The sequence below is a fragment of the Calypte anna genome, chromosome 1, assembly GCF_003957555.1.
Source record: "Calypte anna isolate BGI_N300 chromosome 1, bCalAnn1_v1.p, whole genome shotgun sequence".
In the NCBI taxonomy this organism is placed as follows: domain Eukaryota; kingdom Metazoa; phylum Chordata; class Aves; order Apodiformes; family Trochilidae; genus Calypte; species Calypte anna.
The window spans coordinates 195,324,179-195,454,514 of NC_044244.1; the positions used below are offsets into that span (position 1 = coordinate 195,324,179).

General features: G+C 43.3%; 2 protein-coding genes across 14 annotated transcripts; one reads left to right on the forward strand and one right to left on the reverse strand.

The window, feature by feature from the left end:
- Positions 1-50,811: 50,811 nt before the first annotated feature.
- On the reverse strand, positions 50,812-90,964 carry EMSY (EMSY transcriptional repressor, BRCA2 interacting). 13 transcript variants are annotated; one of them, XM_030464190.1, is made up of 21 exons: positions 90,852-90,964; positions 89,608-89,716; positions 86,191-86,290; positions 85,597-85,671; positions 83,199-83,374; positions 81,762-81,914; positions 78,307-78,566; positions 73,589-73,862; positions 70,749-71,039; positions 68,469-68,618; positions 66,789-66,962; positions 64,417-64,553; positions 62,550-62,723; positions 61,510-61,708; positions 60,318-60,482; positions 59,068-59,223; positions 57,495-57,554; positions 56,361-56,515; positions 54,415-54,978; positions 52,972-53,469; positions 50,812-51,441 (listed from the first exon to the last, which is right to left on the reverse strand). In XM_030464190.1, the coding sequence occupies exons 2-21, from the start codon at positions 89,675-89,677 to the stop codon at positions 51,247-51,249; spliced, it is 4,026 nt and encodes a 1,341-aa protein (XP_030320050.1). In that variant the 5' UTR covers positions 89,678-89,716; positions 90,852-90,964; the 3' UTR covers positions 50,812-51,246. The 13 variants fall into 13 exon arrangements, with proteins under 13 accessions (XP_030320050.1, XP_030320118.1, XP_030320071.1 ...); XM_030464258.1 differs by having other exon boundaries at positions 52,972-53,136; positions 59,068-59,226; XM_030464211.1 differs by having other exon boundaries at positions 52,972-53,325; positions 59,068-59,226.
- Positions 90,965-105,429: 14,465 nt separating this feature from the next.
- On the forward strand, positions 105,430-120,697 carry THAP12 (THAP domain containing 12). The gene is made up of 5 exons (XM_008495190.2): positions 105,430-105,847; positions 114,855-114,975; positions 116,572-116,679; positions 117,520-117,556; positions 117,815-120,697. The coding sequence occupies exons 1-5, from the start codon at positions 105,759-105,761 to the stop codon at positions 119,758-119,760; spliced, it is 2,301 nt and encodes a 766-aa protein (XP_008493412.2). The 5' UTR covers positions 105,430-105,758; the 3' UTR covers positions 119,761-120,697.
- Positions 120,698-130,336: the final 9,639 nt, after the last annotated feature.

Consider the following 130,336-nt stretch of genomic DNA (forward strand, 5'->3'; position numbering starts at 1 on the left):
AAAAACCTTGGGAATGGCTGAGTAAGCAGCAGCATGGGGCACACATGTTGTTAATTTCCACATATTAGGATGCTATTGAGTTCAGTTATGGGGTTGAGGCCCATGTAAGAGGCTGCTCATTGTGTGGTCTCATCCCTTTTGCTAGAGCCTCCAAGGAAGAAGGGAGAAGCCTACACCCTGATCTCCAGGCTGTAGCCTCTTGAGGCAGCACCATCCTAGGAGCAGGAGGACCAAGAAAGATGGAACCTGAACTTTCCACAAGGAAATCTCAAATAAAAACCTGTGAAAAAAAAAAATCCTTATCAGTCATCCTTTACAGGTGATGAGGATGTGAACAAACACACAAGAAGATGTCCTGATGGCACCTACCAGCATAGTATGGTACCCAACAGTGGTGAACAGAACCCATCCAGTTTACTTGCTCTGAGCTTCTGCAACAAGTAAGCAAGATTATTCATCTCCTCAGCAGCTCAGGACTGTGGCCAAAAAGCATAAAGGGCTTATATTCCATTAAAGGAAAAAGAAATTTTTAAGGCTGTAAAAAGGGTGAGGTCAGGATGACCCAAAAGCCTGGAAGATATCAACATCTTCCCATAGTATCTTCTGCAGCTTCAAACATTCTCTGCATTTTTCCATCTAGGCTCCATGTCATTCTGAAGGTTCTTTGCTACACATGGACATGCTTTGGCCCCTCCTAACCATCCCCCACAGGTATGATGTTCTCAACATCTTGGTGCTTCCATTACTCTCATTCTGATAAAAACAAAGCAAATATTTCTTGCCACCCGTTAAATAACTTTAAATCATGTGAACCATCTCTCCCAGGTTAATACATCAATATGAGTTTCTCTTTCTTTAGCTTATAACCAAACCCAAGATGGTTTTGTTACTTGAGGGCCTCTTTTCAAGTTATGTTTGTCAGACCATTTTGGTTTGGGTCAGATCTCACCTACACCTGATGTGTTTGTAATGTCCTAGACCTCTAAAAAAATTATTATATCAACCTTGAGGATACAGTTCAGTTCCTGGCTAAGTCTTTCTTGTGATGTTTTGCTCTGTACTTCACTTCCCTCACAGTATGAAGAAGAATAATCCCTTTTACTCACTATTTTTAACCACTGATACCAGTTACTCCTGTTCAGTCCACGTTTGTGGAACATCTCACACAGCAAAACCCTGGACATAGATGAACTTTTCAGATACTACCAGGAACTAAACAAAACAATTACTTCTTGGGGGAAAATAACTTCTGGATTATTAGTGAGGAATTCCCAATGGTGTGAATGAATGGTGTGAATGTCATCAGCAAATTCGCAGATGACACCAAGCTGGGAGGAAGTGTGGACCAACTCGAAGGCAGGAGGGCTCTGCAGAGGGACCTGGACAGACTAGAGAGCTGGGCCGATTCCAATGGGATGAGGTTCAACAAGGCCAAGTGCCGGGTCCTGCACTTTGGCCACAACAACCCCATGCAGCGCTACAGGCTGGGGACAGAGTGGCTGGAGAGCAGCCAGGCAGAAAGGGACCTGGGAGTCTGCATTGACAAGAAACTGAACATGAGCCAGCAGTGTGCCCAGGTGGCCAAGAAGGCCAATGGCATCCTGGGCTGTATCAAAAACAGCGTCACCAGCAGGTCCAGGGAGTTGATTCTTCCCCTGTACTCAGCGCTGGTGAGGCCACACCTCGAGTACTGTGTCCAGTTCTGGGCCCCTCAGTTTAAGAAGGATGTAGAGGTCCTGGAACAGGTCCAAAGGAGGGCAACCAGGCTGGTGAAGGGACTCGAGCACAGGCCCTATGAGGAGAGGCTGAGAGAGCTGGGGCTGTTCAGCCTGAAGAAGAGGAGGCTCAGGGGAGACCTCATTGCTGTCTACAACTCCCTGAAAGGAGGCTGTAGCGAGGTGGGAACTGGACTCTTTTCACAGACGACCTTCAACAAGACAAGAGGACACAGTCTTAAGTTGTGCCAGGGGAGGTTTAGGTTAGATATTAGAAAGAATTTCTTCACGGAGAGGGTGATTAGGCTATGGAATGGACTGCCCGGTGAGGTGGTAGATTCTCCGTCCCTGGAGACATTTAAAAAAAGACTGGATGTGGCACTCAGTGCCATGGTCTAGCAACTGCTCCGGTGGGTCAAAGGTTGGACTAGATGATCTCTGAGGTCCCTTCCAACCCGGCTAATTCTATGATTCTATGATTCTATGATTCTATGATTTGGGGGCAGAAATATCTTCAGAAATACTGGAAATATGTAGGTTGGAGCAGACAAATGACAGTAAATAGTGGAGAATTGTTGTCCTATGGGGCTGGAGCAGAGGACATCATCCTCCTTTAAAGTTCTCTGGAAGAAATCAAGATCCCCTGAGCAACAGAAGAAGCAACCTGGACACTTTGCAGTTGGATAAGTGTTTTTCATGCCCTCTCCAATAGCTCAAAAGAAACCATTAGTAATTTTGAGCCTGGGGATATTTTGGGAGCATTTGTATCTTTTTTTAGTTATGTTTTTTCCTCCACTCATAACCTGACAATCTTCTTGTTCCTGGGGGGAAAAAAAGAAAAAAAAGAAGAAAAAAAAGATCTCCTGCAAACAATTATTGCTCCACACAGTAAGATCATTTTCATTTACTCCATTACAGCCCAAAAGAGTCAGAAAAGACATCTTAGTCATGACCCTAACACCACATGAAGGGAAATTCCCAGGGAGTGAATGAGAGCATCAATACATCAACATCTTTTCATACTCTTTTTTTAATTTTTTTTTTCTTGAGCACTCTACAAGCAAACATCTGCTAAACCCTTTTTTTTGATGATTTGTCATCATTTTAGCATGAAGTCAGCAGTTGCCAAGCAGCCATTCTCCTCAGCACTGAGTCAGCCTGGATGGATTTCACCTTTCCAGTGGCATGACGAGGTGTATTTTTTTTTTCTGGGAGCAGAAAAAGGACCAAGATTTCACCACCACCACCTTGAGTCAGTGTTGGCAGGACGTGGTTCAATGCCTCCTGATCCAATGATCACCTTGCAGATTCCTGGTTCAGGTAGGGGTTGGATTTATCTATGATTAACCCACACTTCTGTCTATCATCCTGACAGGGAAATTTGGCCAATATAAACAGTTGTTTCTGAGCCTCAACCTGTCTTGCTCCATAGGAAGAAAGGCTTGAAATGGTTTAAATAGGTCCCAGACAATTGCTCTTGTAAACACTGGAGTTTATGAGTTATGAAATGAGTTATAGTGAGATAATCCAGTGCCCAATCTTTGGTCTTGGTTTCTATATCAAGTGCAAGGACAGCAAAACAAGGTTCTTTGGGGACACCTGAGGGCATGTTTATTGAAGGAAACGTGCAAAATGGGGCTTCTTACATCTCTTTTTATCCCCATTTCCAATTATTACTGTGGAAATCAGAATTAAAATACCACTGGAGCCTGTGTGCTCTTGTGGTTCCATATTTCATCCTTCTGACTTCCAAAGCACTCCCACAAGTTAACTAATTAATAACCATCCCTAATAGCTTTCATACCCCTTCTGAACACTCCCAGTGTGGAGAATTCCCTGAGTTTTCCTTGTAGCCAAAAGGGAGACACTCCCGGGATGCGAATCACCTTTTTGGGAAGATTTCTAAACCAAATCAGTCTAAAAGTGCCCATTTCTCTCTACTGACTCTAAAGGGAGTCATGGGTGACTCGATGATGCACAGACATTGACACAACATGCAAGATAAAGCCATGTGTGAGGAACCACATCTCCTGTGGCTTGGCCAAGAGCTGTCGGTCATTTAGCTATGGAAACAAAGTCTGAAGTTTGTTTCAAAATGACATTGCTTTAACTGCCTTAAAATATAAAATCAAATTAAAAGAAATAAAAATAAAATACAATTTTAAAATAAAATAAAAATAGAATAAAAGCAAGATCATAGAATCATAGAATTGGCTGGGTTGGAAGGGACCTCAGAGATCATCAAGTCCAACCCTTGATCCACTCCCCCCGTGGTTCCCAGCCCATGGCACTCAGTGCCACATCCAGGCTCTTTTGAAATAGCTCCAGACACGGAGAATCCACCCCTTCCCTGGGCAGCCCATTCCAATGCCTGATCACCCTCTCCAGAAAGAAATTCTTTCCAATCTCCAACCTAAACCTCCCCTGGCACAACTTGAGACCATGGCCTCTTTTCTTGTTGAGAGTTGCCTGGGTAAAGAGACCAACCCCCCCCTGGCTCCAACCTCCTTTCAGGGAGTTGCAGAGACTGATGAGGTCTCCCCTGAGCCAAGATATGCAACAAAAGTTATAATAAAATAAAATAGAATAAAAATAAGAGCGCATAAATAAAAAGATGTATTTTATATACGAATATATCTATATAAAATTGGTACCCTAGGCTGAGGTCTGACTCCTTTATCTGATTCAGACCCTGTTATTTGTCATTTTTAACAGCAACAGGAAGCCAATACACTGTGGACTACAGGATATGTAGCAACTTTATTCTGCAATAGGATTGTCAGCCACAAAGAACAAGTCCTGGGGACCTGTGGAGGATGAGGCTCACATTTTTTGCCCCAGGCATGCAGGCAATGTGAGTGTTTTCACACCCCACAACATGTTGCACAAAGCCTGGAAGCTTGAACCAGCACGAGTGGAAAACCTGACCCAAAATGTCCTGCAATGTCTCTTTTGTATTTACTTTTCCTTCCCACAGTTCCTGTTGCATTTCTGAGTTCAAAACAGCGAGGGAGCAGCTGGACTGCTCCTGGCAGGAGGAATGGGAATCTGACAGATCCCCAAGGATTCATCTTGGGACAGATGGTATCAGCTCCATGGACTGGACCCAAACCACACCAAGCCCTCCCCGTGCTCACACTCAGCCCCCCCACTGCTACGAGCTGTGGGTTTTAGGAGAAAGTCAGAGGCAAGAAAATGATGTTGTCATCTGTAGATGGTTGAGTGGCCTGTGTTTGGTGGCCTCAAGACCTTTCAACAGTGGTCAGGATAGAAAACCTGTCACCCCAGTTGATGATGCTCATCTGAGGCAGATTTTGTTTGCAAAAGCAAAGAAAAGAACCATTTGGACTCGTACCGATATCATGAGGTCAGAGATTGCTTTTTCTTTGTCATGGGGAGGCCTCAGCAGACACAAGGCTACAAGAGAAGAGGGAATTCACAATGTCTTTAGATTGAAACCATCAGAAAGCTTGAAATGGCAGAGTGGAGCCTTCAGCTGAAATAAGAAGGCAGAAAGATTTTTCCTCACTCTGGTGTGAGCTCTGCTCTTTGCTGGGATGGTCCTGGTTGGGTTCAGATCAGGATGGGGAGCAATGCTCAAGTGTTGCTTTTTTATGCTTTAATTTCTAAGGACCCTACACCAACCCCAACATTATGGGCACACAAGAGAGTTACAGAATCTTAGAATCACAGACTGGTTTGGGTGGGAAGGGACTTAAAAACTCATCTAGTTCCAAACCCCCTGCCACAGGCAGGGATATCTCCCACCAGAACAGGTTGCTCAAGGCACCATCCAACCTCATCTTCAACACTTCCAGGGATGAGGCAGCCATTTCTCTGGGCAATCTGTGCCAATGTCTCACCACCCTCACAGGAAAGAATTTCTTCCTAATATTTAATCTAAATTTCCCCTCTTTTGATTAACCTAAGTCTGTTATTACTTATCAGTTGCCTTTCCTGGAGGTGTCTTTGCTACATTTTTTATGGTCAAAGTCTGCTGTAAACCTCCATTCACCTAGAAGGGTTCACAACTACCACGGGTAACTTTCACAAGCCCCTGAAACACTTGGGGGTTGTTTCCAGAAGTATTTACAGTCTTGAATTCGAAGACTCAGTTCTACTGTGAAATTTTCAGGCAAATGAGTCAAAACTGGGTGCCTACAACCATATTTAGGCTTTCTGAGAACTGTGATCTCATTCAGAGAAGTGTCAAGAAGTTTTCTGTGTCAATGGAAAGCAGAGGTGCTCAACACCTTTGAAATATTATCAGATTTGAAGGGTTTAAATGTAGGTGTTAGAGCTTAATTTAAAAATATGGCTTTAAAATGCTGGTCTAGAAAACTCTGTGGTTTAAGTTATCTTCCCCTTGCATATCTACAGAATAGTCTAGTGCCAGGAACTGTCAAATACTTGTGATTTTTGAAGATTTCCCCTGCCAAGCAGTTGCCTTTCAGTAGGGTTGAGACATCTGTTCAGACAAGGTTTAATGTCATGTACGTGTTGTGCCACTGCACTTGAGGGGGGAATCTTGTTCTAAATATTTTTTTTAAGTCTTTATTTTTAAGTACCTATTAAGTAATTATTAAATATTAAGTATTAAGTAATATTTAAGTACCTATTATGAGTAAAGCCCTGTAAAATTTATGAGTAATTTCTTTATGAGTAAAGCCTTTGCATCCTTCAAGGTGCAAAGCATCAAGACCTTGGTTTTTACTTTTCTTATGGAGTTAAGTTAGAGTAAGTAACTCCAAACAAATATAGACACATCCCTCAGGCCAGTTCTCAAAAGCAGAAAAGATTATTTTGCTACAAATGCCATTTGACCAAGAAATCTAATGAACTTTCACTGACTGACATGAATTTACATTCTTAATTTAATTTAATATCCTGTCCTGTGTTTTTGTTGGGAAATACTCCGAAGAGCAATGGGATGATCTGGGACAAAACCAAGTCAACAAAAAAACAAGCAAACCCAAACTCTCAGAATCCTTCAAACTTTGCCCCTCTCTTAAACAGCAACACATCACACAAGAGAATATTTAGCACAAAATGTGGGGTTTGAACTCCAGGATCTGCATCTTTCTGTATTGGAACAACGAACTGAAAGAAACATCACTCACTTGCCAGTTGCTTATTGAATATTCATTAAAAATGTTTCAGTTGTCCTTTATTTCTACTCAGTTATTCACTAACGTGGCCTCATTATTAGTAAGAAATAAGAGGGGGGAAAAATACCCTTTTTAAATGCATAAACTTAATAATCTCATCTGAAGAGCAGCTCTACATTTTAACAATCTCTTTTTAAAAAGAACCATGATTTCCAGTGCTGCTGTGAGTTTTCACTGGATACCTGTTGAGTTTCTGTGTATTCGTGTGTATTATCTTCAGTCAGAGGACACGTTTTCCCAGGCTGAGGTATTTTAAGACAAATTAAGACACGATTTACAATTTACATCACTTTTTCCAAACAACTCGTCCCGTGGAAAGTCCCCAGCTGAGAAGGTTTCACAAAAAAAAGGGTGAACTGTCAATTTGGCAGCAAAAAAAAAATAAAAAAAATAAATCTTAAAAATTCAACATAAAAGAAAAGAGGGAGGTGAGGAGGAATGTGTGGTTTTGAAAAATTAACCATCTTACTTTATCCACTCCATGTAAGCCCACAGCTTGCTGCACAATCTGTTGCATCCTTAGAAGAAACCTTACTTGGTACCAGATCCTTTTGTGTACAACAGGATCACACCAGACATCCCAGCCACAATGATGCATCCTGGGCCTGATCCAGAGCAGGCTGGAGGGGCTGGAAAGATTGTGCTTGCCTCTAAGTCATCCCAAGATGCACAACACATTGCAGAGCTCCTCCTCATTCGAAAGGGCTCCCAAGGAGACTCCAGGTCCCATCTCTGCTCTTCTCACCAACACCAGGTTGAGTGAAAGTTGCTGCTCATCATCTCCAAGGCATTTGGTGGCCTTGTCTGGTGTGTCTGAAAGCTCCCTGCTCCTCAGAGGAACCCAACCAGAGCTTTATGGTTGTGTGTCAACTGCAGACATGAGCAGCAGCATCTCCTGTGACTGAACATAGCATTGGGCCAGGTGACATTCCTGAGGCTGCCTCCCATCCCTTCCCCTCTAGAAGGATCTGAAGTATTATCCCCAAACCACTCTTGAGATCCTTCATTCATTACCCAAAGGTGGGAACACATCATGTGGCTCCAGAAAGAAGAAAGAGTTGAGCTCAAGCCAAGTGTTGCATCCAGTCCTACAGACACAATTCTCTTTGCACCAACAGTCACACAAATAACCCATCCCTCCAAGGAGGTTTAGCAGCATCAGAACAGCAAGAACCAAAAGGAGCTGTAACCAACTGACTCTTACGTATGAAAAACATTCCTAAAAACCACCAATTTGAGGTGAAAGTGTGTGTGAGTCAAGGGTTTGCATAGGTGACTTGCTCTCCTCTGGCCTTGTGGTGGGAGCCCAGGGAAATGTGGGAAGAGGGAACAAGTTTGAGATAGCAAAGACTTGCACAAGAAGATTTCTCTTGGCAGCAGCAACCTAGGAAGAATCTACTACTCACTGTGGACACATCCCAAATGCTCAGACTCCTCATGGTTTGGAGAACACCAGTAGATGTCTGCCTGGGGAGAAACCACAGCTCAGGACATCACAATATCATTATTTTAATCTTTTTGGATGCTTTGTAGGCTCCTATCTGTTAGGCTCTGCTTATTACTGACTATCAGAAAACTCCTAGACAGCGTCTTTGTTACTCTGTGTTCAGTTTCAGGCAAATTTGAAACTTAAAAACTTAAAAGACTTGACTTCTGGGCAAACCTTGATGTTAATCCATCCCATGCTGGGGGCTCCAAACATCCCTTAGATGTCTCCCGAGTGAAGAGTTGAAGTCCTGGTTGCCTTCAGACCTGCAACTCTGTGACCTTCAAAAGGAATCAGTAATTTAGTTAATTAATTTAAACCTCTTTTTTTTTTTTGTGAACAAGGACCCAAACTCCAGCAGACAAAGACATGAGGTGTCCTCAGACTGGGTTTGAAAGCAAGCACTGAAAAAAGCGATTAAACTGAAAGCTGCTTGGAGGATGCAAAGGTCACCAGGGAGGAGTGAAAGCAGCAGATGATGTCAAGCTAGAGCAGAGGAAATGAAGAAATGGAAGAATGGAGCTCCTGCTGCTGAAGGAAACATCTCATCACACCTCCAAACTGGCATCATCGGTCTCGGAACCGAGCTACAGAAGGCTTGGGGGAGTTTTTTTCCTCTAGATCTGCTGGTGTGGGGTCACACTGACTGAGAGCTGCTCATCCTGAACTCGACCCAAGCATGAAGCTTGCAGAGGGGAGGGTTTGCAAGTCCATCTTCCCCTTCTCAGAAATGACTGTGATAAATTAGAGGAAGGCAGCTTGAAGTCCTGCTAAACCTTCTCAGGCTGCAAGTCCTTGTGGCTAATTAAACCTGAGACAACCCTAAAAAACATCTAGGTTGATTTTGCCTTGGAAATTTTGGCCCAGCACAGGACTCAGACACCTGAGTTCAGGGGCAATTTGAGCTACAAATGAGTTGTTGGATTGAGTCCAGAGGAAGCCACAAAGATGCTCAGAGGGTTGGAGCAGCTCTGGAACCAGGCTGAGAGTTGGGGGTGTTCAGCCTGGAGAAGAGAAGGCTGCAGGGAGACCTTAGAGCATCTTCCACTGCTTGAAGGAGCTCCAGGAAAGCTGAGGAGGGACTTTTGCAAAAGGCATGGAGTGATGGGATGGAGGGTGGGGACAGCTTCAAACTGAAAGAGGGGAAATTTTGTTTAGCTTTTAGGAAGAAATTTTTTCCTGTGAGGTGCTGAGCCCCTGTCCCAGGTTGCCCAAGGAAGCTGTGGCTGCCCCATCCCTGGCAGTGTCTCAGCCCAGGTTGGATGGGCCTTGGAGCAAGCTGGGCTGGTGAGAGGTGTCCCAGCCCATGGCAAGGGCATTGGAACTAGATCTTTAAGGGTTTCTTCCAGCCCAAACCATTTTCTGATTCTCTGCAGAACATCTGTACCTTTTTTTAATGGCATTGTGCAGAGCTTTTTAGCAGCTGTCCCGAAGAAATTCACTAGAATAGCAGGTGAGTGACTTTCAGCATCTTACAGAAGACATAAATCATTGTTGGGTTTGCTCATTAGAAGCTCCATCTTTGCCAAATCCCTGCTCTGCCACCCCATCCCTCCTCCGAGGCTGCAGGAAAGTGCTGCCTGCACTCCATCCATCAGCAAAAGAGATACAACCACACTCCAGTGGTGGGTGAAGTGAGACCCAAATCTGACATCTTGGGGACAGAGCTTGGTTCAGTCAGTTCTGACCTGCACAAGAAGAGGATGGAATGGGGCTTGTACCAGCCATGGGCTCAGCTCCTGAATTTGCTGGAAGATCTGTGTAGACCCCAACACCTCTGGATAGACACTTCATGGCCTTAATGAGGGCAAGGCAGAGACATCTGGAGAAAAGGAGGCTCAGGGGAGACCTCATCACTCTCTACAGTTCCCTGAAAGGAGGTTGGAGCCAGGGGGGGTTCAGGCTCTGATCCCAGGCAACTCTCAGCAAGACAAGAGGCCATGGGCTTAAGCTCTGCCAGGGGAGGGTTGCTTGGATATTATGAAAAAATTCTTTACAGAGGGGGTGATCAGGCATTGGAATGGGCTGCCCAGGGAAGGGGTGGATTCTCCCTGCCTGGAGGTTTTTAAGAAGAGACTGGATGTGGCATTGAGTGCCATGGGCTGGGAACCACAGGGGGAGTGGATCAAGGTTTGGACTTGATGATCTCAGAGGTTCTTTCCAACCTGACTAATTCTATGATTCTATGATTCCAGGGCTGCCCTGGAGGTTGGTTTTGCGTGGACACTGATTAACAGCCTGGAAACCACAACCAGAGGTGAAACCACTGAGGAGGTGCTCAGCAGCCTGCCCAGGCAGAAACTCAACCACAGTGCAGCACCAGGGCACCTGGAAGTGCTGACAGCAGCTGGGGAGAGACAGCTGAGAGATGGTGCCAAGCCCTTGCCCTCCAGGACCCACAGAAACAATGTTATTTTGATATATTTAGAAGCAGAAGACACTGCAATCCAATCCCTGTGGGCCTCCCTTGGGCCTCTTTCTTGGTTTTCCATGTAAATGAAGAGGAGCTTAGATGATGAAAGTCAAAAATTTACACGTGGATACAGAGCCTTTAACTACTTTGAGAAGGAAGAAAAAAAAATGTACTGAAGGGCAGCTCCTGCATGTTCTTGCCACACCCCAGGTAAGATTTGTCTTTCAGATTAGAAGACTCTGACATTTGCAAAGAACCATTCTCTGATAAATCATTATTTGATGGCAGCTCCCCAGGTCTTCCAGGTCAAAAGTAAACTCTCTGAATGAGAGAGAAAAAGAGACTCATGAGACTTTACAATAATGAGATGGAGCTGAAGGGCTGGAGAGAAGAAGCCAATCAATGCACAAGTGTAATTAGTCACATCCGTGTCATTTGCTGTGAGGTGAATGTAGTGTTTATGAACTAGAAAGTCAATGAAATTATGCTAAGAGACAGCAACAGTCGGGATTAATCCTTTCTGCAAAGGTAATCCCAGAATCCCAGAAAGTTGGGTTGGAAGGGACCTCTGGAGATCATTGAGTCCATCCTCCTGCCAGGGCAGGGTCACCCAGAGCAGGTTGCACAGGATGACATCCAGGAGGGTTTTGGATGTCTCCAGAGATGAAGACTCCACCACCTCTCTGGGCAGCCTGGGCCAGGGCTCTACCACCCTCAAAGTAAAGAAATTCTTCCTCATGCTTAGATGGAACTTCCAATGTTCAAGTTTGTGCCCATTACCTCTTGTCCTGTCCCAGGTTACCAGTGAACACAGACTGAGCCCATCCTCCTGGTACCCACTCTGTAAATATTTATGTGTTGATAAGACCCCCTCAGTCTTCTCCAGCCTAAAAAGACCCAAGTTCCTCAGTCTTTCCTTATGGGTGAGACATTCTAGTGCCCTCATCATCTCCACAGCTTTTTGCTGTCCCCTCTCCAGCAGTTCCCTGTCCTTCTGGAACTCTCAAGCCCAGAACTGGACACAGTGCTCCAGAAAGGACCTCACCAGGACAGGAGAGGAGAACCTCCCCCAGCCTGCTGGCCATGCTTCTCTTGATGCTCCCCAGGATGCCATTGGGCTTCTTGGCCACAGGGGCACATTCCTGGCTCATGGGCATCCTGTTCAGTCCACCAGGACTCCCAGGTCTTTTTCCAGCAGGTCAGTCCTTAACTTCTCTCCTCATGAATGGAGTTATTCCTCCCCAGGTGCAATACCCTCCACTTGCCCTTCTTGAACCTCATATGGATCCTCTCTTCCCAACCCTCCTGCCTGTTCAGGTGACACTGGATGGCACCACAGCTTTCTGGTGTCTCAGCCACCCCTCCCAGGTTTGGGTCACCAGCAAACTTGCTGAGGTGACTGCTCCTTGCTGTACCTTGGTTCTGGGAGGTAGTTCAATGCCTGGATACACTGGGATTGCTCTGAGAAATAAAACTCCAGGGTCACCAAGATATGGAGGAATGGCACCTTGTGTTGTGCTGGGTTCCAGGAGCAGGAGAGGAAGAAATCAATCTGCTAAGTCATTAATGCAGTAATTATCTCTATCTGTGCATCCACACCGGATCATGTGTGGAAGAGTGGTCTACTGATTTCTTACTGATGTGGTTGGGAGGAGTGAGCAGTCAGCCCAGTTTTCTTGACAAGTCACCACTTTTATTCCAGAAAAAACTTCCCATAAATGGCCAAGGTTGGATAACACCCCAAAAATCACCTAGTACTAACCCCTCTGCATGGGCAGGGACCCCTCCCACAGCCCAGGTTGCTCCAAGCCCCATCCAACCCGGGCTGAGACACTGCCAGGGATGGGGCAGCCACAGCTTCCTTGGGCAACCTGGCACAGGGGCTCAGCACCCTCAAATTCAAGAATTTCTTCCCCATCTCCAACCTCAATCTCCCCTTTCTCTCCAACTTTTAACCCATTTCCCTTCTCCTCTCCCTACCCCCCCGTGTCCAAAGCCCTCCCCCAGCTTTCTTGGAGCCCCTTCAGATATTGGAAGGTTGCTCTGAGCTCCCCTGGGAGCCTCCTCTTCTCCAGGCTGAACAACCCCAATCCCTCAGCCTGGCTTCCCAGGGAGGTGCTCAGCCCTCTGAGCATTTCAGTGGCTCCTCTGGACACCTTCCAGGAGCTTCTGATGCTGGGGACTCCAGAACTGGACACAGGACTCCAGGTGGGGTCTCAGCAGAGCAGAGGGGGACAACCTCCCCACCTTGACTGCTATCCATGCAGCCCTTGCTGTAGCATCCTTGTTGTAGCCCAGGACATGATTTACCCTCTGGGCTGCAAGCACACATTGAGAGCTCATGTTAAGTTTCCACCTCCAAGTCCTTCTCCTAAGGGCTCTCCACAACCCTTTTCCCTCCCAGCCTGGCTGCAGTGGTGTGAATCTGGGAACAAAGGAAAGAGCAACCACCAGTTTGGCATCAAAAGCACCAAAACTGGACAGGAATTCGTGATATTACATAGTTATTTACCCTTTGAAAAAACTTCCTTGATGTTCATGGATGGAGGAATGATACATGGCTGACTGTATCTCTCTGCTGCTCAACAAGAACCCTGAAGCAATTTTTTTTCCCTTTGCTTATGTCACTGAAGCATATCCTGGTCTTTCCTGACTGCCCTAATATGCTGATTAATTAACAGTCATATTCTATGATTACTCCAACTCACTTATTCCACTCAGCCAGAGCAGAAAAATTCACTTCCCTCTCAAAAAAAAAAAAAAAAAAAAAAAAAAAAAAATTCAGAGATTTGTAGCCTAATTTTATTTCAAACTCTAAACATCCTTCCATTTAGACTGGTGAGTCAACTCCCTCCAGCTGTGAACCACTGTTTGCCAACATCCCTGGGAAAGCAGATTTTATCCTCCTCAGTGTCTGTGCAAGAAGGTAAAAAGCATCTTGCTAGGGGAATGGCCCTCTTACTATTAATTTTCAGTATCTTTGTCTTCACACCAAATTTTAATACAGACAAGAGGTACCACCTGGGGTGTTTCCTACACTTAAGTCCCCAAGCAAGTTCCCCCTGCTGTTGTAGAGGATGAATGAGCTTAAACTTGATATAATCACAGAACCACAGCCTGCTCTGGCTTGGAAGGGACTTTAAAATTCATCCAGTTCCAACCCCTGCATGGGCAGGGACCCCTCTCACAGCCCAGGTTGCTCCAAGCCCCATCCAACCTGGGCTGAGACACTGCCAGGGATGGGGCAGCCACAGCTTCCTTGGGCAACCTGGCCTAATATCTCACCACCCTTATAGTGAAGAATTTCTTCCTAATATCTAACCTAAATCTCCCCTTTTCCAGCTTATAACCATTACCCTGGCATCATGAAGATGACCTCCATCTTTCACCAGTGGGCTTGGGGAGTGACCCCTTCTCTCTCCTCTTTCATGTTATAGTCAGGACTCAGTAGCCTAAACACAGACATCCACCTGAGATACCCCAGGGGATCCATCACCCAGTTCCACCCCCCTGCATGGGCAGGGATCCCTCCCACAGCCCAGGTTGCTCCAAGCCCCATCCAACCTGGGCTGAGACACTGCCAGGGATGGGGCAGCCACAGCTTCCCTGGGAAACCTGGGCAACCAGAGGCTCAGCACTTTCACAGCCAAGAATTTCTTCCTAACATCCTAACATCTCATCTAAATCTTCCCTCTTTCAGCTTAAAACTGTTCCCCTCATCCTATCACTCCACACCTTTGTAAAAAGTCTCTTCTCAGGTTTCCTGGCATCCGTTCAGGTACTGGAAGGTTCTCTAAGGTCTCCCCAAAGCCTTCTCCAGGCTCAACAACCCCAACTCTCAGCCTGGATTCACAGCAGAGCTGTTCCAACCTCTGAGCATCTCTGGAGGAGGTGATGGAGGCATCACCACAGGTCCTGTGAGTCCCCCTGAGGACTTCACTGGTTTGGGATAAGGAAACCCCTTCCCCATGCCAGGGTTGGAGTGAGAGGTGGATGTGGATTAGGCATAAATGAAAATATGGAGTTTATAAAATTCAGCCTAATCAAGGGTGAGGTTTGGGTCCATAGTGAAGTTAATTCCATGAGATAGAAAAGAGTGGAAATTTCACAAGGTCAGAGGTGTGGGCTGCACTTGGTTACATCTGGGCTGGACTGGGAAACAAAGCTGGGCTTTAAATAAAGAGCTTAAATCTAAGGAGAGAGTCAGTGATTGCAACTCAGATCATTGGACCTGACCCTCTCAACACAGTGACACTTTTTGCTAGAAGACAGATCCAGGGATGCCCTCAGCCAGACATTAACTTAAATTGCTATATGGAAAGAGCTCTGCTTACCCACCAAAATTCTTATAAAGCCCCAAAACCTGGCTTTAGAGTCCCATATTCCTCTACATATACAGTTCCTGGTAAATCACTGAGCAACTCACAGATGGGCTGAAGTCTCAGGAGGATTTTTTCAAGCTTTGTTACTTTATTAGTTCTGTTTATCTTTCTGTTCTGTGATGATGGCTGAAATAATCCCAGACTTTATGAATAAACTCAGTTTCACCTGTGTTCAGTTTAAGACCACGAGGTGCAATACTTCCCACAAACACAGCCTTTTCAAAGGACTCATGCATCAGCTATTGTGCTGGAAATGATATTATCCAAATTTAGGGATCATTTGATGCCCAATGAAGCTGGTGAAAACATTAAAAATATTAATGTTAGCAAATAAGGAAAACAGCTCCCTATTTTTTGGTCTGCCAAGACCTCAGCTGAAAGTTCTGAGAGATCCTCCCACATCACCTCCTTTCATTACAAACTGACTCCCAACTTCTTTATTTTCTTAAAAGAAACTGGAGATGAGACTGGCAAATCATGTTATGTTTTTGATTGTTTGTTTGTTGTCGTTTCTTAAGTGTCTATTAAAAAAAAAAACCTCAGAGGTTACTGGACAAGTTCCAACTTTGCAAAAAGAAGCAATAACAAAAAAAAAACCCCAAAATTAACCAAAAAACCCTCAATAAATCTCCAATAAATATCATGGCTGAGCAAACTACTGGCATCACTTTCTACTCTGAGATGAATTTTCATCCATCCCCCAGCAAGCCTTTTAGCCAAAGACTTTATTGGCCAAGTAGAGTTTCTCAAGGTCAAGCCCTTAACCTCCAGTCCTTTTGCTGGCAGCCTGAAACCTGAATATTTTGGGACAGATGTTCAGGGCTGTGGATCACTAGGAAAAAGGAGACGTGTTTGCCCTTCTCAGAGTTGGTCTGGAACTTATCATTCACAGCTCTTTTTGCTGCAGGAGGGATTTTTCATTTTAGTTTTTCCCTAAGATATCTGTTACCTATTCTCTTGCTAGTGAAATAAACCACAAAGATCTGCTCTTCTCAAGGAAAAAAAATCAAGAAATAAACAAACATACCATTGGTCCTGCATGAGGCTCTAAAGAAAAGAGGACATAACATCCACAAAGTGTTTAAGGCCAGAAAAGAGTTCCATAAGTTTCATCCAGGAGATACTGACAGAATTTTGTGGACCACAACCTGGGCTTTCATCCAGGAGCTGCTCAGGGCAGGTTGTACAGGTCCAAGGCAACATTTATAATGAGCTCCTTGGGGACAAGGAGCAGAAGAATTTACACCCTGAATGAAATGGGCATCCAACAAGTTGACTCTGAGTTAATCCCTGGATACCCAAGCCCTAGACTAAAATCATGTGAATCTCTTCAACCAAATTACTGCCAGCATCACTGTACCTAATTTTTTTGGTTTGTTTGCTCATATTTCTGTTTTTCTGACATTGCAAAGCTGTAAAACCAATGGGTTTTGCCATCTCACAGAGTTCTGAGAGGCTGCAGAAAAATAGTATCACTGGCAGTGATACTCTCTGAGGAGAGGGGGATGGTCGCTTCTCCCACATAACCAGTAATGGAAAGAGAAGAAATGGACCCAAGTTGCTCCAGATGAGGTTCAGACTGAATAACAGGAAAAATTTCTTTCCTGAAAGAGTGGTCAGGCTGCCCAGGGAAGTGGTGGAGCCTGGAGGTGTTCAGAAAATGTGTGGACATAGCAGCCCAGGACAAGATTTAGTTGGCTGGAGGTGTTGGGTTGATAGTTGGACTTGATCTTAGAGGTCTTATCCAACTGTAATGATTCTGTGATTCTACGATTCCATGATTCTATGAACTCACTGCCATGCAAATAAGGTAAAGCTGATTGTTTTTTCCTGAAATATTTTGTAAAAGACATGGATGTTTACTGGGACAAATGGAAGATTACTGAGTTTTGAACAGTCAAGAGGGTTTGGCCACTCTGGCATCATCTGCAAAGCTGCTGTTGATAATTTCTGGTTGTCAGCAGAAACATCCACTTTTTAGGAAGTCTAACAGTGACCCAGGATCCCTGATGAATTCCACAGATCATACCTACAAAGTTGTTATCCCCCTTTTTTTTCTTGGAAGTACAGTGCAGTAGGGTTGGGTTTCTGACTTAGGCCTGCTGGGAAAGAGAAAGAGCTTGCAAGGTCTTTTCATTCCTTCTGGCCTGGTCAATGCAGAGGAGGATTTGGTATATTCTAGAAGCACAGAAGAAAGCCAGAATGTGAGTTCATTGAGCTTCCCTGAATAGTTCTAGAGTTCACAAGAGAAAATAATGTGCATCTGGTTTCTTCATTCCCAGCATTGTAGGACTTATAAACCCCACTTTTCAGAGAGAGCAACTCTTTCAGGACATGATTTTATTAGTAAGGGAACTGTTAACAAGTGCAACTGCCCACTAAAGAGTAAACAAGATCCTGAGAAATTAATTAAAAGACACAGTGACTTCATGATGACAATGATTGACACTGGGAAGATAAATGACCTGGTGATTCTCATACGATTTTAGACTCACAGAATGGTTTGGGCTGGAAGGAACCTTAAAGATCACCTAGTTCCAACCCCCCTGGTCTTCACCAAATTGGGCTGAGTTAAATCTCTCTTGACAGAGAAGCTACCACTGAGAGTTTGTGGCTCCTGGAGCACCACACAAGTTTGTTCTTCAGGTTTTTGTTGCTGCTACTGGCATTATACATCATAGAATCCTAGGGGTTAGAAGGGACCTCGAAAGATCATCTAGTCCAACCCCCCCTGCCAGAGCAGGGCCACCTAGAGCACTTCGCATAGGAACGTGTCCAGGCGGGTTTTGAATGTCTCCAGTGAAGGAGACTCCACGACCCCCCTGGGCAGCCTGTTCCAGGGCTCTGTCACCCTTACAGTAAAAAAATGTTTTCGAATATTCAACTTGAACCTCCTGTGCTCCAATTTACACCCATTACCCCTTGTCCTATCACTGGTCATCACTGAGAAGAGCCTAACTCCATCTCCCTGACACTCACCCCTTACATATTTGAAAACATTGATGAGGTCACCCCTCAGTCTCCTTTTCTCCAAACTAAAGAGACCCAGCTCCCTCAGCCTTTCCTCATAAGGGAGATGTTCCACTCCCTTAATCATCTTAGTAGCTCTGCGCTGGACTCTTTCAAGCACTTCCCTGTCCTTCTTGAACTGAGGGGCCCAGAACTGGACACAATACTCCAGGTGCGGCCTCACCAATGCAGAATAGAGGGGGAGGAGAACCTCTCTTGACCTACTATATACATGTAGAGAGACACCTGAACACAAACACACAAAAACCCAAAAAACCAATGAGAGACATGTTCTTTGTCTTGCATTTGTTAAAAATAGGATTCATGAGAAAAAAAAAAATCAAAGATGGAAACCATATTCCTCTGTTCTTACATGAGAATGTCATCTGCATCAGAGTTCTTCCTGACAAAGCCACACCTGGTGATGCATAAAAGATCAGGAATTATAGCATCTTTGTAATATTTTCAATTTAAAGTTGGGTAGAAAGGTTCATCTTAGTCAGCATGAAGTTTCAAAGCCTCTTCTCTAGACAAGAAGAAATGGGCAAGGACTGCCCAGCTTCTGAAGAAAGTGTAGAGCAGCAAGAAGGCTCCAGATGACAAGCAAGTACCTCGTGAAAGTTAAAATCCAACCCAGCCATAGATTTTTATGCATAATCTGATCTATTAAACTAAATTCTGAGGACTCAGACTCTGTGTGTTGGTGCCAGAGATGCCAGGCTCTCCCTGGTTCACCTCTGCCCTCCCCCATAGTGTCACAAGGGAGAGGCTGGGAAAAAGCACCAGATGACCAGACATCAAGCTTTGGGGACAAATAAACTTTAATATTATAAATGTGCATTCCCTAATACCAGTTGGCCTCAATGATGGAAAGTAATCATGGTTAAGGTCAATTTGGTTGTAAGGACATACCCTTGAAGAATTCATTACTTGAGGCACACTCAGAAGACAGAAATAAGTGGAGCTTTTTGACAGGCACAGCTCTTGAGCAACTTCAACCCAAAAGAAAGGGAGGGTCCAAGTTCATTTCCTGAGCTTAACAGAATCAATATTTGTGCCTCGAGGTGAAAGGACTTGCAGAAATACCAACACATTTAACTATTTGGGTTGAACATAGAGGTGATGATCAAAAGATACTGAGTTGTTGCTTGTTGCTTCTTGCCTCAAACTCAATCAACATGCTCAGGTCCATCAGCATCCTAATTCTTCCTTGCTTCTGCTGTCCAAACACCCCTTTTTGGCCATTTCAGAGATTTGGCCCAGCTGCACAAAGCCCACAGTGGAGGAATCTGAAGGAGCAGAGCCAACCCATGTCAAATAATTTTGTTTGTGATGAAAAAGCCTTTGTATGGGCACAGGCTGACACTGCTCTACACATCACAAGTGCAACCTGGTCCTGACCATGCCAGTGACAAAGTCAGGAAATAAACATAGGATCTGAGTCCTATCCTGATGCCCTCAGGAAACAAACAAACAAAGAGTGAAAAAGCAAATAAATAAATAAACCAACCAACAAATTAATAAATAAAAAGGAAAAAAAAAAACCCTGATAACTCCTGCCTGGAAATGTGGTTGCAGATAATTGATAACAATATAGACTGAAAGCAGACATGCTGTCTCAGGATTTATTGGCAAGAACTGGCCAGCAGCTCAATCCAAACTGCTGAAGGAAGGGTGAGATGGGAAAAGAGCCTGGACATGTTGCTCAGAGGAATTCCTATCACATGCTACGCTTCACATGTGGTGTTTTGTTGGTTGTTTTTTTTTTCCCCTCCACCTACTCACACAGTAGGTTTGTGACTTCCATCTGTTTATTTTTAGTGGGAAGCATGACTAGGTAAATATGTGCTCTGAGCTGATATTTTAGGCAGGGAGGTTTAATTATGGATGTGTGTGCTAATTGTTGTTATGTTGCTGGGTATTATTGATTTTGGGCTGGTTCCTGCACAACCCCCACGCAGCAGAAGAGGAGAATGAGTTGCTTGATGCTTATCACAAACACTGGCTGCTACTGCTGTGTAAACTGATCAGGGTGAGGGTTTCCTCCCCCTGGTTCTTTGTTTAAAAAGTTGGAGCTGCTGGGAGCTGCCAAATAGGGCTTGGGAAAGAAGCTGCTTGTTTGTCTGCAGAATGAGAGGAGGAGTGACTGGGCATGCACATGGTTTGTACTCAGCACTGGCCAAGATGTTCAAGTGAAACCAAGGGAGAACCTCCAGGAAAGCTGGAGAGGGTCTCTGGACAAGGACATGGATGGATGAGATGAGGGGCCATAGATTAAAGTGGAATTTGGGAAGATTTAGGTTAGACATTAAGGAGAAATTCTTCACTTTGAGGGTGAACCTGGCCCAAGTTGCTCAGAAAGCTGTGGCTGCCCCATCCCTGGCAGTGTCTCAGCCCAGGTTGGATGGGGCTTGGAGCAACCTGGGCTGTGGGAGGGGTCCCTGCCCATGCAGGGGGTTGGAACTGGAGGAGCTTGAAAGGTCCCTTCCAACCCAACCCATTCTATAATTCTGTGATAATGGGTTTAAGGACACTGAGCAATGGCTTTCAGCTGGAAGAGGAGAGATTCAGGTGAGGTATTAGGAAGAAATTCTTCACCATGAGGGTGCTGAGCCCCTGTGCCAGGTTGCCCAAGGAAGCTGTGGCTGTCCCATCCCTGGCAGTGTCTCAGCCCAGGTTGGATGGGGCTTGGAGCAACCTGGGCTGTGGGAGGGGCCCCTGCCCATGCAGGGTTGGAACTGGATGATCTTTAAGGTCCCTTCCAGCCCAAACCATTCTGTGATGATCACTTCCAACCTGGTTCCCTTCCAACCCAAACCAGCCTGGGATTCTATGATACTGAAGAAACAGCTTCAGCCCCAAGTCCTCTGCTTCCATGCCCCTGGGGGGTTTGAGATAATTTTTAAGGTCCCTTCCAACCCAAACTATTCTGTGATTCTATGAGACACAGCCTGAGCCCTCACTCTTGCTTTGCATTTTTTTGCTGCAATAAGTGGTGAAATCAGCTTAACCAGCACAGAACCTGGCTATGAGCCTTGTCCACTCCTAAATCAGATGATGACTTGCAGCTCATTGCTTCCAACAATTCAATGAAGCTGCTCAGGGCTCATTTAGGGCCTAGATGGAGCCTTTCTCCTCTTTACACACTAATTCTGCAATCCTTCAAGCAGTTAGGTAAGCACTTGGCCATGCCCCAGGCCCCCCAAATCCCACGTGCAGAACAGGATTCCTCAGTCATGCAGGGGAACTTCCATGGACAGCCTTGGACAGGAACATTTGCTGATGAAAAGTTCATATCCTGGTGCTGAGCTTGGGATCTTTCTGCAGCTCTCTGTTGGCCTCCTATTTCATTCAGTCTTCTTGGGTTAAAAGCTTTGAGGACCAATATAAATATCTGGTCTTTTTAGAAACAGTCAAGTTCAATGGCAAACTTGATCTACCTGGTTGGGGTAACATGGTAAAAAAAACCCAACACAGCATATAAACAATATTGAAAACCTTAAAGCAGGTAAGGAAACGAATTACAGGGTAGTGTAAAATAATAGGATTTTGATTAAAACCAAGAACAGAAAGGCAGACCAGACTTCAGTCTTCAAATGAACCAGGCAAACTTGACCTGTCTTAACACCAACCAAGGTTTTCTCCTGTCCCACTTATTTTTTAGGTTGTAAATCAAAGTCTAATTTATCACCTCCATCTCCAGTGAGCCATCTCCCCCAACCACCTTGTCACAACAAACCAGCTTTGTAATCTTGCAGATGCTCAGGCACATCTTATAAACAGGATGTAAGTGAACATCTATTAAAAAATTAACTAGATTACTGCAGTTGCTAAATATTATTTCAAGTTTCATAACCCTCTGTGCTTTATGGCCAACATACAAAACAGCAGCTGCTGTTAGAAGAGTTTGTTTTTCCACTCAACCAAATTTTGGCTTGTGGAAGGGTGTTATTTTTCTACCCTCATTCTTTTTCTGGGAATTGTTGCACCAAGCACAGATAGAAAAAAAAACCCAAAAGTGTCTTTTTTTTTTTTTAAATGCTTTTTTTTATTTTTGCCTTTAATCCACCCACTTACTCCCCCCTTTGTATATTACTGATAGCTCTTCTCTGTTCTTTTCCTGCTGTTGGAGACAGCTCATTGTGTCTGCATTTATATTGCTAAAACCAGGGGATTTCCCAAATCCTGTGCTCCATGTAGATGCCCCAAACCAATTCCTGCACCTGGATTGTGATGCTCATTTTGTTCTCAAGCACTGGAGTAAATAACAGCAACATCCAGATGGATTCCCTCTCCACTCTGCTCTTGTGAGACCTTACCTGGAGTGATGTGTCAGGTTTTGGAGTTCCCAACATCAGGACACAGAGCTCCTGGAACGTGTCCAGAGGAGAGCCACAAAAATTATCATAGGGCTGGAGCACCTCCCCTGTGAAGCCAGGCTGAGGGATTGGGGTTTAAAGCTTGAAGAGAGGAGATTTAGGTTGGGCATTAGGAAGAAATTCTGTCCTGTGAGGGCAGTGAGACACTGGCACAAGTTGCCCAGGGAAGATGGGGATGCCCCATCCCTGGAAGTGTTCAAAGCCAGGTTGGATGGGGCCTTGAGCAATCTGATCTAGTGGGAGGTGTCCCTGCTCATCCAGGGGGGTTGGAACCAGATGATCTTTAAGGTCCTTTCCAACCCAACCCATTCTGTGATGGACCATGCTTTTGGACACCAGTAACAGCACCCAAGGGAGAAAAGTTTGGCAGTGCTGCCAGCAGAAGGGTGACAACCCAGCCTGTGTCAGTCACCAGGGAAGAAACTCCAGACCAGGACATGCCATTCCTGCATCATTGCAGTGCCCTGAAGGTCTCCAGAAAGGTCTGCTTGACTCCCAGGCAATGATGAAGGCAGACAGGGGAGCCCAAGGAAGACTGAGAGTAACCATCACAGTCATGACCAACAAAAGTCATGAAGGTTTCTTATGATGTAGGTCTGTGATGTAGGTCTATCTGTGATGTAGGTCTATCTGCAGGTGTCTACAGGGGAATTTTCCCAAGGAAAAGGCACAGAATGAAAAGGCACAGAAGTGGTTTTGGAAGTCTAATAGATAAGCAATGATAGGTACATCCAGGTCTCTCCAAGTTGGGTGTGGAAAGACAGAAGGAACAATGTCTGGGAGTAAACAGAGGTGTCCTTGAACATTTTTCCACAGACCTTTCAGCAAGGGCTCTTCTCTCATCTTATTCTGTGTATTGGTGTTGTCACGGTTTAACACTGACCCGGCAATTAAACCGAATAACAGACGCTCTCTATTAATCTCTCTCTCCCCTCGATGAAGAAAGGAGAGAGAATAAGGGAGAGAGACTTATGAGTTGGAAACTAAACTACACAACTTTAATGAAACAGTAATGGTAAATAGGGAAAAATTTAAACTAAATATATACAAATATACAGGAAAATGGAAACCACATTCCTCCCCCCTTTCCCCCAATAACTCTCACGTCACCACCGAGGCTATAGGGCAGCCCTGGGAAAGTCCAGGCTGGACTCCTGGAGTCGGCAGCAGTCGGGAACCGGAGGCAGGAACACACAGATAGGGGCTGGCACGGGTCAGGACCACAGGCAGACGAATGGACAGGATCCTTCCAGGATGCCAGGGAGGAAGGGAAGCAGGAAAAGATCCGGAAAAGATCCGGAAAAGATCTGGCTCGGTCCCCGTGATGCCTCAGATTTATACTGAGTGTGACGTATATGGGATGGAATACTCTGTTTGGTCAATTCTGGCATCTATCTTGTCTGTTCCTCCCCAAAGGAGGGCTCAGGTGGGGCCTCTGTGTCCTCTTGGACGGTAAAATATTTTCCTCAGAGCTGAGGAAAGCAGTGTCCTTGGCCCTGCATACCAGTCTCTAGCAGTAATTACAAACATCAAGTGTTATCAGTCCTAGAAGCACATACACTGTCTGAGAAACTTGCTGTTAATTTCAGCAAATGCAACTACTTACAAGGGACTTAGCTAAAAGCAAAAGTACAGAAACAGAAAACCACCTTTATCCTGGCCCAAACCAGGACATTCCACCCCTTATTCCATACCATTTGCGTCATGCTCCAATCATTACTAACTCTTATCCCTAAACATATCTATACACAAATTACTACTATTTCTCTGTGCTAAAAATCACTAAGTAATTCAGTCTACAATTGCAGATGTTCATCTATTGTAGCAGATTCTCAAAAGAAGGACCAGTCTTCACAGTTCATGTCCATGGTCCACAAGTTGTAGGTTGCAGATGGTAATTTCAAGGAAGTTACTGGATGCCAGCCGATGAACCTAGTTCTGGTTTCATCACCACAAAATCATCCTGAAAAACACTCATAGAACACTGTTAGTTTATACAACAGTTCACATAACAGTAGTTATGGTGGGATACAAGTTCATGACTCCGAAAGAGTCTATGCATTACTGATTAAGCTAGACAAGCAGAAATTAGGAATTCTCACCTAGTGTTAGATTCCCTTGTGGTACACATTGTACTTCTCCATCTTTCATCATCACCCACCAAGTGTGTCCAGGCCCTTGAGCGAAAGCAACCCCACGAATGGGTTTACCTTTGCCCGAGGCAGGATAAATCCAAACTGTTTTCCCTAGCAGATTCTTCTCATGCACCACAGGCACTTTGTCCCCATCTACTGTATGTAGAAGATCTGACTGAGCAGGACCAGCTCGATTGATGGAACCCCTGGTATTAACTAACCAGGTGGCTTTTGCCAAGTGCTTGTCCCAATTTTTGAAAGTTCCACCACCCATTGCTTTTAAGGTAGTTTTTAACAGACCATTGTACCTTTCAATTTTACCTGAGGCTGGTGCATGATAGGGGATATGGTATATCCACTCAATACCATGTTCTTTGGCCCAGTTATTTATGAGACTATTTTTGAAATGAGTTCCATTATCTGACTCAATTCTCTCTGGTGTACCATGTCTCCACAAGACTTGTTTCTCTAGGCCCAGGATAGTGTTCCGGGCTGTGGCATGAGGCACAGGATATGTTTCCAGCCATCCTGTACTTGCCTCCACCATTGTAAGCACATAGCGCTTACCCTGGCGAGTTTGAGGCAGTGTGATGTAGTCGACTTGCCAGGCCTCCCCATACCTATATTTTGACCATCTCCCTTCATACCAAAGAGGTTTCAACCTTTTAGCTTGCTTAATTGCAGCACATATGTCACAATCGTGGATAACCTGCATAATAGAGTCCAAAGATAAATCCACCCCTCGGTCACGAGCCCATCGATATGTTCCATCCCTGCCTTGATGACCTGAAGCATTGTGGGCCCATTTGGCCAAAAACAGTTCACCTTTATGGTCCCAGTCCAGATCTATCTGGAACACTTGAGCAGCCTCATCTGCTCGTTGGTTGTTTCGATGTTCCTCGGTAGCTCGATATGAAGGTACATGGGCATCTACGTGACGCACTTTTACATCAAGTTTCTCTAACCTAGTAGCAATGTCTTTCCAGAGTTCAGCAGCCCAGATAGGTTTATCTCTACGTTGCCAGTTGTTTTGCTTCCACTGCTTTAACCAACCCCATAAGGCATTTGCTACCATCCATGAGTCAGTATAGAGATAAAGTCTCGGCCACTTTTCTTGTTCAGCAATATCCAAAGCCAATTGGATGGCTTTTACTTCTGCAAATTGACTTGATTCACCATCTCCTTCATCTGTTTTTGCAACTAGTCGTGTAGGATTCCATACGGCAGCTTTCCACCTTCGATGGCCTCCTACCAGACGACAGGATCCATCAGTGAAAAGAGCATATTGTTTCTCACTCTCTGATAGTTGGTCGTATGGTGGGGCTTCTTCAGCCCGTTTTACCACTTTTCCTGGTGGCATTCCAAAGTGTTTGCCTTCTGGCCAATGTGTTATCGCTTCTACAATTCCTGGACGATTGAGTCTTCCTATCCTAGCTCTCTGTGAGAGTAAAGCAATCCATTTACTCCAGGTAGCATCGGTAGCATGATGGGAAGATTCTCTACCTGTGTACATAAAACCTAGTACAGGTAATCGTGGCACTAGGAGGAGCTGTGCTTCAGTACCAATCACTTCTGAAGCAGCTCTAACTCCTTCGTATGCGGCCAATATCTCTTTTTCAGTAGCTGTGTAGTTGGCTTCGGAGCCTTTGTAGTTTCGACCCCAAAATCCTAGAGGTCGGCCTCGAGTCTCTCCTGGAGCTTTCTGCCAGAGGCTCCATGTAGGACCATCACCTCCATCTCCGGTGTAAAGAATATTTTTGATGTCTGGCCCTGTTCGAATTGGTCCAAGGGCCATTGCCTGTACAATCTCCTGTTTAATATTCTCAAAAGCAGCTTGTTGTTCTGAGCCCCATTTAAAGTCTTTCTTCTTCCGGGTAACCTCATAGAGAGGTTTCACAATCTGATTATAAAGAGGAATATGCATTCTCCAGAAACCAACAGTTCCTAAGAAGGACTGGGTTTCCTTTTTGGTAGTTGGTGGGGCCATAGCAGTTATTTTGTTAATCACGTCCATTGGGATATGGCGACGTCCATCTTGCCACTTAACTCCCAGAAACTGTATCTCTTGTGCAGGTCCCTTAACCTTGCTCCTTTTAATAGCAAAACCAGCCTCTAGGAGGATCTCAATTATCTTCTTACCTTTCTCGTAGACTTCCTTTGATGTGTCACCCCACACAATGATGTCATCGATGTACTGTAGATGTTCTGGAGCTCCACCCTTTTCCAAGGTGTCATGGATCAGTCCATGGCAGATGGTAGGACTGTGTTTCCACCCCTGGGGCAGTCGATTCCAAGTGTACTGGACACCTCTCCAGGTGAAGGCAAATTGTGCTCTGCATTCTGGTGCTATAGGAATAGCAAAAAACGCATTAGCAATGTCAATAGTAGCATACCACTTGGCTGCCTTTGACTCCAGCTCATACTGAAGTTCTAGCATGTCCGGCACAGCAGCACTTAGTGGTGGTGTAACCTCATTCAAGGCACGATAGTCCACTGTCAGCCTCCACTCTCCATTCGGCTTTTTCACTGGCCATACAGGACTGTTGAAGGGTGAATGAGTCTTGCTGATCACTCCTTGGCTCTCTAGTTGCCGGATCAGCTTGTGAATGGGGACCACAGCATCTCTGTTGACACGATATTGTCTACGATGCACTACTGAAGTAGCAGTTGGCAGACGCTGGTTTGTAGTCCTCAGCAATCCCACTACAAAGGATTTATCTGAAAGGCCAAACAAAGTATGCAGCCATTCTGCATTCTCAGTCTTAATAGCTGCAGTACCAAAGGACCAGCGGTACCCTTTCGGGTCCTCAAAATCACCTCCCTTGAGGTAGTCTATGCCAAGGATGCTTGGAGCATCTGGACCAGTCACTATTGGGTGTTTATGCCACTTTATTCCAGTGAGGCTCACATCAGCCTTCACAATAGTCAGTTCTTTAGATCCCCCCGTCACTCCAGAAATAGTGACGGAGTCTGTGCCTTTCTGATTCGATGGCATTAGGGTGCACTGTGCACCAGTGTCCACCAAGGCTTTATACTTTTGTGGCTCTAATGTGCCAGGCCATCGAATCCACACAATCCAATAGATTCGGTTGTCCCTCTCCTCCACCTGGCTGGAGGCAGGGCACCTCTAAGCTTGAGCACATACAGCATTATCAGTAGGTGCATTACTGGAGCTTGCATCCCCAGTACTCACACCTGATGTGCAGGGATCTTGAGTCACCAGCATATTTGGATTGGGTAGCTCCACACTGGAGATTTGAGCAGCCATCTTTTTAGAAGGACCTCCTTTTGCCTTCGGCTTACTCATCAACTTAATCACTCGGTCCTGTAGGTCAGCAGTAGGTTTCTTGTCCCACTTTGTCATGTCCTCTCCACACTCACACAGGAGTGCCCATAGAATTCCTCTTGGGATATTCTGTTTCCCTCGATTCTGTCTCATAGGAGGGCGTCTCCTCTTAATGGTGGCAATGGGGCGTCCTCCGTCTGTCTGAGGAAAAAGGGGTGAATGCAGTTTCTCAGATGCTCTCTTGATAGCTGAGACCCAGGCCCGATGAGGGGCTGTGACAGCCTCTTCACACTCTCGTGCAGTTTTAATCACATCACCCACAGTTGTATCCACTTCTACAGGAACCCATAGCAGTACTGATAGAGTATGGTTAAAAGGTGATGGTGCAGCATGCACAAACCTTTGCAACATAGGTTTAGGACATGGCACGTGATAAGGGTCTTCAATGTCATCATCATTATAGATCACTTCTCGTACAGCCAATTCTTCCAGATACCTGATAGCTTTTCCAAGTGTGGCTGCTTTGACCTGTGGGCAATCTATTGCCTCTTTATAGGGATATCTCTCCCTGACAGCTGACAAGAGTCGTTTCCACAGGCTAGTAGTTCCAGCCTTTTCCCCAAATGCCCGATCAATAGCTGCATCTTTGGCTACAGGGCCCAGCTGCCTGGCTTCCTTCTGAGTTAATGTTATGGTAGCAGCCCCATCATTCCAGCATCGGAATAACCAAGAGAGGAGTGGTTCACCTGTAAAACGGCTGAAATCTTTTCTCAGAGTACGCAAGTCTCTCATGGAATAGGGCTGAGCAGATTCTGAGTCTGAGTCCTCATCTGACTCTGCTCTAGGGAATGCTGTACGAGGAGAGGCAGTATCCCCTGTTTCCTCTGTTTCCTCTATCACCTGGTCATCTTGTTCAGACTTGGAAGGGTTAATTTCTGATTTCCCTTGTTTTCCTTTTTTCCTAGTTACAGGGTCAACAAGTAACTGTGTGGGCTGAGGGGGAGAGGCTGAGGCATCTGCAGCAATAGCAGCAGCAGGGCTAGCTTTCTGAGCAGCGGCAGTGTCTGTGGGAGTAGACACAGCAACTGGAGCTGTAGCCGATAAGCTGGCAATGCTGGCCGGCTTTATCTGAGTTGTGCCCTTGCGTGAGGGGGGGCGAGAAGCGGCTGCAGAGGCAGGAGTGGGGGTGCTCTCTTTACGAGGTGTGCTCGTTCCCCTAGTTGTAATTGTCTTATTCCTCACCAACATATGGTAGCACATGAAAATATTCACAGACACCTGAACAACAATGCCTACAAGAACCAGGAGGTTCAAAACTATAACAATCATAATGCCATTTTGACTAGAATCCATTGAACTCAGCCCAAGAGTGGTGTATTTCCTCAAAAGCAGGCTGAAAATGTAATTACCAACAAAGTTCTTAATCCTTCTATGAAACACCACTACACCATGCACGATGATATACATCAGTATTGAGGACCATATTGCAACGATGGTTCTTAAGCATTTCTTACGGAAGAAAAACCACATAGTAACAGCAATTCCAGCTGCGAATAAGCAGATTGCATACCCTAAATACCAGAGGTACGGCATGATTGGTTTAATTTCCAACCCTGTGAAATTTCCAAAGAACAAGGTCTGATTCCAGCTCAGGAAAGCCATTCTTTCACTGGAGTTGGAATTCAAACTGTTCAGGCAATTTGGTCAAAATTTAAACTGGACTCAAGCCAAGTAGCTCGAGCCCCACGTTGGGCGCCAATAAAATCTGTCACGGTTTAACACTGACCCGGCAATTAAACCGAATAACAGACGCTCTCTATTAATCTCTCTCTCCCCTCGATGAAGAAAGGAGAGAGAATAAGGGAGAGAGACTTATGAGTTGGAAACTAAACTACACAACTTTAATGAAACAGTAATGGTAAATAGGGAAAAATTTAAACTAAATATATACAAATATACAGGAAAATGGAAACCACATTCCTCCCCCCTTTCCCCCAATAACTCTCACGTCACCACCGAGGCTATAGGGCAGCCCTGGGAAAGTCCAGGCTGGACTCCTGGAGTCGGCAGCAGTCGGGAACCGGAGGCAGGAACACACAGATAGGGGCTGGCACGGGTCAGGACCACAGGCAGACGAATGGACAGGATCCTTCCAGGATGCCAGGGAGGAAGGGAAGCAGGAAAAGATCCGGAAAAGATCCGGAAAAGATCTGGCTCGGTCCCCGTGATGCCTCAGATTTATACTGAGTGTGACGTATATGGGATGGAATACTCTGTTTGGTCAATTCTGGCATCTATCTTGTCTGTTCCTCCCCAAAGGAGGGCTCAGGTGGGGCCTCTGTGTCCTCTTGGACGGTAAAATATTTTCCTCAGAGCTGAGGAAAGCAGTGTCCTTGGCCCTGCATACCAGTCTCTAGCAGTAATTACAAACATCAAGTGTTATCAGTCCTAGAAGCACATACACTGTCTGAGAAACTTGCTGTTAATTTCAGCAAATGCAACTACTTACAAGGGACTTAGCTAAAAGCAAAAGTACAGAAACAGAAAACCACCTTTATCCTGGCCCAAACCAGGACAGGTGTTCAACTGAGGCCCAACTTTTTATCCTCTAGTTTTTTTCTACCCATTTCTTTCCCAATGTATTTCTTTTGGGCTTCTTCTGCCATAAAGCCATGACACTGAACCTCAGCACTGGACTCCCAATATCTCCTTATGACCACTCACTGGGACCTCCATTTCAAACACAATTTTTTCCAGAACTGAACACATGTTCCTCCCAGATCCCACCTCTCCACCTTCCATTCACTTCCAGAAAGAATTCTGACTTCTTTTCTTCCTTTCCTGCAGCACATCACTTGTTCTTTTCTTTGGCTCGCAAGCCCACTCTCCCCTCTTGGAAGCCAAGACATCACACAGGATGCAATCACACACTTGAAGTTACAAACACAGCTATCCCAAAACCTCTCCTTTTCTGCCTGCACTTTCCCTCAACCTTCAGAAGTTGCTTATCCTCTCAGGACCAAGATCTTCATAGAATCATAGAATCATAGAATTGGCTGGGTTGGAAGGGACCTCAGAGATCATCAAGTCCAACCCTTGATCCACTACCACTGCAGTTCCCAGCCCATGGCACTGAGTGCCACATCCAGTCTCTTTTGAAATATCTCCAGGGATGGAGAATCCACCCCTTCCCTGGGCAGCCCATTCCAATGCCTGATCACTCTCTCTGTAAAGAAATTCTTTCTAATCTCCAACCTAAACCTCCCCTGGCACAACTTGAGACCATGGCCTCTTGTCTTGCTGAGAGTTGCCTGGGAAAAGAGACCAACCCCCCCCTGGCTCCAACCTCCTTTCAGGGAGCTGGAGAGAGTGATGAGGTCTCCCCTGAGCTGCCTCTTCTTTAGGCTGAACACCCCCATCTCCCTCAGCCTCTCCTCACAGGATCTCTGCTGGATCCCTTCACCAGCCCACTTGCCTCCTTTGGACCTGCTCCAGCACCTCAAGCTCCTTCCTGAGCTGAGGGGCCCAGAACTGGACACAGGACTTGAGGTGTGGCCTCACCAGGGCTGAGTACAGGGGCATCTAGATCATTATTTCCCAGTGCACTGCCTTATCTCTATCTTCTCATCTAATTTCTTTTTTCAATTCCTTCACATTCTTGGACTTGTCCCTTTGCCCCTTCCCTGTGTTCATCTGTCCAAAGGCCTCTTTTCTTCAAAGCTCTGCTTAAAATTCAGCTCTCCAAGCAGCACTCCCCTCTTCTAATCACTGGTAACCCCAGATTATCCTTGTGATGAAATATTTTCTCCTGTTCTGCCACGTGTTTAACTAAACTACTTTAGATTTCAAAGTCTCCTAGACAGGGAGTATGTCTTGTCTGTAGTCCATGAAATACTGTTCACATCTTTGCTGCTCTACAAATGTTATCTAATAAATGGAATTCACTGCAGTGTATTTATAACCAGCTACAACAAGATGGGGAGGACCAGCTAAGATGTGAAGTTAACCCCTTAAAGACTGAACCAAAAAAACCAGTAACAGTCTTCCTACCTAAAAAGGTTGGAGCAGATGATGCTTGAGGTCCCTTCCAACCTGGCATTCTGTGATTCCTGCAGTGTGGGTTGATCAATTTACACCTTCTTTGAACTTTGATCCTCCTAACCAAGCCCTGCTAAGCACTTTCTCATAGATGAACCACAAAACACCTTGGACATCACTGTGTGGTAACATTTGTACAGTTGCAGTGATGACTTCTAAGAACTCATGAGTCCAACTCATAATGTTGGCCTGGAATTAGGTAAGAGAGATAAAACATATACACACACACACATATATATAAATAAATCATATCACAGGTTTGGTTGGAAGGGACCTTAAACACCACCCAGTTCCAACCCCTGCATGGACAGGGACCCCTCCCACAGCCCAGGTTGCTCCAAGCCCCATCCAACCTGGGCTGAGACACTGCCAGGGATGGGGCAGCCACAGCTTCCTTGGGCAACCTGGGACAGGGGCTCAGCACCCTCATGGTGAAGAATTTCTTCTGAATGTCTAACCTCAATCTCCCCTCTTCCAGTTTAAAGCCATTACTCCTTGCCCTGTCATTCCATACCCTTATAAAAAGTCTCTCCCCATCTTTCCTGTAGCCCCTGCAGGTGTTGGAATGCTGCTATAAAGTCTCCATGGAGGATATATATATGTAAATATATATATGAGTGTGTTTAGAAAACATAAAACCTAATAGCAAAATAAGGCTGAAAATGAGCACTGCTCATTCTCACCAGCACGGGCTTCCTCCAAGGAGCAGGCAGTGCAAGGAAAGCCCTGGAAAAGGATATCAGTTGTGTTTTATTGTCCAGGAATCACCCAGGGACAGTGCAGGGAAGGGAGGAATCGGTCTGGAACAGGGCAAGGATTTGCCAATTAAAAACTGCCAATTAGGGAGTGAAGTTGCAGGGCTCCTGTGGGGAGCTGCTGAGTGAGGACACCAGATGAGAAGCAGCTTGGGATGGCAAAAATGGCCTGAGGAAAGACACAGCAGTGGGTTAATGACATGGGGAGGGTTGGAGACCAGAGGGAAGAACTGTAAAAGATGCATTTTTCTCTCTATTTATGTTTCATTTCTTGCCAAAGTCCAAAAAGTATCCAAATATCTCAGAATCACAAATGGATTTTACCCTGTGGAGTAGGGAGATGGCCAAGGGCTTGGGGAGCCAAGGTGAAGAACAGAGTAATTTATTTATTTGCCTGAGGTCATAGAACCTGTCCAACCCAGATGATGCAAGGCCTAGCTCAGCATCTTCCCCACAAAGGTGTTTCCCCCAAAGGAGGGAAGCTGGTCAGCAACCTGCTGGTGTTTATTGGAGAAGAGAAGCCTGAGGATAAGAAAAACCCTAAGAGAGGAGAGAGGAAAATTTCACACACAGAGAAAAAAAAAATCATCTTGTTAGTATTAAAGTTTTCCACTAGAAAATAAATGCATTATTATCCATGTCCATATGCTGGGACAAAACTCCCAGTGCACCACTGGGTCAGCTCATGGGAGAGAGTAATGGGATAGGTCCTGATGAGAGGTGAGGCATTAATCCACTATGGCCAGATGTGGGGTTTTTTTCCATAAAAGACACGACAAGGATTTCTGCAACCTTCTTGACCTGGAAGGCACAAGTTTCCCAGCTCTGCTTCCCCCCATCTGAACAGCTTGGTGAGGACACTGCATTTTCTCCAGCACAGAAGAAACCACAGAAGAACCACTCCCCTGTGGTTTTTAAAGGGGTTGCTTAATACTAATACAAAAATCAACCACTGCTGGATGATCTTCTTGTCAGTTGGGTCTTTCCTTGCTTCACCAAAAGGCTTTCTGGCTCAGACTCTGTTAGGAAAGTCCACCTGAAAAATCAGAATGTGAGAGATGCATCACAGAATTGTTCAGGTTGGGGAAGCCCTTGGGATCATGGAGCCCAACCATAATCCCTACCCTCCAAAGTTCTCCCCTAAACCATATCCCCCAACACCCTTAAACACAGCCAGGGATAGTAACTCCACCACCACCTCCCTGGGCAGCCTATTCCAGTGTCTTGACCACTCTTTCTGTGGAAATATTTTTCCTAATATCCATTATCTATGCCAGAGGCAGAATTCACCTTCCTCTACTCTGGTTGCTCATCCACACTTCTCCAGAAAACAGGGGATTTGAATTTTCCTCTTCCAACAGTGTTAGTTACATTATCCTCTGGATGTAAGCTGGATGGTAACCATAGGAACCTAATATCCACCAGGGCACTCACCCTGGCATCTCTGGGACCCACAGCAGGTTTGTGTTTTGCTCCTTACCACGAGGTCCCATGGTTTTGGTCTGCCCAGGAATCTTCATTCTGATTTTCACCACTTCTCCTAAGAGACCATTAGAACATAACAGGAAGTGCATTGGACTCAATACCAGGAAATATGATCTCTGTTCAGCTCCATCTCTCAAAAAAAACCCCCGTGATGCTCACCAGGGGAGCTGCTATCCAAGGCAAAGTTAACTTGCTGTACACTGGCAAGAAATTAATTATGATTTCCCTGCTCTCATTCAGTACTGTACTCAGCGCTGGTTAGGCCACACCTCGAGTACTGTGTCCAGTTCTGGGCCCCTCAGTTTAAGAAGGATGTAGAGGTCCTGGAACAGGTCCAAAGGAGGGCAACCAGGCTGGTGAAGGGACTCGAGCACAGGCCCTATGAGGAGAGGCTGAGAGAGCTGGGGCTGTTCAGCCTGAAGAAGAGGAGGCTCAGGGGAGACCTCATTGCTGTCTACAACTACCTGAAAGGAGGCTGTAGCGAGGTGGGAACTGGACTCTTTTCACAGACGACCTTCAACAAGACAAGAGGACACAGTCTTAAGTTGTGCCAGGGGAGGTTTAGGTTAGATATTAGAAAGAATTTCTTCACGGAGAGGGTGATTAGGCTATGGAATGGACTGCCCGGTGAGGTGGTAGATTCTCCGTCCCTGGAAACATTTAAAAAAAGACTGGATGTGGCACTCAGTGCCATGGTCTAGCAACTGCTCCAGTGGGTCAAGGGTTGGACTAGATGATCTCTGAGGTCCCTTCCAACCCAGCTAATTCTATGATTCTATGATTCTATGATTCCCTCCAACCCTCTTACAGACTCTGCCTTCAGTGGTTCCCATCAGCACTTCATTCCATCATAGGAAACTATCATTCTTTCTTCTCATCAGGACAAATAAATGAGGATTTTCCACAAATATTTTAACCAGTGAACTTAATCCTCTCACAGTTCCTTCAACCATGGACTTTGGAGAACAGTCTGTTCAAGGTGCTTCTGAAAAGATTAATGGGTTTCTGATTCTTATGCACATCACTTATCAAATGTTGCCCTTTAAGAGGTGCAAAAAATTATGTAAAGAACTAAGCTGGATGTTCACCAGAATACTTTTTTGTTCACTTTTGAACATAACCTCAAATGTCAAGGCGTGAACAGCAGAATAAGAAATTAATTTCAGATTACTATAAAAAAAACCCATAATTTCTTTCTTCCAGTTGAGTCTGGGAAAGAAGCAGAGAATTCTTATTCATAATGTCATGGTACACGATGTGACCAGATTAAACAATTTTGGGGTTTTCTGGTAGTAATTTGAATTTTTTTTTTTTTTTTTGTCAAGTCATCACGAAGGAGACCAGCCTGCCACCAAGCTCAAAGTGCAACATAAAAAAGTGATTAAGTATTATTGTTCTTCACAGGAAACTCTGGTGCAGTTTATGCTGTTCCAGCTCAGGTTCATTGTGAAACATCTGCAGAGAATTGTTTGTGCTCCTGCAAAACACGAGGGAGGTTGCAGCATGGCTGCAGAAGCCTGGCTTCATTCCTAGAGAGGTTCATGCAGGTGGCATCCAACAAAGATACCTGACCCTTTGATTTGGCTTTTATAGTCTGTGTTTTCAAGGGTTTCTGGGGGGAATAAAATAATCTGTTTAATTCAGAACTCATGTGTGTTTTCTGCCAGCTCAGTCCTTCAGCAGCCATAAAGGAAAAACAAAAAATGTTCACAGAATCACAGAAATGTCATGGTTGAAAGAGACCATCTCCAACAATCAACACCCCCCAAAAAAACTCAAAACCAGCAAATTAAAAAAAAAATGCTCACTAGAGCATGTCCTGAAGTGCCTCATCTATGTGGTTTCTGAATACCTCCAGGGATGGTGACTCCACCACCTCCCTGGGCAGCCCATTCCAACACCTGACTACACTCCCAATAAAGAAATTCTTTCTCAGATCTGGTCTAAACCTCCCCTGGTGCAACTTTAGGCCATTTCCTCTGATCCCATCATTGTTCACTTGAGAGAAGAGCCCAGCACCCACCACCCTACAACCTCCTTGCAGGGAGTTGTGAGTTCATGTTTCAGAAATTCAGAAAATTAAATGAGTCAGTCTTTCCCAAACAGCAATCTTTCTCTGCTTCCATTCTAATCAATTTCTATTACTTTCACAAAACAATTCTTAATTTTTTTTAATAAGAAATAATAAATTCTCCGTAGCTGAAACTAAAAGCAAACAGAAGTGGAAGCTGTGGCACAGAAAGCCAAAGCACTGCTGGCCTTTAACTTCTTGGTTTGACCCATTCATACTACACATGGCCCTGAGCTCCTCACTGTTCTTTGAGCATCAGAAATCTCAGATCATAGAATCATAGAACTGGCTGGGTTGGAAGGGACCTCAGAGATCATCAAGTCCAACCCTTGATCCACTACTGCTGCAGTTCCCAGCCCATGGCACTCAGTGCCACATCCAGGCTCTTTGGAAATAGCTCCAGACACGGAGAATCCACCCCTTCCCTGGGCAGCCCATTCCAATGCCTGATCACTCTCTCTCTATAAAGAATTTTTTCCTAATATCCAACCTAACCCTCCTCTGGCAGAGCTTAAGTCCATGGCCTCTTGTCTTGCTGAGAGTTGCCTGGGAAAAGAGACCAACCCCCCCCTGGCTCCAACCTCCTTTCAGGGAGTTGCAGAGAGTGATGAGGTCTCCCCTGAGCCTCCTCTTCTCCAGCCTCAACACCCCCAGCTCCCTCAGCCTCTCCTCACAGCATCTCTGCTGGATCCCTTCACCAGCCCACTTGCCTCCTTTGGACCTGCTCCAGGACCTCAGTCTCCCTCCTGAACTGAGGGGCCCAGAACTGGACACAGGACTCAAGCTGTGGCCTCACCAGAGCTGAGCACAGGGGCAGACTCCCTTCCCTGGACCTGCTGGCCACGCTGTTCCTGAGCCAGCCCAGGATGCCATTGGCCTTCTTGGCCACCTGGGCACACTGCTGGCTCATGTTCCGCTTCCTGGTAATCCAATCTCCCAGCTCCCTTTCTGCCACTCTGTGCCCAGCCTGGAGCTCCCCATGGGGTTCTAGTCTTGAACCTCATCCCATTGGGATCAGCCCAACTCTCCAGTCTGTCCAGGTCCCTCTGCAGAGCCCTCCTGCCTTCCAGCTGATCCACACTCCCCCCCAGCTTGGGGTCATCTGTGAATTTGCTGATGATGGATTCAATCCCCTCATCTAAATCATCAGTAAAGATATTAAACAGAACTGGGCCGAGCCCCTTGGTTGATCCTTGTTTTTTTGTTGCCACAAACCACCTGTATGTACATAGCTCAGAAGAGACAGTTGACACCTAAAGAATAATAGAAAACTAAAATTTTATGTAAAGTTGCTTGCTAATACAAGGTTGTAGGGGAGAGGAAGCAGGAGCATATCCCAGAGTTTCTTTTGTACCATGGTGATTCCTCTCTGGTCAAGAGGAGATGGACCAGCTCAAGGCACATCAAGAGGAAACTCCTCAAAAAAGCAGATGGTTTGTGGAATAAAAGGCCAAATCCAAACACAGCCAAGTGGGAATGTCACTGCCACAAGAACCTAGCCAAGACACCATGCTCAGCATGGAGTGCGTTGTGTCAACACAACACAGCTTGGTTGGGTCCCTGCCAAGCCAACCAGAAGGTATCTAACACTAAGCTCTCTTGGGTGGGATTATTTATGTTTTGGTATTAAAATCTGACAAATAAACCCAACAATATTTTTGGCTACACTCCAACAGCAGCAATAGTGAGTTTTGTGTTAACAGAAGTTACTACTTACAGCACTGCAATGTGCACCATGGCTGCCCGAGGGGAGCAGAAGACAAAGGAGATGGAGAGAATGGGAGGAAGGAGGCTGCACTGTTTCCTTGGGCTTCACCCAGTGGTTTGGTAGCAAGGAGGAATGCACAGAAAGGAGGATCTGAGGATGAACAGGATGAGCAGAATGTAACAGATGGAAGGCTCAAATTTTGAGAAATCAATGAAAAATGTTAGAAACAGAACTAAGAAATTCTAAGGATAAACATAGAGCATTTTCCATACGAACAAAACCCCCAGCTATCCACACACTGATGCTCCTCTTGGCTGATATCTTCCAGGGTTCAGGAGTGATCTCAAAACCCAACAATGGAGCTGTAATTACTTTAAGGGACATTGCCACAAGACCTTATAGGAAATATTGTAGTGTCTCAGAATCAGAAAATGGTTTGTGTTGGAAGGGACATTAAAGATCACCCAGTTCCACCCCTCTGCCATAGGCAGGGACCCCTCCCACAGCCCAGGTTGCTCCAAGCCCCATCCAACCTGGGCTGAGACACTGCCAGGGATGGGGCAGCCACAGCTTCCTTGGGCAGCCTGGGCCAGTGTGTCATAGAATCATAGAATTGGCTGGGTTGGAAGGGACCTCAGAGATCATCAAGTCCAACCCTTGATCCACTACCACTGCAGTTCCCAGCCCATGGCACTCAGTGCCACATCCAGTCTCTTTGGAAATAGCTCCAGACACGGAGAATCCACCCCTTCCCTGGGCAGCCCATTCCAATGCCTGATCACCCTCTCCAGAAAGAAGTTCTTTCCAATCTCCAACCTAAACCTCCCCTGGCACAACTTGAGACCATGGCCTCTTGTCTTGCTGAGAGTTGCCTGGGAAAAGAGACCAACCCCCCCCTGGCTCCAACCTCCTTTCAGGGAGTTGCAGAGAGTGATGAGCTCTCCCCTGAGCCTCCTCTTCTCCAGCCTCAACACCCCCAGCTCCCTCAGCCTCTCCTCACAGGATCTCTGCTGGATCCCTTCACCAGCCCACTTGCCTCCTTTGGACCTGCTCCAGCACCTCAAGCTCCTTCCTGAGCTGAGGGGCCCAGAACTGGACACAGGACTCAAGCTGTGGCCTCCCCAGAGCTGAGCACAGGGGCAGAATCCCTTCCCTGGACCTGCTGGCCACGCTCTTCCTGAGCCAGCCCAGGAAGCCATTGGCTACCTGGGCACACTGTCCAGGGAGAGTGAAGGTTTTTGCACTGCAGGCTCCATCACTGGCAGAGAATAGGACAGAATCACCAAAGAGCACACAGGCAAAAACCAAGGCAAAGGATGAAGGCATTTTAGATTCCTCACAAGAGACTGCACAAGTCCTGCAGCATTTGTATCACTGCTGTCATCATCCTTGGACCATAAAAATCTCATCACATCCAGGTCCTGGATGGGATCCCATAGGACAGTGGCAGTGACTGGATGTCACTACACCTCTTGATGGCATGATGGAGTTTCCACGTTTGCCAGTTCATCTGCTGAGCTCATTAGTCCTGGACTTACAAAACAGGTCCTCTTCCTTCCCCCCTCTTCCTCAGTGGCCCATGGGCTTCATCCACCTGTGGGTAAGCTCACGTTTCTCTCCAAAGACAAAGTTATCCATGCAACAAAACCTCAACATCTTGCTTTGTGCCATGGGCCATGCACACTCCTCCCAAATGTCCCATCCCACAAGGGGCCTCTTTTCTGTGTGGTGGGCTCCAAGGCTTGGGAAAACTGATACTCAAGACCCATGGATAAAGAAAAAGCCTCTTGCTTTTCCACAGCTGCCCTAACCAACTGGAGACACTTAGATTTGAGCAGAAAAACTCCATTATAGCCATCCTGTAGAGCCTGCTGTAGGATGACCACAAAGTTTTGGGAAGAAAAGGACAGAGGAGAAGGGAAAGAAAAACCATAAGGTCCTTTGGCAACCACACAAAGGACATCCCCATTGCCAGACCCAGGAACAAGGGTGTGATTTGTGATGAAAAGAAACCTCACTGTCACAAAGGAAGTTGTCAGACAGCAAAAGGGATTTTCTGGAGCTTTAAGAACAAAGTTGGGGAATTTCAAACATATTTTCTAGGGGTGGAAGGTGAGGAAAAACGAGGCAAAGAGGTGCTTAGTCACTTTCAGCCAGGGACTTGATAACCTTGTTTTACTTTGAGAGCCTTGGGAAGGTTTGCAAACAAATGGGCTACCACCAAATCAACCATTTGAGTCCCAAGCCAGGGCTCACCTTGTCTCATGTACCAGCAGCTGCTGCTCTCAGAAGGGGATTTCAGTAATTCCCCTCCCCTGCCAACATCTCCACACCCTCATTTCCCATGTCCCACTCACCTTCTGTAGATGACACACACATCCCAGGAAAGCAATTTCTTAGATTCTTTCTTCTGCTTAACTCATGCAAGGGGACCAAAGCTCCAGGGCCAGAGTTGTCCTTGTGTCTTCCTGCACCTTGATAAAGAGAATTAAAATGATCCTGGTTATATTTACCCTCAGGTTCACAGTTTACAACCTCCCTTTCCCCAACCCTAGTTCATTCCAGCTTGAACTTCCTATTTTATTTCCAAACATGGCCACAATAAACTTCCAGAAAGCACCTGTGCCAATATTAACCCAGCACCAACTCTTGAATCCTTGGGACATTCACAGTGTCTGATCAGATCAGGTAATTTCTGACTGAGTCCACACACCAGTATGACTCTAAATTCCTAACCATTATTTGTAGGAAGACCCCTTGACAACAAATATTTGTAATAAATCCCTATCCTCTGCCCTCTACTCAACTATTTCTGGTTTGTATCTTCCTGGGTTCTTCGTCTTAGGATGCTTTATCAGATGACGATGATGATGATTAATGTTGTTGCTGTTGTTATTATAATAATAATAATAATTATATTATTATTATTATTATTATTATTATTATTATTATTATTGTTATTGTTATTATTATTATTTTGGTCTCTTCATTCCCATCTATCACAGGAGAACTCATCCATCCCTCAGGACAAATCCAGAGGGAGGCACTGAAGCACCATCAACCATCAAATGAGTTTGTGTGTCCTCAAGGCAAAGCTTGCCAGGCTTCACCCTGACCAAAATCACTGCTTTACAGGGCAGGCAGCCCTCCAGATCTCAAATTAATCCTTCTGGGCATGTCTGTTGAACACTGAGATGGTAGCTTTGAGCAAAAGCCACAAATCAGAGCTAAACCCATGCCATGGTCACACGTGGATCTATATGATAATATTTTAATGCAAAGAGGAGGTTGCAGGGAGCTCACTAACAGCTACTGCAGCCATCCATAGATCAGTGTGGATGAAACAAAAAAGACTTTGGAGGATCCAAGCACTTTCTTCAGGCACTTTTTCAATATTAAGATATACTTGAAAGTGGCTCCATCAGTGCTTTGGGTCACCACAGTCCAAATGTGGCTGCAGGGAGAATGTGAGAGTAAAAGTCCAGAGAGGAAAACAAATATCCCTATTTCTGGGAACACTGCAGCTACAAAACTTTGTTCTCACTAAACTTGTGCTACTTCCTACTTCTTGTGGTTTGTTCTCATGCTGTTTTTAACCTCTTCTCAAACCAATATAGTGTTTCTATTTCATGTCCAAAACAAACCAAGGAAAAAACAGAAAACGCAGCACAAACGAAAAACAATTGAACAGAAACCTTTTCATTCCCAAAAGGATTTTAGTCACAATTTAGGTCAATTCTTTTTTGTTTTGTTTTGTTCTGCTTTTTTCCTAGTGAGTTCACATGTTCTTATTTTAACTTATTACAAAAAGCAGCACTTCTAAATAAAGAGCAGGCTCCATTTTCCAGTTAAATAACCAAATGGTCAGGTTCCAGGATATTAAAAAAAAATAAAATAAATCAGAAATTTCTAGCTAGACAGTTTGCCTTCAAAGTAATTTTTCTTACCTCATTACTACATCCTCAGATTAAGAAAAATGGTCAGATGGGGTGTGAAGGGGACATCCCCAAAGCTCTTTGGGACCGTGCAAAACTGATGGATGTGGAGAGCAAGTTTTTTAAGAGCTACAGAAGCAGCATCAATTTTTCCTGACTATTTACACGGGATTTTCACTCCCACCACAATGGGATCTGGCAACATCCACACTCCAAAGACCCTTTAAGATCAGTCCTTGCTAGGTTGGGATGTCCCTTAGGATGCCCTTTCATTCCCAATGGCTTGCAGGAGGGAGGCTGCAGAGCTTGCTAAAAGCATCAGGAGACAGCTGGCAATGTAGGACAGTTCTTCTTCCCATCCTGAACCACTGAGATAACTTATTAATCAAAGAACCATTCAATAACTTCTACCTTTTGGTCTAAAATCAAGTGAACATGGACCAGCCACGTTCCCAGCTGCAGCAATAAGACATCTCTGCTCTTCACTGCAATGTCAGATGGAAATAACTCATGGGTTTTTCTCCTTCCTGTGACCACCCAGCTCAGCAGATGCTATCAGAAGGGCTGAAAATTGATGTAAGGATAAAAGGTCCCCAAGGTTTAACTACAGAGGGGAAGAGTGCGGGAGCCCCTCTCCTATGGAGCCAGGCTGAGAGAGTTTGGGGGTGTTCAGCCTGGAGAAGGCTCCAGGGAAACCTTGGAGAACATCCCAGTACCTGAAGGGACTCCAGGAAAGCTGGGGAGGGACTCTTCATAGAGTGATGGCTTGAAGGGGGAAGAGTTTCAAGCTGAAAGAGAGGAGATTTAGGGAGATAATAGGAGGAAATTATATCCCATGAGGGTGGTAAGACCCTGGTCCAAGTTGCCCAAGGAAGCTGTGGCTGCCCCATCTCTGGAAGTGATGAAGATGAGGTTGGATGGGGCTTGGAGCAACCTGGGCTGTGGGAGGGGTCCCTGCCCATGGCAGAGGGGTTGGAACTGGATGAGTTTTAAAGTCCTTTCCAAGCCAAACCATTCTGTGATTCTATAATTCAGCCACCTGTCAGACCAAGGAGAAAGGCAAGCACAAGAGAAAAAAAACCAAAACCAAACCAAACCAACACAACTCCCTTTTGGCTCAGGATCAGAAATGCTTTACGCAGTCCCAGTGTCCAAAATTCACTCCCTCCCCCTCCCAGTACCCCAAAGTAGCTGTTTATGGCTACAGGCTCTACTTTTAGTTCTTCTTTCATAACAAACCTTTGCCATTTCCTGACCAGAAAAGTTGTGCTTTTAATTCCATGCTAGAGACTTTGAAAGTCAAGATATTGCTGCTTTGCACTATAAATAGCCCAGCCTTGCTGTGACATCTCACTTTGACATTTTGTTCAAAGAAAGAAAAAAAAAAATTAAAAGGCCTGACAGGAAACAAACAAACTAAAAAGGAAATAAAGACTAAAATGAATCTAAAAAAAAAAAAAAAAAAAAACAAACAACAAAACCCTAAACCCCCAAACAAACTAGAAAATAGCCCTTATATCTCTGGGATAAATTAACTTTGGGATAAATTCAGAACCTTGACCAAAGACCCATTTTCCAGTCTTTGGGACACATGGAGACCCCAAAAGTGCCTGATCTGGAGGAGGCATAGATCTTCTCCATGTGATACACAGCAGGAAAATCTTATTCCAGCCTCTCTGGGTATAAATTTAAACTATTTCCTGGTATTATTTTCACACTCCCAAAAGCCCATGGCTATCATCCCTCCAAGCTGCTCTGACAGTGGTTATAACTGCATTTATTTCCCAGAGGCCTTAAAGCAGCAGATTCTGCATTGCTTGCAGCTCAAATCCTCCCCCAACTCAAGCCAGAAGGCAAATATCCCAAGACAAGAGCCATGCCTTCAGCTAGGTTATTGAAAACTGAAATTAGAAGCAATTTCTCCAAGTATTTTCTATCACTGGTTTTGCCACCATTCAGATTTCAGGGGAGAAAATGGTGCTTAAACACCTGATGGGGAGGGCAGAGATGATGGAGTGAGACTAAGGAGAGGATAAGAGATAAAGGGCATGGGCTCAAAACCATGGAATTCCAGTTGAATACTAGAAATAAAAACAAATGTGGAGGTGGTTAAACACTGGGACAAGGCTGTTGGTTTTTCATCATGGGGAATTTCAAAAAATAAACTCAACTGGATGTGGTCCTGAGGAGAATTAGGGAAAAGAGAATTAGGAAAACAGAGACCTGAAACAGACACCAAGCAAAAGATATCCTGCACATTGGCTGTCAAAGCTTTTTTAAAAAAAAAAAGGCTGCAATATCAGAATAACCTGGCTGGATTAAAGAGTTGATTAAATTAAATAGTTAAGGATTAAGTAGTTTGAAGAAAAAGTCTGAGCACTCAGCTGAAATGGTTTCCACTTCTGGAGTCAGTGGCCACGGTGATGGTTCCAGGGCAGCACTGACAGAACTCAATGTCACCCATTGTTATGCACTCCATTTATAAATATATTTAAAAAACAGATTAATAACAATAAAAGCCCATGCAATGAGATTTTCAGAGCCTTTAGTTGGCCTCTGGTAGAGACTGACTTGAAGGAAGCCCTGAAGTCCACGAGTCCTAGGAGCCTGCTGGACATTTCTGGCTGACAGCTGGGAAAAGTTGGATTTGTTCATGTTAGAGACAGCAATTCCTGAGCAGGGTTTGCTCTAATGAGTAATAAATTAAACCCTCACACTAAGAATTATCAAAGCTTTGACAAAAGCTCCATCACAGAGGACTCATGCTAAGCAGTCTGGGCATATGAGCTTTAAATGTTCCTTCTATCCCAAATCATCCTATAGATCCCATATGGAGCCCATGGCTAACCTGTCTATCATCCCCTGAGGGTGATAACCCAAAGAGCCCCTGGTCCTAATTAACCTCCTCATTCAGGTGCTCTGAATATCCTTTCTTTATGATAAAATCAGTTGCATAAAGGCAGCTCCAGACAACAGGCTGCCAGCAAAGTTGAAACCTGCTGAACACTGAGAGGATAAAAATGTCAGGATTTCATCACAGAAAAAAAGAAATCTCTTCTTCAAGAGTGACCAAGGACTGGGCAAAACCAAAATCATACAAAGTTTGATTAGACCCCAATCTAGAGTGCTATTTATTGGACAATCCCAATAGTCCTGGAGGCCAAAAATTATTCAAGGCCACCCTCTGCTTAAAAACCTCTTAATATATTTCCTGTACCAAAAAATTCAAAGACTTTTTTTTTTTTTCCCCCTAGAAATTATGAACAAGTTCCCAGGTACTCAATATCCTATTTTTACAACACTTAAACAACTTTTTATCCAGGCACAGTGAAGGAGAAAATAACCCATCACCACTGCAACCCAAAATCACCAATTACCTCCACTTGCCACTCAGTTCAAGCTCCCCCCAAGTACCACCAAGTGCTTTTTATTAATAGTATAAAATTATCTGAATGAACACAACTGTCCAGTTTATCACCACCATCTGAGATATGATGTTACCCATATTTTAACCTGCAGCCATTGTGTTTCTTGCTGAGAAAAAGACTCCAAATGACAGAAAACATGACACTCCCTGGCAGCCCTGATTAATTATCCTCAATCCTGATACTGAGTTTTTCAAGTTTCCATTTCTATGCCCCTATACCAGGCAAAAATGTCCCTACTGACAATTCCTTCTTGCACAGGAACCCCCAAATACACCTTCAAGCACTTCTTTAATAACTTTCTTTGATAAATGATGTTAAGCTCTAGATTTATCATAAGCTATGTGCTGCATCTCTACTGGAATAAATGAGATTCACAGATTTTCAGGACAAACTCTGGGTAGGGATAAAACTCAAAGCCCCTACAGCAGAGCAGGAAACTTCACACAGGCTGCTAGCATCATGGTTAACATCAAACCTAGAGAAAAGAGCAGGTCCTGAGCCCTGCACAGACACACAGGTGTTAAACAGATTTTCTCCCATCCAGGCAAACCTCTAAATAGTCTCATTTCTCTAGTTCCTTATCTTAAATTATGATCATTCTCTGGTTTGAACACTGCCAGCTCAGACCTATTTGCTGTGTACCTAGAGGGATGCAGAACCACCTTCATCTGGGAAAGCCTGAGACTTCAGGAACTATTTATACACTAGAGACAAAAGCACATAGTCTTGTTTCCCTGATGTTTGTTTTTTTTTTAAAGGTCTCAGGTGTTGGTTTTTTTACACCTCATACATTTGTCACACATTCTGCTCATGGTGTTAACCCTGTGCAAGATGACACAACTGCAGGTAGCTTTTGGTTTGCTGTTTTGCCCTGAAATTTCAAAAGCTCCTTTTGTCAGTGGTGGAAAGATTGTCACTGAAAATACTTTTACCCTGTTTAAACATTTCCAGAAAAATGTGTATTAGTCCTCTGACATCTTTACACAGTGCACAGGATTCCTCCTTTGTTTCAGTACTGCCTCTCCCTTCATCTCACTTTCTTAGCATCCTTATTTTTAAAAATAATTTATGTACTATCACAGTTCCAGGACACATTTGTTTCAATGCTGAATTCCAAATGACTCTTTAAAGCTGTTTTACTTGCTCTGCAATTCATCCACAGCTTCCTGCTAAATTAAAAGCCTATTATCTGCTAATTCCTAGTGCCCAAGGTCATCACCATCACCATAGCTCACCTTTTCTTCTATTCCAAGGAGGGACATCAAATTCATTTCAGGCAGGAAGATGCAGCTTATTAGGGAGAAGGGATATGCAAATGTTATCTCATGCACTGATGTTTTATTTTTAGCAGCTCAGTGATATTTATAAGGCTGGGAGGAGCAGATACATGGCTGCAGCAGGATGAAGTAAGTATCCCAGGGGCAGGTATGAAAAATCTGCACATCTGCAGGGCAGGGAACAGGCAGTGCTGCCTGGAGTTCATCAAAAGGGGGAGAAGGCCAAACACTCCACACATGCTGCCTTCCAGTTGTTCTTAAAAAGCAAGTAACTGGGGGAAAAAAAATGAACATATTGACCTTACATTTTAGCTCACCTCGTATCTTATTACTCAAGGTATTTATGTGGAGAAGTGCTGGAACAGAAAAATTAAAGAAGGAGAATCTGAAAGAAATTTCCCATCTCATTTTTGGAAAGCATTGAGAGGAGTTTCAAGAATGAATGCACTGGTTATAAAAGTCCTTTTTCTAAATCTCTTACATGACCCCTAAATACCCCACCACGTGCTTTCAGTTTGCCAACCTGAAAACAATTACTTCCCATAGCAGCACTAAAAGCTTTCTTGTTTTTCAAAGTGATTTGTTATCTTCAAGGAACTGTCAAATAGCTCCCTGTAGCTGGAAAGTCATCATTACAGATGCAAACAAAGGTCTTAGAAACATTGGAATAAGCTGAACCAGAACTCACACTTAATGCATCAAGAGAATAAAAAGTGTTGAATTCACCTTCATCATTTCTTAGAAGCCCTTTTTGGCTGGAGAGAACCTTGAACCATAATTTAAGACTAAGTTCTCGGGCAAAAGAACTCCTGAAAGATATATTGCTCTACTTTATGTCCTCACGGCCTTTTAGATATCCCAGGGACACTCACAATACTGCAAGACCCCAGGTGACAATGAAAACTTGATCCAAGCCAGAAGTGTGTGTGTGTCACCTGCTTTGGGCTTTCCTAACTGCCTATGGAAAACTACAGCCCATGCCTCATGCTGGCATCAGCAGAGCAGGACAGACTGTTCAGTCTCACTGGCAGAAAAAATCTGTATTAAATTGCTTTTTGTCATTGTGGAACTTTCTGGACCTCAGAGATCACAATTTGGTCACTCCTGATGGGCTGGGGAGAGCATTCAACTAAACCTTAAACCATAAGACTAAGTTCTTGGGCAAAAGCACTCCTGAAAGATACCTTGCTCTACTTTATGTCCTCATGGCCTTTAGATATCCCACACTCACAATACTGCAAGACCCCAGCTGACAATGAAAACTTGATCCAAGCCAGAAGAAGTGTGTGTGTCACTTGCTTTGGGCTTTCCTAACTGCCTATGGAAAACTACAGCCCATGCTTCATGCTGGCATCAGCAGAGCAGGACAGACTGTTCAGTCTCACTGGCAGAAAAAATCTGTATTAAATTGCTTTTTGTCATTGTGGAACTTTCTGGACCTCAGAGATCACAATTTGGTCACTCCTGATGGGCTGGGGAGAGCATTCAACTAAACCTTAAACCATAATTTAAGACTAAGTTCTTGTGCAAAAGCACTCCTGAAAGGTATCTTGCTCTACTTTATGTCCTCATGGCCTTTTAGATATCCCAGGGACACTCACAATACTGCAAGACCCCAGGTGACAATGAAAACTTGATCCAAGCCAGAAGTGTGTGTGTGTCACCTGCTTTGGGCTTTCCTAGCTGCCTATGGAAAACTACAGCCCATGCCTCATGCTGGCATCAGCAGAGCAGGACAGACTGTTCAGTCCCACTTGCAGAAAAAATCTGAATTAAATTGTTTTTTGTCACTGTGGAACTTTCCGGACCTCAGAGATCACAATTTGGTCACTCCTGATGGGCTGGGGAGAGCATTCAACTAAACCTTAAACCATAATTTAAGACTAAGTTCTTGGGCAAAAGCACTCCTGAAAGGTATCTTGCTCTACTTTATGTCCTCATGGCCTTTTAGATATCCCAGGGACACTCACAATACTGCAAGACCCCAGGTGACAATGAAAACTTGATCCAAGCCAGAAGAAGTGTGTGTGTCACCTGCTTTGGGCTTTCCTAGCTGCCTATGGAAAACTACAGCCCATGCTTCATGCTGGCATCAGCAGAGCAGGACAGACTGTTCAGTCTCACTGGCAGAAAAAATCTGTATTAAATTGCTTTTTGTCATTGTGGAACTTTCTGGACCTCAGAGATCACAATTTGGTCACTCCTGATGGGCTGGGGAGAGCATTCAACTAAACCTTAAACCATAATTTAAGACTAAGTTCTTGGGCAAAAGCACTCCTGAAAGGTATCTTGCTCTACTTTATGTCCTCATGGCCTTTAGATATCCCACACTCACAATACTGCAAGACCCCAGGTGACAATGAAAACTTGATCCAAGCCAGAAGAAGTGTGTGTGTCACTTGCTTTGGGCTTTCCTAACTGCCTATGGAAAACTACAGCCCATGCCTCATGCTGGCATCAGCAGAGCAGGACAGACTGTTCAGTCCCACTGGCAGAAAAGATCTGTATTAAATTGTTTTTTGTCATTGTGGAACTTTCTGGACCTCAGAGATCTCAATTTGGTCACTCCTGATGGGCACTGTCACAAAAGCTTCCAAACAACTCTAAAAACCTGAACCCCTTGGGATGGTTGTTTCTGTTTTACTAGAGATAAAAAATTTGGTGTGTTTCATTTCATAATATTCTCCTCCATCCTGAGCACTAAGTACAGCAGAAACCAAACCAGTATCTATTCCAACATAAAGGTAATGCAAAAAATAATTAGCTTCCTAGCTCACTATTCTGGCATTTGCTCGTTGCATTTATCAGTCAAGTTTACCACAATAAACTGCATTACTCATTATTTTGGAGCTAATGCTGATGGAAAAGAAAACATAAAGAAAAAAAATAGTGTATGAAACTCATGGAGAATTAATAACTAAGGCTGGATGAAAAAACAACAGCACCATCTAGGGGTTACTGCATGTTCTTACATAGGTGGATACTCAGGACAAGTAGATAAATGGCATTTTAGGTGTTGTATTTTTAGCTCTGAGTTGCTCTAGTTGGAATTTAATCTTAACTACAGTATCAACAGTAAAATCACAGCTTAAAAAAAAAGACTGACGCAAAAAGCTGTATTAGACTTTGGATGAAATCTACTTACAGTAGTACTTCAGCACCAAAAAGTGGGCAGTTAGGCTGATAGATGTATATACAATTAAATGATATGTCAAAGTCTTAAAATGCTTAGTTATTTATAATGAAATCTATACAAAACAGTTAAAAACGTGTTTTTATATACATTTGGAAAAAAAAAAAAAAAAAAGAAAAAAAGAAAGTATTGTCTTCATTAGCAGAATGTATTAAAACTGGTTTTTTTTTAATCCCATCTGAACCCACACCCCTCTCTGTGGCTTGTAATTATCACAAAAACCCAACGTATTGCTTCAACAAGCCAAGTCATAAGGCTAATTTCTGAGACCTACCACTGTACACCGAGTTCAGCTTCTTAAACTCTCAAAATGGTCACTTTAAAAACAGCATGTAAGAGTAAAATACAGAGTTTTAAAAGCCTTAGCTCACTTCGAAATGCCGAGGTTCAACTTGGAAAGGTGCTGAACCACTTATCCCCAATTTTGAAAAAAAAAAATAAAAATAATGGTTTATAGCAAAAGATGTCCCCACCCACCCACCCTGTTTGTATCAGAATGAACACACCTGCCTGTTTCACAGGACCTTTTTAAACAACCTGGCCTCACTTAAAATTTTATATTTAAATAAATAATCAAAGATTAACTTGAGCAGATGAGCATTTCACGTGCTTATGGCACAAGGAAATGCCTCATAAACTGTTATCCTACTTGTAAAAAGCATGAAAATCCACTAGCAAATCCACTTTGCTATCAGTTAGTGATTCCTTATTTCCAAACATTCACCAATGAGAATTTAAAAAAAAAACAAAACAAAACTATATTTTTAGGTTTATGGAAAAAAATCTTAAATCTAAGTGAGCACAAGTGCAAGAAAGCAGACCAATTCCAAAATTCCTGGGCCTTTTCCAGCACTGTCAGAGACACTTTTTCTCTCACATGCTATTTAAAAATACAAATATTTATTAAACATTTTCTTTTTTTGATGCTGTTTTGCTCAACAGCTAACAAAAAGACACAGCAAAAGAACGAGATCCCTTTTCACTGAAAGCCTTTTCAGTAGCTGGGCAAGGGCTTCAATAGCACGAGCTGTAGAATTCTCTGCAGATTTGATTTGAACAGGAGTACATTCCACTGTCACAAGTTTACCAAATCTGGGTAACTACATATTTTTTTTCCTTTCTTTTTTTTTTTTTTTTTATGGAATAATTTGTAAGATGCAGCTTTTGCAATACCGTCTTGTTAAAACACACTGATGCTTCAAGGGTCCAATGAACAACCTCTAAACAGGCAAAGTGCTCTAAGACATCACAAGAAAAGGGCATCTTGGATCCTCAAAAAAAAATCCCAAGATGTTTTAAAGTGCACTCCAGTGTCCCAATTCCTTAGGATTGTTCAGCAGAACTTCGAGAGGGGCTGAGCTCAGTGCCATCCTCAGTGCTACTGTCCACATCTTGCTCCATCGCCGTCTCCTCATCGTCGAGGCGTTGACTGGTAAAGTTGTTGAGTTCCAGGAGCCCGCTGGGTTCCACTACCACATTGGAGCTGGAGTGACAAGGGATGGAATAGTGAGGGAGTGTCTGAAAGGAAAGCAAAAATTGATGTTTTTAACATGCATGGTTCTCACAGGGAAAGGCAGCTGCTCAAGTGCTGGCACTCACGGAAAAGGGATGTTCAGTTTCCAGGAGAAAATTTCCCTAAATAAGTTAATTTAAAAGGCAAAGTTTTTTTCCAAGGAAATTTTTCCCTTGCACATTATGTTACCTAAAGCTTCAAAGCACCCTTTCAGATTGTGAAGGATAAAATTTAAATCATCTTGCTCTTAAGGAGCAGAATCTTAGCCGTGGATCTTCACTAAAGGTCTGTGACAGCACAACCAACAGCTAAGCCATCACCACCCATCATCAAATGCAGATAAAACCTTCTTCAGCCTCAGCTTTTCCTTATCTTTTTTCAGACAAGACATTCAGATATAAGGACTACCTCTATTTCCATGCACAACACAAGCTCTGGCCCTGCCCTGAGATGCAGCAGCAGAGGCTGACAAAACAACAGAATTTAAGCTACTTATTTTTGCTTCTACTTTCATGGGTGCTAGAAACTAAATCTACAACTTTACACAACTGAAATTCTGGGCAGTATTTCACTTTTGAAACAGCCCCTAGCATGGCACAACAACAAACAATACAAATTCACAAAACACATAGATTGGAAGTAAAATTTTAAATCCATCTTTGTCTACTTAGGGAAATGAGGACTAAAAAAAAAAAAAAATTGATTTCTACAAAAGAGAAGTTAGCTGCAATGATGAAGATTTTACAAAGTAGCATGAAAAAATTCAAAGCTCTGTACATAGATTATTCCCCACCTCAGAAGCATTTTCAGTGTAACACAAATATAAGACACAACAAAACCATTTCAACCCATGCTCTGATTTGTGTGAACATACACCAGGCCAATGTGTCTACAAAGATTCATGTTACACCACCCTTGAGTCCCCAGATGACTTAAGTACCTCAGGTGACACTCTTGATCACATCTGACATCATAAAACATTGTATTTCAGACAGCAGAATCAATGAAAATATCAGTTGTCAGTAAAGAAGTGATTCAAAGCATTTAGGCTAAAGATCAATAATTATCTTATCTCAGAAGTGGTAAAACTGGATGTAAGCTTTCTGTTGAATCCAGACCTTATTTGCTTAACTTCCCCAGTCAGTAGAAATCCATTTCATTTTTTGTGCTGATTTTATACTCAGGGGTAACATTAACAGGCATTATAAAAAATTCCAGATCCTAGTTCCACAGTAAATGTTGGAGGTCACATTCTTAAGCATTTCAAATAAAAGTACTTGGTAAAATTAGATGAGCTTTGTTTGTTTTCCTAGCAGATAAAGAAAGGGAGACACCGGGGACACAGTGAGTGCTACAGTGCTAGAGAAACTTGAGCCCCATTTAAGCACAATCCCACACTTCGAAGCAAGTACAAGAACAGAATAAGAGCCAAAACCTAGGGAAGGGAAACAAAAACCCTCAACAATTTTATCAGCACATTAGACACGAGTTTGCTCTGCCCAACCTTTGCCTTCTTTGCTCTGCTCTTCTCTTACCTGGATAACAATCTCTGAGGAGCTCTCTTCAGCTTTCTTTTGCGGAATACTGGGGATGTGTCCAAACTGGTTGGTTGTAGGCATTCCTTGGGCATCGAGTTTCCCCTCTGTTACAGCAGGACCAACAGCAGGAGGGCTTGAACTGGATTCTGCAGGTGGCTGTTGCTGGGGGATGGAAGTTGCCGTCATCCCTACCGCAGTCACCTGGGGACAAGGTGATGGCTCTGCTTCTCTAGAGACTTTACTACTGGCCATGGCTGGGGGATCCACTATTGGCTGTTCTAGGTTTGTGTCAATCTGAGCTTCCACCATAGACACTTTCAAAATATCTGCTACTGCTGTCTTCACGGAGGCCTGCGTGGGAAATAGGCTGGTAACTGGCAAGGCCAGTTTGGGCACACAACTGTCACCTGCTACCTTGGAAACAGAAGGAGGCTGACGCCCCTCAAAAGTTATCTTTGTAACAGTGGATCCTTGCGTTCTAATTGGATGCTGCACCTGAAAATCAAATTTTTGTTGTGCATGTTACAGCTAGATTATTATTGTTACTACCATAAGTTTTTCTTAAATCGAAAAGCTAAATCAATACTTCCAAGGACAGTAGGGCACAAACAACATACTTGCTATTAGGAAGACAGTTGAAACTCAAGTGTTTTAACAAAGGAATTAGCAATTCTATGGTAACAGTTAATTGAAGCCTGGGGAAAAAGCAGCTTTTTAGGCTGCAAAAGAAGGTTTGTAGCAGTATAATAGCACAGCAGCCTCGTTTTCCTTTGGGATTTACATCCCCACATGATGTCTGTTAAATCTTTTGTTTGCATATGTATTCCCAAGAGGGCAAAAAAAGAAAAATAATTGTACTTTTCTGAGGTAAATATTTTTTTTTTTCACATTCCTCACTCATTTTCTCCTATCAAGGAAAATGAAATTACTCCTGTACATGAAAGCCATGTAACTTCAGGAAGATGTAAACTACAAAGGAAGACGTACAATGGGAGAGCCTTAAAAGACTGCAGTGTATTCATCTTTATTTCCACAGAAATAAAAAAGTGCTACAGGAACTAAAATTAATAACGTGTCTTATCTAAGAATTAAAAGAAAATAAGTAGGGACAAATTCCATGCACCACTGGTGGCAGAAATTCATAAAAGCTGTCCAACAAAACACGTTTGTGAGCTCTATGGATTTCTGTTGTTTTTTTTTCCCCCTATAACATGTGCTTCTCTTTCCTAGTGTCAACCTTCTGATGGGGTAATTAATACCAGCAGAATGAGGAGTTCTCTCTTGCCAGGACAAAACACTGCTACAGCAGCAGGGTTGGTGTTTTGATTTATTTTTTTGTTTTGTTTTGTTTAAAGTTTGGTTGTTTGGGGGGGGTTTTTTTTGTTTGTTTGTTTCCTTGAACAGTGACCTGTATTTTGCATGCTATCAATATTCCGTTACCTGGCTTGCTGGTTGTTTCTCTGAAGAGGCAGGTAGCTGCATCTGACTCTGGGGGGGTTGGGGTTGCACGTAGATTTTTTGTGCCGTTGGTGCCTGTTGCAGTTTGGGCAGCTGCTGCGTGGTTTTTACTGCAAGCACCTGTACTACAGTTTGCTGTGGCTGTGCCACTAAGGTAGGGAGTTGCCTTTCTTTGGCCATCATGTGGTGGGGGGGGTGCTGTGCATCTGGTTTGGTCTGTGCTTGCTCTTGCTGCAGGGGGGTTAGCTTTTGATGCCTTATAGAAAGCTGGGGCATTTGTGGGAGTTTGTGCTGGATTTGATCAGCCTGCAGGTGGATTGTCTGCTTCTGCTTAGTCTGGAAACACTGCAGAGTTTTCACTTGCAGTTGAGTCTGTTCCAGCTGAGGCTGACTCAGTTTTTGCTGCTTTTGTGCCTGTGATTGTGTCAGGGCAGATCTGTAGAACAGGCCAGTCTGAGGATCTAAGGTGTCCATCTCTTCCACTTCTCCTTCCTCAGTTCCAAGTTGTTCACTGTGTTTGGTAAAAGCAGTGTGACTGCTTAAGGCCTTAATAAGAAGAAGTTAAGAGCAAGTTAGTAAAGGGAAATATACAGAATACACAACCAAAACACTAGTTCTGTTATTTCAGCTGGATAACTTGAACTTATTGCACTATTACTTTTAAATTATTTTAGCATTACAGAATCCCAACCAATATATAAAGATACCCTTACATGAAGATTCCACAAGCAATCAACAGCTATTTTTACCATATTCAAATGTGGTATGTATGTAACCCCTATAAATCAGACTAATGTTTGAAGCCCCTAAGGTTGCATGGCAGATATGTATGAAGCAAGTGGTTGAACCAATAGTTCCTCATTAAAGCCCAAGCCTCTCTGAACAATGAATTCTATGATTCTGCCCATTCTGCAGGTCCCCATACACCTACAGTCTACCCTATTTCAGCACCTTTCTTCTCCCCTTACTACCTCACAATTTTATTGCATTTTTTCTTGGACACTGCAGTGTTTGATTTTTATTTGTGGGATTTGAGGGAACAAGAAATCTTCCTCATTATGCTTTGAATAACCTGGTGTAAACATCTTACAAAATGCTTAGATAAGCACCTGTGAAAAAACACTCTCTGAAGCAGGTTTCTGACCCTAACACAGCACTGTCCTGGTCCACAGCTAAAATTTCCAGAAGTCAAACTACTACAGAGCTGAGCAGGACTTGAACCAAGGCAAGGAAGTGGCTTCAGTAAGATTTCACCACAAGCTACTGTTTGAAGTGCTTGGTATCCTCACAGTACTGGTCTAAATATGATCTTACCTTTTGATTGAGAAAAGTTTACCTACTCAGAAACCAGAGCCTTCAAATGAAGAAGAGTGTGTGCTCCATGTACTGACCAGATTCTCCTTCATCTCTCTTTCCCCTACCCTAACAGCAACACAACCTAAACAGCCTAAGGCCTTGCAATTAAAAAAAACCAGAAAAAAAGCAGCTTGCTGCTGTTGAAGAGATGACAAAGAAAGGGAGAACTCATCTAGGAAGCACTGTCTTTTCCACAGTGGCTGTTGTGCATGTAACAGCTAGATGATTATTATAATTAATTTTTTTAATTGAATAGCTAATCAATACTTCCAAGGACAGTATGGCACAAACAACATACTAGCTATTAGAAAGACAGCTGAAACACTCTTAGTGTTTCAAAAAAGCTAACACCTCTAACTTAGCAGTCTTGAGTCATCTCCTTTACTTCCCTTTTATCTCACCATCCCTACCAACAAAACAGGCAGCATTAAAACTCATTTATCAATTTGCCCTTGTACTTAGCAATTTCAACTGCAGCAACATCACCTACTCCTTCAGAAGGAGCCCTGGTCCTATCTAACTCAGAAAACTGCTGTTTATAGATTGTTAGGGAAGAAAAAAAAGGGTACAACCTGCTGCATGATGTGGGTAATTGCTCCTGCGGAGGATGCGGGGATGGATTTCACCACGACAGAAGTTTGTGTTGCTGTCTGTGACTGAGCCACGTGTTGCAGCAGAGTCCTCTGGGGTTGAGATGACTGCTGGTGGGGCTGGGACCGGTGACTGACTGAAAGCAAAGAGGTCAGTGGCACTTCTCCAGAACTAAAACTGCAGTAATTCCAACTGTTTAAGCTTCAACTGAAAAGCCCGCGCGAGTGATATAAAGATCCGAGTATAAAAATCATCTTGTACTTAAAAGTGAACATCTGTACTGAGAAGCCTCTTAAAGCAGCAGCTCAGGGCTTTTGTCTGGGTTTCCTAAGCAATCACCCTTGGTCCAAACCTCCTCTGGGCTTCCAACACAGCAACTTTGCAAGTGGAATTTAAATTCAGTTTTCGGGTGGGTTCTTTATACAGTGTAACACTGTAGAGCACATTGATTCTGTGGTGTTTACACCCAAAAAACAACTGATTGCAATTAAGAACAGCAAGCCTAGCTCACTGTATGTCTACCACTGATAAAACTGCAAGAAACACTCTCCTGAGTACAGGCTAAATTTGAAATACCAGCCATTAAAAGATGTTTGGCTATTACAAAAGCAAGTGAGGTTGATCAGGAATCAAAGACCAAAAAGTGGAGACTTTGTCATGGGTCTGCATCACTTTTTAGAAGAGATCCAGCATGAGGTATGAGGCTGAGGTGATGGCTCTGTAATTACTGGATTAACTAGAGACATATTCTGATAAAAAAACACCAAGGCATTCTATACTGCAGTCATTGATAAGACACGAATCCAAATTACTTTACACCTGTCCATACTAATACATAAATATTTGCCTTAATTAACTTTTTAATTACAAAACAATTAATAACTGAAGGAGGACAAGCTTAAGTTCAGATGTAACTTTACTTAAAAAGTTTTTAGTGACCTTCCTGCAAGTTGAAAGGTCATGTTTTCAATTTATATGATCATTTTACTTTCCCACTCCAAGAAAGGAGCTGGAATATACCAATACCGGCCTGCATGCTGTGCCAGATCCCTCGTGGATGGCTCCCAACAATTCCTGCACAATTGAAAACTTGACTTAAAAATAAAGTTTCTAACCTATATGGTTGTGTAGATATTCTTCCGAATGTGAACCAATACAGTGTTGTCTTCCTGAGTCTGCAGACAGACAAAAAATGGTGACACTAAGATGTGTGAACCACTCCCTTCAGCTCACCAGGAAGCACAAGCAGAATCCCAGCTCCCACATAGCTTCAAAGTGTGCCTAATCCTTTGGGCTAGGTGCATGCAGGAGATTTCACAGCAGATTAGAGATTATTTCTTATTTTACTACTGAATTTTAGCAGAAAATGAAGCTATGTGGATTCCTGATAAATCCAAAAAAGCACAGAACTCGATATAAACCCCTCAGTGACTTGCAGTCCCTGGCAGTGCTCAGAGAAACTGGGGGCAGGGACAGCATCCAAAAGCAAAATAATCAGTTTTGTGTTGTAGCAGAAACTGCTGCTGGTCAGCCCACAGCTGCCTGCATTTCTCTGGTTGATTCCTCTGTATCAACTCAAGGTTTATAAAAATCCCAGTAACAGCAATCATAGCCAAAGGGAATTTTCAACTTTTTTTCTTTGTACGGTTTCTAAGCTGCAGACAAGGACTGAAATCTATGAAAATACCAACTGTGATTTCCCATCCTCCCTGCAAAGGGCCTTATTTTACATCAGCAACACTCAGCAAAAACTGGACCCTTGAACAGAAGCTCAAATGCACAGGACCTGTGGCAGTGGAGATAACTGACTGTTAATTCAAGATCACTCCAACACCATTTATTATATTTTTGAGTTTGCTTTAAAAGAGATCCAAAGGAGCAGGACTCAGACATTCAAAACTGAAGCCAGATTGAGAAAGAATTATTTAAAAGTAACATCCTCCTCAGCTCCAATTTCACACAACTTAAATTTAGATCCTACAAGGGATGGAAGTGAGGGGAGAAGGCATCGAGCAGGCAAATGAAAAATGAAAATAACAGATTGAAAATTTAAGACTAAAAACATTAGTTATTATTTAATAGTTAAAATTTTATTCCTCTTTTCCAATGTGGATTTCCATTTTCCAAATAAAGTAGGGAGATAATAATGTGGACATAAAAAATGAAAATGGAAATCAGGGAATTTGATCTGCTCCTGTATATATGGGAAGTGGTTCACACCTTGTGTTCTGGGGTAGTAGGGAGCAGACAGAGAAGGAAGTCAAGGACTTACACAAACTGCACAACCAGATAGGAGTCAAGAGGTTAAAACCTTGAAGAGCTGAATCCCAATCATAACTTCCATTTGACTATTTGTTTAAAAAGTGGAGATTTATCAGTCCAAAGCCTTCTAGCAAGAAGAAACTGGGGAGTACATTAGCAGGCCAAATGCACAGCTGGCAAAAAAACCCCACATAGTGCTGGTAAGCAAGAAACATTTTGGGTTAAACTGAAGTCACAGAATGACAATTACCACAGCTGGAAAAGACCTCTAAGATCACTATGTCCAACTGTCAACACTTCCCACCCCCTAAATAAAATATATTAATCAATTTCTGCATCACCCACTAGAGCATGTCCTAAAGAGCTTCTCAATACATATTAAAAAAACCCCAATATAAAGTTCCTGTAACTTCATTTTCTTCTTACCAGTTGTGATGTATTCAGCAACTAATTCCGACTCTACTACAGCAATTGAAGGGCTTTCTGGAGAATGTCTCTTTTCTTGGGTCATCTGGATTGGGACAGCCATTTGGCTCAAGTCAATTGTTGGCTGCCTTGGCTTCGATTCTAACTTTTCCTTCACTGCTTTAGAAGAGAAGAAAAATGTAATAGAAACCTCCAACAGACAAACCTTCACAGTCAAGTAAAGCTCCAATATAAATGCAAAAGTTTAACTAAATAGAATCATAGAATCATAGAATTGGTTGAGTTGGAAGGGACCTCAGAGATCATCGAGTCCAACCCTTGATCCACTCCCCCCGTGGTTCCCAGCCCATGGCACTCAGTGCCACACCCAGGCTCTTTGGAAATAGCTCCAGACACGGAGAATCCACCCCTTCCCTGGGCAGCCCATTCCAATGTCTGACCACCCTCTCCAGAAAGAAATTCTTTCTAATATCCAACCTAAACCTCCCCTGGCACAACTTGAGACCATGGCCTCTTGTCTTGTTGAAAGTCGTCTGGCAAAAGAGACCAACCCCCCCTGGCTCCAACCTCCTTTCAGGGAGTTGCAGAGAGTGATGAGGTCTCCCCTGAGCCTCCTCTTCTCCAGCCTCAACACCCCCAGCTCCCTCAGCCCTTCCTCACAGCATCTCTGCTGGATCCCTTCACCAGCCCAGTTGCCTCCTTTGGACCTGCTCCAGCACCTCAATCTCCTTCCTAAACTGAGGGGCCCAGAACTGGACACAGGACTCAAGCTGTGGCCTCCCCAGAGCTGAGCACAGGGGCAGAATCCCTTCCCTGGACCTGCTGGCCACGCTCTTCCTGAGCCAGCCCAGGATGCCATTGGCCTTCTTGGCTACCTGGGCACACTGCTGGCTCCCGTTCAGCTTCCTGGCAATCCCAGCACCCTTTCTGCCACTCTGTGCCCAGCCTGGAGCTCCCCATGGGGTTGTTGAGTTAAACCTCATCCCACTGGAATCATCCCAACTCTCCAGCCTGTCCAGGTCCCTCTGCAGAGACCTCCTGCCTTCCAGCTGATCCACACTTCCCCCCAGCTTAGTGTCGTCTGGGACATAATAGGTATTTAACACCATACAACAGAGTCAAACAAACTGTTACAGGATAGGAAGAAGGAATGAAGGTGACTCAGGATTGGTGCTTTTCAATTACAAAACTTATTACAATCAAGCAATAAGCTCTGAAGTTATCCTAAACAGTCACATGGGTTTCCACACCTGTTGTCTGCTGAAGTTCCAGCAAAGCTTTTATGGTGGAAGTAGCTGACTGAGATTCACTGGAAACATCCTGGTAAATTATTGTAGGGCTTGTGTCCACAGCAATTTCATGTTCTGACCAATCTTGACTTCTTGAAGCAATCACATGAACTACAGGCTGAGAATCTGTTTGTAAAAAGAACAAAAGCACATCAAGCTCTTTAGAGATCCATTTTGAACTGGAGTTCTCTTGTCCAACTTCTTCCTTTCAAGTAGGACTGTAATTCAAAATTAGACCTTTAGATTAGATTTCCAGGTTAATTATTATCCATTAATACTCTGAACACTGACAAAGGTGAATACATCCTGGGTTTTAGTTTTTATTACAAGGGACTCAAAGTAAAACACTGCTGATGTTATAAAAAATTTCCAGCAAAAGAGAACCTGTATCTTAGTTGTTAGTAAAAGCTTTGGTCTGAATAATCAAAGTTCAGCAGGTTCTTTTTGGCTGAATTTGCCTTGGACTGAACTATTTTATCCATTCACAAGTTTTTAAAACATCCTTAATGTGATAGTGCAGACCACCAGTTACAGAATTATACAGAACAGGTGACTGAAAAGCACAAAAGTACATGTATTTCCCTGAGACACATCTGCTTTTTATATAAAGCAGTTATAACACCCTACAGTCACTCCTGACTAGCTTATTTATGCCCTGTTATTTATCCTCCTCTACCACAGTTGCAGCTGCACTGGCATCTTGGCTTCATGCATCCCCATCATCACTGCATGTTTGGTGTATGTCCTGATGCACATATTTGTGCCTAGAAAAGGGCCAAAATTTATGTTGGCCAACACACGACAGCTTTTAAGTTACACAGTGGAGAGATGCTTCAGTACTCTCAGGAGAGGCTGGCAGAGCATGGGCTGCCAAAAAATAAAACTTCTGCTACTATGCCCTTCTCTGGCAGACTCCCCAAAAAGAGGGAAGAGGCTGCAGGTCACAAAGCAGTGTAACAGCAAGTCAGAGCCCAGAAAAAACCCCATTATCTCCACTTTTCACATAGGAAATGGAGGCATACAGCAAGTAGCTCAAAGAAGATAAAGCCATAAAGGAAGTGAACAGACACTTGTTAGCAGATTGGGTAAAAACCTGTGCAGAAAGGAGACACAGTGAGAGTCCACTGGTGTTTTATGCAACACTAATACACACCTTGAGAGCTCTGGGAAGACTCTGTAGAAGAAGAACTGCTGTCAGTGTAGGTTTGTGGTTCTTCTTTGACTTCTGGAAGAGATGAGTTTCCTGTCTCTGTCACCCTTGAGGCCTGCTGTAACGTTTCAGTCACCAGCTGCCTGGTCTGCTCACTCACAACTGTTGCTTGAAATGTCACTGGCTTTGGTTTTATGAGAACCTAATTAGAAAGACAAGTTCTGTGTATATTAAGAGCACTCAAGAAAATAAAAAGATTTGAGCTAGCAGAGTACAGGAAGCCACACAAGTAGATCAATGTGCACAACCTCCATAATATTCACAATTTACTGAGAAAGTACCTGTAAACTCAGCAGCTCTGATTATTAAAACCACAGTTTTAATGACAATTCACAAGAATGTACTTCTCACTCAGTAATTTGGAATACTGAACACAATAAACCACTAAGCAGTCATAGAGGGCTGGATACAACTATGGTGTGAGAAGAGTAAGCTATGCAAGTGAGCTGGAACATGCACTGCATTGGTAAGGACAAGAACCTCTCTCCCACAGCCCACAATAAATACAATCTTGATCAAGACATGAGAAAATACCATCCCTGATGAAAGTTTTAGTTCTTTTAAATACTACGTGGAACCAGAGAAAAAGCTCAAACTGAGAGTGTCCAGAAATAAGCCAGATTCTCTGTAGAAAGGCCCAGCAATTACACTAAGTTGCAGGAACAAACTCTGCATCTTTATTTTTCACCTTCTAGCCGTTACCTGCAAGGCTTAAACAGGGATCTAGAGCCATATCCAGAAAGTTTCAGCTATATGAAAGGCTTAATAAATCCTTTTGGCTTGCTTTAGGCCTCCAGGAACAGCTAACATGCAAAAACTGTGCTCAAGAAACCAGTATCAAGGCCACCTCATTACACCCCTAAATCTCATTTCCCACAGACACGTCTTAATCCTGCAACAAATGAGGCAACACAGTGAAAAACTTTTACTTCCCAATAAAACTTAGGGGTACATTTCAAGACAGAAATGGGTCCTCACTGTACCTGCGTTTTCCCTTGCTGACCATAAACAATTTTAGTTGGGATGATTTTGGTGGCTGGCTGGACCGTGGACCCTATTCCTTTTGGCTGTGTAACAATCATTTTTGTGATGGGTCTTGTGGCAGTGATGATAGCAGGTTTTGCTCCTGCTGGCACTGCCTGAATTGTTTTCTCCCCCTGTAGAGAAGTCAAAGTTTACAGGTTAACTTAGTGAAATCCTTCAGAAAGACCCACTTCTCCAAAAAGAGACATAGTTACAGGTGAGTGTGTGTACCATGAAATCAACTTGCTGCTGCTAGACTTGATACAAAAAAAAAAAAACATTCAAAGATCAAAAGCAAAAAAACCTATGGTTTTGAATGGAAATGTTACCAAAACCCCCATTTCCATCACTTTACCTTTTGAACTGTTATGATGGGGTGAATGAAAGAGAGCAACTAAAAAAACAGGTTAAGTTTGTTTTCCAAGTTGCTTCAAAAATTCCACCTAAGCTGGAACTTCATTCAAATCCTTTGCAAATGTTTTGGTTTTTTTGTTAAACCTAACTTCTACTAACTCTGGCAACACATCTGCAAAACGTTGAGATTCTAGAAAGAAATTTTTTAAACACAGATCTCTGTATTACCCTCATGGTCATGACAATAGTTATGTATGGACTTCTTTTTTTTAAACTAAAAGTGCATATTAAAAAATGCAGATTCACAGCTGTTTCACAGGAAGCATGGCATTGGAATATTGGGGGGGGGGGGGTGTTTAGACTCCTCACAGCTTAAGAAGAGCAAAGACATTAAGACTGTTGTTTGTTAGTTTATTTTTAGGTCTGCACAGTAAGAATCCAAATGAGTAACAAAATTAGATGCCAGTTTTCCCAGTTCTCCTACCAATCCCCACCAAGCAGCTGGAAATCCCAAGCACCATATTTGTTTCACATACATCTTCATACTCTGGTGTGGTTCCCACTGTACAACATATCAAGAGATTCCCACTTGTGTGAAAATACAGCTTGAATTTTTTTAAATTAGGCAAGTTCAAAATCTTTTTAAAAATTCCTAAAAGGTTTAAAAAAAAAAACAACAAATCAAAACCAAACCCCTCTGTTCTCAGCTCTGCTAATCAAATAGACTTTTAATGCATTAAATCTCTCATTTCCATTCATAATGTATTTACTAGCACTTCCAGGTAAACCTAGATGAAGTTGGATTTTGCTCTTAGTACACATCAGATTATCCAAAAAATAACTGAATGCTTCACAACACTCAAATATGAGATATCTCTGCCCCCCTCCCTGAAGTGTCTCAGCCCAGGTTGGATGGGGCTTGGAGCAACCTGGGCTGGTGGGAGGTGTCCCTGCCCATGCAGAGGGGTTGGAACTGGAGGAGCTTTAAGGTCCCTTCCAATCCAAACCAGTCTGTTATTCTATGATTCCATATCAGTGTTACACAACAGTGGGCTGAGAGGTGGTACCCTTACTGCCAAGGGTCAGTGTATTTCTGCCCTCAACACCCAAAAGATAAATAGGAGACTCAAGTTTATAACCCAGCACTGTAGTTCTCAGCACAAAGAAGTTAAGATTCTACTCATTTTCTTCTACTTAACACCTTCAGGATTACAAACCCATTAACCAGGAAAAAGGGCAAGCTCAAAAGTTTTTATTTTCCTTTAAATGCAAGAACATTCCCAGCTTGTTTTAAGCATCTTTCCTGCCCTGCAAAATGTACTTGCTTTTCAAACACCCCTGACACTGAGGCATGCTGTACCTGCTAAGGAGCTCATGCACAGTTTGCTTTTAATAGGGTCTTCAGCAGAATAAATGCAGCAGCCACCACAGAGCCCATCACTTGGCTATTAATTTGAGACCTGAAACACTTACCCCAGCATTCAACAGCGTTGTGACAACATTTTTGCCTGGAAGCCCTTGAATTGTAGTTCCTTTTCCAGTAGTCTTTTGCACAACAATCACATTGGGTTTGGAAGTCATTGGAATTGTAGTGATTTTGGTTGTAGTTCCTAGATTTTGGGGGGAAAAGAAGCAATGTGCATTTATCAAAAGTAAGTTTCTTTCCACTGTAGAAGTTGGGAAGTTATGCAGGAATAATTACATTTTATCTGACAACACACACAAAAATAAATTAGGGCAGCATCTGCACTGGGAATTTAATCCACCCAACTCAACATATAAAGATTAGATGCCCACTCTACAGGTATTTTCACCTACAGTAGTAACAGGCACACCCAGGACAGTAATTTATTCTACATTATGAGACAGCCAACCCCTTTTCACAAACTATGGAGCAGACTAACAAAGCTTTCTCAGGTTAAAATATCTAACTTTCAAAGGTTAGAATTAAAGGGGAAATAAGGACATCACTAATATTCAACTCAAAGCCCTATCTGCACAGACTATAAATATTTTTCTACAGGTAACCTCTATGGAAGAATCTATGTACCAGGAATATATCTCCAGTCAAGGGAAATACCAGCTCTTTCTGGCATTGAACTGTTGTAATACAAGTGAAGAGTAGTGGATTGAAAGAAGGAAAAAAGAAAAATATGCTGTTGTTTTAAAATGAGTTCTTGAAAGTTGGGTTTAGAAGTGGTTTTGGTGGGGTTTTTTTGTTTGTTTCTTTGTTTCTGGTTTTGTTTTGCTTTGTTTTTTTGAACAGCTTTGTTGGCTATTTCTGTTCCTCTCCCAGTATTTAATTAATTCCATTCCCTTTATCAGGTTTTTATTTACCTTCAGTGACAGGTAATTCTGGACAACCTTCCATAATCTACAAGAGTTTAGACAGCAAAACACAAGTCATCAGTGCTACCAGGCTGCTATTTCAATATCTGCTCAAATAGCTTTTTATCATACCTTCTACTTTCTCCTTGAAAAAAAATACCACTCACAGCAGAGAGGCAAACCCAAGGTCACCCCTCACTACTTTCTACCTATTTTTCATGCCTGCAGATACTTCACTACATAGTTTGTATTAATAATTCTACTAATTCTGGGAAAGGGGAGACACTGAGGCAAGAACATGATTTATTTCTAGTGCTATCTAAAGATTACTCCCTTAAGAAAATATACCAAAAATACCAAACCAAAACAACAACCCCCCCCCAAAAAAACCCCAAAACATGAAAAATAACCCAAAAAAAGCAGACATTCTTTCCAAGCTTGTGTTGTTTCAGTACAATCATTATTAACAAGACCAGCCAAGGGTTTCTCTGTGTTAGCTGGTGCTCAGGAGAATAATATTTGCATTTTTGTATGGCCTCACTGGTAGATCTAGAACTCATGAACCCCACAACAGGCTGTGAAAAATACTTGCTCCCAAAGAAACTACTGTATCAGTTTTAAGTATAAATTTGTTGAAAGCAGGGCCTGAAAGCTTGAGGCACCTCCACCCAACAACACCTCAGAGCAAGGATACCTTGTGCAGCACCTTCTAGTGAGAGGAGCTGACTGGTGCTGTGTCAGGTCCTCTGCTAAGCACCTACAACAGGATCTCTGAGTATTTTTAAGATATTACTAGCCAGGATGGGTAGATCCAGCAGATCTTGCTGTGTCTGTGCACCTGGGTGGGAAATGCATAGGACTTTCTCTGCATTAGCACTGTTTAAAGTCCCTAACAGATACTAAAGGAACTGGTGTCAGTGTGCTTGGTCCTGATCCTGAAGAGATCCTACATATAGAGGCCATGTAGCAGACTAACAAAGATAAGCAGAAGGGTTTGCATAAGGCTGGGAGGAAAAACTTAGGTTAGAACATGGGGTAAAGGAAAGACAGGATGACAGTGACAAAAGAAGAACAAGATAAGGTGGAGACTGTGCAGCAGAATTTAACATACCCAGTTCATCTTTACTCTGGTTCTTTGGATGCATTTAGAATAGAAAAGGAGAGCACCCAGAGTACAAACTACATTAAATTGGGGCCAATAGAATTTTCTGATCTTTCTACCCTGTATCAATGGACAAAACTGTACTTCTCCTCCCCCATCTTTCTCTTTTCCTCCCAGGCTCCCCTCACATTAGATGTTTCCTTCTTAAGAAAACACAAGGCAATCCCTAAGAGCCCTTTACCTCCCTAACTTCCACTCATCCTTTTCTTCTTCATGGGCTCTTTTACTTCTGAATTTACTTCTCCAGTAAAGATCCTAATAACTATTTGAGCATGTAACCCACAGAAAACCCCCAAACGATTAGCAGAAGCCTGAAGTTACTTTTGAATTAATATCAAAGTACCCATGTGCCTACCAGAAACAATATTACTGCTGATTATCTTTCCTCCCAGTGTAGCCAGTGACTTTGGTACTACAGTTATGATGCTACCACTTGTAGTTTTCACATAAGTAGCAGCCCCTGGAGTCCCAGCCATCCGAGCCCCTATGGAGGGGCTCACTGTTGGTCGTGTGTATGTTGCTTGAGTTCCTGTAACAAGAAAGTTTGCTGTTAGAACATGATCTTCTACTACTATTTATGGAAAAATAAGTCACTTTAGAAGAAAAGTATTAGATTTTTATCCAGAGCCCCAAACTGCAATTTATTACCACCCATTAGTGTACTTCTTAAATCTGCAGAGCAGAAGCTGAGCGTACACTAACTTCAATTTAATGTTAAGTTTTCTGAAGCATTTTGACAGATGTTCCATGTCTGTCACATTTTAATTCATGTCCTTGTGCCTAAGATTTTAATTTTCAATAGGTGTTTAGATTCAATATATTTGCCACTTGCTTCCTTAGGTGCCCAAAAGCTAAGGCACCTGAATGACACCCCCAAAAACCTTGGGGAGAGGAGGATTCCTTCCTCTCTTGAAAAACATGCACTTTTCCCATATGACAGACTGCTTATAATAACAGTACCAATAATTGGTCTAACTATTCTAAGAGAAAAATATAATTTACAATGATAATATAATTTTATAGATCTTGCAGACCAAAAGGGAACTTCCACTGTGGCTTTTCCCTACCTACCCCTTCTTAGAATGGAAACAGAATTGAGTTCAGAAGAGAAACTTGCTTAAAATAATAATACAAGTCAACAGCTACACGAACATGGTAATTCCATTCTGCATGCACTGCTGCAGATACCCAACTGCAAAACTTAATAGCTAAGGATGCCAAAGCAAAAGAGTTTGTTATAGCAAGAAAGCCACTTCTTCAAATCCAACAGAGCACCAGACAGGTTTTACCAATTAAATAAACTCCAAAACTGTCAGATATTATTTTTACGTACTTAGAATGTTTTTGGTAAGTAGTTCAGAAGTTAAAAGAAATCCAATAACCATTCCTTTTTGCTAATATCCCCAACCCATGCTAAAAAATTCAGGAAGTTGATTATTTTTCTGCAAACTAGGATAAAGCTGCCTTTTAGGGTTTCCTCATCCAAATTTACAATGTGAACAGCCTGCATTATTTCTGACCTTTAATCAGTAAGAAAACAAATACAATTAGATCCCCAGAAAAACACTGGGAGTTTAAATTTCCTGGCCTTTTTAGAAGTTCACTGCAGGACTATGAGCAAGTCACCTGTCTTCTGAAGACCACATAAGTAAAACAGGAATAATGCTGGCCTATCCTGCTTGAGGTGCCTAAGAAGTTAAATTAATGTAAATTGTTGAATCTAAAGGTGCTACAGAAGTGCAAAGTATCAGTGCAAGTTGCAAGAAAGCTTCCTTTAAAATAAACCCAGTTGGGAAGGAACATTCATTTTATTGCAGAGTCAAAAAAAATATTTTTGCAGTCAAAAAGATTGTAAGAGAGATAAAGGAGTGCAAAGTACCAACAGGACTGTGAATGTGGTGGTGTGCTCAGTGTTCACAAGAAAGAAGTGCTTTTTTGGGTTTGTTTTGTTTTGTTTTTTTACCCTACTAAACCATGTTGGATCACCTGTATGTCTGGGTTTACCCTCCCTTCCCTTCTTAGAGTTATAACTTACCAGTGGGAGTAGTGACCAGTTTAGTTGTCATGATAGTCCCATTACTGCTAACCACCATAATAGGTGAATTGCTACTGCTGGGCAAGGCCGCTGTAACTGGTTTGGGAAGGATTTTACTGGGCTGCACCTGTTGAGTGATTATTTTAACACCTAGGAAAGGAGAAAGGTCACTGTTAAAATACAGGCACGAAAAGTTACTTTCTGAAATGCTTTCTCAGACCGAGCCCTAGTGGGCAAGTAGGCTCACAAGGCTTCTATTCTGAGCCCATAGATACTTGATCCTGAAAAGAATTATCTTTTTTAGCTTGTTTTTTCTTTGGTTTTTTGGTTTGCTTTGTAAATAACAAGACAGTCATCATCTTTGCCTTACACGTGCCTGTTTCAATAACTGGTTACTCCCACTGAGGCATGGGATTCCATTCCATCACTGATTTGTTGTAGTGATTTTTAACCTTTTCTGGCCCATGATTTAAAAAACAGAACATTTCCCAGGAACCAATAGGTTAAAACCAATACTGAATTGGTTCTTCTACAATGAACCATCTGAAAGTGAAATTTAGTACAGTGGAACTTCACCAGTCTAATTGAATTTCATCCCTCTGAATCAATTAAAATAAATTAAAATCAATTAAAAAAGCTTTCTGTACAAAATTATTGGTGGGTGTAAGGAGGCAACTATGACACTGGCTAGGGAAGGTTGCTTAAAGTCAACTTCTCTCTCTCTCTCCTCTTGATTTATTGTCTTGAAGCTGCAAAGGAACTGGGCTGAAACAAGCTCTGAGTAGAATCAGCAAGAACAAAGAAGGAGGATACTTTAGTACAGCACAGATTCTGCTCCCTTTCTCTTGATTTGTGTGGCAGAATGGGACCTCTGCAAGATTAATTTCTCAGTTGCAAACCAGGAGATTCATGTTATCTGGTCTAAAGTCTATCCAGGACACCTGCATCTTAAGTTCTGTTCCATGATAAGGTAAAATACATTGGTTTGTCTTGGTCAAATGCCATGAAACACCCAGCCTGAATTAATCCCATCTAAACATTGTATATAAATATTTCTAGGTGAACAATTTTGTCTACTCAGGATGTGAAACACTCTTTGGAGATGTTTCTACATTGAAAGAACATTTCTGCACTCTTCTGTCTATGTTGAGTATAAAAGCAGTATGGAGCAAGTTAAGCTCCAAACTTAAATAATGAAGTTAGGAAAGAGAAATTGAAGCTTTTGCATCATCCAGACAAAAAAACAGGATAAAAAGTAAAATCTCCAAGAAAGTTCATTCACATCTTCCACAGAGAACAGCTATCAGATGGTATTCCCAGAGAAACTTTAACAAAAAGAACACTGAACCTAAACCTATGGTAGAAGACAAGAAGTGAAGCTCTTATTGATCAAATAATGTTCAGTGACTGTAGGATGGAGGCCTCTTATCTGTCTTCATTACTGTGTTTTTTCTTAGGCAATGGTCCTGTTATCTAAAAGGAAGTTTATCAAGGGACAGGAGTAGGGCTGCTTATTTTTTCAAGATATAGTCTATTTTAATACTTTGATCTAAATAGTAAAACTATAAAAAAAGCAATTTTACTGATATGATTCATGTAAAATATGGACATAAAAACACTTTGCACTTTTATAGCACTTCTTCCTTTAGAATTAGGTAACTTTGCAAATAGTACTTCTTTCTACATCTTATTAAGTACAGTATTCTACATCAGAGTACACAAGATGACAAGACTTGCTCAAAGTCAGCTGAAAGAATCAATGTTACAAAGAAATCCAGTCCAACTTTCAGGCTCAGATCTAATTGTATTTGTTTTGAAAGCTACCTCAAAAGTAGGTTTTGATATCTGGACCCAAGAAAAGAATTAAAACATGGATTAACTTCTTTGTCTAGTTGATACAGTTGAACAGCTCTTGAATCTTCAGGAAACTGGTGACTTCCAGGTTGCTCATCAAGTGACCTTTGGAAATATTTACACATCTTGCAACTTCTAAAGATAGAACATTTATTCCTACATATTAGGAATATTTTGGTATATTTGAACAAAACAAGAGTGACAGAGCCAAATTCTTCAATTTTTGTTAGCTGAAAAAGCATTAAGACATCCTTCACTCTCTCCTTATATCCAGGTTTAATGTTAAATTCTGTCCTCAAATAATTATGCCTTAATGACAGCTCCCCATGCACATTTTTGGACAGAATTTTACCCTGCTCTCCCCTGAGTTGTGGGGTTAGACCTCACCAACTAGCAATAATATGCCCCAAGATTAGCTCCAACTACCTGATTCCTGTTTGATCTGAATAGTGGGCTTGATTCCAGGTGGCAGCTGAGATTGTTGTGGTTGCTGCTGTTGAGCTGCAGAAGATGGCACCAACTGCTGCTGTTGTTGTTGTTGTTGCTGCTGTTGTTGCTGCTGTTGTTGTTGGGCCTGTTGTACTTGGTGCAGCTGCTGTTTGGGGGACTGCTGATGCTGTTTGGGAAACTGTGCTAAGATCTGAGTTGGGTTCCCAACCAAACCTTTTGGGGAAGGTAGTCTGGTAGAGGCAACTTTAATTGCTGATGTAGACACACCTGTGAAAGAGGAGATGGGTTAAGATTGAACAGTGCAAGATGAAAGAAAAATGTTGACATTTCCTTAACAGTTTTGCATTTAAGATGTCTTCATGATTAAAAGATGCACTGATATACATGAGTAATAAAAGCTGCCACACAGCAGGTGTCAGTTCAGAAGGAGCTCTACACAGATTTTCCACTTCCTGCACCTTTCATGGTACAAATCATTCACAAATATTTTCAAAACCCAACCTTTAAGCTTCAAGAAAGCAAAATATTCATGGTTCAAAACAAGACTACAGAAATTTAGAAGATGAGGATGACAAATACCAAACTCATTAACATTACAAGGGAATATCTGTAAAGTGGGGGCAATGATATTTTAAAAGAATGACTTGAAATGAATGACTTTAAAAGAATGACTTGAGCAATTATATGCAATCCAGAAATCTGGTTTTGTGCTAATAGTTAAGTGATCTTACAATTAATAAAGTGATTGAAACCAATCTGCAGTAAGATGGAAAGACAAAGTTCTCAAATAAATCTTAATACCTATTTCTATCATCCAAAAAAGTAACAATTGTCAAGGCAATTCCAGCAACATTTAGTTCCATCTATAGTTCTGAACTGCACATCCATGAGAACAAGAAAAGACAAACATAAAGCACATGTCTTAGAAAGGCAGTTTTTAACTAGGTCTCAGCTGTAGTGAAAAATGGTAAGAAAATCTGTTTTTTGCTACATGTAAAGATGGCAGCATTAGGTAACCTAAATAAGCAACCCTTTTCTCACTCTATCATCAAGAACAGTTTCCCCCTTTCCTTGGTCAGCTGTTTTCATTCATTATTTTAACTTTCTTCACAGCTGGAGTGATTATTAGTTCAAATCACAAAATGTTTAACCAGCATCTTCTGCAGTGACACTGCTCATCTTGGAAAAAAAAAAAAAAGAGATATTCCACCCAATATATTTTAGAATTTTATCTTCTTCCATGCTCAAATCCAATTAAAAATCCACAGTTTGAACAATATGAAATTCTCCTGTAAGCCATTCTGCTTTGTAGATTTGGATCACCTGGATCTGATTAACAGAAGCAACGTGGAAGGAAAAATTCCCTGTCCTCAGCCTTGACTCTTTAGCCCAACTTTTTGTGGAATGAAAGAATGAAAAATGTGGGCCAAGAAACTGCCATGAGACTTTTGTCAGTGTCAGGCAGAGTCATGGAATGGTTTTTACTGAAGGACCTTAAAGATCATCCAGTTCCAACCCCCTTGAATGGGCAGGGACACCCCCCACAGCCCAGGTTGCTCCAAGCCCCATTTGACCTGGCCCTGAACACTTCCAAGGAAGAAGCAGTCACAACTTCCCTGGGCAACCTGTGCCAGTGTCTCACCACCCTCATAAGGAAGAATCTCTACATAATATCTAAGCTAAATCTCTCCTCTTCCACTGTAAGTTCCTCTTCCTTTTCCTACCACTCCCTCTCCATCTCCAGCCTTCTCCCAGGTGGGCTTTCAGTGTTTTTCAAATGCTGGTCACTGAGGCCCCTTCAGTCATCCACAGCATCCCTTACAAAAGGTTAGGTAGTGGCTGTGGAGTTGAATCAATCAAGCAAGCAGACACAGTTGGAATTAGAAATCAGAAACCTAGAAATTTTAATCCAGGCCCATTCAAGGTCTTAATTATTAAGGAGGTGAAAACTGAGATGCTGGTAAAATGCACATATAAAAAAAGGTGTAAATACTTCTCTACTTTTCCAAAGTCATCAAGATCAGTTACCACAAGAAATATGCTAAGACTGGACATGACAAGCATAACTTTCATTTATTTGCTGTTAATTTGCATGGTTTTGTAAATCAGGATTGAAGAGAAGCTACCATTTACTGGAAACATCCATTTTCTATGCATCTCAAAGCAAACCATTTTGAGGCTACAGGGTTTTAATGCTGCATGTAAGTTTTTCTCAAAATAAAAAGCTATGCCACACCATCTCAGAGGACCTGCACATTAATAGTTGAAGCAAAGAGTGATAGAATTCAACAAGAACTTTTGAGGAGCTTCTTAATTTCACCAGCCTGGAGAAGAGGAGGCTCAGGGGAGACCTCATCACTCTCTACAACTCCCTGAAAGGAGGTTGGAGCCAGGGGGGGGTTGGTCTCTTTTCCCAGGCAACTCTCAGCAAGACAAGAGGCCATGGTCTCAAGTTGTGCCAGGGGAGGTTTAGGTTGGAGATTAGAAAGAATTTCTTTCTGGAGAGGGTGATCAGGCATTGGAATGGGCTGCCCAGGGAAGGGGTGGATTCTCCGTGTCTGGAGATATTTCCAAAGAGCCTGGATGTGGCACTGAGTGCCATGGGCTGGGAACTGCAGCAGTAGTGGATCAAGGGTTGGACTTGATGATCTCTGAGGTCCCTTCCAACCCAGCCAATTCTATGATTCTATGATCAGTAGCCCTCTTTCACATCTCTTGTGCTTTACTCATCCTTTTCTTACAAAGTGCATCTCCCTTATGCCACTCTGAAAGCAAAGCCCTGAAAGACCCTTTATAAAAATATTTTATTTCCATACCTTGTGCTACTGTTGACATAACCACTGATGGTGTTGAGGAGACTACAGCAGTCACAGCAATAGTATTTGCAGTGCAGGAGGCAGTGGAACAGCTACTGCTGCTGCTGCTGCTGACCAAGGAGGACTGAGAAGCAGTAATAACCACTGGTTGCTTTTGAGTAGTTGAGGCAATGACTGATGTTGGGACAAGTTTTGTAACAGCTGCATAGTTGTGGGACTTGGAAAGGATGTTGGGTACAAAAGTTGAGCTTGGAGAGGTGGTGACTATAATCACCTGCAAGAAGAAGAAGAACAAGAAATTAATTTGTCCTTTGTGTTTCTTTAAAAGTGCAAAGATTCAGTAATATATCTGTGTCTTTTTAGTTTTTATTAAGACCATATTCACATTTGCTGGCAACAACATTTCAATTAGCTTGCAGCAATAAACATTGCCTCAAAACAAGAAGTTTTGGGGTTTTTTTTTAGGAAAACAATTACTATTTAATTAGAGTAGCATTATCTCATGAATTAAGGCAAAGAGGCATGACTGAATTGCTTGCCTTTGTTAAACTGGGCCAAGAAGGCTAAAGCCCATTTTAAATAGAACAGAAAGGATTTGAAGCAAGTTTTAAACACTGTTCTCCCAAACCTTGCACATACATCAAGAACATAAAGATTAAAAAAAAATAAATCTGTTGCCATCATCCATTAACAGTCAGTTATGGGAAATAATTTTGATCCACTAAGCTGTAAATAACATTTTATCAGTGGAAAACCTGATTTGAGTTTAAAATAATTTAAAATTTTTAATTAGTGCTCTTAATAGCAAGAAAGTCTTCCTCATCTATCTGAAAACCATTTGTCTTAAGAGAAGAAACATTAGCCCCAGCATGAGGTACAATTAAAATGCCATAAATCTGATTTGACATAGAGTAAGACAGAATTCATTATAACACTGGAAAAGGTCTGTTCTTATGCAACTGACCTAGAATACAAAGCATATCTTAAATATTGGATATGGGAACTGTTAAAAAGGGAGAGATTCCTTTTATTCTGCATATATGAACATCCTTGTACTTATAACCACAGAGTTAAAATAGAAACACACAGCACAGAAATGTAACATTTTCAGTTTACCATGCAAGAACATTGAGAAATGATCTTAATATTGCAACTGTCCCAATAAAAATGTCATTTATTAAAAACCTTGAAAATGAAAACTTAACAATTTGATGTAACAAAGGTGTATAGGAAAAAAAAGGTACATAAGGAGTTAAGAAAACTTAGGTCACCTCAAACTAAAAGTCTTCTGCACTACCCAAAGGACTACTGAAACCTTGCCCGATATAGAAATGATATGATAATGGCACTAGAAACAGACTTAAGTGAAGGCAGTGAGGGGGTAGGTTTATAATTTATCTTAAAGAAAGCAAAACAAACCCCAAAACAAACCAACAAACCAGGAAATAACCACATGGATGGAATAAAAGCAGCAAATCCCACCACTATTGCTGCCTCTCCCTCTGCATTTTCCCCAGGGCTCAGTTTTATGGTCCCTGCTACTTAGCTAGGGCTTGGGAAGATTTTGATCTGAGGAAAACCAAAACCTTAAATGGCCCATGAGCTACAGCAGGTTGACCACAAGTGCCCTTGCCCAAAGGACAAGTTCTCCACATCTGCTGCTCTGCCACCTTATTGCATTCTCCAAGAACATTTTCTCTTATTTTTGCCTTCTGCCTAATCTGGATTTAATCAAAATACATGTCTGGAACTTCTCTTAGGCTACAGCCACCAGACAAGCTAACACAACACTGCTTGATTCTGGAAAAAAAAGCTATGATGTAGCTCTGGAGTTTTATCCCAGTTCTTAAATATTCAGTTAACACAAGAAACATTTCCCAAGTGTTTTAATTTTAGGACCAACTCCATTCCATCCAAGACAACTACTTTAGGAGTACAGTCAAAGTATAACTTGCAGTTAAAAAAGGCAGATTATTCTCACTAAACTTCCTGTATAACCCAGAGTGTGACAGGGCAAGTTGAGCATCTCAACAAAGTAGAGACAACTAGAATGAATCTATGGTCACAACTCCCAAACCCATTGCTCCTCATTGAAAGACAAAGATAAAACCATCAGTCCAAGATGATCACATAATAAAAATGTAATTATACAAGGGAAAAAAAGCTTGTAAAGCATTATAGTTTAAGAATGATTGCTGTCCTGTAACTAAGCAGGTTTAGATCTCTTAATTCTATTTCTTTTTTCAAAAAGAACACAGCAGAACAAACTTCAGTGATCTTCATGTATGATGTAGAGCCAGAAAACACAATTTGCCACTAAAAATGTAAAAAAGCTCAAATCACAACAATATTGAGACACTATTTTCCCACTTCTGTTGAAATGATGCAAGTAACATCATCATGGGTTCCACAACTGCATCACATCTTTTACAGAGAAAGACTTGATGATCAAAAGAAAAAAAAAAACCCAGCAAGTTGCTTTTTTGTTGCTGTTGATTTTAGGTAAAAACTATTTCCTAAAATACACTGAAATTTGTCCTGTCAGCTCTGTTTTGAGGCACATCAAAACCTAGCCCCTGAGGAAATAAAGGCATTAACTGCCAGAAGTTCAACTAGTTAGATTCCTTCTGTCCTAGACAGAGAACTTGATAAGAGAATCCACAAATTGGAGCTTAGTTGTTATAACACATCTTCCTCCAACCTCCTTAAATGTCAAAACAATGTAGAGCTGGCATGCAGAAATAAAGCATTTCATTCACATCCAACAAATTCACTCATATCCAACTGCCCTTGTTTCAAACAGTATGTTTCCAATTTGAGTGTAACAAGCCTGACATTTAATTTAAAACTACTACAAGGGATTTCTCCCACCAAAATGATCCAGTTATGTATTTGGGAATATCTAAATCCACCAAGAGAGGGCAGTGTGACAAGCTGAGATACAAGCAGAACTATGACTACTTAATGAAACAAGTGATCAATTTACTTATTGCAGATTAATGAGAGTCAAGTCACACTATGCAAAGCAAATCCTGAATTTTCCATGTCAGAGGCACAGCTGCAGAAAAGACCCTCCTGACAGTCCATTCTCTTCTTTTGGGAGATTTAATATACTCCATGGTTTCAACTACCATGGTTTCAACTTGTTTTTCATAGGACACTACAAAGGTTTAAGGCAAAATTCTCCCTGCACAAGAGGAGCCTAAGAAGAGCAACAGGATGGTCAAGCCCTGTCCTAGCAGTGGAATTGCTGCACTAAATGCAGGAGATTTTATTTGATGGTTTATGCTCACTCACAAATTTCTATACACATCTTCAGAGATGAAATCTGACCAAGGACATTGTTAAAGAGCTGTGAATCAAAGAGCTCTGAAGTGGGAAAAGGCCAGAAAGCAAGTTCTTTATTGCACATTACTTCAGTTAATCTTCCTTAGATTCAAAGTTTCCACAAATCAGGACATGGGAACTCTGCTAATCCAAATGGAATAATAAAATAATTAAGATGACTGATGATAGAACAAATACTGAGTGAAGGTTTGAGCTCAACAGTCACACACTCACAGTTGGAAAAAAAACTGCTTGTTAGTGGACAGCCTACCTCAGTCTGGTGGTACCAAGGCCAAATTAATTCCACTGATGTGTGTCCCCCCTCCCAGCCCCAAGTCTGCCTTAATTAATAACTGTACCAGGAATGAACTTGGTCTGAGTCATTAATCTTTTTTTAATTTTTGAGAACAAAAAGGTAGACTCATCTGAGATACTTCCTAAAGCACTGGGAAATAATTGTGCCATAGATCAGGCACATAAAATCTGAGTTCACTATAAAATTTCAACATGGAAAAAAATCTCACATTCTGGTGAAAGCTGGGCACACTCAGCTAAAATAATGCAACTGCTCTTGAGCACAGTAACACTGTTAATGTAGAATGAGAAATGGCACACTACTACTGAAAGGAAAATAAAGCCCCCCAGCTTTTGATCACCTCCAAGAATAAGCTTTATAGACCCAAAAAAAAAAAAAAAAGTAGTCTCTAGACCAAAGTCTTGGCAAGGGAAAACCCATGCCACCTCTCTTGGAATTCTACTACTGCAAAGAATAATTATAATTAAGGAAAATAGAAATAAGAAAGATTACCTTTGACCAATAGTTGTTACCATCTGAAGGCTGTTCAGTGGCCTATGTGATCCAGTTCTCAGTGGACTAGTGTCCATATCACAAAACCCAACACCACAAATGGTACTAACTGGCAACCTTGTTGGCAGTCTCACCAGAGAGGCCAAGAATTGAATGAGCATGGAGACTGAATCCCCTCTCATCCCTAGAAGTGGTCCCTTCAGGTCAGGGTTGAGGCACATTGGTGGGGCAGTCTGGGGGAAGCTTGCACTCCCGCTGCCTGTGCTGTACCTGTTCTGTGGATAAAAAGAGGGCTTCAGTCTCCAAGGCTGTCAATCCAGGTCCTTTTTCACACACAGGTGAACTAAATTCATACAAGAGTTTGGTTTTCTCTTTTGTTTGTTTTTAAAGAGGGATTACCTTATCCCAAGTGCAATCCTTAAAAAAAAAAACAAAACAAAAAAAAGAAACAAAAAAACCAAAAAAAAACAACCAAAAAAAACCCAAACACAACAGCTAGACAGTTCACAGAAGAGTCAAACACCACATCTTACTCATTGATCAAACCAGAATAATGGAACATTTGGCAGCTTCCCCCACATACCTTCTGTGTTGTTGTGTTTGTTGTCTGTGTTGAGGGCTTAGTGAAGGTTATTTTCACAGGAGACATGTGTGGTGGCAAGGAGTTGGCAATGCTCTGCATTATATTACTCATCTTGGGGCTGCCACTTACAGGCACTGTGATAGTTTTAGTGACAGGAGTCACTGCCTTTGGGACTTCTTTCAGGAGAACAGGAGAAGAACTAGAGGAGTTGGTTCGCCTTCTCTTGCGGGGCTTTTCATCATCATCTGAGCAGCTGACACCTGGAAAAGAAGTACTTTTTCTAAATTATATTTTCCCCAGCTGCAGCTCTCAGTGCTTTCTAAAACATCACAGCTCGCTGAGTCTTAGCACTGGCTTTCAATTAAGAGAAAGCAAAATAGAGGATAAATTATTTAAGGTCACAACTAGCCTGTATCACACCACAGATGGTCTTAGTCCTTGATATAGACCACTATTAAAATAAAAAAACCACTTAAAACCCCAAGCTACTCAGTTACTGAGTTACTTCATTCAGTTTAAGTGACTAAAAGAGCCAGTACAGGGATTTCATTCTGTCTCCAGAAGCTTGACTAATGAGAATATGCACACCAGAGGTTTGGGATAGTGTCATGCACATTTCAACCTGCACATATCAGTTTTAAACCTTACACTGCACTGTTGTTGTTGCTGGTTTTGTTTACAGCAACTGCACTGCTGAAGTTTAACCTCCTGCAGTCTGCTCCAATTTCAACCTTTGTACCTGATTTTATGACATCCTTATTATTAGTTACTTTTCTTCCCTTTCACCTCAACACAGCATCCTGAGATCCTGGTTTTATTTTTTTTTAATGATATCATTTAAGACTGGAGGTCAAACCTCACTTTGTCAGCTTCTGCCTTGCTTGGTGTGGTTTTGTGCAATATATATAAATGAGCACACAGTCATGAAAAAGAACAAAAATGTGGCCTCAAATGTGTTCATTCTTGCTCACAATCATCTACTGCACACAGAAAAAAAAACCAAACATCATTCTGCAATTTGTATTTCTGAAAGTAACCACTGTCAAACAATTTAAAGACAGAGATATGCAGAAAATACACATTTCCCTTATACAGAACAAGGTTGAAGATGTTTTTTAGAGTGTCTGGGGCTTACAGATAAAAAAAATGCTGTCCCACTAAAAAGCAGACTTGTCAGTAACCCAAGTAAACTTGGTTGACAGTCAATCTTTAATTAGGCTCCAGATCTAATTACGGTCAACCTCTAATTAAAATTACTAAATATTCTGGCATTTGAAAACTGAAGATGCAGGAATTTACATGGACAAGAAAGTGACCAGCAGCACAGCAAATGATTTCTGAAAAACAGGATTCTCTCTTAGAACCAGCTCATTTGCAGGTAGACTTCAGAAAGCTTGAATGGGAGCCTGAAGATGGGAGGCTGAGCTGGGGAAAGGGAGCAGAGGCTCTATTCTAAGTTTGTTTTTTTAAATTTGTTTTTTTTTAATTTCAGTTTTTTGTCTAAGCAGTGATCTCCACCCATAAAGCAGAGAGATTTGGTTTCCTGACCCTGAGGTCTATTATGAACAGACCTTTGGTTATGCCTGTGAGTGCCCCACACAAACTGGTAACCACTGAGTAATCACAGCTGAAAATTGCCAGTAATCACATTGGAAATGTGCAGGAATTTCAGAATCATGCTGAATCAAAAAATCCACAAGCAGCCAGGATGTTAGGACCCTGATGGGTCACCAAGAAAGAAACACTGAAAGAGAAAGCTACTTGTTTCTGGTTCTCATCCACCATAAAAACAACAAACCCAAAAAGCAAGAACGTAGAAGTGAGGAAGATTAAATTAGAGAACATTATTTTGTTACACACAGCTCCTTTCAACTCCTGTCTTCACTGCTGGGGTTCTGCAAGAACATTATCCCCACAATTTCATGTTAGAAACTGCATTTGCACAAAGTTCTCTGCAGGCATTTAGCTAAAAGGTAACACAGCTCAGCTGTAACTCACTCTTGACAAGCAAGGAAGCAGAGGCACCCAGAGGTTAATGGCTCAATCAGACTGTGGCTGGGATGAGGTCACAGATCAGTGACAAAGTGGCAAAGTCACCAGGAGAGAACCCAGGACTCCTGAGTTTGCTCTCAAGTTGGTTTGTTAAAACTCAGGTGAAACCACACATCCTGAAAGCCACACAATACCTTAAAGAAAAACTAAAAATGAAGCAAATAAAGTGGGGGGGGAAAAAAAAAGAATCTAAAGATGGAGGGAATGAAAATGAGGATCCTTTTATCATGTGTCTGGATTGGTTTTACACTCATTATCATGTCATAATTCAGTAGAGGTCTAAATTAAATTTTTAAGAGGTTAAGAACATTTTCCCCTGAATCTTTAAACTAAAGCTGAGTGATCAGTGCATTAAATCAGAAAAATGAAAAATCTCAATGTAATGGGTTCTGTGGCTTGATACAGACATTAAAGATGGTGGTTTGCAGGTAACACTGTTTATGTACAATGTAACATTTCTGATCAGCCGTAAGTTTATATAAACACTGCACAGATAGCACAAAGATGAAAATGTTTTTTTAAATATTTAGGCTATCCAGAGCAAGCATAAAAATGGCACCTATTAACTTCACTGTTAATCTCAGTTTGTCACCTGCATTTTGACAGACAACAAATAAGGACAGAGGAAACATTTTTAATTAGTAGTTAAATAAAACTACCTTTGATGAGCTGGAAGTATGTATGAGGATACAGCCTGCTTTTAGAACTAGCTGGTTTATTAGGCAAAGAAAGAAGGGGAGAGAAACAAGGAAAACAAACATGGTTTAGATACTGTGCCCTGGATTTCCAAATTTAAATTCATAAAGATGGGTGGCTGGTGGGACTTCATATGGAGTTTGAGTTTCCCAGCAACTTGAGCCCCACTAAGACCTGCTTCCAAATAAATCACAAAGTGACCAGACAGAATAAATTGTAAACACACAGATGCTTGCCAAACTACTGCATAATAAAAAAGTCCAGGCTAACTGTGAAAGTGGAAAGCAGGGAGCTTTTTTAACTCAAACAAGTGCCCACTGTGCACTGTTTAAGTAGAAGAGGTAAGGCCTCTGCAGAAGCCATCAACAAAGCCACCTTAAAAACAACTTCTGAACAAGCTGGATTAAAAATCCTGATACACAGCAATTCCCATATATATATATATATATGTTTGGGTTTTTTTAAGTACATTTCACTCTTGCTGTCTTTGTCGTTACTGCTCCCTGCAGCATTTTCCAGTGAGTGGCTTTATCCTCAGCCCAATTTCTCTGTAAAAGGGAAGCAATACACTCATACCTCAGCCTAAAGGAAGGCATAAAGGCATTACATGACTTGCCCAAGGTCAGCAAGTTTAACTCAGCCCATGCTGCAGTCACAAGCCTGTCCCTTTCTTTCCCTTTTGTTAATCAGTGGCTAATATCACTTACTTTTGACGTAAACAGTACTTCCACTTGGCAAGACGACTACATTGGAGGCTGGACTGGCAGGTCTGGGGGACTTCACTGTTGCTACACTGCCACTTGGAACAGGGGTGGATGTTGGGGTTGAAGTGGTACTTGTGTAGGAATAGCAAACCACCACTGAAGAGGAGAAAAGACACCTTCCGAATAACTGAAGTGCAGAATCCCATTATTCTATCACTATTTTAAACAGTTGAAATGGAAGTCAAAAAGACTTATTGGGTCATTATCCAAAACTTTGGACTGTTATTGTTGATTACTCCCCAGTTTGATCTAAATTGTCACAGAATTCAAGGCCTTCAAAGACAGCACAGAAATCAAACTTCCCCTTCTCCCATCCCCAGAAACCTGTGCTGATGATTCTATTTTATTGGTATTAATGTGATGTTTTACTTCACAACTTGTTATTCTTCAGTTTAGCATTAACTCAACATTTTGACCTCTTTGCTCTTCTGCAATGAGCACACCTAGACAGGCAAGTGACAGAAAATAGCTCATGCATCTCCTCAAAATTACATCAGTTGAAAAAACCCAAAATATTCCTTCAGCAAAGAACAAATGATTTTTTTCAATCAACCTTTTACACTGTTGCTTACTGGTACAATGATCCAGTATTTCTCACAAAACTAGAATAAGACAGCCCATTTCAAGAAGTGTTACACATTCACTGGTCGCATGAAACCTATTCAGCAACATTAGGTAGAATGTGTGCCAGCATTATTTAGATGGCACAGGGAGATTACAAGGAAATTTTAATTTGTTAACTTGGTGTGTTTAATCTGAAGTAAAAAACCTACAAAAACCAACAAACAACATTAAAAAAAAAGGAAAATGTGCTTGACTTTCACTAAAACCTACTCACATTCTTTAAGTCAAGTGTTCAGAAACATCTCTCATCACTGAAGTAGTGGATTCTCCTTCCCTGGAGATATTTAAAAAGAGACTGGATGTGGCACTGAGTGCCATGGGCTGGAAACTGCATTTGTAGTGGATCAAGGGTTGGACTTGATGATCTCTGAGGTCCCTTCCAACCCAGCCAATTCTATGATTCTATGATTCCATGACTTACAGCTCTTTACAAAATCTTAAGCCAATGGTCCAAGTTTTTATAGTCTGCAGAGCTTGAACAAGTTATCCAGTGAATCTCCCCCTCATTTCCTGGCAACTGTTTTTTTAATTTCAGTTGCTAGTATGCTCACTAACACAAAGCTGTCAGGTTTATGCTGAAAAGCCATCTTTTATTTAAAAGAAAAAAAAAAAACAAAAAACTGCACAATAAGGATGATTCTTTTTTTAGAAAAAAAAAAATTAACCTAACACTTAGAATCCAAAGGCAAAAACACACTCCTGTGACATTGTTTTTATATTCCTATTGATTTCAGCAGAACCCCAGCTTTCTCTCACCTTCTTTGTTTCCAGTTTCTGCAGGAACCGGAAGGGAGGCGTTGTGCTGAACGGCTGCGTTGGCGACAGCATTTGCAGTCACAGTAAAAGCTGTCTGAGGGACCAGGCGTGGCATCAGGGGCACAAGTCGACGACCTTCTATAGACCATTCTGAGGAGCTGTTTGGTCCAGACATACTAAAGAGAAATGCACATTCCATAAGTTTTTTGCCAAGTTTCCAAAATACTTGTTATTTAAATGGAGCTTTTTTTTTTTCCTCGACAGCGGACGCCTAAAACTCAGCTTCTAAAGAACCTCCAACTTCCTTCATTTCATGAAAGCTCATGTGGTTTTCCCACCTGATGTAGAAATCCTCCCATAGAATATTCAAGAGTTGCTGCTTCTTCCACTGTTTTGTTTCACAGAGCCCTTAAAAAGCCCTGGATGTCAGGGTCAAAACCCCATCCTTACTTTAGCTACTGTTCAATTAAAGTTGGTACAGACTTTACTTCTGGATGGCCAAAATATGAAGACACCCAATAGATTTCCTAAGAGAACTGGAATTGATTACATTACAGGGAAAAAAAAAAACAAAAAAAAACTTGGCTTCTAATGCAAATCTTATTTTAAAAAGGAAAGTTGGTCAGATTTCTTAAAGTAGTCCCAAAAAAGGTAATGGAATATTAAATTCTTTACAGCCTGGTCATCTTCCTCAAGAGAAACCAGCCTGCTGCTCTCATTTTCTCTTAACCTCAGAACTTACACAAGAATTAAAATGTTCCAAAATATGCTGCTGTTACCTAGATGGAGAAGTGCTCCTGTGTATGACTGGTTTACATGAGTCATTTGTCAAATCAGCAAAACCAAAAATGGAAAATTATTTTCCAGTGCTGTTACATACTTAAGCAAATCAACCCATTTAATGTATTAATATATTCTGGAAAAAAAAAACAAACTTCTCACGTGAACAGTTGCAAACAAACTGCAGTAAAAGCTACCACAAATTAGTTGGTAAAATGCAGGTCTGCTCTGTTGTTAAAGCTTGATACACTTCAGCATTCTTCATACATATTCATATAGTATAAGCAGAGCTACATCAGCTGAGATAAAAATACACCATTAAAATAAAAAGACTACAAATGCTGCATCTAGTAAAAGCTATCAAAGTCAGCTTTCCTAACAAGTTAGAGAATTATTTATGTCAACTACTAGAGTACTGACCATCACTTACAAAGAATTACCACAGAAAAAATAAAGTGATGCAGCAGCACTTCAAAACTGCACCTTGTTTAGATTATAATACCTCATCTGTTGGAAGTTCAGCACCTCAGGACAAACTTTACATTCATTCTGTAAAATGTTAAAACCAGAACTACTACAGAAAAGGGAAATTTGAGTTAAGAAAAGAATCCTGATTTGACAACCAAATGCTTATTTTTCATTATTCTTTTCCCTTTTGTTTAAAGAAGCACAAGGAAACTGGTGGGTTTTGTTTGGTAAACAGTCTACATCTATCTCTTTAAGCTTCAACACTAAAACCCTTAAATGTCTTTCTGCAGCACTGTAACAGGATGCTGATTTTGGCAAGTCTAGGATCAGGCAACTCCTAACTCCAAGTGGTCTGCTATTTCTATGATTTCCTTTTTTCTCTCCCCATAAATCCCAAGCTACACGATCCAAACTTAAAAATCAATGCTTGTAACACAGAAAAGAAAGAAAAATACACTTGCAATCCAGCTTTAAATAGTAAGGCTGTTAAATAACTATCAAAGATATGTAAGCACTTGCCCTCTTGCTCCTCTCCCTCTCTCCAAATCATGTGGAGCTTGCAAAAGCAAATGTGAGGAGGAACCAGCCCAGTTGATGCCAGCACAGCAGCTGCATCAAGCAGAGAACAGTGGACACTGATGTCATCAGTTAGCTTGCTGCATTTTTTTTACTCTGACCATTTTCCCCCCACCCTCTGTGCTGATAGACAGTTTTCCATTAATCTCTCTGCCACCTCTTTCCTTCCCTGTCTCTATGTAGTTCTGTCTGTCTCAACACAGCCTTTCCCAACAGGTTTAAATAAACCTAAAGGTAAAGCAAAAAAAATAAAATAACAAAGCAAAAATGTTCCTCCTGCTTTTGGATTTATCTTTATTCTCTCCTCTCTGTTTCTTCTGGCCTACCTTACAGAAAGCTTTTAATATTGTACAGCAAATGAGATGCAAACCTGACCAGATGCCTTCAGCTGCAAAACCTGACCACAGTAAGCACCACTGTAAATCCAACACGGTAATTCCTTCATCCATACACTGTTTTATAGACTGCTCTTTCAAACACCATCCGTCTTCCAAGTTCTACCATTCATTAAAGGCATAATGGATTTTCCAGAGGATACCTTTGGAAATCAGACAGAAAGTGACCCCTGACTTACTTGTGTGCAATAGTTGTCAGTCGTTCATCATTCACTGCTCTCCGAACTTCGGCTCGATGTCGCTCCGTTGAAATACTATTAAAAAAAAAAGAGCCATCTGTTTTAGTCAGGCAGAGACATGAATATTTATCTAAAACTTCCAGCTAAAATGAAATTTATGAATAACCCACTCAAGAGACAAAAGGGATCGGGCATTTACATTGAAGAGATTTGTCACTTAACTTCGGCTATCACGGTGAGGAAGAATGAATGTGTTGTTGTTCAAAAAATACCACTAAAGACTAAAAAGAATATTTCTGCTCATAGAACTGCACAGCAGCTAGAATCCAACCTCCTGGTGAGAGCAATAAAGCACACAGTGACAAAATTAGCATAAAAAACATGCAGTTACACCTTGATGTAACCTGGACTCCAACACCTTGAGGTCCTACCTTGATGAAACTCCAAGCTAGCTGACATCCACGAGCTAGCTGTGAGGATTCTAACACCCCTCATCTCCCCAAACACCAACAAAGCAGTCAGGCTTCAACCACAGAAGCAGAGCTACCAGGAAAACAGCTCATCAGTTCTTATTTGAAAAAAGGTCAGCTTTACCTAAGCACTTTAGAGAGTTCTCCAAGAAGATCCTTCTTCTCCTTCGTGAGGTCTCCCTGTGCACGTAAGGCACTGATGACACCTGCATAAGCTTCCAGTTCTGAAGAAGCAGAGAAAACAGTATTTCTACTTAATGCTTGCAGCAAAGCAAAGAAAAAAAGTTATTTTCAGTATTACTGAGAGTGTTCTATTAATTTTCAAAATCATTAAGAGGAACGTGTCTTTCAGTCATTTAGTGCTGACACAATTGTATCATCACAGAAGATTGTCTGGTTCATAAACTCAAGCAAATATTTCAAGTTCTCTCTGAGCTGACAGCTTTCAGGCAGAAAACTTGAAGAAACAGGCCCCAGATTTGAAGAGCAGCTCAGAAATCTCTAGAAACAGGAATCTTTGAAACACATAATTATTAAAAGTTCCACGGAAAAGCTTGGCATGAAAAAAGAAATATGTTGTCAAAAGAACAACTGGTTTTTCCTTAATGATTTCATTAATGAAGACAGAGAGCATTAGCTCTAGTTTGTTAAATATGAGTGTCATAACCTTTTATGCCCATTTATTTGAGATGTACAACTGCTTGAACCTGAAAAGAATGCAACACAGAGAATTCAACTTGCTCAGCACAAAAGAAAAAATCCAGCCATCCTTAAATGTTGAGCCATCACAGGGATTAACTCACAATACAACTCTGATTTAACATAGATCTATAATTCCAGGTGAATCCCTGCCACTGGTGTTTTAAAAAATAACAGTAATTAAAGGCTACTGAAACTTCTGAATTTTGTCCTATGAAGCAGGGTTGAAAATGCACCCAATGCAAACAATGGAGTTATTTTAATTTAATTGTTAATTTGCCAGAGAATAACTTGCTATTCTAAGCTTAGCACATGGAACTCCTGCTTTAAACTAGAAAGAAAAATTCTTTTGGTATTTCTGTAGGTGTCTTTCAGCAGCCAACCAAACCAACCCCACAACAGATTCCAGTTAACCAAAGGCAGGAATAAAAGGGGCAGGCCAAAACCTAACACCTCTGAAGTCTCCTGCAAAAGGAAAAGCTGAGGCTGCTCTGAAAAGCTTTCAGATTAGGATTCCAAAGAATTCATTTACAAATCAAATCAAGGAATTGTGCTGAAAAGAAGCCCTGCTCTCCTGTCCTGATTAAGCAGACAAAACACAAAGCAGTGTGGCTTTGGTTAGCTATGCAGCCTGCACAGGGATGCAGATTGACCTACAGAAGCATTTAGAGCTCCAGATACAAAACATTTCCTAATTAATGCAGTAGTTATTACTAATATCAACATTTATTTAGACAACCACGTTACAATATTTAAGATACTAATTATTTTCCTCTGTTATCAACATAAAGTAATTCTCAGATATAACCACATAGTTATTTAGTAAGGCTATTTTTATTCTTTTTGCATTTTTAATAGAGATCCTCTACATCAGTGCTTTAAAATGCACATTTCTGGCTTTTTAGAAGCTAGTAATGAGTATGGAACAGCTCTAGCTAGCTTCTTCACCTTTCTGAGCACATAGCTATCAGCTACTGCTCTGCTCCCTTTCCAGCATGAAACACATCAAACAGATTTCCCAAATAAATATTATTTCAAGTGTAAGGTGCTGCCAGCACCCCCTTACTCAGTCATCAACCACAAACTCCACAGAACAAGGCTAAGTTCTGCACACCTTGGGATGCATTTCAGCCTCACCTACACCACTGCACTCCACTCCTTCTGGATTGCCCAGCTACTGCTGTACAGTCACTAAATAAGCTGGAAAAAAGCTGGAAAAGCAGATGAGTGTTCCTGGATGGGACTGTTAGATAGCTATTTCTCCCCACTCCCCTTCTCCAGGCTGGTGGTGAAACTGAGAGCTTCTGTACCCTAGAAGAGAGGCTGCTGCTACAGCCTCTGATCCTCTGTTCTGCTGGCAGGGCCCTCTTGTGGGGACAGAGCTCATGCCAGAAAAAAAAAAAAAAAAAAAAAAAAAAAAATTTTTTATTTTTTTTTTTTTTTTCTTCCTGTCAGCCTAGGTTATGTCATTGAAGGAGGTGTAGCTGCAGTTCTGTTTGGCTCAGCTGCACCAGCACAGTTCTGCCAGCTGGGGTGGAAGGGTTTTTTTTGTTTTTTTTTCCATGCTCCAAGCCAGAAGAGCTACGTTAACAAAATTTAGTAGCACAGACCCAGTCCAAATCTTTTGGCATTCTGCACTTCCTTCTAGTTTTCATACTGCTTGAGCCTTGCTTAAGACCAAGGCTGTCACTTTAATGGCTGCACGGCTCAGCTGCAACGGTGTGTGCAACATCTGCATCAGTATCTGCTTCAAGGTAACACAAATCCCAGATTCCCAGGAAATTAAAGGAAAAAGGCAGAGAGGGAAAATAAATTCTCAGCTCTCTGAAGAATACAATGGATGGCTTCATAATGTACAAGAACCCTGCAACAGTTAAGTAGACAACATCACCTTTTAACATTCAAGTAAGAGGAGAAAAAGCTGCAAGTTGAGTGACACAGGAAGTTAAGAGGAGGTCTCAACTTTCCCTCTGTCAGCTCTCATGTTATGGACCTCAGAAGGAAATCTGACAATAAACCTACTTTGTTTTTTTTCTCTTCTAATACTTCACATCATTAAACTGGCAACAAATCCTTAACAGGTTGAAAAGAAATTCTGAGCTCTGAGAACTCAAAACCAACTGCATCAATAGTTTAATAAAGAATTGTGGCAGACAAAAGTGGATTTGTGGAAGGAGTAAATAAAACCTTCCAAAATACAAAAGCAGGTCTCCTTGTACACCTGTATCCAACAAGAAAATCCCCCAGTACATATCTGCTGGGCTGGAGGCCTCAGACATGTAAATTTATTTGAAACAATGCTCCTGTTGTTGTGACAATTAAGAGAGAACATTGTTTTCACACCTCCCTGATCGTTTGTGTAACTGCAAATCACAAGACACATTTTTTTCTCCTGTTTCAAGTCTTTAGAATATTACCTTTACTACTTGAACTCAGTTCTACTACATCAACTAAACCAGGGTTCTGTGATTTTTCTGGTACAGAAAAGTGTCTAAAAGAGAACTGAAAGACAAATGGAGACCCTCCTCTCACAGAGTATCCCACTGCATGTTAATAATCATCAAAAGAACAAGCGATGCAACACTGAGGCAGAGATGGACCAGGACACCCATGAAAGATTCTACCAACCCCAAACAACTCTGCTTCTATTCATTCTGCCCAGGCAGAGAGCATCTGCCAAATATCATTTTAAGCCAGGGCTGTCAAACCAATGACACATGCAAAATGCAGGAAATGACTTGTAAGTTGCCTGTAGACATATTAAAAGTATTTCATGGAAGCAGCGGGCAGGCAAATCTGAAAAGGGCAAACATACAGACCCACAAATTGTATCTTACTGTACCCAGTTTGCGGAGGATCCTCTTGCACTCATCTCTGCTGAGATCCAGAAGGGTTGGCCACACCACAGGCATCTTGCCCTTGTGTCTGTGCTCCCACAGAGCTCAGCCTCGCTGGAAAAAGGGAATATAAAGGCAGTAAGTGCGAGTCCATCATCTATCGATTTCCCAAGCCGATAAACCCTGCTCAAAACTCCACCGACCGAGACATTTCCCTCCCATCCCCTCTCCAACCTTTGTCATGGCATGCTTTGCCATGCAGGAATTCAGCAGCTTCACAAGGGCACGGACTTCCTCGACTCTATCGCTCAGATCCATCACCCCCGAGTCTCCCTCCCATCTCCTTCTCAAGCCTTTCTTTCCTTTTTCTTTTTTTTTTTTTTTTTTTTTCTTTTTCCATGCTGAAACGCTCTCAGAATTGATGTGCAAGTCTCCTCCCTCTCTTTATGCACAGAGCACCTATTATAAGAACTCTTCCTGCTAACCGCACGCCCCCCACCCCCCGAGGGAATGCATTTAGCACCCGCCTTATTATACGGCAGAACGGTTAAAAAAAAACAAAAAAAAACGTGAAAAAAATTTGCTTTTCACGTACCCACATCAACCTCCCGAAAATACCCAAACACGGGGACACCCCCTCGCCCGATCGCATCTCAGCAAGATCCCGGGGGTGGCGGGGAAAGAGGACTCGGTGCAAAGAGGGGAATAATGGGAAAAAGAGGAGCCGGAGGCGAGCGGGGCGAACCGGCTTGTGCCTGCCCGTGTTCCCCCGGGCAGGGAACGGCACGGCGGGGGGTGAGGGGTGGGCACCGGGAACAAAAGCCCCGGCGCCTTCGCACCTTCCAGAGCGGGTCTGGCAGGAGGGAGGATCTCACCACCAAAGGAGCCCGGAGGCAGCCGCCACCCGACGGTTCTCGGGGCTGGGGACAGGCGGGAGCCAGCGGCGATGGGTTCCCCGATGGGTCCCCGCTGGGCTCCGGGGAAAGGGGGGGGGGCCCGGCCGGCAGGAGGGAGGGAAAGAGGGAGGGAAAAGAGAAGAGCCGGCGGCCGCTGCTTTCCCGGCGCCGGGAGGAAGGGCAGAGCCGGCGGCCTGCAGGCAAGGGACGAGGCGCTGCCCGCGGGCTCCGGGCCCGTGAGGGGGCGGCGGGTCCCCGCCGTCCGGGGAAGGGGAGCTGCCCCTCTCCCCGAAGGGGAGAGCCCCGGGCAAAGCGGGGGAAATGAATAGGAGGTGCCGGGGAGCGGGACCCACCTGGCCGGCCGTGCTTGGCACATCGAAAGGCTCCTCAGCGGCAGGGCCCCTCCTCCCCCCCCGGTGCCGCTCTCGGGTTTGTTTAGTGGCGACGGCGGCGGCAGCGCTTCCCCGGGCCAAGATGGCGGCGGGACGCAGTGCCCATGCGCGGCCGCCGCGCAGCACGCCGGGAGTTGTAGTCCCGGCCCCACACTCCCCAAGGGAGGAGATGGAATGAGCGGGTGGCAAGATGGCGCTGGAGGAGAGCGATGCGCATGCGCCGAGGCGCAAAGGGCGCCTGGGAGTTGTAGTCTTCTGAGCGATGGTCGACGCGGTGGGAAGCGGCGACGACCGTCCCGCCATGGCCCGGCGGCCGGGTACGGGCAGCGAGAAGGGACAAAAACCCGCGCGCATCATCCGCCGCGATGGGATCGCGCTGCGATCGTGCGGTGCCGCAAGCGCGGGGTGTTTTAAACCCATCCCGCACACCCCTAAACATGAGGCTGAAGGGCTGATCGCTGCTCCTGCAAAGGTATCCGGCAGCCCTGACGTCAGCCTTGACGTCATTTGGCCGCTTCCAGCCTTCTGACTTCAAACCGGCGCCGGTTCCGCGCGGTGCTGCGCGGGGCTGCGGCCACCGCGGGTTCTGTGCAAGCAATCAGGGCATGAAGGAAAAACAGAATCCACGCCCTAAAACCCCAGCTCAGAAGGGTTGCGGGGTTTTTCTTTGCTCCCTGCCGTAATTCATCGGGGAGTGAAGGAATCACCTGCTCCCCAAAGCCGCCAGCATCAAATTCGGAGCCCCGGGGACTGGCAGATATTTTATATAAAATAGTGAATATAACTTCTGATTATAACTCCTGATTATAATTCCCTCCTGCACCTTCCAACCTGGTCTAATGGGAGGTAACCCCATGGCAGGGGATCAGGACTCGATGATCTTGAAGGTCCCTCCCAAGTCTGTTTTTTTTTTATTATTATTATTTATTTCCTGCACGTTTCCAAGAAAAGCAGCGTGGTATTTATTTAAAAGTCCTTAGATCAGATTAGAAATGGTAAAGAAAAATAAAATAGTAAAATAAAATAAAATAAAGCAAAGAAAAAAATCTCTGGGGTGCAGCTAAAGCTTCATAACAATGTGTCTATGTTGGTGGTTGCGTGGTTCTGCAAGAAAGGAAAGAAAAAAAAATGCCTAAAATCATCTGCAAAGATATTGCTGGAAAATGATGCTCCAGCCCCTTCAGGAGGAGCATTTGCTGCCGGGTCTCCGTCTCGCAGGGCTTCATTTAACCCTCCAGGCTCTTGTTTCCTGCTCTTCATCTTGCACGCTTCCTGATTTTGCAAAGCAAACGGGTGCCCTGGGGACGGAGAGTTTGATGGGAGGGAGGGCTCCTCCTTCTTCGGCTTTCTCCCAGAAAACCTTGGGTTTTATAGTTGGCTTTCAAAAAGGCAGAAGCAGCCGGGTGGTTGCTGAGGTGAGGAGAAAGCAGGTGGAGGGGGTGCAGTGAGTTTGCAGAGCTCCGAGTGCTGTTATTATTTCCAGAGAATTGTACAGAAAAATGTTTCCTCCCTGAATGTTTTCTTGCTTCCCATTTCCTATTGTTCTCTACAGCAGTTTAAATCTCAAGGACTTGAAAACAATGAAGCTGAACAGTAAAGAAGAGCTTAGACTGATTTTCCTGTACTCAGCCCTGGTGAGGCCACAGCTTGAGTCCTGTGTCCAGTTCTGGGCCCCTCAGTTCAGGAAGGAGATTGAGGTGCTGGAGCAGGTCCAAAGGAGGCAACTGGGCTGGTGAAGGGATCCAGCAGAGATCCTGTGAGGAGAGGCTGAGGGAGCTGGGGGTGTTGAGGCTGGAGAAGAGGAGGCTCAGGGGAGACCTCATCACTCTCTGCAACTCCCTGAAAGGAGGTTGGAGCCGGGGGGGGTTGGTCTCTTTTCCCAGGCAACTCTCAGCAAGACAAGAGGCCATGGTCTCAAGTTGTGCCAGGGGAGGTTTAAAATCATAGAATCATAGAATCATAGAATTGGCTGGGTTGGAAGGGACCTCAGAGATCATCAAGTCCAACCCTTGATCCACTACTGCTACAGTTCCCAGCCCATGGCACTCAGTGCCACATCCAGGCTCTTTGGAAATATCTCCAGACATGGAGAATCCACCCCTTCCCTGGGCAGCCCATTCCAATGTCTGATCACCCTCTCCAGAAAGAAATTCTTTCTCACCTCCAACCTAAACCTCCCCTGGCACAACTTGAGACCATGGCCTCTTGTCTTGCTGAGAGTTGCCTGGGAAAAGAGACCAACCCCCCCTTGGCTCCAACCTCCTTTCAGGGAGTTGTAGAGAGCGATGAGGTCTCCCCTGCACCTCCTCTTTTCCAGGCTGAACAGCAGGTGATCAGGCATTGGAATGGGCTGCCCAGGGAAGGGGTGGATTCTCCGTGTCTGGAGCTATTTCCAAAGAGACTGGATGTGGCACTGAGTGCCATGGGCTGGGAACTGTAGCAGTAGTGGATCAAGGGTTGGACTTGATGATCTCTGAGGTCCCTTCCAACCCAGCCAATTCTATGATTCTATACCCCCCCCAAGGAGGGGCAGATATCCAAGTTATCAGCTGAGCTGATGATATCCATCTAAAGAGAAATATCTAGTGGTAGGGTAAAACCCACCTCTTTCTCATGAAGATCAGTAAAATAAGGCAGAGGAGTCTACAAAGTGCCTGTTTCTCTTCAGGCTTTCAAACTGACTATCAAATGAAGCTGGGAAATCACAACCCTGGGGGATGCTTCCACTACCTACTCATCAAAATCAGGGGAGATGAATTTCACCTGAAATGCTGCAGCAGCATCAAAACACTGAATGAAGAGTGGTCTGATTCTGAAAAGTGCTGGGATGGGAATTGGTAACTGCAGAGCAAAATGCTAACCTTAAACCAGAGCTGTAAACATGCTCCTGAATGAAACCCCTGATTTTTAAAGCCTTTCTAAACAAGACCCTGCCGAAGGCAAGTGCCATCATCTCTGCACACCCTGAGCTAATTAAAATAAATGTCCTAAGGAAGATGCACACCAGCTTAGTGCCCCAAATTATCAGAGACACCACTGCAAACTGAGGTGGAAAAGTGTTTCTTAGTTGGATTACTGTGGTCGACAGAAACAGGCAGGGCAGTCTCACCTTTACCAGAATAAAATAACTTTTTTTGAGGTTTGTTCATCAGTTTTAAGTGTGCTGTGTTAGCTGAGTAGTGGTTTTATTTCATCTGAGGTGTTTTACGGAATAAATAATTACCTGGCCAAGAAACTACCAAAACCTCATTTTTTTATTTTATTTTTTTACATATTATCCCTACTAAAGTGTGAATTTGAGTTGAATATTCGAATTTGTGTCATCATTCATGCACTCTGCTCTCATACACACTCTCCAGTGGAATCTCTGCCAACAACACAGCTCAGAGAGAGCCCCCAAAGATTTTCTCAGCTCTGTTCAGCAGCTATATTTGTTAATTAGATCAATTTGGTATTTTTTCTACCTTATTTTTATTTTTTTTTTCCAATGTGGGATGATTAAAAGTCATCAGGGGCCAGGTGGACAGACAAACACTGGCAATAACATCCATGCATATGCATGTACTCAAGGAAATGGCAAACACTTCATTTCCTCTGGGCACACAGAGCAGAAGAGATGTGAAAAATGAGCCAGTTATGCATGAGACGTCTCAAGCTGCAACTGCTGGATTTCTACAGATACTTTTTATTTTTATTTAGGATGAAGACTCAGACTTGGAAATCATAGAATCATAGAATTGACTGGGTTGGAAGGGACCTCAGAGACCATGGAGTCCAACCCTTGAACCACCGTTGCGGTTGCTAGACCATGGCACTGAGTGCCACATCCAGGCTCTTTGGAAATAGCTCCAGACACAGAGAATCCACCCCTTCCCTGGGCAGCCCATTCCAATGCCTGATCACCCTCTCCAGAAAGAAATTCTTTCTCATCTCCAACCTAAACCTCCCCTGGCACAACTTGAGACCATGGCCTCTTGTCTTGCTGAGAGTTGCCTGGGAAAAGAGACCAACCCCCCCCTGGCTCCAACCTCCTTTCAGGGAGTTGCAGAGAGTGATGAGGTCTCCCCTGAGCCTCCTCTTCTCCAGCCTCAACACCCCCAGCTCCCTCAGCCTCTCCTCACAGCATCTCTGCTGGATCCCTTCACCAGCCTGGTTGCCCTCCTTTGGACCTGCTCCAGGACCTCAATCTCCCTCCTGAACTGAGGGGCCCAGAACTGGACACAGGACTCAAGCTGTGGCCTCACCAGCACTGAGCACAGGGGCAGAATCCCTTCCCCGGACCTGCTGGTCATGCTGTTCCTCAGCCAGCCCAGGATGCCATTGGCCTTCTTGGCCACCTGGGCACACTGCTGGCTCCTGTTCAGCTTCCTGGCAATCCAAACTCTCAGGTCCCTTTCTGCCTGGCTGCTCTCCAACCACTCTGTCCCCAGCCTGTAGCGCTGCATGGGGTTGTTGTGGCCAAAGTGCAGGACGCGGCACTTGGCCTTGTTGAACCTCATCCCATTGGGATCATCCCAACTCTCCAGTCTGTCCAGGTCCCTCTGCAGAGCCCTCCTGCCTTCCAGCTGATCCACACTTCCCCCCAGCTTGGGGTCATCTGTGAATTTGCTGATGATGGACACAAAATAGGCAAAGAGAGGTCTGGAAAACACGAGGGCCAATTTTTTGCTGGTAGTTGTGGCAGCACTGTTGCCATTTCCTGCTGATTAACCTAGAAGCAATTTTCTATTACCCATAAAAATGGGAGGGCTGAGATACCATGAACAAAAACCAAAACCAAAACAGATCAGTAGAGTCCTGAAAAGTGTAAGGAACTTAAACCAAGGCCAGAACTCTGCACTGGTTGATCAACTGGGATGGATCCACCAAAGTTGTGTCTGGAGGGGAGCAGAGATGAGTCCCAGGAGATGCAGCAGACCCACTCTCCAGCTTTGGTTCTGTTGCGTCTTCTGGAGTCAAGTTCCTATCACACAAAAATCCCTTATCTGCTGTACAGCCCTAACCAGTCCTAGGGACAGCACAGATCTTTCCACAAGAGTCAATTAAGGTTATCAGAACTCAGAATGACTCCACACAGCCAGTTTAGATCTTCCAGCCTAATCCAGGGAGGAAATGGAGATTTCACAGCATTTCTAAGGGTCTTATGAATAAACTGTCAAGAGTGCAGTGGTTAGATCCTAAAAAACTGAAAATAAAGACAATATGGTTTAGGCTTCCTTCATTATTACAGAAAAGTGGCTAAATATTCTGCAGGTGAAATTTTCTCAGTGAATTCAGAAAAATAAAATGGATTCATTGTGGGCAAAGGAAGAAAATGCAGGATGTGAAAGCATTTTTTCTAGCTTTAGTTGCCCTCCAGATGTTAATTGCTTTCTTAGTTCTCATTACCTATATCCTCAATCTCTGACTGAGTCATCAGCTAAAGGAGGCTCAAAAGTTAAAGAGTACTTTCTGACTCTTCAGAAAGCAAAACAAGAGAAACTTGTCAGCAATTTTCATTTCCTAAGGAGCCCAGGCTCAATAGTGTGAAAAAAACACAAGGTAAAAGGAGTCTGTAATAACCCACTCTGTTTTGTAGTTGAGGCAAGCTAAGAACTCATATAATTAAAACAGCTTCAAGCAGTAAATCACTGATTTTTTACAGTTTGGTTGTATTAATCTGATATCTTTGCTCCAAGTGTGTTCACAGCAGCTCACCATTAGCTTCCCAGTTACAGCCAGTAGAGATGAAACTGGGATTCATCAGGACCTGCGGCATTCTTCATCTGCTGATGACCTGAGCAACCCCACACAAATTCTCACCTCTCCCGTACCTCTGTTTCCCTCTTTTCTAAAATATATACAATAAAATCTTAAAAAGCATGATAAAATCATTGCTGAGTCCACCATCAGCAAATTCGCAGACAACACTAAGCTGGGGGGGAAGTGTGGATCAGCTGGAAGGCAGGAGGGCTCTGCAGAGGGACCTGGACAGACTGGAGAGTTGGGATGATTCCAATGGGATGAGGTTAAACACGGCCAAGTGCCGGGTCCTGCACTTTGGCCACAACAACCCCATGCAGAGCTACAGGCTGGGCACAGAGTGGTTGGAGAGCAGACAGACAGAGAGACCTTGGAGTCTGGATTGCCAGGAAGCTGAAGAGGAGCCAGCAGTGTGCCCAGGTGGCCAAGAAGGCCAATGGCATCCTGGGCTGGCTGAGGAACAGCATGACCAGCAGGTCCGGGGAAGGGATTCTGCCCCTGTGTTCAGCTCTGGTGAGGCCACAGCTTGAGTCTTGTGTCCAGTTCTGGGCCCCTCAGTTTAGGAAGGAGACTGAGGTGCTGGAGCAGGTCCAAAGGAGGCAACTAGGCTGGTGAAGGGATCCAGCAGAGATGCTGTGAGGAGAGGCTGAGGGTGCTGGGGGTGTTGAGGCTGGAGAAGAGGAGGCTCAGGGGAGACCTCACCACTCTCTCCAACTCCCTGAAAGGAGGTTGGAGCCAGGGGGGGGTTGGGCTCTTTTCCCAGGCAACTCTCAGCAAGACAAGAGGCCATGGTCTCAAGTTGTGCCAGGGGAGGTTTAGGTTGGAGGTGAGAAAGAATTTCTTTCTGGAGAGGGTGATCAGGCATTGGAATGGGCTGCCCAGGGAAGGGGTGGATTCTCCGTGTCTGGAGATATTTCCAAAGAGACTGGATGTGGCACTGAGTGCCATGGGCTGGGAACTGCAGCAGTAGTGGATCAAGGGTTGGACTTGATGATCTCTGAGGTCCCTTCCAACCCATCCAATTCTGATTCTATGATTCATTAATGAAAGTGATATACAAAAGCCACACCTTGTTATTTATAACAGCACATTCTGGGTTTTCTTTTTAAGAATTTGCTCCATTACATGCATTTCAGTAAAATTAGTTTCTTCTTCCAGTAAGGGAAAGAAATGTAGTGACCCTCAAGCTCTGACTTTGTATTCTCTACAAGCTGACATCCTCAGATCCCTCATCAGCTTAAAAAAATTATTCTCCTCAATTACAATAACATCAATTGTAATTAATTAAACTTTCTGGGCATTTATGGAATAATCTATGTCTCACCACACTCCCTTCTATACCCTAAGACAATGGAAGGGGGAAAACAATGAGCTGGACCTTGGAAGCATCATCAGGGAGATGGCCCAAGGGACTGAGCAGGGATTTTCATGTGGAGAAGGTGATTTGTATGCAGCCCAGGTCACCAGCACAAAGCCAGGCTTCTCAGCTCTTCAGAGCCTGGTAGGAAAGGAGCCCAGCAGTTCCAGCAGGATTATTAATTGTATCTCCACTTTCATGGCTACAACCTGATTGATAGAAACTCTGAAATAATCTTTTTTTTTCTTTAGAGCAGGGTAGCAGAGAGGTGCATCAGGTTGGTCACTAGATGAGAACCACGCACACAGCTGCTGCAGCTGCTTCTTTTCCAGCTATAAATGGAGCATTTTCAGCTTCCAAGGATCTTATGGTAACAATTTCTAAAGTAAAATTTGGAAAATAAAGGAAAACAACATTATTTGTATCAGTCTGACAGCAACTGAGAGAAGTAAGATACTTACTATGCTTTTAAACTAAGAGAAATGTAAAACTGTAGGTAATTTAAATTTTTAAGGACTTTAAAGATGGTTCAAAGTATCTTCCATGTCTTGTGTAAGAGAAATAGCCTGGATTAATTATTATCAATTATTTCTTGATCTATTTTTTGTTGTTGTTGAGTTGTATTGCCAAACCAATGAAAATTCCACTTTTCTTAAGGCAAGAAGGCACTTAAGGCACTTCTTAAGGCATTCCTGACACCAGCATCTCTGTTTTAATTACATTCTATCGCCCTCAGACCACTCCTAAACTTCCTCTTTCTCCTCAAAACATTTCTTTTTTTTTTTACTCTCGGTTTGAGATAAGAGCAGAAGCTTCAGCAACGTTTAGGTGCTGGCAGCTTGCCAGAGAAGCCTTTTATCACAGCCTTGTCAGATGCTGGGATTGCTACCCAGGACTATTTGTACTTAAATCCACAAAGATATTTCAGCCACTTTCACTGAAGATAGCTTTGTATTGCTGGTTAAGAGGTTCGTTGGGGTTTTTTTTTCCCTCCTATTATAAGCAATTTATATTATTTTCAACATCCCTGTTTATTTTTACAAATTGTAAAGGCTGCAGTGCTGAAAGTACCTCAATTCAGCAAGGCTGAAATCCATCCAAACGCCACTGTGCATTGAGTTGAGTACCCATTTAAAGACGTTTTTGTTACACTTGAGGCAAAATCTTGTTTATACAACCTCAGATAATGAAAAAAAATAACCAAACCACCTCCTCTGTGTCATTCTGCTGCATAAGAGGAAATTAAAGTTGGTACCTTCTGCAATCTAGGGAGGCAGAGGGAAACCTCTGCCCTCTTCGCAGTGTGCTGTATTGGTCAAGAATGTATGAACTTGCTAAGAAGAAAGCAAAGGTACTTAGAATAGAGAGCACAGGAATAAAGCAAAATATTTTAAGTTATTGCTCCACTGTGCAAATTGTGTCCCTACCTGTGGTCACTCACACACACATTACAAACCACAGGTAACTCTAAACATAGTTCTGCAATTCAAAGGATTTATCCCAGATCAGCATTGAGCAGAATTCAGCCCTGGGAGGTCCTGGTTTGTGTTGTGTTTTAGGGGAGATTTCAAGTTCTCTCTCGAAGTTGCACTTTTAACCCATCACCAGACTTGTTTGTTGCTTCAAAATTCAAGTCAACTCTTTAGTGAATGATTTGCTCCTGATTTTGAGTAAATATTTGTTGGGGAAGCAAATGTATCACCTGTCAAACGATGTATTCAATCACTCTGGGCAGAACAAAACAAAACAAATTAAAAAGCAGCTCCACAAACATGATAAACAGTTAATGATCCTAATCCCCTGCCAGGCATTTGCTTACCTGGACAATCACCCACCTTGTTCTTCCTACAGATCCAATCATTTATAAACTCCTTATGCCCACTTGCTTAAGGATCCCACTCATTTGCTGTGCCCTGAATTCAATAAATTACATTGATCCTGGAACACCTTGCAAATGGGAAGGTGCAGTGTTGTTGCAGAGTGAAACCAGCAGTGGAGAGGGGAAGCAAAATGGTGCTGGGTTTCCAAAACAGAGAGTTTTGCCACTGTGCAGCCTTCATGGAAACTTTGTGAGAGGTTCTTGTACTTTTTTTTATTATTATTATTAGTAATAGCATTATTATTATTATTATTATTATTATTATTATTATTATTACGTTGGTCTGACCACCCCTGCCTAGCAAGTCCACGTGCAGAGAACATAAAATAGCAGGAAATAATAAAATAAATAGGGAAAAATAAATAAATATACAATAATAAGTATATTAAACAGGAAAAATAAAAAAAAGCTCAGATTCCCTCACTTTTCACTGGTGAAATGCCTACAGCAAGCTGTAATCATCTGCTTGGGCTGGGTGAAGCTTTCAGAAACTGCAGCAGCTGTGGTGAAAGCCAGGATAGACTCAGAGAGGTTGTTTGCAATTTTAAAAGCTGCTTTCCTTTGCAGGAAGGGAAGTAGCTGCAGGCCAGGACAGCTGTGAGTAAAGACAGAGTAAACACGAATACAGCCAGTACACAAAATCAAGTTTTTTTGACACAAACATTCGTGTGGAAGTCCAGCTCTGCAAAGCCAGCAGCCCTCAGGGCTTCCTCATATTGAAGATCTGATAGAGAAATCTATGAAAAGCAGCATTGTTTGAATCAGAATAATTAAAATATATCCCATTGAAATAGAGAAAATGCAATTGGAGCTGGGTGTGACAACCCTTGAATATCAGCACAGACATGGGGAACTTTTACTTGAAAAAAGAATAACCATGAGGGAGGAGCAAGGATGCTGCCTTACTCTGGCTCAGGGCTGGAGTGAAGTTGCTCACTGGGCAGTAGTATTGTGTACTCAGTGGGTACTCACTGTCTCAGAGGTGCCCTCTCATACAATGTGTAAAACTTACTATTCCCCACCTTTGCCTTCCCATTTTCCTGAGCTGCAAGCAAGCCCTGGACACCAGTATCTTGTTGTTCATCCTGGCACTGCAAATTTCAGCACAGCTCCAAGGAGGATGGGTAAAGATACAACAAAACACCTCTATGGGATTAACCTGATGTCCATTTAGTTCCTGCAGACAGGTTATCCCAACAATGGGGCTGTAAGAGTCACAATAGAATGCACTAAGAGTCATTAAAGCATTTCAGACTTCAAATATTCTCTTGCAAAACAGCTTTTTGTAGTGAAACGAGGCAATGAGGCAATCAGGTGTGGCTAATTACCAGGTGGGAGGCGTAAGCTTGTGCCATGCCCACCTGTGCCCAATTAAGGCCTACCCCAAATGTGCATGAGCAGGATTGGGCAACTAACAAAAGGCTTTCAACTTGTTTAGCCTTGAAGGTGAGAGGAGGCACTTTGAATTTCTCTGTTGGCATCACTTTTGGCCAGTGGTGACAACCAATCCAGAAAATTATTTTACTTCTCTTCACAAAACTCACTTACACCCTTGGCCCATCAAGCCTTGAAGTTTACTAAATATTTTCGTCACTTTTCATAGAATCATAGAATTGGCTGGGTTGGAAGGGACCTCAGAGATCATCAAGTCCAACCCTTGATCCACTACTGCTGCAGTTCCCAGCCCATGGCACTCAGTGCCACATCCAGTCTCTTTGGAAATATCTCCAGACACAGAGAATCCACCCCTTCCCTGGGCAGCCCATTCCAATGTCTGATCACCCTCTCCAGAAAGAAATTCTTTCTCACCTCCAACCTAAACCTCCCCTGGCACAACTTGAGACCATGGCCTCTTGTCTTGCTGAGAGTTGCCTGGGAAAAGAGACCAACCCCCCCCGGCTCCAACCTCCTTTCAGGGAGTTGCAGAGAGTGATGAGGTCTCCCCTGAGCCTCCTCTTCTTAGGCTGAACACCCCCAGCTCCCTCAGCCTCTCCTCATAGGATCTGTGCTCGAGTCTCTTCACCAGCCCAGTTGTGTTGCCCTAATTGGGCACAGGTGGGCTTGGCACAAGCTCCCACTTCCCACCTCATAATTAGCCACACCTGATTGCCTCATTGCCTCATTTCACTACAGCTTTTAAATGCAGGAAGCCTGGAGGAGCACACAATAGTACTTAAATAGTACAATCCCAAAAGGCAGAACTGATTTTCAGCCTGGGAATGAGATATGCAGCTCAGAAGTACATGAAGGAGGTAATTTTGCAACCACTGTTAATGATAGAGAATCCTGGATTTAAGACCCAGCTGACCTTAAAGACACAGAAGGGGGGAGAGGGAAACATAAAAATCCATGTGCACACACAAAATTACTTTAAGAATAATTTATGGAGAAAATACAGAGTATAAGTACACCACCACCAATACAGTATATAACCCCCATTCAATGTCAATAGACAGAAACACTTTGAAATATTCTGTGAACAATACATGGATAATATAGAGACTTATTTGAGGCACAAAATCAGCAGCACACAAATTATATTTGCAAAGTTCAAAGACTGCTCTGCAGGAAAAGGAAGAAGTTTTGGTGATTTCTGCACTCCACAACAGAAGCTATTTTTTAGAAATTTCCTATTAAGTGGTAGTGTAAGCTGATTTTCTCTAAAAATAATGGACGTTTAGTAATATCATTGCTTCTTGAAAATAAGTTTGTTCTCTTTCCATTATATAAGAATATATAATATTGAATACCCATTTAAAACTTAGTCTTCCCACAACAAAAATATCATTCAGCCAACTGCAATAAATTTATGCACAAGTAATTGCACTGATTTCATTAGGAAAGCTCATATGCAAATATATTCACATGCAGAAGAGATCAGCTGTAACATGCTTGTAGTGGTTCAGATAATGCAATAGCAACAGAAGCTTTGATCAGAGAGGCAAATATGTGCCATGGTAATTTCTTTTTCATGCTGCCATTACAAAGTTCTGGTTTGTTTTGTTCAGAAACCTAAGAAGGAGTTTCAGTTCACACGTGGTTTTGTTTGGTGAATCCATTTGCAGAAGAAAAGGCCCCTCAGTCTTAGGAAATAAGGGTGAAGAATTACTTTTTCCTACTGAAATGGGTTCTTAAGATGTTTGAAAGTTCAGGTGGTTCATGTTAACATTATAAACTCATGCCCCTAAACTGTTACTGTAATTGCAGATGATCCTGCTCTCTCCTCTCTCCCTCCTTATATCAAATCACAATCCACACAGCAAATCAGATAGCAGCTATCTGAATTAAATCTAACTTAAAGATAAATGAGTGTCTTTAAAAAAAAAGGTTCTTTGATTGATTCCCTCATACAGCTCAATGTATACACTGGGTACTATCCAGTAAAAAGAAAACAGTCAGGTACAGCTAAACATCTTTTTAGCAATGGCTTAAATGACTCCTCAAAACTTAAAAGGAATGAACTCAGCTACATGGCTGAGTTAGAATTTTGGCAAAGAATTAACAGCAAGTAAACTGAAGTTACTGAAATTAGTCCCATGAGTAATACTTTCAGACTCCTCGTTTGAAGAGCCCTGGATGACAAGGCTCCCTCATTTAAAAGAGTTTTTGTCCTACTCACACTAAACAAAAAAAGCTTTCAAGATGTGAAGTCAACCAAAAGGAATCAAACTGAGGTGTTTTGTTTGGTTGTTTTGGGTTTTTTATTTTTCTTTCTCATTTATGTACTTTTAAAAGGCACATTTCAGCCACTTCATGTATTTGGATTATGATTCCTAAAGCCAAACAAATCTCTGAGACAGGATGTTCTTGATGAGATCTTTATTGATATGTAAAAGATGCATCAAACCTGAGTTCTTACATTGTTGCACTATTACACCTGAAACAATTATCACAGAATCATAGAATAGAATGACCCAAGTGCCATCAGCATGTACACATGCATCAAAAGCACAGAGAGCAGCTGAGGGAGGGGATTCTCCCCCTCTGCTCTGCTGAGACCCCCCCTGGAGTGCAGTTCTGGAGTCCCCAGCATCAGAAGGACACAGAGCTCCTGGAAGGTGTCCAGAGGAGCCACTCAAATGCTCAGAGGGCTGAGCAGCTCCCTGGGAAGCCAGGCTGAGGGATTGGGGTTGTTCAGCTTGGAGAAGAGGAGGCTCCCAGGGGAGCTCAGAGCAACCTTCCAATATCTGAAGGGGCTCCAAGAAAGCTGGGGGAGGGCTTTGGACACGGGGCGGGGTAGGGAGAGGACAAGATTTAGGTTGGACATGAGGAAGAAATTCTTTAATTTGAGGGTGGTGAGAAGATCTACAGGTTTCCCAAGGAAGCTGTGGCTGCCCCATCCCTGGCAGTGTCTCAGCTCAGGTTAGATAGGGCTTGGAGCAACCTGGGCTGTGGGAGGGGTCCCTGCCCACACAGGAGATTTGAGTTTAGATGATCTTGAATCACAGAATCACAGAATCACAGAATTGGCTGGGTTGGAAGGGACCTCAGAGATAATCGAATCCAAACCTGAATGACCACTGCGGTTGCTAGACCATGGCACTCAGTGCCACATCCAGTCTCTTTGGAAATAGCTCCAGACACGGAGAATCCACCCCTTCCCTGGGCAGCCCATTCCAATGCCTGATCACCCTCTCCAGAAAGAAATTCTAATATCCACCCTAAACCTCCCTTGGCACAACTTGCCCTCTTGTCTTGTTGAAAGTCGTCTGGCAAAAGAGCCCAACCCCCCCCTGGCTCCAACCTCCTTTCAGGGAGTTGGAGAGAGTGATGAGGTCTCCCCTGAGCCTCCTCTTCTCCAGCCTCAACACCCCCAGCTCTCTCAGCCTCTCCTCATAGGGTCTGTGCTCGAGTCCCTTCACCAGCCTGGTTGCCCTCCTTTGGACCTGCTCCAGGACCTCAATCTCCTTCCTGAACTGAGGGGCTCAGAACTGAAGGTCCCTTCCAACCCAAACCACTCTATGATGACGATTCTATGATTTCCCAGCAGCTGCATCAACTTCCTCCAACTACCAACAGGCCACATTTGGCTGATACACCGTTTCCTTCTCAGAGTTACTGAACTGCTACGGTTGGAAAAGGCCTTTAAGATGAGATCCAACCATTAACCCAGCGGTGCCAAGGCCCCCAGCACCACATCACCAAAACCTCACCAGGGATGGGAGCCCAACTCCCCGGCTGTCTCCTGTTTTTTTTCTTCTAAACTTCGTTTCCATTGACCTATCACAGACCTGACCGGGCATACTCCTTGTCTGACGACTTTATTTCCTCAAAACACTCACGGCTTCCCCTCAGTAGCCATCCAGCCTGCGGCACCTTCCACAAGAAAAAAAACATCACAAAAAACCATCCCAAAACAAAAAAAAAAGCGGCACAGACAAGAAAAAAAATTAATTCTGACCTCGCTGTACCTCCTCGGGTGATTATTACGGTAAAAACTTCCTCAAAGTACCACAGATCTCCACCCCGCAGAGCCCCCGGGTCTCTCCCAGCTCGGCGCCATTGCGCATGCGCGCAGCCTCACAGCCCCGCCTTTTGCCGCCAGAGCTGAGGCGCATGCGCACTCCCCCGGTCCGTCCCCGGCGCGGCGCATGGGCCCTGAGCCCCGGCGGGTCCCGCGGTGCATTGTAGGGAAGAGGCGGCTCTTGTCCCGGCGGAGCCTGGCGGTGAATCCTCCCGGCCGCTCACAGCAGTGTAGAGCCGCTTCCCCCCCCTCTCCTTCCCTCTCCCTCCACCTCACACCCCCCTACCCCCCCCCCTTCCCCTCCTCCTCCCTCCGGCCCACGGATTTAAAGGGGCAGCGGCGCCAATCCGAGGGGTTGGGTGGGTGGGGGGGTTTGGGGTGGGGGGGGGGGAAGAAAAGGAGGAGAAAAGGGGGGGTGGGGGAATCATGCCGAACTTCTGCGCGGCTCCCAACTGCACCCGCAAGAGCACCCAGTCCGACCTCGCCTTCTTCCGCTTCCCACGGGACCCGGTCAGGTGAGACCCCCACCTCCCTAAGCCGAGGGTTGCCGGTGCCTCCTCAGCAGAAGGGAGCGGGTTAGGGGCGCGGACGGGAGGGTTTGGGGAATGTCCTCCTCTCCCCGCCGGCCCGCAGCCCTCCGAGGAGACACCGCGATGCAGAGGCGCCTCCTTCCTTCCTTTCCTCCCTCCTTCCTTCCCCCGCAGCCCCTCCGCATTGCTCCTCACCTAGGAGGGAGGAGAAGGGGGAAGGGAGGGAAATGCGAGGGGCCGGTGGCCGCGGGGAGCTGCCGGTTCTCCTGGCGGAGGCCGCCGCTCGCTGTGCCGCCGGGAGGGCGGGGTTCGGCGGGACCCTGCGGCCCAAGGCGGAGAGGGGTGGTGGGGATGGGGATGGAGGGGGAGGAAGGAAGGAGGGAGGGAGCTGCGCAGGCGCCGGCCCGGCAGCCGCTTCCCTGACACCCCCAGGAGCGGGAGGGAGGGAGGGAACTCGTGGGAGTGATGGTGGCGGACGGCGGTGCCGGTCCGGGGGGTGGAGGGTGAGGGCGGCTGCGGGTGTGAGGTGACCTGGGGGGGTGGAGGGGGTTTGAAGGGTAACGGGGAAAGGAGATGATGCTGAGCATGTTAGGGGAGTGAGGAGGTGAAAGGGGGGAGGGAAGGGAATCCTCGGCGTGTAAGGGGCTGGCGAGCTGAGGGTGTGAGGGTAGTGGGGTGCTGAAGGTGTGAGGAGATGTCTGGGTGTGAGGGGTTGGGGGGTGGGATGCTGAGCATGTGAGGGAGCGAGGAGGGGGTTTTCTGTAAGGGGAGAGGTGAGAGTTTGAGGGGAGTTGGTCTGAGGGAGTCAGGGAGGTGATGCTGAGCATGTCAGGGGAGTGAGGATAGGGTTTTCTGTAAGGGGAAAGGTGGGCTGAGAGCGTGAGGGAATTAGGGACTTAGAGAGTGAGGGGGCTGCCTGGTTGTGAGGGGAGTTGGGGTCTGAGGGAGTGAGGGTCTGCCTGGGTGTGAGGGGTTGGGGCGTGGGATGCTGAGCATGTGAGGGGAGTGAGGATGGGGTTCTCTGTAAGGGGAGAGGTGGGCTGAGAGTGTGAGGGGTGTTGGGATCTGAGGGAGTGAGGGGCTGCCTGGGTCTGAGGGAAATTGGGGTCTGAGGGAGTGAGAGGCTGCCTGGTTGGGGGGCAGGGGGCTGAGGGGGTTGATGCTGAGGGTGTGAGGGTAGTGGGGGGCTGAAGGTGTGAGGAGATGTCCAGGTGTGAAGGGTTGGGGAGTGGGATGCTGAGTATGTGAGGGAGCGAGGAGGGGGTTTTCTGTAAGGGGAGAGGTGAGAGTGTGAGGGGAGTTGGTCTGAGGGAGTGAGGGGCTGCCTGGTTGGGGGGTGGGATGCTGAGCGTGTCAAGGGAGTGAGGATGGGGTTTTCTGTAAGGGGAAAGGTGGGCTGAGAGCGTGAGGGAGTTAGGGACTTAGTGAGTGAGGGGGCTGCCTGGTTGTGAGGGGAGTTGGGGTCTGAGGGAGTGAGGGTCTGCCTGGGTGTGAGGGGCTGGGGGGTGGGATGCTGAGCGTGTCAAGGGAGTGAGGATGGGGTTTTCTGTAAGGGGAAAGGTGGGCTGAGAGTGTGAGGGAATTAGGGACTTAGTGAGGGGCTGCCTGGTTGTGAGGGGAGTTGGGGTCTGAGGGAGTGAGGGTCTGCCTGGGTGTGAGGGGTTGGAGGGTGGGATGCTGAGCATGTGAGGGGAGTGAGGATGGGGTTCTCTGTAAGGGGAGAGGTGGGCTGAGAGTGTGAGGGGTGTTGGGATCTGAGGGAGTGAGGGGCTGCCTGGGTCTGAGGGATATTGGGGTGTGAAGGGCTGCCTGGGTCTGAGGGAAATTGTGATTTGAGGGAGTGAGGGGCTGCCTGGTTGGCGGGTGGGATGTTGAACATGTGAAGAGTGTAAGGATGGGGTTCTCTGTAAGGGGAAAGATGGGGTGAGAGTGTGGGGGGCTGTGAGAGGAATTAGGGACTGATTGGCTGCCTGGTTGTGAGGGAAATTGGGGTCTGAGGGATTGAGAGGGTGCCTGGCTGGGGGGGAAGGGGCTGAGGGGGTTGATGCTGAGGGTGTGAGGGTAGTGGGGGGCTGAAGGTGTGAGGAGATGTCTGGGTATGAAGGGTTGGGGGGTGGGATGCTGAGCATGTGAAGGGAGTGAGGAGGGGGTTCTTCGTAAGGGGAGAGGTGGGCTGAGAGTGTGAGGGGAGTTGGGGTCTGAGGGAGTGAGGGGCTGCCTGACTGTGAGGGAAATTGTGATTTGTGGCAGTGAGGGGCTGCCTGGCTGTGAGGGGAGTTAGGATTTGACAGAGTGAGGGGGCTGTCTGGCTATGAGGTAAATGGGGTTTTGAGGGAGTGAGGGGGTGCCTGGCTGTGAGGGCTGTGTGAGGTGCTATTCTCTGGGCTGTATGTGGGTGTTGAAGGTGTGCAAATCTCTTAGGGGTGTAGGGCAGCAATGGGATGTATGGCTGACAGAGTTGTGGGGTAGCTGGAGGGGTGCAGCAGCAATGGGGTTCAGGTCATGGAAGTCTGTCAGTTATACTGTGTACTGAGGTGATGTGGTGCTGCATGAAGAGGTGTGTGTGTGACAAATGGGACACTGGTGTGACAAGCAGCTGTCACAGGATTACAGGTGTGATGGTGATGGAGCAGCATGAGCAACAGCAGAAGTCTTGGGGTATTCACTTTCCCAATGGGTAGTAAGCAGGTAAAACAAGAAGTGTGTGCTTAAAAGGCCATGGAAGATGCCATTAAGATTAAATCATGCACTTAGATGTAGAAAAGCCCATGTAGAAGCTCATCTTAAAAACTAGGTAACAGTCTTAAAATCATTTGACTTGCTCCTCATGGTTTTGGAAAGTTCATAGATGCTAGAGCAATACCAGTTTTCTCTCCCCTAGCAGTAGGTAATTAAGGCTGAATTTTTTGACTATTTATACGTGACATTCATTTGCTTCCTTCCTTGAAGCTGCTTGACCTGATTTTTTTTAAATTTCCAAACCCATAGGAATTGTGGGTACATAGATTTCTCTTAGAAAACTGTCCTCTGCAAGGGATTTCAAAAGAATATACAAAGAACTCATCTATAGGCTTGAAGATGTGTTTTCAGTTATGTTTTCAAGCCCTGCAGGGTGGGTGCAATGCTTGCATTAATGCCAGGAGAACCAGGCCTCCTCATGCACATAGGCTGCAAGTTTTTCTAGTAGTATTTGTTATGGCAAATGTTTATGCTTTAAATGAAAACAGAAATAGAAGTAGTTCAGTAAAGCGCTGACTTTATGTTGTGCTTCTGTTATTTACTCCTGGCGTTGTCTCTTTCCACCCTCTGTCCATTATTTCATAGTAAGAGTATTCCAACTTCTAACCAGCATTTGTGGGAGTTTAGAAGTAGAAATCTTTTGAAAAAAAATTGTGTGTCAGCTACAGTAAGCTGGAACGATGCAGATTTATGGATGTTTCCTTTGCAAACTTTAAAGTGGGTTGCAGACATGTATTTAGGAAGTTTACATTTTTATAGTGTGTGAGTAAACATGCTTTCTGAATGCACAACTACTTCATAATCCCTTCAAGTAGTTCAGGCTGATATGGTTCATGTTCCTGTGACAGAATAGTAGAAAACAGAGTTAAAATTGAAGCTGAAGGATCATCCAGATCTTGCCACTGGCTAAAGGAAGAATAAGTTACACCAAACTTTTTCTAGCATCTTTGCCATGCTCTTAAAATTATGTGGTGTCTCTAGAAGTTCTCTACAAGTTTTTTTCCCCCTAGTATCTTGCACTTTTTTTCATTTAAACCTATGTTAAAAAGCCCAGAATTGATCTTGTGTTCTGGTTTAACAACAGTGTTTAAAGGCTGACAAATCTATGCAATATTCTGGCTTCACAGCCTGGAGGATGTTAGTGGTTTATTCATCCTGTTTGAACTACAGCAGCCATCTGCAGCTGTAAATGACAATGTGTTGCTTGTACTGCTTGCTGTCTTATAAACCTCTTACCATTATAGGTCAAACTGATGTGGTGAGCAAAGTACTTCATGCCAAAAATGTGTTGTTTGCACTTGACAGCTTATAGTGAGAGAGTTGGGTATATGATGGCATTGGAATACATCTTTTCAAACAAATTCTAATTAAAAAATAATAATAATTGTTGAGAAATACATAGTCCAAGGTAAATTGTTCTACTACCTTACTCCTTTCAGTTTTTCCAAATAACTGAATAATTGCTGTTATGTTTTTCCAGTTCCATGCTAACCATTTCCAGTTAGATGTTTCAAGTCTGAACATCTCTGAAGCATTAGCAAGTCTGTGAGAGCATAACCAGTTATGTCAGACCAGCTTCGTTTATTGTCCCTGCCTGAGAAAATGAGAAGGGGGTGCACAGATTAATTAGGCTTTGAAAAATAACCAGATGATTTAATGGATGGTTTGGATGATTTTCATCCCAAATATCAGTGTGAGAAGCCTCTGTAACCCCCATAAGGATGCATACTTGAGAGTTTTACCCAGTCTAGACAGTAGTCCCCACAGTAAGATCTGTCAGTTTAACCCTTATCTGTGTTTCTGACCCTGTTTGTCATGGTGGTTTGAGTTTAGATAAGGTGTAAGCACTTAAAACAAAGTATTTCTTCAGCAAAGAGATGCAGCTGACTGATACTGAGGTAACATAAATGATTTACACTCTCTTTGCCCCTAAATGGAGTGCCATTTGAGCTTCCATGAGGTGTCAGCAGATCTCTGAAAATGTGAAGTTTGAGGTTGAAGAAAACCTTAAAAGCTGATGAGTGATACCTAAGCAGTGGTGTAACATATTGCATTGAAATTACCTTTGATTTGTGCCAGATATTTTGCAACTGAAGCCCTTGTGCAACAGCATGCAGTGTGTCTTAGCTGAACACTAAAATACTGTAGAATTTTTATACATAAAGTGTAAAATATTTTTAATTGATGCAGAGCTGTGTTGGGTAATTTCAGGGGTCTCACCTCCTTTTTTTTTTTTGTTCATCCACTCCATATTCCTCAGAGAGCATTCATTTTGGAGCCAAACTTGTACCAAGAAGGGCTGAATTCAGACTGAGATGTTGATTGTGTGTTTGAGTCCAGTCACAGAACCTTCACCATCTCTCTCCAATCCTGTAGCTACCTGAGAGAACATCAGTCCTCCAGGCTTTGCCAGTAGAGATTCCTAGATGTCTAGAGCTCCTGTTTCCCATCCAATGGTAAAAACCACAAACTGGGGCTCTTTGAACCAAGGACTTTTGGGTTGTGTGCTCAGTGTGGACTTGAGCACAAAAGGCAGGAGCCACAGTCACTTTTATGCAACTGTTGAAGAGGTTAGGAAGGGAGAGGAGTATTCCATGGTTAATTAATCTTCATGTGAATCATTTCCCAAGTAAGTCCCCTCTGAAGAGCTCATGTTATCTTTTGCTATCACTCATTACTCTGGTCCCTAGCTAATACTGGTGTCTACTTCTAGAACCACAGAGTGGTTTGGGTTGGAAGGGATCTTAATGGTCATCTAGGTTGAACTCCCCTGCAGTGAGCAGGGACGTCTTCAGCTGGATCAGGTCCAACCTAGCCTGGAATGTTTCCAGGGATGGAGCACCTGCCACCTCTCTGGGCAATCTGGGTCAGTCTTTTACCACCCTCATCATAAAACATTTCTTCTCTCTGTCTAGTTTAAATCTCCCCTCTTAGTTTAAAAACACCCCTTGCTGTATTGCTACACACCCTGTTAAAAAGCCTTTCTCCAAGTCACCTTGAAGTATTGAAAGGCCCTGATAAGGTCTCACTGCAGCCTTCTCCAGGCTGAACAACCCCTTGTTCAGTGGTTGGCAGCAACTTTGGAGTTGAAAAGGTTCAAGTTGATTCTTGTCTGCCCTTGACAACTGTGTGCCAGTTCTAGATGCACAGTTAGAGTCACCAAATTGTCCCTCTACTTGCCAGAAGGTGATTCAGAGTAATTACCCTAATATGAGGAGCTCCTACTTTGCTCCCTGTCAATCATCCTCAGCTTCCAGGAGTCCTGAGAGAGGCAGGTGAGAGCACTGGGGTCAGACCCTGGACTGAAATCCTCCCCACTTTCTCTAGAACCATTTTAACAGCGTGGTGTGATCACATTTAGTGAATTACCTAGAAAGCAACCTGAGAGCTGCTTTCAGTATAACTTGCATGTAAAAAGACTGTTTATATACCATCTGTTTAAATGAAGAGCACTCTCCTGTTACCTTGCTGAGCAATTGCAATATTCAGGCAGGAGTGTAAAATTTGTTGTGCCAAAACCAAGCAAAAAGCTTATTAATATTAGCAGTAGTATTAATAATTATTAGGGACCATATGTCAAGGTCTGTGAGAGCAATATTATAAATTATTCCTGATTTATGGAAATTCTTGTCTGCTTTTTGATATTTTGCACGTATGAAAAATTGCTGTGTGTATCTTAAGAGATGAGAATCCAAGATTTGTCCTCTTTCATCTTCACACTTGCCCTCTACTCTGCTCAGAGTGGAGGTGATGGTGAATCCACTCAAAGCTTTGAATTTCTTACTTGTGCTGCCCACCAAAACACCTGGCAAGACAGCTTTCATTCCTACATTGTTGAATAATCACTTTTTTCTCCCTTCTTGCTCCTGTGAGCAATAATTCTGTGTTTGCAGTCAAAACCAATAATAAAATTGCTTGTAATTTCTTGCTATTGGGTCAGAACTCATTATTTTAGGAATAATCATAAAACCAAGACTTAAGCTTTTTGTTTTCAAGTGGTCTGTGTAATTCTTCCATTTTCATGAATTTCAGCCATGGTTGTGTTGTGAGGAGGTGTCCTCCACTTTACCCTATTGAAGTAGCAGGGGTTTGATGTAACTTTTCTGTAGGTCCCTGGAACTTTGTGGATATTCCCAAATAGGTGCTCTAAAATATTAGTTTATATTCATATTGATCACTGATACTGCTGTAATTCTTTATAATGTTGTTTTCTCTGGTGTTCTTGAGGTTGTGTGGGGAAGGATCCACTCTATGAGGAACAGGAGCACCCATTGTGTTCATGTGAAGGCTTTTAGGCACCTGTACTTTGTAACTTTTTTTCTTGTGCTGTTGTGAATTGGTGACTCAGGAATCATAGAATTGGCTGGGTTGGAAGGGACCTCAGAGATCATCAAGTCCAACCCTTGATCCACTACTGCTGCAGTTCCCAGCCCATGGCACTGAGTGCCACATCCAGGCTCTTTTGAAATATCTCCAGACACGGAGAATCCACCCCTTCCCTGGGCAGCCCATTCCAATGCCTGATCACCCTCTCCAGAAAGAAATTCTTTCTAATCTCCAACCTAAACCTCCCCTGGCACAACTTGAGACCATGGCCTCTTGTCTTGCTGAGAGTTGCCTGGGAAAAGAGACCAACTCCCCCCTGGCTCCAACCTCCTTTCAGGGAGTTGGAGAGAGTGATGAGGTCTCCCCTGAGCCTCCTCTTCTTCAGGCTGAACACCCCCAGCTCCCTCAGCCTCTCCTCATAGGGTCTGTGCTCGAGTTCCTTCACCAGCCTGGTTGCCCTCCTTTGGACCTGCTCCAGGACCTCAGTCTCCCTCCTGAACTGAGGGGCCCAGAACTGGACACAAGACTCAAGCTGTGGCCTCACCAGCGCTGAGCACAGGGGCAGAATCCCTTCCCTGGACCTGCTGGCGACGCTGTTCCTGAGCCAGCCCAGGATGCCATTGGCCTTCTTGGCCACCTGGGCACACTGCTGGCTCCTCTTCAGCTTCCTGTCAATCCAGACTCCCAGGTCCCTTTCTGCCTGGCTTCTCTCAGCCACTCTGTCCCCAGCCTGGAGCTCCCCATGGGGTTGTTGTCTTGAACCTCATCCCATTGGGATCAGCCCAACTCTCCAGTCTCTCCAGGTCCCTCTGCAGAGCCCTCCTGCCTTCCAGCTGATCCACACTCCCCCCCCAGCTTAGTGTCATCTGCAAAGTTGCTGATGATGGACTCAATCCCCTCATCTAAATCATCAATGAAGATGCCAGGAGGTGTAAGCAAATGCATTGGAATACTGCTATTTCAGAGGGTTATTTTTGCTGGGAGAAAAAGCTTTTAAATACTGATTTATCAATGGCTGATGGAGTCTCATTAATTTCTACACATATTTTCACTGTACAAATAAAACAATGTGAGTTTTACTGGAGTAGCTGTGCAGAATCAGTCTATGCATGGTGCTCAAAAATCCATAATAAGAAAGTGATGGCATGGATTTTATAGGGGAAAATATAAGGTGAATAATGCATTTGCATCAGTTATTGCAAGGCTTTTACTCACCAGAAGGAACAGTATCTTGCATCTCAAAAAGGAGCTCTGTTAGTGGGGTCAATGTTTTCTTTAGCTTTGTGTTGTATCTCAGAAGTAATCCAAACTGGAAGAGTTTCCAGGCATCTAAGGAAAGCTTCAGATGTGTGACTATTACAGAATGATGATTTTTTTTAATTTTTATTTCACTTTCCAAAGATCTAGCCTTCCCAATGACCACAATAAATAAGAAAACTGCTGTATTTTGGGAGGAGGCAGAGAAGACCACTATTCTTCTAGCTGCTTTCAAAAACTTGGATTTTATAAGCACATCTCTTTTAACTTTTCAAGATTAAATTCTTAAGTATTTAAAATAGTCATGTTTGGTGAGACATGGTGTTACAACCTCCTGTGTGTGAAGGCAGGAATACACAGATTAGGGGGAAATATTCCTGAATTTGCTGCAGTGCTGTAAAGCAAGGATATATAAATTAATGGAAAAGATTCCTGAATTTGCTGGGGTGTGAAGTGGTGAGCAAAAAGGTAAAAAACAAGGTTTTTAAAATGTTTTTGGTGTGTAGTTGTTTTTAAAAAAATATTTTTGGTGGCTTGTTATAAATAAAGCTTAGTTTGGCCTTGCATAGAGGGCAGGGCTCACTGTGCTCCCTGTTTTGAGTAGGATTTGGAATTGTGGGAGACCTTCCTTTATCTTAAGACTAGCTCATTCTTTTCCTTTTGTATGCAGATGCCAGAGATGGGTAGAGAACTGTCGAAGGGCAGATTTAGAAGATAAAACTCCAGATCAACTCAACAAGCACTACAGATTGTGTGCTAAACATTTTGAGACTTCCATGATATGTAGAAGTGTAAGTAAACCCCAAACATTTCTTTATTTCATCTTGCAAAACGTGACTGGTGCTCTTCATCAGAATGTTGCATTTTAATCCTTGATCCCCTGGGTAGCTGGTCCCTGGGAAAATAGATATTTTTGTCTTAATTAAGATCATTTTCATGGTCCAGGGCACTCCACAGTCTCACACAAAGGATGGAGGTGAAAATGAGCAGTTGGGGAAGAGAAAAGCAGAGCTGCTTCTGCTGGTTGAGTGTATTTTGGAGCCCCGATCTTTCCTGCAGTTCATTTTGTTCCCTGTCACTAGATGTTACAACATTATATAAATTTATTTGGTGTAAATATGTCTGTTTGAATACCTCCAGTTATTTAAAATCATTAATGTGCTGTTACTGAAGCTTGAGCATGGTGGGATTCAGTTAAATTGCACTCTGTTGTGGCCAAGAGATTTGAACATCTGTCAAGTTCTTGGTGGCTGTTATATTTTATCCAGCTGAAATCATGGCACTCTTAATAAAATAATAGCTTTCAATTCTTCTTGTTAACATAATAATGCTGATTTTAACAGCTTACTTCACAGCAGGAAGTGGCAAATTTGGGGCTTTGTATCAAGTTTCAGTTTTCAGGTTGAATTTTACATGGATGCAGAGGCAAAATCAATCCTTTGGTTATGAAGGATAATTAAAAATACACAGGTCAGACTCTGGGCTCCTGGTGATATTACACATGATGGGGGCTCCAATTAGCCAGAAAGAAATGAACAAATTGAGTGTTGGAAATAATTCTGAATCTGAAATGAAGCTTTATGAAACAGTTTGTTTAAAATGTGTTCCAGTCTAATGATAATTATAAACATAATCAGTTAAAAATTCTATACTTACTGGAAATTAGCCAGCTTAGATGATGTAAGTTTACAGTATATCCAAATGAAAAATTTTGCTTACAGGGTTTTTATTTAACTGCTGGAAACCTTTACATAACCACCAGAAGCCTTTTCTTCCTCCTGCTCATTTCACCAGATATATTTTCCTTCATTATGATCCTCTGTGGGAGTGTTTTGTGGATTTCATAAGGCTGCATAAAGGAGCAGTTGAACCTTTTAACTGTGCAAATGATTATGTGATTGTTTCTAGAACTGTGAAATAATAGGTAAAAACCAAAACTCAGTAGTAATAAGAGGTTTCTGATAGGTGTCTTTTTTGTCCAGAAAAAAAAAAAATAATATTACAGTATTAATTATTGCATTGGGGGTCTTTGATGTGAAAATAACAGGGAAGAAAATTGTGGGTTGGTGTGATGAGGGTTTTTTTAAAATATATTTTAAATATTTTAAAATATATTTTAAATATTTTTAAATATATTTTAAATATTTTAATATATTTAATTTAAAAAAAAAATATATTTTAAATATTTTTTTAAATATCACCCCAAAATGTGAATTGCACAGCATCGTTTTCTCTTTGCTTTGAAACATCAGAAAGAAAAAAACCCTTAAAAATAAATTTTAAAAAAGGGGGAGGAGGGGACTATGGCTTCTGAAATTCCAAAAGCTTTTTGTGCACATATAGGAGTGAGAAATTCCCCAAATCCTTATTCCCCAATCTCCTTGCAGAGCCCTTACAGAACGGTTTTACGGGATAATGCTGTGCCAACAATATTTGATCTTACAAGTCACCTGAACAATCCCCACAGCAGACACAGGAAAAGGATAAAAGAGCTGGTAAGGTTTTCATATAAGATTTTGGGGGTTTAATATTAAAAATACAGGCCAATAAGTTCAGGTGAAACTTCTGAAGTGTCAAATAATAGTATTTAGCTCTTGAGTGTTTATGTTGTGTGCCCAAAGATTATGATGATAACAACTGGAAGGTTTAATGAAATAATCTGGAAAATTGTGTTGATCCAGAGCTGATTCTGTCTTCCAAAGGAACTGCATAACTTCCTTTTTCTTGTTATTACTGTGCTGAGTAGCCTGGTGTTCTGAAATTCTTGCTACATCTTCAGTTCACCTGTTTAACTTTTGTAGTCTGCACCTTGCTTGTTTTAGATTATTGTTTAGAAAAGCTGATCCAGGGATAAAACCAAGATAGGAGAAGTCTGTCTAGGTCTCTGTGCTTATAAGTATACTGAAAATTAAGGGGAATTCAACTCCTAAACTTTGTTTATATGTTGGAAAGTTAAAATTTCTAAATATTTCTTCATGATGTTCAGGCTTTTTATTGACTGAAAGTAGAGTTAAAGATGGTTTTGTCTATTCATACTAAAGCAGAATTTATTAATGGAATCTGTTTACTAATAATTATAAAATACATGTTGAGCAAACTCCTGATATAAATATGGGAACAGTTGGAGCAAACTGTTGTCATGTAGTTAGTAGATATGTGTCATGGGGAAAATAAACTACCTGAAGAAACCTCCTTCTCTTGGACCTCCTAATACTTCCTGGTAAATATGAACACAGCAAATGTCTCATTTACAGTATTTGATCTTGTGGTTTTTTAATAATTTTAGGCTATTTGCTTTATATCATCAATATAAGTTGTTTTCTTTTTTGTTAAAGAGCGAAGATGAAATAAGAACACTGAAGCAACAAAAGAGTAAGTGGGCAAAATAATTTTCATAAAAGTTGGGTTTCTGAGGCTGACAAGGTAATAAAGGGCACATAATTAAGTTTATATCTACTGGGAGGATTGTTGGGTGGCTGCTTGATTCAAACTTTTAGTGTAAACTCTCTCGGAAATACTCGTTTTTAAATAGGACTCATTCTTAAAGCTAATGGGAGGAATAGTCAGGGAAAGCAAATGTTATGTTTTATTCACATAATCTTGACCCTTATGGTGTTTTACATTTTGTAGTTGAAGCTTTTGAACGGGAACAGGCAACTCAAGACCTGAATGAAAGCAATGAACAAAATACTGTCTCAGAGGAAGGAGGGGGAGAGCAAGAGGAAGAACCTGTGCCCTTAACAGTGGAAGAAAGGGAAAACAAAGACTACCTGAAATCTTTGTTTGAAATTTTGATCCTGATGGGCAAACAAAATATTCCTTTGGATGGCCACAATGTTGATGAGCTTCCAGAAGGTATTTTTACTTCAGATAACTTTCAGGCTCTACTGGAATGTAGAATCAATGCTGGAGATGAAGTTCTGAGGAGGCGATTTGAAATGACTGCAGTCAACCTCGAGTACTGTTCAAAAACCCAGCAGAAACAAATGCTTGAAATCTGTGAAAGCTGTGTTAGAGAAGAGACACTGAGGGAAGTAAGAGACTCACACTTCTTTTCTCTTGTCACTGATGAAGTAGTAGACATAGCAGGAGAGGAACATTTGCCAGTGTTGGTGAGATTTGTTGATGATTCTCATAATCTACGAGAAGAATTTGTAGGTTTTCTACCGTATGAGGCTGACCCTGAAATTTTAGCTGTGAAGTTCCACACAACTATTACTGAAAAGTGGGGTTTAAACATGGAGTACTGTCGAGGTCAAGCCTACATTGTCTCCAGTGGGTTTGCTTCTAAAATGAAAATTGTGGCTACAAGACTCCTGGAAAAGTATCCCCAGGCTGTGTATACATTGTGTTCTTCGTGTGCCTTAAATGTTTGGCTGGCAAAATCCATTCCTGTCGTTGGTGTTTCTGTTGCATTAGGAACAATGGAAGAAGTTTGCTGTCTTTTCCATCAGTCTCCACAGTTACTAGTAGAACTGGACAACACAATTTCTCTGCTCTTCCAGAACAATAAGGAGAAGTCTAACCAGCTGAAGGAGATCTGTCGTTCCCAGTGGACACTCAGGCACGATACCTTTGAGGTTTTAGTGGACCTCATACAAGCCTTGGTGCTGTGCTTGGATGCTGTGGGCAACGACTCATCTGTCAGGTGGAGCAACTTCATTGCTGGGCGAGCATTTATACTTTCAAGTGCGTTAACAGATTTTGATTTCATTGTCACTGTTGTAATTCTGAAAAACATCCTGTCCTTCACGAGAGCATTTGGGAAAAACCTCCAAGGACAAACATCCGACGTCTTCTTCGCAGCCGGCAGCTTAACGGCCGTGCTGCATTCCCTGAATGAAGTGATGGAGAACATTGAAGTTTACCACGAGTTTTGGTTTGAGGAAGCAACAAACCTGGCTACAAAACTGGATGTACAAATTAAACTCCCAGGAAAATTCCGCAGGGCACAACAGAGCAGCCTTGACTCCGAGGTAACGTCAGAAAACTACTACAAAGAAATCCTCAGCGTCCCCACAGTGGAGCATGTTATTCAAGAATTAAAAGATATCTTCTCAGAACAACATTTAAAAGCTCTGAAGTGTTTATCCTTAGTGCCCTCGGTCATGGGGCAGCTCAAATTCAATACATCTGAGGAGCACCACGCTGACATGTACAAAAATGACTTGCCCAATCCAGACACTCTTTCTGCTGAGCTCCACTGTTGGAGAATCAAGTGGAAGCACAGAGGAAAAGACATTGAACTTCCCTCAACTATTTATGAAGCTCTTCACTTGCCTGACATTAAGTTTTTCCCTAATGTGTATGCTTTGCTTAAAGTCTTGTGCATCCTTCCAGTGATGAAGGTGGAAAATGAAAAGTATGAAATGGGACGGAAGCGGTTAAAAGCCTACCTGAAAAACACCCTGACAGAGCAAAGGTCAAGCAACCTGGCTTTGCTGAACATAAACTTTGATATCAAACATGACTTAGATCTAATGGTGGACACCTACATAAAACTCTACTCAGACAAAGTGGAATTTCAAGAAGTCTTTATTCCCTCCAACAACTCTGAAGTAACAGAGAATGCTTGATTTATTTTTTAATTATTTTTTTTTTTTTGACCTCTAAGCAATCTGTTGAAACAGCTTTTTCTTTAATGAACTTTCAATGCTGGAAAAAAAACCCCTGTGAAATCTTAAATCACTGCAGTTGTATTTCCATTTTAGGTCTCGGACTGAAGAATCTGTGGTCAGTGACCCAGATTATGTTTTGTTAGTCTTCATTAAATGTGTTACATGAACAAAACCAAGCCTGAAAATAAGCCCATGCTCTTGGCAGAGGTGCTTTCTTCATCTGATTGACTTGACTTAGGTGCTCATTTTACTTTATTGCATCTTGGAAAAAAATACATTGTGGTTGGATGGGGCTGTTACATTATGAATTAGGGTAAAAAAAACCAACCTCAAAATGTGTTAAAAAGCATAATCCATTTCAGTCCTGTTACATAGGATTTTATTTCTTTTTGAAAATTAAAAAAAAAAAGGTCTTTGATGTATATTTTAATTGGAGTTTTGGAGAGTGGATTCAGCTATTGCACGACCCTCGTGCTGTGGACTGTTGTCAGTGTGAAGTGTTTTAGTGGTATAGAGGTATGTTTACAGTTTCACTGGAAGACTCAACCTCTTTAATCTCTGGATGACTGTTTACATTCCTCTGTGTGAGACACAAAATCCTTTTCTTTAGGCTTTTAACAGGCATGGCAAGGAGTACTGAAATTCCTAAAAGACACTAAAAAAACTTAAAATTTATTCCACAAATGTTTAAATCTCTTTGTTCTGTCTTGACTCTTGACACAGAAGTGTGCATCTTATCGTCTGCTTATTTTTAAACTCACCCAGGAAATAATAAAATTAGAGTTTGGGTTTTGTCTAGGTGTAAGACTGAAAATATTGCTGTTATTTTTGGCAAGAATAAAGCATTTTTTGTACAGTTTATTGCAATTTAAAATAAAATGTGAATTGCTTTTTACATAGTAGTGAGTTTCTTAGTAAAGCTGTGCCTCTGAGAATGTGTGTACCTTTGTAAGGTACCTTGTAGTCTTGGCAGTTTTTTCTGGGTTTTGGTTTGTTTTGGGTCTTTTTGCAGTTCTAGTGAATGGTATTGCCTGAAGACACAGGAGACTTTGTGTATCAACACTTCTGAGCTGTATGTTCTGCTGGAGTTTTTTGGGGGTTTTTTTAGGTATTTTGAGATGGCATGAGATACAGTGCTTTAATTGTGGAAGTTCTGTCTGACTAAACCTGGTGGAAACAGATTAAATCTGAAATAGCTGAAAAGTTCAGTTTTGCAGCTATCCTGATGCTTGCCAGTTTCATAACTTCTTTAGAGTTGTCCTGAGAAAGACCCCCAGCAGCAGCAAATTGAATGTTTGTACAAACTCATAGTGCTTTAATGCACTAATAATAAGAAGAAATTAAAAAAAAACAAAACACCCAACCAAGCAAAAAAACCCCACCTTTTCTTAAAGTAATCTAGAAGTGGCTATGTGCATCTTAAGAAGTGCTATCAGGTGTTTTAATTTATATTGGAGAAGTAAAAATTATTCCTGAAAAATATTATCTTCTCACTGCTATTTTTCTGTGCTTTCTGACAGTCTTCCCTGGTCATACAGTTGTTACCTCAATCAGTAAAAAGTGTTTTAGCTAATAGCTTGCTCTGTTCCTCTTCATATATGAAAATTCACATCTGTGTGAATGCTATGAGGAAAGAAAAAAAGATGGTTTAAAATTTTAGGTCATATAGAAAAGTGTCTGGTTTTTTTTTTTTGAATAGATTTCAATTAAAAAAATAAGCTTTTTAAGCTTTTTTTTTAAGCTTTTTTATTTTTTTAAGCTTTTTTCTAAAGCTTTTTTCCCATCCAGGGAGTGTCTGCCAGTTCCCCTGCTGCAATGTTTCACCACAGCAATGTAAGGTGGTTGTGACCTGTGAGGTTGTGAGCTTCTTATCAGAAAATCAGGTTGGATGAGCTTAGAGGCACAATCAGAGAAGGAAAATTACAGAATTATTAAGGCTGGAAAAGACCTCCAAGATCATCAAGACCAGCCTATGACCTAACACTACTACATCAGCTAGATCATGGCACTAAGCACCATGAGAGCAATTACTGTTTTGAAAAAATACTTGAAAATATTTGATAGCAATAATAAAATGGATTTCAGGAAGCCTGAATGCAGTAATAGACTGTCCTTTATTGGAGGACAATACACTATCAAAATTAAGCTGTTACTTAAAGAATGCTGAATCATATATGAATAGTACTTAACAAAAGGAAATGCATGTTTTTAGCCCATTAACAGCTTCTACTTTGAGTACTGCAAAGCCACACTCGCTGCTTTAATTCAGCACTGCTGTAAGATGCCTTGCACCACTGCAAGCAAGCAAAGCTTTCAACAGTCTCCTACGCCATCCTCATAACAAAACTCAAGAAACGTGGGATAGATGATTGGACTGTGAAGTGGATTGATAATTAGCTCAACAACAGAGTTCAGAGGGTTGTGAGCAGCAGCACAGAGTCAAGTTGGAGGCCTGTAGCCAGTGGTGTTCCCCAGGGATGAGTACTGGGCCGTTTTATTCAGTATCTTCATCAACAACTTGGATGAGGTGATGGAATGTACCCTCAGCAAGTTCACTGATGATACAAAGCTGGGAGGGGTGGCTGACACACCAGAAGGCTGTGCTACTGTCCAGTGAGATCCGGACAGGCTGGAGAGCTGTACAAAGCTGAATCTCATGAAGTTCAATATGGGCAAGTGCAGACTCCTGCATCTGGAAAGGAGTAACACCAACCTCCCGTACAGATTAGGGGGTTCCCTGCTGGAAGGCAGCTCCATGGAAAAAGACTTTGGAGTCCTAGTGGACAGTAAATTCTCCATGGGTCAACAATATGGCTTTGTGGCTAAGAGGGTCAGTGGTATCCTAGGGTGCATCATTTGATACCAAGTGTCATATAATTGGCCAGAAGAGCCATAGACTGAGTTCTGGCTGTGTAAATGAAATCTTTTTTGAGTGTTGCAGGTCAGAGACTGACAGAGAAATGCCTGAAAAAGGGACAAATAATCACTGAAGATAAAATTGGATTCCATTTTTAAATGGATTCTTGAGACAGGGGGAATTGTCATCTTCAATATTCTGCCAGTTCTATGCAGTGTCTATTTCCAAGGTGTATCTGAGGCATTTACCTTGCTTTGACCTGGCTTTTTGGCACATTCTAGGTGATGAAGCAATAGGTTTAAATTATTTTGAGTATTACTGCTGAGAAATCAATATATTTTAGTGAAAGTGGGTTTTCTATAGCTGCTCAGCTGATGGTGTTTTGTGAAAGCAGTGCTTAAGAATATACAAACTCTGTTTCTTGTTCCCATGCACAGAGTTCCTGTAAGAAATCACTATTTTTTTTTTTCTTAGAAAATTAGCATGTAGTGTTTTGTCTCCTGAAGCCTTGTTTCTGTCACTGGCTGCAGAAATCCTGTAGCTGCTGCTTGGCTGCCAAGATTCTGCTGTGAAGAAGTAGAGGACCAGAACCAATTCATGATTCAACCTTGCCCCCCCCTTTTTTTTGTGCAACACTGTAAATTTCAGCTGCCAGAACCATCCCATTTACTCTTAGAAGGTGAAAATAAATCTCTTCCCTGGATCTGTTTCAAGAAGCAGTTGCTAACCTAGAATAACAATAGGTGTTACCCCAAAGCAGGCTTAACTTTCAATCATTTCCAGTCCTCTAATGCTCCTTGCTTTCCCTAAGGAAAACAGTTTTGCAAAGAAAAGCCATCTCCCCAGCACTTTGCCAGTGTGTAAGTAGTGGGACATGAGCCAAAAAAAAAAAAAAAAAAAAAAAAAAGGAGTTGGGAATTGCAGACAGATCTCTAGCAGTTTCCAGCTAAGTGCATGTTCATTGTAAATTTACTTTGTAAAGTAAGAATGTTAAACAGAACTCAACGTTTGTGTTCCATTATGAAGTAATTGCCCATTTAATCATGGCTATTTTTTTGTTTTTTGGTGTTTTGTTTTTTCTTAAAACTGTACCTGTTTGTCTTCTGTTTTAGCTGGCAACAGTTTGGCCTGGAAATCTTGAAGAGAAGACACCAGTGAAGGTTGCTGAGTGAGACTGAAGAGCAGTGGTGACAGACCAGGTGCCCCCCCCCGTCCCCTCCTGCTCTGTTTTCATAGAATCATAGAATTGTCTGGGTTGGAAGGGACCTCAGAGATCATCAAGTCCAACCCTTGATCCACTCCCCCCGTGGTTCCCAGCCCATGGCACTCAGTGCCACATCCAGTCTCTTTGGAAATATCTCCAGACACGGAGAATCCACCCCTTCCCTGGGCAGCCCATTCCAATGCCTGATCACCCTCTCCAGAAAGAAATTCTTTCTAATCTCCAACCTAAACCTCCCCTGGCACAACTTGAGACCATGGCCTCTTGTCTTGCTGAGAGTTGCCTGGGAAAAGAGACCAACCCCCCCCTGGCTCCAACCTCCTTTCAGGGAGTTGCAGAGAGTGATGAGGTCTCCCCTGAGCCTCCTCCAGCCTCAACACCCCCAGCTCCCTCAGCCTCTCCTCACAGCATCTCAGCTGGATCCCTTCACCAGCCCACTTGCCTCCTTTGGACCTGCTCCAGCACCTCAAGCTCCTTCCTGAGCTCAGGGGCCCAGAACTGGACACAGGACTCAAGCTGTGGCCTCACCAGAGCTGAGTACAGGGGCAGAATCACTTCCCTGGACCTGCTGGCCACGCTGTTCCTGATCCAGCCCAGGATGCCATTGGCCTTCTTGGCCACCTGGGCACACTGCTGGCTCATGTTCAGCTTCCTGGTAATCCAATTTTGCAGCATCCCAAGGTTCAGTGTCAGGGAGTAACTGATATTACAGCAGATGATGCTTTTTGTGTTGCAGTTTGCATTTCCATACAGTTCCCAACAATTTCCCCTGCATGTTAATTTAGGAACAAATCAGTTTCTTAGTTGCAGAAGTGGGAGTACAGCCTAAAGGATGGCTTTTACCATCCCCTCAGACCTCCCCCCTGCTATCCACAGCCCTCCTGCAGATCTTTACACATCCCTGACCACATTCTCCACCAGCAGCACTGCCCTCACAAAACATCTGTTGATGGCAAGGTAGCATCCTTCTTGCTGATGAGCCATGCTGGGAGATTCCAAAGGCACCATCTGGAATCCAGGCTGGAGCACAGGCTTCCCTTGCAGCAGCTGGGAAGAGAGGGGCGTGTGACAGCTCTACCTTTAGGAACATGCTGAGCAAAACTGATTTACATTTCAAAACAGAAAGCTTTGTGAAAGCCCTCCAGGGATGGAGGCACATCTGCCAATGGTTTCTGGAGTTGTCTCATGTTATTTTTCACTGAGAGATGACTGCTGAGTCTCTGATCATCTGGGGACAGTCAGAGCTGGGACTGCACACGCAGCTGCCAGAGTCTGCAAACTTAGCTTCTGTCACTCTTTAAGGCAGCAAATGTCTGAGGAGCTGAGGAAGAGACTGGAAGAACTTCTGGAAGGTCTGCTTCACAAAAGCTCTGGCACAGCCCACCACCCTCTGGGGTTTTCTAGGCAGGTAGATTCTGGCAACCAAGAGACTTCAGCATCCACTCTCAACAGGACAAGGCAGGTGAGGGGAAGAGCTTATCCCCTCCACCTTGGGTTTATTGTTTTATTGGGGTTTTTTTGTCCCCTCACTCCTGTAGAAGAGAAACTTCAAGCTTTGTGGCTGCTCCCCGGTGGAGCAGCAGTTCTGTACTGGTTGCACTGGTGAAGGAAAGAAGGTTGGGAGTGTGGGTTTGAGTCATTTGGGAAGCAAGATGAGGGAGGTGGTCAAGGGCACAGGTGTGGTGCTCCAAACCTGCCTAAAATATAAACTCAAAGCCCAGTTGGAGTCCTTGTTTTCCCCATTCCCCCAAACTTGCAGTGCTGGAAGGCTGAGCAGGCAGAGGCTGGGGGGCTTTGTGGTGCTGACCCAATGGGTCCCCCCAAAAAGCATGGAGCAGGAAGGCAGCTGCAAGGAAGCTGAGAGGGTTGGGGAGCTTAGAGTCCTGTCCATCATCACTCAGGCAGCCAACCAAAGGCACACTTGACCTCTCTCTGAAGCTGGAGGACTTAATGAGTTGAAGGTGAATCATCTGGTTTATTGAATCAGAGGCCACGTCAAGGCCTGCAGCCCAATTGTGCCATATGTTGTACATACCCTGAGAAGAGTATTCAGGGAAAAATAGGATCCATATGGGCAGATCCTTACTGGTAAACACATCCTGCTAAAGAACAGCCTTTGGGTATCTCCCTGCAGAGCTGAGGCTTAGCAGGATTCAGGTCTTAATTCTTAATTTATGGTGTTGGAACAACTCTGAAGAAAGAGGGAGGGATGTGTAGGAGGTACAATATAAAATGGATGGCACTGTGACACACTTCTCCCACCTCCTCAAGGGGTGAAACTTGCTGCCTTTGCCTCGGGGTGAGGCTCTCTGCTCCAGGAATGAGAAGGAATATCCACAATCTGGCCCAAATTCCTCCCTGGAGGAAAGAACCAGATGATATCATGGTTGGACTTGTTTGGACATCATAAAGGTATTTACCAAAATGAGAAAAATATGGGTTTAATTCATTTTTTAATAATAAAAAAAGTAATGGAAAACTACAAGTGCCAGGAACCTCACTGAGAAAAGGGTCTGTGCCCCAGAGAACTTCTCTTTGCCTAATGAATAAACACATCTAAGTCACTTTTTGGTTCATTTTTTTGTGTGTGCATGTATACATATATAAAATCTGCAAAACCAGATGAAGTTACTTGTTTGTCTTTGATTAAAAAGCAGCGTGCCTGCAGTGAGAGGCACAGGGCTGGTTCCTGGGGGACTCTGGCCACACCACAGTCCACAGCTCCTCCTGAACCCTGGAGCCTCCACTCCAAGAAGGAAAGGAAAAGGAAAAAAAAAAAACAGATATATAAACCTAAATAAATGCTGGTTACCAGATAGTGGAGTGGAAACTCTTAAAAGATTAAGTGGGAGTGTGACACTGAGCATTCACTTGAGGACTTTTTAAGTTAACTGTACAAAAATACACCTTCAAAATCAAAGTTGTTCATGAGGCAGGGGTCTGTTCAGTGTCTGCAGAGATGGCAGAAAGCTGGAAGGAATTATTCCCTGGCAGGTGAGCAGCTCTCTCCATGTAGCTGTTCTTACAAACTTGAATCCCCTCAGTGCATCATCGTTGCAGAAGATGTGTTTGAGAAACCTGGGGCTTCAGGGTGGGTTTGGGCATCTGTAAAGGCCACATTCTGTGTTATTATTAAAGCTGGGTCTTGAAAAAACAAATGTGTCGTGTGTACTATTAGAGTATTCTTGAGTTTTTCAAACTATTTCACATTTTTAGTATAACAACAAGGTAATGAAATGGATTTGCAACTAGGATTGCCCCTCCTGACAAGAAGGACATTGAGGAGCTGGAGTGTGTCCAGAGAAGGGGAATGGAGCTGGGGAAGGGTCTGGAGCCCAAATCTGAGCAGGAGCAGCTGAGGGAGCTGGGGGTGTTCAGCCTGGAGAAAAGGAGGATGAGGGGAGAACTTCTGGATCTCTGCAACTCCCTGAGAGGAGGTTGGAGTGAGGACAGGTCAGGCTCTTTTCCCAAGGAACAAGTGATAGAACAAGAGGAAATGGCCTTGGGTTCTGCCAGGAGAGGTTTAGCTTAGATATTAGAAACAATTTCTTCCCCAAAAGGGACCTTCTGGCTCTCTACAACTCCCTGAGAGGAGGTTGGAGCATGGGGGTCTCGGTCTCTTCCAAATTACAAGCAATAGAACAAGAAGAAATGTCCTCAAGTTGTGCCAGGGGAGGTTTAGTTTGGATATTAGGAACAATTTCTTCCGCAGAAGGGGGAAGAGCCTGGCACACAATTCCCAGGGCAGTGATGGAGTCACCATCTCTGGAGGTGTTCAATAAACAAGTGCACGAGGCACTTCAGGATACGGTTTAGTTGGCATGGTGGTGGTTTGACACTTGGACTTGATAATCCTAGAGGTCTTTTCCAACCCTAATGATTCCATGATTCTCTTCTCAGCTCCAGTTCACCTGTTAGTCACTGTGCCTGATCTTCATGTGACTTTTCTTACCAGGATGTAGTTGCAAGATGTATCAGGTTGAGGTTTCTGTTCAAACAAACCCACTCATTTTCCCACCTAGCCTCCTGTTTCTGCCTCATCCTAAAATGCTGCTTTTTTAGAAAAGCAGCAATTTCTCTTCAGTTTTCTTTAAATACCTCTATCCATCAAATTTTAAACAAACATTTCTGCTTTCCTTCTCTAACCTTGGTTATGCAGGGAGCCCAGCCAAGGGAACAGCTCTTACAGTCTTCAGGGAGAAGGTGATCATGAAAAAACTCAAATTGATGTCCCCTAAGCTTTACATGGGAGCAACCCCTAAGTGTCCCCTCAGGTATGAGTGCAAGAATAGCCCTTACAAAAATACTGTGTACTAATTAGTAATCTAGGATCCTGTCAGGGTTTAACACTGTCCTGGCAATTAAACCAAATAACAGGTGCTCCCTATTAATCCCCCCTCTCCTTCCTGAGAAAGAGAATAAGGGAGAGAGAGTGATGGGTTGGGAACTAAACTACACAGCTTGAATGAAACAGGAATGAGAAATAGGAAAAATGACTAAATCTGTACAAACAGACAGGAAAATGGATCCCACATTCCTCCCCCCTTTCCCCCATTAACTCTCACGTCACCACCCAGGCTGCAGGGCAGCCCTGGGAAAGTCCAGGCTGGAATCCTGGAGTCAGCAGCAGTTGGGAGCTGGAGGCAGGAACACACAGATTCAGGCTGGGATGGATCAGAACCACAGGCAGAGGAATGGATAGGATCCTCCCAGGATGCCCAAGCAAACAGGGAGAGGGGAAGAAGGGGAAGCAGGAAGGGCTTTGAGCCTGGGGATCCCTCCAATTTCTCCTGAGGATGAGGTGGATGGGATGGAATCCTCTGTCTGGTCAATTCTGGCATCTCTCTTGTCCCTTCCTCCCCAAAGGAGGGTTCCAGGTGGGACCTCTTGACTCCTTTTCTCCTTTTGGAGGGCAAAATGTTCCTCAGAGCTGAGCAGTGTCCCTGGTTCTGCACCCCAGGCTCCAGCTGGAACTATAACCATGGAGTGGGATCAGTCCCAGCAGCAGCCACTGCCTGAGAAACTTGCTGTTCATTTCAGCAGTGCAGCTGCTTACAAGAGACTCAGCTGAAAGCAAAAGTCCAAGACAGAAAATTCCCTTTATCCTGCCCCAAACCAGGACAGATCCTAAGCAGCACATCCTAAGGGATACTTCACCCACTGACTGTAGCATCCTGTATAGTCAGGGTCCAGTTGGACCAGTATGTCAGTACTGTGTCAGAACTCTGTTTACCCTTTCTTGGGTCTTTCAGCTTTTGTTGACACTTCCCTTACCTGTTGTTTAGATCAAATACATAGCAATTCATCACAGATGGCTAAAAAACTGCAGGTGGCTGAACAGTTTCTACTGTTTCTTTCATCAGGAATGTTCTGGGATGTGGTGGTCACATAGGCAGCCAACTGTTGAGCATGTGTAGCTGAAGGTGTCCTAGGAATGGGGGATTTGGGATAGATAGCAGATCCCAATGTATGGATGGATCCATTCTCATCTCTTGGATCAGACCATATGCATCTGCACACTTTGCCTTTCTTGATCTTCTCTGCCCTGGCTCCCAGCTTTTAAAGTATTTTCAAGTTTAAAGTATTTTCAAGTTTTTAAAGTATTTTCAGCATGTACCTGTTACTCTACATGAATGGGAAATCCTGCTCATCACTGCCTGGGGTCAGCTCTCTGGGGTTTTCAGGCAGCTTTCACCCTACACTCTGCCCGTGCTCCAGGCAGACTGGGAAGCAGGAACCTGCAGGACTGATGGATCCTCTTCCAGATAAGGAGGTGGCTCCAGGATTCATGTTTGGGTAGGGACACACATGGACTCACTTTCTGCTGCATACAAAAGACCAGGGAGCTATAATACTAACTCTGACAAATTTGCAGTGAATCCCATCAAGGTCTCCCAAAACCCTGCTTAGGGCTGTAAAACAATTTCTCTAGCCCTGGATACTCACAGGAACAAGTGGGAGACAGCAGAAAGAAGACAAATGAGACTTGAAGAGAAAGAAAGGGAAGCAGGAGTGAATTATTTTGGGATAAATGGACAAAAGAAATGGTTTTCATTAAAGCCAAGAGGGCAGCCCCTCCAAACTCCAGTTTGAATTGGTATTCCTGCTTTGTCAGCAGTGGACAAGGAAGAATCAGCAGCAGAGGAAGAAACTTGGAAGCTCATTCCATGTGGTGGTTTGGGTTGTTTGGGCATCTTGTTTCATGGTAGCACCATCTCCTCTTGCAGCAACAGCAGCTGATGAACAGTTGTAGAGAAACAAGATAAACCAGGTGCCTCGAGTTGCCAAAGAGTGGGTGTGAGTCCACCTGTGCCTGGTTAGGGCAGGCCCCCTATTACCAGGGGGCCAATAAAGGTGGAACCACACACACACACACACACACACACACACACACACCACACACACACACACACACACACACACACACACACACACACACACACACACACACACAC

Coding starts and splice junctions, on each gene's coding strand:
- EMSY (XM_030464179.1), bottom strand. CDS start 89,677: ATGCCTGTGGTGTGGCCAACCCTTCTGGATCTCAGCAGAGATGAGTGC. Junction 85,672..86,190: donor GAACTCTCTAAAGTGCTTAG/GTAAAGCTGACC, acceptor TTTTTTTAATAG/TATTTCAACGGAGCGACATC. Junction 56,516..57,494: donor ATATCTACACAACCATATAG/GTTAGAAACTTT, acceptor CTTTGCTTTCAG/TCAGTCACCGGTCCCAGCCC.
- THAP12 (XM_008495190.2), top strand. CDS start 105,759: ATGCCGAACTTCTGCGCGGCTCCCAACTGCACCCGCAAGAGCACCCAG. Junction 114,976..116,571: donor CTTCCATGATATGTAGAAGT/GTAAGTAAACCC, acceptor ATCTCCTTGCAG/AGCCCTTACAGAACGGTTTT. Junction 117,557..117,814: donor AACACTGAAGCAACAAAAGA/GTAAGTGGGCAA, acceptor TACATTTTGTAG/TTGAAGCTTTTGAACGGGAA.